Raw genomic sequence first — 144,179 nt, 5'->3', positions numbered from 1 at the left:
TTTGCTTCCTGCCAGATTAAGAAACATAAAAATATTTGAAAAATCGAGTCTTTCTCTGTCTCTTGCTTGGTCTTTCTATATCTCTGTCTTTGTTTCTGACTCTCTCTGTCTCTCTCTGTCCTCTCCTCTCCTCCAAGCATACGCTTGCATACCAGAGAGCTTCTGAAAGGAAGCCCTACATTTAGAGTACTCGTGCTTGCTGCACACGACGGTAAGGTATGACTCTTGCTAAAATGCAAGCCACATTTGCCGAAGAGAGTTGCAGGCCATTCTACGCAGTCACTCTGGCTGCACTGCAAGCCCGGGCTCGAGAACAAAAAATCTATCTCAGATAATTGACATTTATTTGATTGAAACAGCAGGGTGCCCTCCATCACCATGGGAAGGGACCATATGGAAGAACAGTGCGAGCAGAGATAATGTTTGTCTACTGCGTTGCCAATGTGTTTAGAGATTATTCACAGGGCTCTGGGGACTCTGGTAGGATAATGTTTCAGCCAAATTAGAATCAGATTAATTGCTCTAATCTAATGGAAAGACAATGTTTATCAAATTATTGCTCTTTTCACAACATGATATTGCAGTGCCATTATTCTTTGGGTTGAAGAAAGGAAATGAAAAGACTCTTGTAGCACATCTGCTTGAGAGTTGGACGATAGTGCTTCTCCACTACACACAGGACCATAATGTGCTTGGCAATTCTATGAAGTAACCAATAAATTAAAGTAAAAGATCTGTAGTGGATAAAGCCGCTGGAGTCCTATGATACTAGCTCATATTCTGATAAGACAATCGAAAGTCAATTAACTGTTTCCAGATTTGAGAGATTTTCTTCTTCTTATGATGTTCAGAGTGTTTTCCTCTATAAACAGGAAAGTGCTTCTTAAAAAAGCCCTAAGTGGCACTTACGACAAAATTCTAAAACTCCTTTTCAAAATATCAAAATCAGCCCAGTTTTTCAACACTCAAAAAGGAAATGAAACTCTCAGAAGCTTATCGCTTGCAACTCTCTATGGATTTTTCCAAGAGAGTAAAATCAGCTCTGCCTTCCTAAAGGCAAAGAGGACTCGGCTTCCCCCTTGTGCTGAAGGAGCTGCCCATTTTCCTGCCATTCTCAGCCCACTGGTTCATCATTTGCATCCCTGGGAATTCTCAGAGGCATAAAGCACCACCCAGGCAGCACTTCTAAACTACAGTTACCTCAGCTTATTTTCTAATGAAAAAGATGCTGGCTACTCCTCAGTAATTCCAACACCCACTAGGCTGGATGCCAGTTCCAACAGGAAATTTGGAAGGGAAAAATGGAAGTTTTCTCCTTTCCGTATCTCCACAGGATACCCTGTCGGTCCCTGAAGAAAGGAAAGATCACACAGCACAATTTGTATGTTTAATCTTGTGTGCACACTGAGTATTTAAAAATAACAGCTGTACAAAGCCCCTGATGTCCGTAAATGCCATGAGGAGAGAGATAACTGTTAGGTTTCCACTGGGCCACATGACAAGTTCAGTCATTGCCTCTGCTCTTAGAACTAGAGCCCTTTGGAGAAAGTATTTTAGCAAACAGAATCAGACACAGGGGAAAAAAATAAGCATGGTCTTCCTTGTGATATTTTACATCTCCATAATGCTTCCAACAGGAAGTAGCTATCTAACCCTAGCCTATCTTTTATAGTTGGTGTCTCCACTTCACTGCACACAAAAGACATTGATGTGTCTAAGGTCGGGGGTCCTTTTTGTTACCCACATTCCCCTATCTTTCCCCCAATGTTTGCTATATTCTTCAACTCAAACTGACAAGCCTATATAATCTTAGCAGCCACACCAAGATTTAGGTCTGGGACATACATTTATGCCCATTGTTATATGTTTTCTTCACTTGTACCCTGAAGTCATTCTGGAACTCAAAACTGTTTTTCCAAGGCTATGATTATGCTCTCATTACTGGGCCAGTCTAAACAATGTCCTATGTGTCATTATAGCCTACATTGATGGGGTGTCAAGACAAGGTTAGGATGCATGGATAGAGCCGATTGCTCTCTGATCCACCAAAGCTCAGATCTCGCACTGATTTTCATGTTGCTGCCTCAACAATAGGCTCCCCTGTGTTACAAAGAGTCACTCGTGAGAAATAAGTGAAGAATTGCTTAGTTATCTTGATGCCTATGAAAACAGTGTGTGTTTCCCAAGACAAAGCATAGAGCTGTAGATCTTCATTAATTACAATGCACTGGAACAAAAGCAAATGCAGCCACTGTAATTAACGATGCGATGCCCATAACCTCCCCCCATCTAAATGCTTTCACTTCACTATAATTTACCAGTAAGAGCCTGAAAAATTATTTTAATCCTTATTTTTGCCATTCATCTTGGAAAGTTTACACGGCTCGGTCTGAGACATATTCATACATTCATTTACATTTTTATTTTAAATGCTTTCATTGTGAAGCTTCTTTAAGCCTTACCCTATCATTTAGAACTGATTTCCAAAACTTTCATTGCAAGCCAAGTATTTGTAGAAACATCGGTAGAATACATGGAAATATTTTTTTTGGTGTTTTTTTTATTAGATATTTTATTTACACTTCAGATGCCATCCCCTTTCCCCATTCCCCCCCCCTTAGAAAACCCCTATCCTATGCCCCCTTTTCCTTTTTGCATTTATACATTTTTTTAAATAATGTTAATCATAAGCGTTATAAGTTTGGAATTGTTCAATCAGAGGTGTAACCCACTGACCGACCTAGATATATCAACTATCTTTGACTGGTGGAGATACATGAATATCTGCCTCCCTGTCTCCCCCCTCTTTCTCTCTTTCATCACCTAGCTTCTCCTATCCTTCTTCTCCTCCTCTTCTTACTCCTTTTCTTCCTCTCAGTACTCCTCCTACCTTAGCTCCTCCTGCACATCACCCTTCCTGTTAAAATGAAACTTTTCTCTCAAAATACAATTAGAGCATAATTATGCCAATTTGTACCAGTGAGGTACAAGATAGTCCTAATACCCAGTCCATCATTTTGTTGACTAACCAGCACCTCTGTCATCTATCCTAACTAAAACATTTAGTTCTGAACCTGGCTTTAGGATGAATGTCAGCTGACGACCATCCACTCAAATCTTTTCTCTTATGGTAAATAGCTATAAGTTTTCAACCCCGTCAGAAATCCAGAATGACTGAGTTAACTATAATTGTGGGAAGCACAAAGCATAGCTTCTAAAACTTAGCCAATTTATGGAGACCTCTGAACACCTGAAAAGCCCCTATACTACCGAATATTGGAGCATCAAATCTTCAGCCTTCTGGCCCAGAATCATCTGACAGGCCTTGGTGATGCAGGATTATTAAGGACTGATTACTCTGTCTAGGCAGATATAATCAGTCGACTATTCTGCATGTGTGTCCTTTTCTGGACAGTAATTTGTCTGTAGATGGAGAGAGGCAATTCTTGCCTAGTGGCTGTTACCACACAACTGGAGTAACTCCAAGGATGCTCAATTTCTTCTTAGAATCCACGACAGGAAGCTGTCAGGAGCAGACAGGTCTCTAATCAATATGAACATTAATATATAAATATTTGTAGCATCAGTTCTATGGACTTCTGATGTTTTGAAAACCAACTATCCATGTAAGGTAACCTGGACTGTTTTCTGTTAACTCCTCTCAGCTATTTCTAAGTAAAATATGGAAAGCACCCTAACAATAAACTCAAAAATATGAATTTGCTATAGTCCCTTAACTCATAGGTTAACCATCCCAAATAAGTTAAAAAAGTTAAAAAAGGGCTGGGTCTAGGCCCTGTATTCCTAAATGTGTTATACAGGCACAATGCCCATGAGTGTATCGATATTCATCTCATTTTTATATTAATAAGAGGCTCGTACCAATGAAAACCTTAAATTTGAGATCAAAGTAAATTTTGTACCATTTAAGAATTTATAACTTCATCTTGATAATAATTATACAGATTTCTACCAGTAGGTTATGGCTATGCAGTAAGTCCTAGCTAATCCCCCCTGTTCCAACAAAACCACTACTTGTCCCTAGAAAGACAGACCATTATTAACCACATTAGTCCCCAAGCTCAGGGAATAGGGGCACTGACTCTTCTTTAACTTCTTCAAGCTGATTAAGGGCGTTGAGATTTTAGAAGAGGGGTGGGGGGGAGAGTAAGTTGATAAGCCTCTGATGCTGTGTCTTCACTGAATCCAGATGGAATTCCAGGACATCAGAGGTTTGGGCAGGTCTGCTCAGTATGCTTGATGAGTAGATACACCAAGGCTGTGTATTCTGCAATATACAATTCTCAGAACAAGTTTTAGTATCAAGAAAAAAAAATTCCCCCCCCAGGGGGCTGACATTTTTTTTTAAACATGTTGGTTCTGAAGACTTTTTTTTTCCCCGCTTCTTAAAATTGGTTGTAGTATTTACATTTCAGATTTTATCCCCTTAGCCTACTTCCTCCCACCACCCAGAAACCTATCCCATCCCCCTCCTCATGCTTCTATGAGGCAGTGACCACACCTACCCCCTCACTATCCCCTCCCCGCCCTCACATCCCCCCCCCACTGTGTGTTTATTCATTCATTTTTCATTCATTTTTTTTATGGGACCAAGAAACTCCTCTCCCACCTATGTCTGACAGGGCCATCCTCCCCTACATATACCTCTGGAGTCTTGGGTCCCTCCCTATGTGTTCCCAGGCTGGTGGTTTAGACCCTGGGGGGCTCTGGTTGTTTGGTATTGTTGCTTACCACCTGGGGTCAATAACCCTTTCTGCTCCTTCAGTCCTCTCACTAAGTTCTCCATTGGGAAACCTCTGATCATATCAGTGGTTAATTGTGAACATTGTCCTCTGAGTGTGTTAGTCTTTGGCTGACCTCTAAGGAGACAGCTATATCATGTTCCTCACATTATGCACTTCCAGTCATCCACAACAGTGTTTAGATTAGGTGGCTGTACATGGGGTGAATACCCAGGTGGAAAGGTCTCCTGATGGCCCCTCCTTCAGTTTCTGTTCCATGTTTTGTTTCCCTATTTGCTCCCTTGAGCATTTTTATTTCTCGTTCTAAGTAGAACTGAGGCATCCCCTCTTGGTCTTCCTTCTTCATGAGCTTCATGTGGTCTGTGGGTTGAGTCTTCACTAATCCAAGCTTTTGGGCTAACATCCGTGGAGATATGTTTGTGTAACTATCTTCTTTTGGGGTTTTTGGAAGATTACTTTCTTGCTTTTTCTAGGTTGTAGTTTCCCTCCTTGTGTTGGAGTTTTCCACCGATTATTCTTTGAAGTGCTGGATTTGTGTTGAGATACTGTGCAAATTTGGATTTGTCATGGAATATTTTGGTTTCTCCATCAATAATGATTGACAGTTTTGCTGGGTATAGTAGTCTGGGCTGGCATTTGTGTTCTCTTAGCGTCTGTATGATATCGGTCCAGGATCTTCTGGCTTTTATGGTCTCTGGTGAGAAGTCTGGTGTAATTCTTATAGGTCTGCCTTTATATGTTACTTTGCCTTTTTCCCTTACTGCTTTTAGTATTTTTTCTTTGTTTTGTACATTTGCTGTTTTGACTATTATGTGGCGGGAAGTATTTCTTTTCTGGTCTAAACTATTTGGAGTTCTGTAGGCTTCTTCTATATTTATGGACATCTCTTTCTTTAGGTTAGGGAAGTTTTCCTCTATAATTTTGTTGAGGATATTTACTGGTCCTTTTAGTTGGGAGTCTTCCCCCTCATCTATACCTATTATCCTTAGGTTTGGCCTTCTCATTGTGTCTTGGATTTCTTGTATATTTTGGGTTAGTAGCTTTTTGTATTTTGCATTTTCTTTGACAGTTGTGTCAATGTTTTCCATGGTATCTTCTGCACATGAGATTCTCTCTTCCATCTCTTGTATTCTGTTGGTGATACTTGTGTCTATGACTCCTGATCTTTTTTTTAGGTTTTCTATCTCCAGGGTATTGTCCCTTTGTGATTTCTTTATTGTTTCTACTTCCATTTTTAGATCCTGCATGGTTCTGTTTAATTACTTTTCCCGTTTGGTTGCATTTTCTTGAAATTCCTTAAGGGATTTTTGTGTTTCCTCTTTAAGGGTTTCTATCTGTCTACCAGTGCTCTCCTTAAGTTCTTTGAGAGTGTTATTTATGTCTTTCTTAAAGCCCTCTATCATCATCATGAGAAGTGATTTTAATTCTGATTCCTGCTTTTCTGGTGTGATGGGGTGTTCAGGGCTTGCTCTGATGGGGGAGATGGGTTCTGATGATGCCATGTAACTTTGGTTTCTGTTGCTTACATTCTTGCTCTTGCCTTTTGCCATCTGGTTAACTCTAGTGCTGCCTGTACTTGCTGTCTCTGACTGAAGCCTGTCTTTCTAGTTATCTAGCTTGTGTCTGATCTCCTAGGGGTCCAGATGTCTCTGTGATCTTTTCCAGCTGCACTGATTACAGTGGTACCTCTAGGATGCCTCAGGATATGGTGCCTCCAAGGTAGTAGTCCAGCTAGGTGTCTGCTGTTCTGGGTGCAGTGTCTCCTCTAGAATATCTCAGGATATGTTGTCTGAAGCTCTGAGTTCATTTGTTCCTCTGTGGATCTGGATTGAGTGAACCTTCCAGTATGTCTCAGGTGGAATCCGGGGTCCACACAACAGCAGACCTGGCAGAGGTCTGGTCTAGGCCTCAGATCTGAGAACTAGTTTCTAAGACACTGTCCAAGTTAGAGCGCTTGGGATCCCTGCTTCCTCTGGGTTCTTGGAGGTTGGGGACAGAGCTGCCACCCAAGATCTGCTCAGTGCTCTGGCCCAGACCGGAAGGAACCAGTGTTCCAGGCCAGGAGTGACTTCCTGGGTCCTTTTGGTTCCCAGTTACTCCCTGTTTAGGGCAGGCCCTGCTGTCTGCTTACCTAGGATACTGCCTGAGTTCGAGCACCTGGGATCCCTGCTTCCTCTGGGTTCTTGGATGTTGGGGAAAGAGCTGCCACCCAAGATCTGCTCAGTGCTCTGGCCCAGACAGGAAGGAACCAGTGTTCCAGGCTGGGAGTGACTTCCTGGGTCCTTTTGGTTCCCAGTTACTCCCTGTTTAGGGCGGGCCCTGCTGTCTGCTTACCTAGGATACTGCCTGAGTTCGAGTGCCTGGGATCCCTGCTTCCTCTGGATTCTTGGATGTTGGGGGCAGAGCTGCCACCTAAGATCTGCTCAGTGCTCTGGCCCAGACAGGAAGCCATGCAAATATTATGGATGTGATGGGCATACATTTTCTGCTTCTTTGGTGGAAACAAATCCATTCTTCACTGAATGAAAGAAATAACCAGCAATATATTCAAATGGTTATCAACTTTGGAAATTGATAATAAGCACCAAAGACCCACTGGCCAATTCACTGTCATTTACCTAATGCTTATAATGTGTAAATGGTAAAGGACATAAAACACAAGTGGCACATAAGAGGGGCAAAGGGAAGAGCAATTGTTCGGGAACGATTTCAGACTGACGTAGGTGTTTCTGATCATGATTACATCAGAAGTGCCAAACGGGAGGAATGAGTGTTAGATAAAGGTGGGTTGTTTTGGGTTTTTTTTTTTTTTAATGTGTTTATGTGTTTAATGTGTTAAACAGGGTGGATGTTTATCCTTGAGAGCAAAATAAAATATCAGCAACCTGAAAAGAAACATAAATGAAATAGTAGAGTCAGAGCACAAAAAAAGGAGATGTGGAAGGCCTAAGAAAGGAGGCAGGCAAAAGGATGCACCACCTGCTACTGAGGGAATTCTCAGAGATGGAGATTAAGGTTGGAAAGGCAGTGGAAATGATTGGCACACAAAAGCACTCGGCTTACCTTGGTGCACTGGCAGCACCAGAAGCACTGTGGAAGAGTGAGGACGGTAGGACCAGCTAATCTAAGGCGGAGACAGCTGGTGGATGAGGAAGGCCATGCCGTCAGGGAAAGTGAGCCAGGTCTTTCCAAACCAAACTCAGGACCCATCCAGTGGCTGCTTCCACAGGCTTACAGTGGGTTGTATCCAAGATTTAGAGCCTTTGTTGTTTCAGTTCAAAGCTGGTAGAAGATTAGACTATGATATAAATTGTCATTACATAATACTACCTCGGGTATTGAGAGTTCAAAGGTCTCTTCATAGTTTTGAGAATTAGAGTTTTGACTAGATGAGGGGGAAGACAGACCTCACTGAGGGCACTCGGGGCCCGGAACTGGTTAAACTAGAGTCTTAAAAAACAACTTTTGCATGCTTCAATTTAAACTTCATGCTTCAAGGGTGCACAGGGGCAGACATGGAAAATGAAAAAATTGAAAAAAGCATTTTGAAGGAAAAGTACAAAGCTAATACAGATTGGATGAAGGGTGGGGCTACATGAAATATAACTTACAATGCTGCAATTGTGATCATAAAGTACAACTGAAACGGAGCTCTCGTTAAAGGAAGGTGACACACTTACTTCCTCTTCCATTCAAGCAGTCCTGCTGCAGACCGGTGGAAATGTACAGTCAGAGCAAAGGTGGGATTGTGGGCACAGCTTGAATGCAGAAGTGATGGCTGACGTCAAGAGAGGCCCACGAGGCATTAGAGAGCAGAAATTATGGCACTGGCTCTGGAAACAAGGAAGAAAAATGTAGTATTCAGTGTCTCAAGCAGAAGCAGCGGAGGGAAAATAAGGTAGCACTTTGCAATGGAAAACGGGAACATTCAAGCAGAGCAGCAACATTCCCATGTGCAGAAGGAGCTAACGTGAATGAAACACAGGTGTGTCGGATCTGCAAAGAGAACTCTTTGGTACTTGCAGGAAAACATTATGTCCTGTGTCCCACAAACAAAATACAGACTTCAAGTGACAAAGCATTAAAATGCCAGGGAAGAGAGCGGTGTTTGGTCAGGAAGCACAGAAATATGTGCTATGAAATGGCATCCCTGAGTCCGGTGAGGCTTCAGGAAGAGCTTAGAATCAGCTGCCTTGAATCTCAGAGGCGGAATGAGATTCAAAGAAGAGTGAGTGAGCGGTCTGCTAAACTTAAGCAGAGATTTACAAACCTGGCTGGTGTCAGTGTTCAGCACTTGCCTTTCTACCTTGCTTTCCTCCTTGTAACCCTCTCTCTACACCTCTACTTCCTGTGTAAAAAAAAAAAATTATAATGGGAATGAAAAATTTTAGAAGCAACTTACTCTGATGAAGTGACTCTCTGACCATGAGAAAGGGGGCTAACGAGCATAGCAGGACCAGGGTACGCCAGAATACAGCCGCTGCAGAGCCAGTGTCACATTCCTTAAAACTCAGACACTGACATTCAATATCAAGTCGGGTTTTGGAAAGAAACTGGGACACGACTGTGGTGACAGCTTCTATAGAGGTAGCACCCACATTCCCGCAAGAAGAGGCATGAGATACTCTCCCTTCTCCACCTACCCCTGCTCTACATTCTTTCTCCATCCCTCCCCCTGCAATGATGTTAGAGAAATAAGAAACTATTGCCATTTGCCAACCATGAGTCACCAAGTCTCCCCCCACCTTGACCTTGGACATCTGGACTCCAGATGTGTGCCTGCTCTTAACCACCTTGGGGTTGGTGTTTTCTTGTAAGAGCCTGAGCCAACTGGATCAGCCTATTCTGTCATTATCTGATCTGCATAATTCTGTCTCCTTCTGCAGTGCCTACAGACTAACTACAATGTCCTACAGGGAATAATCAAGACAGACTAAGCTCAGCTCAGCATTATTATGTGGGAATCCAAGATGCTGAAAGGTACCAGTCTGCTGTCTAGAGAGGGCGTGTCTAGTGTTTCTGTTTAGCCGAGAGTAGTGACATAATCCCAGCACCAGGTAGGCAGAGAGTGGCAGATATCTGTGATTTCAAGGCCAGCCTGATCTATATAATGAATTCCAGAGCAATCAGAGCTACATAATGAGACCCTGTCTCGAAAAACATACACATATATTTTAATACATTTTATTTTTCAGATTATAATATGATTACATCATTTCTCCCTTTCACCTTCCAAACCCTCCCATGTATCTCTTTTTGTTGTCTTTCAAATTCATGACCTCTTTTTCCTTGTGGTTTCATACATATTTGTATCTGCATATACATATATATTCTTAAATCCATAAATACAACCTGTGTATTTACTTATTTACTTTTGTTTTGCTTCTGAGACAGGGGTCTCATTATATATCCCTGGCTATCCTGAAATTAACTATATAACCCAGGCTGGTCTAGAATTTACTAGGTAACCCAGGCTAGCCTCAGACTTACAGTGACCCTCCTGTTTCTGCCTCCAAGGCACTGGGATTACAGGTCTGTGCCACCACACTAGGTATCTAATGTATCCTAAAAGCCAGTACAATGGCGCACACTTGCTGCCACAGTACTCAGCAGGCTTAGATGGGAGAATAGTAAATTTGGAGCAGTCTGACCTACATAATGGAAATTTGCCTTAAAACCAAAATCATCATCATCATCATCATCATCATCATCTATTATAAAGAATCATTAATAACTGCCTGGGTTGGGGAATGGCGAGACTGAGTTCTAGAGCTTAGCTTGACCATGAACTAGCTATATGTCTTCGCAGAAACTTATTTCTCTTACATGTTCGTAGACCACATTGACGCTGGAAGAACTGGATTCACTGATATAAGTGAAGGGCTGTAAACAACACCTAATAGAAGCTCTTATGATGCCAAATTCACATTGAGCGTAGCAAGGGACAGAACTACCTAGGCAATGAAGTGGCTGCTTGTCAGAAAATGAGAACTTGGTATACAAGACTTCAGTGCTCTCATTTTTGCAAAGTTGATCGAGGATTATACTAGAGTCCTGAAACAGGAGTGGGTTGGAAACGTGAAGACTTCAAACAAATAGGTCATATCTTTTATCAACATCTCATTTCCCTGAGCTTGCTGGTGTGCTAATTCACCTGCTGTGTCTGTGCTGTGTACTGGGATTGTCAGTGTCCTCCATGTTCCTATCGTCAGCCTTTAGAGCCTGCTCACAGAGGCACAAACAAAATCCACACGGTTCCCAATAACTGTTTGATGTCACACAACCTAAACGATGACTTCACATTAGAAACACAGACGCCTGCATCCCTGGAAGGCTAGCCAACCATGAAGAAATCTCACCGTCTGAGAGGTTAGCAAACAAACTGATACACATACTATTGCTTTGCGGCTTCTCCACAAAGCCCTTCTGGAACAGATCTAAGCTGTAAAAAGATAATAAAAATGATATGTATTATTACTCATTGAAGGGTTTCTGGCCATTGATGCCCTAAAGACATCCTGAAGAGATTTCCCTGTGATCCGAAAGCACTTATTTCAAGGAGGAGCTAGGAGAGACAGTAGAAAAGTCCATTGCCAGGATTACTGAGTACCAATGGTGCCACCTCGGAGCCCCAGCTCTCTCTTGCCCTTAAGGAATGAGACTTTAGTGAGCATAGACCCAAAACAGTGTACAGGAGGCATCCATCTCTTCTTGAAACAGATACAGGAGGATAACAGCTGAGATGCTAACAAACTACTTCAAATCTACTGACCACCACACATTCCTGATCTGTGAGGGGACACAAGCTCCTGTGGGAAGACACAGTATCTATCTTTGGGACAGAGAGTTAAAGTGGAAATTTCTGGTTTCTTTGGAGACTCAGGTTACAATGATGTTTCGCTGGGGCAGACATGTGAAACTATGTTTTGCTAAAGCGGACACAGGTAAAATGATGCTTTGCTATAGCAAACACGTAAAAAGAACGCATGATGTTTAAAAGGAATATAAACAGGACCTACAAACGGTGGGGGCTCCAGCATGGGTTCACTTTGCTCTGTCTCGCTCGCTAGTCCTCACCGACTACATCCATGCATTGGTTCACCTTACATTGCATTGATGAGCTTTGCTTGTGGGGACTTCACAGAGAGAAACTCACCAAAACCCTTCTCATAAGGTTCCTCCAGCTTCAAGCTGCTTCCACTGACTTGGGCCAATTGGTGAGCCTTGCAGTTTCTTCTGGATTGGACTGCGCTTGCTAATTCATGTGCGGTGTTTGCTTAGCGGACTGGTCTGCAGCTGCTGATTCGTGTTTGGTGTTTGCTAGTGGACTGGACTGAGAACAACAAAGATTGGAATTGCCCCCCAGAGAACTATTTCTAAACAGGTCCACTTGTATCCTAACAACTTTTCTTTTCCACTACCTCTGGTGGGTGGTGGGTTAGAGGGGAGGTTGAACCCTTATCAAAGTAGGTTGTGAAAAATATATGCCTACAGAAAGTACCTATAGCAGTATTCATGCAAGCCTTAGCTCTGGGGAAGAATTTATGCAACAATCGTCACACAACCCTGGAGATATCTAGGATAGAAATGATCATCACTATTTATGTATTTGAAACAGAATTGAAGTACAGTATCCCTGAAGGTTTTAGAAGTTGAGACATTTTACCAAGACCATTAAACTTACCCCTGGAAAGACCAGGGTCTTCCAATTATGAAGCCAGATTTATTTTTACGGATCCCAGTATACCAAAGTCCTTTTAACCTTTAAAAAAAAAAATGACAGTGAAGATTTTAGAAAGCCTAGTGGAGGATTTTCTTTTTTTTAGATGGTGTCAGGTTTTTAATCCCTGAGTCCCAGCATCAGAATCCAGAATGTATATTCCAGTTCAACTGACAAGAATTTTCTTGAGAAAAAAAATTTTTCGAGGGGATTAAAATGAATGGTAAATGAAAAAAGAAACAGATTGTGGTCATACAATATTATAAAAATATCTCTTACATACACAGAGCCTGGAACTTTTGCTGGACTTCACAGCCAGAGTTAATAATATACTTGGCAAAGTCTCTTAAGACTTAAGACTGCTATCCTACTGTGTGCTCAGCCTGCTTGATTAACTTGTCTTTCAGAGAACAATGTAACAACCAACCTTATTTGCCTTGAATTTCTATGGAGTGAAATTTTATAGTCTAAGCTAAAGCACGGATTCTATCTTAACTTGTATACTCTCCCATGCCCTGGACCCAAAATAATATATGTGTACTCTAATAATCATTTGCTGAAAACGGGAACAATGGATTTGGAACCAATCTTGTATAACTAAATCTAGGGCATTGAATAATAAAGTATTTACCAATGAATTTAAAGAAGTGTTCATTTGCAGAAGATTGGAAAGAAGCTGGAAATGAATTTTCTGTAGTTAAAACAATAAAATCTAATAAAGATAAATGTTGAATGCGACATTCAGATATTGGTTGGTAAACAATGATACTTGTAGCACTGTTTGTGGTATGGGTCCATTGGGGTCAGATACAGTCAGTGATTTAATCCCTTGTAAAACTCAGTTAACATTTTCTGTAAAGCTTCCTTCATTCCTTCTCTTGTGATCCTTTCTTTGTGGCTCAATAAATATAGGATTAAGTCCTTTATTAGGGACAGAAAACACACTCATACATTCGTGTACGCAATGAATAATTCACATAGAAAAATAATCTGTTTTGGTCAAGATATATAATTTGCATCTTGTTTGTCCAAATGCCAAGTCCAGGCATTGGATAATAATGTGTTAACTTGTGAATTTGAAGAAGTATTCATTTGCAGAAGATACAAGACTGGAAAAATAGAAGTTTTTGAAGAGCTGGAAACGGATTTGCTATAGCTTACAAATGTAAATAAAATCTAATGAAAATAAATAAAATATTTAAACTTGTGCCTCCCAAAAAATCATTGAGTTCTTGTAAGCAGACAGCGGATATGTTGAGAGGGTATTATGACTATCAAAGGCTTTATGAGTTTTGTATGATACAAGTTAAGACTACATGCTGGTTTGGGGGTTATTTTTTGGTTTTGGTTTTGGTTTTTTGTTGTTGTTGTTGTTTTTTTTTTTTTTTAAACTGGAGGTTTTTCTTTTTAAAGAAAAAGAAAAAGTGCAGGCTTCATCTTGGGACAGGTGAGACGGCTTTTCTACTCAGCTCTCCACATATACTCCCTTAGAACTCAGAGCTGCTTTTATGTTGTCATTCCCAACGTAGCTATTGGGAATTTTTTGAAACTGTTTAGATGAGGCTTATATCACTGCCACTTGTGACCCACAGGCAAATGCTTCTGCCTAGATGCATGAGGCACAAGGATGCTAAGAAGCACGTATACTTACTGTCTGGCCACCAACAATCTCTTCCATGCAAACTCTGAAAAAAATTTAACAAAAGAGCATTTAGAAAATGAGAGTTAATTATTTTTTCTGTGGAGCTCTGGTCAAACCTCACCTAGCATTCATATGTTTCACCTTAGTCTAAAGTGCCGCACTTAAAAAGAAAGACATAAAAAATATTAGAATAGCCAGAGGATCAGAGTTTGCTGTGAGACTACATCCTAGTAATGTCAGAAAGCTACCCTTATAACGTCTCACCAACATGACTGCCTAAACATACGATGAATAAAGATAACACAAATACACAGGCCAAAGTGGATGGGGAAAACCCACAGGACCAAAACTTTACACAAAGAGCTACAAGCACCTAAGGAATCACAGATCAAGAGGAGTCTCCCCCTAAGAGCACCCCAATTTGTTATCCAATATCAAATGGTCACCCCTGAAAGCATGCATCCAGGCACCATTGTACAATGCTACCTGGATGCATGCTGTGTGTGTGTGTGTGTGTGTGTGTGTGTGTGTGTAACAAGAATCAATGAAAAAAAAGGCCATGGATTTGAAAGAGAGCCATGGAGTATATGAGAAGGGTTGGAAGGAAGAAAAGAAATGGAACAATGATGTAATTATATTATAGTCTCAAAAATAAAAGGAAAAAAAGGATGTTGAAATAGTGAAGGTCCTCTGGAAGGGCAACAGGGACAAGGAGGGTAATCATAGCATTATCATATGGAGAATGGCAACAGGAAATGGATCTGTTTAACCTTCTGTTGAGTCCAGAGAGAAACAATAGTGTCTTCCAGGATATGAATAGCTGTCATTTTAAAAGAATATTGAAGTGCTTCTGCAAGGTCCCATGGGGCAGAATTTGGCAAGCTCTGTAAAAGCTCTGAACAGGGATGGACTAAGCTGCCTTTCCTGCCACTCTCCTTCTTCACAGCATAGATAAATAGTGCTTTGATCACAAGGTGCCGCTCATCCAATACAGGCAGCTATCACTAGTCATGGATTTTATAGCAGGAAATTTGAGTAAAGTTGATTTCTATTCAAACAAATACTATACAGGTCTTCTAATTGTTTGTATACATCTTCAATATCCTGAAATTTTTAACTCACCTAGCAAACAACTTCCCAGCTAAGGTCAAAGCTCATACTCTACCTTCTTCATGATATCAAAATTGTCAGTTGGGGTTTTGGTGATTTTCTGTTTTAATTGGCCCCAATTGTCATGCTGAAACCTAAGCATATGCTACATAATATTCTATCTGTATGGATTCCAGGGTGAGTATAAAATCAGTAAGCTAATACGTAGCATCTATATATGTATACACAATAAGATATCCTTAAACAGAAATACATAAAACAGGAATATGCATTCATTTACAAAGATGTGACCAAAGGCTCAAAAAACCCTTAAGTCTATATTATCTTCAGAAACAATGATTCAGAAGCTGCTAACTGGTGGTTCAAGTGATGTAAGAGAACATGAATACTCTGAATAACGAGAACTGGTGCACATGTTAGCAAAACAGCAACAGTCTTGGCAGACAACCAGTCTGTCAGTACCGAGAACTACAGTGGAAATGCTGCAGGGATTCTCTTCAGTGTGATGCAGTGAGTTAAGTGTCCTACCTCTTCTAGACGAGGACACCAAGGTTTAGATTAACCAAAGGTCCCAGGATTCAAACTTGTGCTTAGAACCTGTTTCCTTACTTGCTTATACAAGGATGGTAACAACAACACATACGACAATATGGTAAGAAATTATCTGCACTAACTTGACACAAGCTAGAATTATCTGGGAAAAGAGAACCTCAACTGAGAAAACTCTATCGCTGCATTGGCCTGTGGGCAAGGCTGTAGTTCATTTTCTTTATTGAGGATTGATGGTGTAAGGGCCACCATCTCTGGACTTGGGGTCTTTGATGTTATAAGAAAGCAAGGTGAGCAAGCCATGGGGAAACAAGCCAGTGAGAAGCACTCCTTCACGCCTCTGCTACAGTTCCTGCCTTCAGGGTTCTGCACTGAGTTCCTGGCCAGAATTACCTGAATCATGGACTTCAAGCTGTTAGATGATATAAACCCTTTGCTTCCCAAATTGTTTTTGGTCATGGTGCTTTATCACATCAATGGAAACCCTAACTAAGAAACTATCTTCACACTGAACATAAATAAAGGCTGAGGGGATACATCTTGCTTTCATTGAAGTCCAAGCTTTGTCCAGGTTCAGAGCACCCACCAGTGCAATTCATTGATGAGGCAGGTGATGTAACTAAACACCCCTCATCTTATAACAGTTCATGTAGGAAGCTGTAGCTAAACATTGTAAACTGGGGAACTACACATAAACCAGGAGCAGCAGAGAATTGAGTTTCAAAATTGTAGAGGTTGCGATCAAGGCAATAGTGGTATAGCATGAAACTGGTAACGACCCACACCTCACAGATGATACCCTTTGGTTATGTCCTCACATGGTAAAAGGAGCAGGGTAGCTCTCTTGGGTCTTAATTCGAAGTTCTATCATCTTCAAACTACCTCCACAACCTATTCACTCCCCAAGAAACTTGCTTCTCCTAATATCATCCCCTTGGTTATAGGATTTCATATGAATTGCAGAGGTTAAAAGGAGCACAGACATTTAGACCACAGCAAACCCCCTTCCGTATCCAAAGAATTAGCACCCTTGCCTCATTCCCTCTGCACCCCAGTCTGATCATCTAGACAGGGAGGCAGGGATGAAAATTGCAAGACATCCTCCCCCTCTCCAGCCTTGGTCCCAGGACCAGTAGAGCAGTGCAATCTCTGTGGTCTCTTGTGTCTATTCTGGAAATCCTGACCTAAGCAGTGGCTTGGAGACCAGGGCATTGAATAAACAGAACTTCTGAGATACTACAATCACATGTTGTTGTTGTTGTTATCATTATTTCTGCCTCATACTATACTTGAAAATAGGTCCCATAATGCAAAGTACACTCCCTGAGTACAACCCTGGGCAGTCCCATGACATCTCAGTTCACTGTCAAACCACAGAATGTCCTAGACACTTTAGGTCACAAGAACAGGCTTAAATTATCTTGCCCCATCTTCTTACCCATCCATCCTACATTTCTAAAGCTTCATTCAGCCTTCTCATTTTTCTATGATGAAACTGGCAAAGCAGGAAAGAGCAGAAAGGGGACAGAGTTTATTAATCAGTAGCAATGCAGAGCTTTCCTGAGGTCGGTTGGGTGTTTAAAGTCTTATTTTTGAGGCACATTTGGGAGCTTCTCTTGGAAATTGTTAAGCACTATAATTCTCTTCTTGAATCTGTACACTGGGCTGGCCAGCTGGATTCTTTTTTTATTAGATATTTTATTTATTTACATTTCAGATGTAATTTTCCCCATCCCCCCACAAGCTCCCTATCCCATCCTTCCTTCTCCTTTTTGCTTTTATAACATTCCAGTTTGCTGTCTGCTCAGGAGTCTGTGTCTTGATGATCAATGCTTGTGAGGAAAGTCTCGGATGGCCACATCAGCTTTTACCCATCCCTCATGTCTATTATTGGAAATACCCATAAACTGTTTATCTAAATAGATTCAAGAGATATAGACTAAGCCTAATGATTCTGAAACATTGATCCTCCAGAGCTCATTCTCCTCATTCAAACTCCCCAGGTGGAAGGCAGGCATGTGTCACTGGTGACTAGCTAGCTAACTGCAAAAAAACACATTCCAAGATCCCCACGGGAGCTTATTAAAGGCCAGTACCAAAGGCAGTTACCCTCTCCTTTCTCTCTTCATAGTCTAAAGAGGTAAAACTCACAACCTACCCAGAGACTTTCTCCAAAGGAACGCATGCACATACATCTATCTACAGATACCCACTCTTTCAACTCTGTCTTCAAAGTGAGTAGAGTATTCTAGTATTGAAGAGTAATGGGTCTGTTTTGGAACAACCTGTTTTGAAATTCCAAACAGATGCTCCATCTCACTACTCATTCCAGGGTCAGAGATCAATCATATTTTGAAAGCTTGGTTAAGATTCCAATCTACCATTCTGAGTGGCTGTAACAGCCATACATTCCTTTTCCTGAGATATAAAATGCATTTTACAACCACTCAGGAACTTAGAAGGTCTGGTTTTAAATGGGGATGCCATTTTATAAGCCATTTGCAGACACAGAATAGTCTTTAAATTTTCTAAATGTTTGTCTTCTAAACTCACACAAACCCCAAAATTGGTTTAAAAATCATAAAATTAAATAATAAATTGTATCTAATTATTTTCTAAAGATATAAGGAAGGTTCATTCAAGAGCAATTCTGCAAGCTTAAAAAGGGATGAAGTCCCTCATGCACAGGGCACACAGTCTGCAGACTAAGCTAACACAGCACTTTTATCCAAAATGGCCATTAAATTTCACCCAGGTAGGTTAGTTTGACAGCTCTATTTCTCAGTGACCAGCTCCATTTTTTTTTGTCTCCTTGTTTCAAGGTCAGTGGTTAGTTCTTTATCTTTATATGCTTATATTCAAAACAAAACAGCAATTGCTCATTAAGACTTACAAAGGGCACAGCTCCTCAAGTAACTCTGAACCTGAGGTTATTTCTCATTTTCTTTACTCCTTTTCCTCCTTTTAAAATATGGAGTCAGAGCTAATAATTCTTCCCCTTAAGTCTTCACTTTTAATAGGGTCACAAAAGCATTTGCCCTGCCTCTCTCGCAGAACACAACTGCTCTTCTTTGCACTCTGAGGTACTTAAATTACCCAATGCTTTCCTCGTATGGAAGAACCTTATCTCTCCAACCCAAAGGACAAAGGCCCTGAGATTCCAGAGAACTCCAAAGAGCGTGGATAGCAACAAGGGCAGGGCTTCCTGAAGTTCAGAGTGGTTGCTACATAGAGGATGTTTGGATATTATGCAAAACCAGCGATTTGTTTACTTGAATATGCACACAGTAAAAACCTTAGGGAATGCTTAAAGTGTCTAGATTCAAAGCACAAAATATAATCCCCAAAGCCAACTGAACCTGAACCTGATCATATCACTTGTACCCTATGGTGAGTTTGTTGCTCTGAGAACAGTGGTCTCTTAAATAATAAGAGCTTGCCCGAGGGGAAAGTGATAAACTACTTGGGTCTGAGAAGAACATTTAACGGTTTCCATTTATATTTACATAAAAAAATAAGAGAACATTTCTATTATTTAATATACACGCTAACTTGGGGGACTTAATAGTGGGGCCCAAAAATCATTCATTTGTTTACATGCTTTATGACTGTTTGCATGCTTTTGTGGGTTTTCAGGTTATGTGTAATACTTTTAACTAGTCACCACCATCTTAAAAGCCACAAGCATCTTAAAGTGGCCTTTCAGAGAAGCAGTGGACTAAAGAACACACTGTACTACCAATGAATACCAAGGCAGATTGTTCTCATACCCAAAAAGAGGAGGCAAAGTCAACAGTGATACAATCTGACTGTAACCTGGATGTATTTATCTTCAAAAACTAAGCATAAAATCTATCTCTTCCAGGGAAGGTAAGTATCTCTTTGCAGGTAAAATTTCAGAAGCAAACATTGCAATGGCTATGGAAAATTTATCGATGAAAAAGGTATAAATTTTTGACACAACTAACAGAGTAAACTCACAATTTCCTGCTCTTTCTTTCATTTTTCCAGGGCAAAAGTTTTAGGTGGTTTATGAACGAGTTGTGTAAACATGTAAGAATAGACCACCTTCAAACTTATTTGCATAGTGGCAAGCAATTAACAGCAGGAAAAGCATAGGCATGCTGGGCAAATTGAGATAAAAACCTTTGCATGACTGGTGGGTTGGTAGATGTAAAGTAAGTAACTTCAGTGATGAACTCCTCGTACATGAATCAGGAACCCTTATGCTACATTTTGGGCATCCTTCTACACCATACTTGGGCATTTTTCTATACTATTTCTGTGAATCTTTCTGCACCATCCTTGGGCATCCTAATGCATTCTTCTGTACCATCCTTGTTCATCCTTCTGCTCCATGCTTGTGCATCCTTCTGCACCATCCTTGTGCCTCCTTCTACACCATCCTTGTGTATCCTTCTACACCATCCTTGGGCATCCTTCTACACCATCCTTGGGCATCCTTCTACACTATCCTTGGGCATCCTTCTGCACCATCCTTGTGCATCCTTCTACACCATCCTTGGGCATCCTTCTGCACCATCATTGGGCATCCTTCTACACCATCCTTGGGCATCCTTCTACACCATCCTTGGGCATTCTTCTACACTATCCTTGGGCATCCTTCTGCACCATCCTTGGGCATCCTTCTGCACCATCCTTGTGCATCCTTCTACACCATCCTTGTCCATCCTTCTGCACCATCTTTGGGCATCCTTCTGCTCCATCCTTGGGCATCCTTCTGCACCATCCTTGTGTATCCTTCTACACTATCCTTGGGCATCCTTCTGCACCATCCTTGGGCATCCTTCTACACTATCCTTGGGCATCCTTCTACACCATCCTTGGGCATCCTTCTGCACCATCATTGGGCATCCTTCTACACCATCCTTGGGCATCCTTCTACACTATCCTTGGGCATCCTTCTACACTATCCTTGGGCATCCTTCTGCACCATCCTTGGGCATCCTTCTGCACCATCCTTGGGCATCCTTCTACATCATTCTTGTGCATTTTTCTATACTATTTCTGTGCATCTTTCTGCACCATCCTTGGGCATCCTAATGCATTCTTCTGTACCATCCTTGTTCATCCTTCTGCTCCATCCTTGTGCATCCTTCTGCACCATCCTTGGGCATCCTTCTGCACCATCCTTGGGCATCCTTCTACACCATCCTTGGGCATCCTTCTGCACCATCATTTTCAGCTATGACACCACTGGAGTCATCATTTTGCAGAAAATCAATCTCAAAATGACATTTTCAAGAGGCTGAAGAGATGGCTCAATGGTTAACAGTACTGACTATTCTTTCAAAGGTCCTAAGTTCAATTCCCAGCAACAATATGGTAGCTCACAACCATCTGTAATAAGTCCAGATGTCCTCTTCTGGTATGTCTGAAAACAGTATATATATATATATATATATATATATATATATATATATATATATATAAAATAAAAATAAATCTTTTTTGAAAATGACACCTTCAAACAATTGCATCACTAAGTGAACTCCAAGATTTTCAAATATACTTAAGCACATTCATTAACACAACTCCTATTAAACATCACTATCCAAAAGCCAAAAGATATTTTGAACCATTAACTACATATAAATACTTTTAAAGTCACCTTCCCTTCAGCTTAACTTTACACATTGTCAATATTTATATGTTTTGTGATATACACAATATAATATATATACCATGACACCCATGGATGATTTATTGAGCATATATTTGTAACAAAAGTTCAAACAAATTAACTTAAATATAAAATGTGCAGGCAAAGCATGGGTCAAAGGCTTCGGAGCTCAGGTTCGAGGTTCTGGCAGGTTCCCTTCACTCTTGCTGCCTCTTTTTAAATCAGTTTTTTCTCACAGCTAGCACTACCACAGTTTGGTCACCCTGACTAGCTTCCTCTTATGCCTCTGTGTCTCTGCCCGTACTATGCCATCTTCTCTTGCTCAACACAGAATTCTCACTCCTTCTGTGGGAATTTACTCTACCTTCTTAAGTATCATCTTATATCAACTAGGAGATTCAACTTGTAGGGGGAATGAAAAATGGGTGTGACAGTTTTAAATCTCAGTTCTGTATGTGTGTGTGTGAATGTGTAAGATGTGTGTGTGTGTGTGTTTATGTGTGTGTGAAATGGCACTTGTATACCACAGTACACACATGTGATATCAGAGGACATCTTCATGATACCCCTTACTTTCTTCCTGGCTTGTGACAAAGTTTCTTCTTGTTTCCCACTGCATGCTCTAAGCAAATTGCCCTGTGAACTTCCAGGGCTCCTACTATGTCTGCCCCTGCCTGCACATAGAATCACTGGTTCACAAACACTGCGCTATGTGTCCAGCTTCTATATGGGTATAGGGATTTGAACTCAGGTCCTCACATTCAGCCAGCAAGCATTTCTACCCACTCTTGTTGTTGGCTTTAAAGTCAACTTGTCACAAATTAGAAACATCAGAACAGAACCCCTTAACTGAAGAACTGTCTTATTTCTGTCTTATTTGCTTAATTGATGTGGGAAGTCCCATCGCCAAGCATGGACAGCAACTTTCATAGCAGCCAAGGTAAAAAGGGCCTTTTGCTCTTTGGCATTTCTTCCCCCTTGTTGATTTACGCTGTTGTTGCCATGATGCTGATTCCTTTGTTGATAGCAGAACTGTTTCCAGGCTTCCATCCTGGTTGTAGGACCAGCAGTTTTCCAGGAACCTTCTAGGTTTGGGGGCCTACATTGTGACCCAGCCTCGAAGACAAAGCAGTTCCAAGTTCTCAGCTCCCAGGTACTATTGAGCAGTTCTTGCTATTTTAACGTGAGCTGGTTTCCTAAAATTTTCAATATATATTCATCTATTGATTCTGTTCCTCTAGAGAATCCTGATTAATACATCAGTAATCCATCTCCTCAGCCAATTCTCCCTTCTGAACTCCAGTGCTGTGTAACTTTCCTGTGAGGCCTGAACAAGCAGGGGTTGACCCTACCCACATAAGGCACTGAGAACAGACCAAAGAAATAATCCCACCAAAGCTATCTTAGAAAACCAGGGAGTTTGAGATTGCTTCCAAGCGTCTGACGGGTGAATGGATGACTCAAAGGCATCACCTAAAAGGCAGCCCTGCTTGAAAAGCTGATCCCTGGGCTCCCTGAGCAACTTGCAGGCATCTCAGGCAGTTGATGAGTCTCTTCTCCACAACTGCTACAATTGCTCAGGACTAAGTATCTAAGCCTCCTTAGCCTTATGGTCTCTCCTCCTCCCTCAGGGAGAGCATATTGCAACTCAGAGCAAATAGCTGCAAAACATCAAGCAAGAGGAAGTTATTAAAATCTTAGACCTTCTGTGTCTTCATCCCTGCCAATGGAGATCCTACATTACCTTGACCATTTAGAGACTTTAACAGGAGAACCCAACTGCATACTTTTGACTGAAGACCAGTCCTACTTTTAAAGGTAAGATTGTCCTCTTTAACCTAGTTCACAACTTCAAGAAACATGGAGTCACCAGTAAGGGAGAAAAGGGAAACCCACCGAATCAATGAGATTGTCTTAGTAATTATTCTACAGATGTGAAGAGACACCATGGACCAAGGCAATTTTATTTTTAAAAGGCATTTAAATGGGGGCTTGCTTACAGTTTCAGAGGAAAGTCCATGTTCATGGCAGGAAGCAGATAGGCAATGGTGTTGAAACATTTGCTGAGAGCTTACATCCTTATCCACAAGTAGGAGAGAGAGAGAGAGAGAGAGAGAGAGAGAGAGAGAGAGAGAGAGAGAGAGAGAGAGAGAGAGACTGAGACTGGATGGGCCTGGTCTGAGCTTTTGAAACCCCAAAGCCCTACCCCACTGACATACCTTCTCCAACAAGACTACACTTCCCAATCCTTTACAAACAGTTTCACTAACTGGGAACCAACCATTCAAACACATGAGCCTATGTGGCCATTCCAGTTCAAACCACCACTGTAGACTTTGATTTTTTTTAAACCTACTTTAATAAGGGTTCTCAAACAATTTGACCCCCTTCTAGCCCACTGTCCAAAGGTAGGGGAGAAAAGATAGTGAATAGGACAAGGGGATGTGGACCTGTTTAGAAATAGTTCAATGGGGCGATTCCAATCCTGTTGTCAGGATACCAACAGCGCTGTTTCAGTAATGTTAAGATACCAAGCATGAATCAGCAGTGGTAGCAGGATCCAGTAGAAGCAGCCAGGCCTCCACTGAATTGGCAACAGGAACATCCAGAACCAGGAGAAGTTCTCTGCCATGCCTCTCTCAATGAAGGAAAGTTCAGCAAAGACTCAAGACCAACAAAGCATTGCACAGCTAGCTATGCAAGTGACCAGCACTGTCCATTGAGTCCTATCTAAACTCTCTCCAAACATCACATGTCCTCCCATAGGTCTTGCCTCAGCAAAACACCACAATGAGTCTGCATCACATGATACATCCAGAAACTTCCACTTCACACGTTAGCCAAATCAGTCCCAGTAATCAGCCTGGTGACAGATGCCATGGCTAGACCACCCTCACACGTCTGCATCACTCTATTATGGTAGGTGGCAGCTTTTTTATATAAAGGGCCCCATATCAGTGCCTTGGTATTTTCAAGAAAAATAGCCTTTTATAGCTACTTATTTCTGTCACTGTGGCAGGAGTTACAATAAACAATACATAAATCAATCCTTGTAGCTTAGTTGTAAAAAAAAAAAAAAAAAAAAAAAAAAAAAAAAAAAAAAAAAAAAAAAAAAAAAACACCATTGAGAGCAAGCAATGGAAAGGATCTGGTCTCTGAACGGTGCTTCTCCAACCCCTGCCTTATAGCATCATAGCAAAAACTGAAATGGTTCATATAACGTAAGTATCCAGTCAACAATGGATACTTACTTTATTATATGCTAGGCCTGGGAAGCATCAGAATATTAAAAAAACAAACATGATCCCTGAGTCATGTAGACTGGGAACCAGGAGAAGAAACTCTGAGTGCCCTGAGGTAAATTAATCACTTTGATCATGGTCCATGTCTGCTCCTCTGTTATCTTCTTTTATCCTCAGTTCTATGAAGAAGATGTTGATGATGCTGTAAGACTGTGTGTGCTAAGGAAATGATGCTGCACCGTGAGAAATGGGTCAACAATGGGAAGAGAAGCAGAGGCAGTGGGGTGGGAGTGGGGCTTGTTCCAGGAGGGTAGATCATCATAAGCAAAGACCCCACCTAGAAGAACAGTCCAACTGGCATGCAAAACCAAGGAAGGTAGAATATAGAAAATGGCTGTCTGAAGGGAGGGAGGGATGGGCCCTATAAACATGTAAAAGGCTTGGAATTTGACTCTGCATTAAAAGAAAATCAATTTTCTTCAGTGATCTGTACATACAACATTTAAAGGTGTACATAAAATATTTGCATATACAACATTTAAAAAGTGTATGTTATTGGTATGTAATTATTACACATAAGCCAGAAAACAGCACTGGGAGGCTCTGGACATTGTGTGGCTACAACCATTCTGTGAACCAGAACTACCACCTCTGAAAACCCCATCACCACCTCATCCCTCTAAAAGCCTGTCTCATGCCAGTACTCAGTATCCTTCTGGTCTTGGTATGAGATTCAAGGTGAGGCACAAGGCAATATCCCTGACTCTGAGGGGAACAGGGCATGGCAGGAGCCATGGGAATCATACACCACTCAAGCACTGTGGGCACTCAGAGCCTCCAAAGGTGACACTGGAAAACGTGGCACAAGGACCAGAGGTGCTGCTTGTGAGCTCACATGAGATATCACAGGTGCACTCTCTGATTTATGTTTTTACAGAAATAATTGGCTAGGTCCTTGAAGAAGAGCTAGAGGTCATATAGAAGCGGGTGAAATGCAATCTCTGAAACCATGGTAACAATACCAAGAATACTTTAGTTTTATTAATGGAAAAAGACATTTAAATGTTTGAGATAAGGGATTAAAAAAAACGATAAAGAATGAAATCAGATAAGATGACGGGGTTGGGGGGGGGCATAACAGAGAACCCAAAAGACATTGTTCCAATGTGAGGGAGAAACACAAGAGAGCAGACAGTACAAAATGAAGAGCATATAAGCAAAGGGAGCCAAGAGAGAAGGAGAGGAATGGATGAAGATGGACAGAGAGCCCGAGGGAGACAAAACAACTCAACAGATTTCTAAAGCACATTTATCAGGCTAAATTGCTTTTGTCACATCCTGCTGTTTTTAAACATGAGTATGTTGTTGCCTATTAACGCTGACCTTTACAATTCTGATGAGCTGTTCACCAATTAACCAGTATTCCCTCTACAAACTGAAGTCTTCAGGAGAGGAGATAGACTCCACAGGTCTCCAGGATGGAGATGGCAGGAAAGAACCCACAGAGAAGGAAACGACTACACTGGGCTGCAGAGCAACAGGTACCTCACAGGGTCTCGCCTTGGATCCAAAAAAAAAAAAAACAATAACTGCACCATATGCTTCTTAAATTTAAGAGTAGGCTGTTGTTGGTGTTTGTTTGTTTGTTTGTTTGTTTGTTTTTGTCTTTTAGTATTTGCCACCTGGTAGTTCTCTCCATTACTGTACTGCAGACCTAAGGCAGAACAGAGCAGGGTACAGACCAAACATTACCCAAACTAAGACAGAGCAGGAGACGAGTGTCAGAAGCTCCCCACAACCCTAGCCTCCTTCTTCTTTGGAAACCCTGTCTTCTTTCTTTGGAAAGAGAGAAGCCCAGGTTCTACCCAGATACTAGCCAGAATATGCTTGTTCTTTGGGGGGATAACATTCTCTGATTCTGGTTACAGGCACAGATCGGCAGGTGATTGCTCTCCCACAAAGCTAAGACCTTGGCAATCCCTTAAAGGACTACTTTTAACATTATCACCTTCGGAGAACAAAGGGGACTTGAGGGAGAGAGCATAGACTTACACAAAGAACATCAGTGCAAGGGCAAACTCCGGAGTTTAAGTCACTCAGCGCTCTTCCCCTGCCCTGGCATACTTGAATCATCTGGCATGGATCCAGTAGACCATGCTGCTCCTCTCATCTCAAAATGAGGTTTGACACTCCACTGTGATATTGAAGACAGGTTCCCAGGGTAACAGTGCAAAAGCATCCAAGCATGGAGTCATTACATAACATCTATACAGACATCTATACATAGCATCTATACAGTTCTTTGCAGGGAGGTAGTAAATAGAATAAAAATTAAGTCTACTGTCAATACTTACTTGTGCCAAGCAACCATGGTGATGGCTCTGATGTTGGAACCACACAAGGGTGACAATTAATGAAAATGCTACCCCATCAGGAATGAGGTTTGGGCCCAACAAGAGACACATACATGGATATAAGTTGATAATGGTGCCACCTACAGAGCTCCTGGTCCTTTTTACAACCAAGTACAGCTTTAAATTTGTCTCTGATTGAGGTTCAGTCTACAAGCTCCTTTTGACTTTCAGAAAGTTACTACTTTTTAACGTATCCCCGACAAGCAACATTCTGAAACATAGCAACCCTCATGTCTGTGTCTTCCCCTCCCTTCCCGATCACTGTCGGGGAGGAGGTGAAAGCAAGCCAGTGCAAGAGCTCAAGAGCAGCTCAGGCAAACACTACTTTACCTACTCCAGGCAGTAAGAGGCTCTGGATACATACTAAAAGAGAGAGGAGGACATAGAGATGGACTCACTCAGACACAGGAAAATATTCACCCGGATTCCCGAGAGTTAAGTAGGTCTCCCTTCTGCATCAGGAAGCAATGGGTTTAGCATGCCAGCTCTTTCCCTCCCTCATTGTTATTAATAGGTGAGGTCAGCAGTATTAATATCCCCATAGTAGAGAAAGGAAGAGTTAGGTTAGGAGGACTTAATTAAGCAGCTTAGCTGAGTCAAGTGGCTCGTGACAGAGTAGAATTGCAGATGTACCTGCTTCCAAAGCCGTGTGTCTTCATGCTTGTCAGCACTGCCACACAGACGTATCTTTGGATTATTGAACTTTGGCAACCTCCCACTTGTTGTAGTTGCTGATTGTGGTTAAAGGGCAAAGTCTCTATAACAGGGACCAATAGCCTAAAAGTACATTTAGCTCTGTTAACCTAAATGAGCTGGTCTTGTCCGCTACGGAAATTACAGTCCCACAAACGTTTCATTTCTGGGTTATTGCTGTTGTATAACAGATGGTTGCTTCTGTCTGTGTCTGTTTTTCTGAAGAATTCTTGGTGCTGCTCTAAATTAATGCATTTTAATTAATTGTTAAAGAGATTTTTCTTTTTTAGAAAAAAAAAAGGGGAGAGAGGATAGGAGGAGTGAAGGGTGGAAGGAGGAAAGGAAGATTCATGAGGGATCCAGACTGCGAGTTTCACTCTTCCTTAAATTCTTTGCAGGAGCCTGAGCCTGAGCACAGAAGTGGCTCCTAGAAAAAGTAACATTGTCAACTGCCTATAGAGCCTCTGAAAATGACCAAGTTGACTTACAAGACAAAGATTTTCCAGATAGATGTCCTTGGCTATGTACACGCTTGTCTGAAGAAAGTAGAAATGCTAATTTATTACTTATTAAGTGGGAATGTAATGTATTTAATAGACAAGACCAACTTATTTAGGTAACAGAGTTAATAACGTATGGGTTTCAGGCAATTGTTCTGTGTTATAATCTATTAGAAAGCAAATTGTTACAGTTACCAGACAAACTCGATTAAGAAAAAGAGAGAATCAAGTGTGTTCTTCCAGAACCATTGATGTAACCTTAGCTTGAGCCTTCTAGGTAGATGGTTTCTACTCACAGTTACAGACTTACAGAGTCATCCATGGACTCCACATCCTCACTTCCAGAAGTAAAAAGCCTCTTTTCAAATTGATCTGCCCTTTGTCACTGTCACAGATATATTTTCCCTGTTTTGACAGGTAGTTGTAATTCTATTAGCGGCCCATCGACCTCCCTGTGAAATCGATCTGTGTTGGACTGGCTGGGTCTTCTTTAACTGGCTGATTTATTGCTTCTGCGTGTTTTTAGAAAGAGAGCATGTAATGTTCCAAAGTGAGCTAAAGATTCAGGAGAGGGAAGGGGTAGGGGGAGAAGAAATGCGACGCTCACCTGTTGCCATAGAGTAGAAGGTATCTAGGCAATGTTTGAAAATGAATTGTTCTTAGCTCCACTCATTTCTGGCCATCGCTGTGGCGGAGAGCTGTGACCTTCCATCAACAGCCTAGCAGAGATGACTTCTAATGTCCACAGGTGCAAACGAATGCCAGTTTCCCTTATTCATTCACCTTGTTGTCTCATGTATAAACTAAGAGAACTTGGCCCCCCTCCCCTCCCCGCCAGATGTCAGTCTCTCGTGTGTACCTTATTTGCTCTGGTCTGTCTCAACTGAGAGCAGTATGAGTCTGAGTGACAGTCCATTGTCTAGAACAACAGGTGCCTGTGTCTGTCAGTACCTGTCTTAGTTATGGATTTATTGCTGTGAAGAGATACCATGGCCACAGCAATTCTTATGAAGGAAAACATTTCACTGGGCCTGGCTTACAGTTCAGAGGTTTAGTCCATTATCATCATGGACGGGGAGATATGGCCATGTGCAGGCAGACATGGCACTGGAGAGGGAACTAAGAGTTTTGATCCAGGCAGCAGCAGGAGACTGTGTGCCATACTAGGCCTAGCTTGAGCATGTATGAGACTTCAAAGCCTGCCCTGACTTGACACACTTCCTCCCTCAAGGCCACATCTTCTAATAGCGCCATTCTCTATGGGCCAAGCATGAAACACATGAGTCTGTGGGGGCCACTTTTGTTCAATCCACCACAGTAGTCCTATACCTTGAGAGGAGACAGAAATAACCACTATATTTTGTTTAAAGAAAAGTCTCTGAAAAGAAGGAATAAAAGGAAAGGCCAAAGAAGAAACACACTAAACACCCAGGTCTTAAAGCGCCATCCCAAGTGTTATTGTTGAGGCAAGCAACGCTGGATTAAATAGGTGTGAAATGTGAGGGATGTGAATGCACTTTGGCTTTTCTGGCACTAAAGAGCAAATGATTGCACACACCTGTTCAAAATGGAAATGATCCCACTGCTTCCTTCATAAAAGTAAATATGGATACTACCATCTCATATAGACTGAAACTTCATCACTGTTTCAAATAAAATTCTCAGTTTTGTTAGCTTACAAATAATTGAGTTTCACTACGCTTTTTTTTTAAACTAAACTTTAGTTTTGTTTCTCTATCCCCCACTTATTCCCCATCCCTCCTCCTTCCTGCCTTTCACGTTGTGTGACCTTTATTTACATCTGTCTCTTGTCTCTGTGCCTCTAACTTCTGCATACTTCCTCTTGTTTATATACCCTTCATATGTGTAAGGGCTTCCGTAAGACAGTCAACTCAACCTCATCCTCTGAAGCAACACTTGAACTGTCGTTATCTTCCACAGCCCACCTACGGCAGATGCTGGGCCATTAAGGAAATGATATGGTAAAAAAAAAAAAAAAAAAAAAAAAAAAAAAAAAAAAAAACAAGTAAATTGGATTGAATATATTGACTCGGTAAAATTTTCCATACCAACTGGAAATTTTTATAGATAGAATATCTTAATTCGAAATAGACACTCACTGTGTGAGCCCTGGGCATGAGCAAGGACTAGTTGGCAAATAGAGGGGGTATTTGTTAGAGGGTGAACTCTTAACACCCCTCATGTGACATTCCTAAAGTGTTACTTCTAACCAGAGGAATGAGTGCCTCTGACTCTAGAGTCCCACAGGGTCTCCTAACCCCATCTTGCTCTATACTCTATGACTTTACTTGAGAACTTTGAAGGTCTGGAGTTAAGCTGACCAAAAGAGAAACTGGCACATGATTTAGAAGGCAGAATTAAAGCAGCAACCCTGGCTCCTATTCGGTGGTCACAACCAGACAAGTCACAGTCAGACTGGGAGGTTTCAGGTAGAGCCCCAGTGGCCCTTCATCTCCCTCTACCCTGCATCCAGCTTGTTTGGGCAGCTACTGCCTCTGCTGACCAACAGTAACCCAGATAGACTGCTGTTTAGCTGGCCACAGAATGGAATCAGCTTCACAGAGATCTTTCTGCAGCTCCATCTACTGTGTCACCTGGAGCACCCAGCTTCTTGGATGGGGTAGTGCAGGGATGCTACACACTCTGATTTGTGCAGTATGGCAATTACTTCAGCAACACTGACTGGTGGCTTTTTCCCTGGTCCTCCCACTCCTGTTTCAGCCCTCGCTTCCTAGTTGCTACCACAGCCACGGCAGATATAATCCCTGTAGGAAATCTTCTGTCCCATGATGTTAGTGCTTCCTGCTTCCTGCCTGATTCCAGTGGCTACAGAGTACCTTTCTAGGGGCCATATCTGTGCATATAAAGTGTGTACATGCATGCATGACTCACAGGCACAAGCTCTTGCCTTTTAACAATGACTACAGTAACAGTTTAAACCTACTCTGTCTGTCTGAACCTCTGATCAGTGTAGTATACAAAAGATGAAACTTATAATTCATTTTAAAATTAAACCTTAAAAAAAAACTAAACCTTTTCAATATGTGTTCTGTACCTCCCATGTAAACTATTACAGTTACAGATTCAAATAAAATAATAATAATAATAACAACAATAGAAGAAGAAGAGGAAGAGGAAGAGGAAGAGGAAGAGGAAGAGGAAGAGGAAGAGGAAGAAGAAGAAGAAGAAGAAGAAGAAGAAGAAGAAGAAGAAGAAGAAGAAGAAGAAGAAGAAGAAGAAGGAGAAGAAGAAGAAGAAGAAGTAGTTGTTGTTGTTGACAGTGGTGAGGCATAACTTCAAGTTATCACTTACAGTCTTTAGAAGTTCCCTTAATTTTCTGGGCACTTTAACTCAGGGAAAAACCAGGTCCTGGACTCACTCTTGAAAAGTTTTAGGGCTCTACAGTATAAAGCAATTTGGCTTTATTAAAAAATATTTTAACATAAATTTTACATATTTAGATTAATAGAGAGTCACTTGGCAGAAAGTAAGACAAAGCAGAGAGCATAGGTGTGGACTTCCCCAAGCAGAGTTATGTTTAACTATCTTAGTACCCACATGTACTATTTTAATGAGACCCATTATGTCTCAAAAGGTTGCATCAAACTTTTTCCGCCATTTACTTATTTTTACTTTTTTTAATTTTATAAGCTTTATTATTTTTTAAAAATATGCAAATAAATAAAATATTGCCTAAATTAACCAGACCCAAATATAGTATAAGTCGATGAACTTCTAAACGGTTAGAAGTGGCATTCAGAATGGCACTGAATTCACATTGAATTTTACATTTCCCCTCCTTTTTGATAAATGCTACCATGGAGTGCTGCAGAGGTGCCTTGGGATGACAATCAGATGACATAAGGAGAGCCAGGGTTGCACAGGGGGCTAGGGCACAGCCTTTTTTCCATAAAGGGGATGTCTTGGTTTATTTCCCTGTTGTTGTGATAAAATACCCTGACAAAAGAACCTTAAACAATAAAGAAGGGTTTGCTTGGTTCACAGTTCCAGGTTTGAATGAGAAATATCCCCCAGAGGCGTGTGTACTTGAATACTTGGGACTCCAGACAGTTGGTAGTACTGTCTTGACAGTTCATGTAACCTTGCTGAAGGAAGTACATGACTGGAAACAGGCCTTCAAGTTTTATAGCTTGGCCCCAGTTCCTAACTCTCTCTCTCTCTCTCTCTCTCTCTCTCTCTCTCTCTCTCTCTCTCTCTCTGTCTCTCCTCTTTCCTCTCCCTCTCTTTCTCTCTCCCTCTATTCTCTCTCTCCCTCTCCCTCTATTCGATCTCTCTCCCCCTCCCTCTTCCTCTCCCTCCCTTCACCTCCCTCCCTTCCTCCCTCTCTCCCTCCCTCTTTCCCTCTCTCTGTCTCCTCTCTCCCTCTCTATCTCCCCCTCCCTCTCTGTCTCCCTCCTTTCCTCTCTCTATCTCCCTCCTTCTCACTCTGTCTACCCCCTCCCTCTGTGTCTCCCTCTCTTCTTTGTTTCCTTTGTACAGATGAAATGTGATCTCTCTACTTCCTGCTTGCCAGGCCAGCCCCCTGTTTCTGCTTCCATATCTTCAAGGATAAACTGTAGCCCTCTGAAACTGTAAGCCAAAATAAGTCTTTTCTCCTGTAAGTTTCTTTCTGTCAGACAAGCCTATCACAGCAATAGAACAGTGACTAGTACAGAGTTTCAGTCTATTACAGCAGGGAGTGACAGTAGCTGAGTCACTTCTATCAGAGTCAGGATCAGAGAACAGAGTGCTGTGTGCCAGTGACCATCTCTCCCTCTCCACCTCATACTGTTCCACCCCAGTCACTGTAGTTTGAGATGGGAAATCCCAGGAGAAGGCCAGCAGCACGCCACAGAGAACTTTAGTTTCTTTTTTTTGTTGGTAATCTGTTTATATGTATACAGTTTACTAATGATTAAAGTCCTGTTTTTAAAGTCTATGAAGCTAGAAAAATAGTGACAATGTGCAGAACTTCCCTCCTTTGCTGTTAATGTGAAATGCTGACAAAGACAGGCCTTTGAGAGAGACATCGGTGCTGCTGAGACCTGAATAGCAAATCAAGGCAGAGTTTGTAGGCAGCAGCACAGGAGTCAGATACAACTGCAAAATCTACATTAAATCGAATATGTTGGTGTGATTTTTATTTACTTTGAGCCAAATAAACATAAATAATGAGAAGGAACCCTCAGCCATGGAGCTGGCGACATTGCAGACAATATAAAGGATGTTTGGTTCACTTCTGTAGTAACACTCCTTCATGGAATCACACCTGCAGAGATACAGTTCTTTTTGTCAATTTCTGTTTTTTTTCTCCCCAAACAGCCAACCTGAAAACTGACTGTTTTGGCTATCAGTGATTACGGCTAGCCAGCAGTCAGAAATTGTTCAAAAATATTCCCTTTCCTCTTCCAAAGCTATCAATAAAAATCATACACTAGCATCTACTGAACAAATGGATCAGGCAAACATCAACACTGAGCAATGAAAGACTGAAAAAAAGTTAGAGGACTGGAAAAGATTGTGTTCAGAGAAACTAAGATGAATACACAGACTCATACACGCAGAAACTACACACGGAGAGAGAATCACATGCATACATGCAGGCACACACACACACACACATGTGCATATACGTGCACAAAAACAAATACTCACAAACAAAAACAGATACACACACACACACACTACTTGAAAATAAAAACAAGATGTATTTTTTTTCCAGGATCTCAAAAATAAAAACCTCAGATTACAGCACTCACGAGGTCTACACTTGATCCTCATCTAGAGGAAGAGGAGAGAGGTCAAGGGTTAGGGAGGAAGACAGGGAGTAGAGAAAGACAGAGAGACAGAGAGGGGAGGTGATTCTCTGGTTATGTATATAATAAATAGCTTCGCTTATCAAATCCTACCACACTATAATTAAATCAGAACAGCAACAGAAGGAGATACTCAGGCCTCATTTTCATCTTCCATGAAATGCAGTCTGTCTACATCTTTAGTGGCACTATGTTTTCTCTCACCAGAGTCACATATTAAAGTCATCGTTAACAAGTGGTAATACAAGTTAAAGACCAATAGAAATATCTCTGGACTATAGGTGAGAAGAACAGGTTTCATTTCTCACATACAAGCTGCGTGATCTCAGCGGGAAAAATTTCCTAGTCACCTGCTGGGAAATTCAAATCTTCTTAGCTATACTGCAGGCTTTCTCGCAAGGATCAGATATAATGCTGTGTATAAAATACCTTGTAAACTGGAACACATTAGCCACACGACGACATTATTAACACCATATGTGAGCTGTACGACTGTACCCAGAACTTAGAGAAGCAGTATGCTCTCAGCTATACAACACATGCAGCAGATACCGCAAAGAGTAAGCACATATCACGAGACGGAACAGAGACTGAAAAACCAACAAAAAAACGTTCACCCAAGGTTTTTGTGAACAGATGGAGCCACAAGGTTTCTGCCACACTTCACATTCTCTGGGTCTCCTGTGTCTTAGGGGACAGCTTTCCCACCTCTTTTTCAGTCCTTGATGTGGCTTTTCACCACGCTTGCTACCCTGAGAATAGCTGTGCTAAAACCTGCTGACATCCAGCTCTCGGGAGTCTAGACATTCCTGCAACCTTACAGAACACAGCATCTGAATCATGATTCTCCTTAGAGTCCTGTCTTACACCCATGAGAGTGTAAATTTAAATTCTGAGTGTAGGCTGGACTGTCTGAGACTAAGCTTTTTGAAGGCAGCAAGATAAACGTTCTCATATAAGATAGCCAAAAGAAAAAAAAAAAAAAGAAGAAGAAGAAGAAAGTTCAACAAAAATTTTAATGGAATCATAGAGTATTTCTACAAGATGCTTGTTGTAATAATTAAAATGCTTCAAGATGCTTCATAAAATATGAAAATTATGAAGAATAATTGCAAAAACAGGTAAGTGTTTGTTGACAGGTATTGAGAGAGATGGTGTGTGGCAGGTAAGTTTCCGTTCTTGTGAAACCTAATAGAAATAAATTGTGGAGTCCAAAGAGGCATTCAAATTTCAAAACTCAACTAACTACTACCCAGGGACTTAGCCAAGTACATTATGGCATCTTTGTGGCTGCTTTCTTCATAGATTCATGGCATCTGTTTTCAAACTCAGACCTGATTTGAAGTTACAATGACTATCCCCTTCAGCTAAAAACCAAAATACATCTGTGGTAGCACAGACAATTCAGTTCCTACATGCACTTTCTAATTAATGCATGTGAACCCACAACGGCCAGATTGTGAACTGCGTATAAATTTTCCAGACAAAGCTCAGGAGACTTCTGTATTTAGAAATCTATGCTCTTCAGTTCCCCATGTCCAATGTGGTGTGTGAACTATGACATAATCCTTCCAACACAGCACAGCCTCTATTTTTCCTTCTGGAAACTGCCATTCAATAGGAACTTATAGAATTGTCCAATCAGCCTATCTGGTTTTCTGTCAGTCCTTTTAACTGGTGACTCTAAATGGAATACTCTTTTCCCCATATCTTTCCAACTCATAATGTCCACTGCTAGACAGTGAACTTACATTTCAATTCTGAGCCTAAACATAGTCTCTGTATAACCCTGCTGATATGCACTTACCCAGAACACTTGATGAACTTCTTGTTTGTATGCAACCTAAGTATACTTGAATGACTATAACCACTTCTAGACCACATGGTCATTGAGACGATACCTTAACTGACCACCATGTCTTCCAATAGGTAAAAGATTTTAAACAGAAGTTGTGTTATTTTTGGTAAAAGTCTATTAATAATGAGATATCTTCAGGTCAGGACTCTATGATGGTTAGAATTCATTATAAACTTGACACAATCTAGAATCACCTAATGAAGAAAGTCTCAATCAGTAAGTGATTCTCTACATTGAGTTGAACTATGAGGAATTTTCTTAATTAAATTAATGGATGTGGGAAGAGTGAGCCCACTGTGGGCAGCACCATTCCCAAGGCCCGGGTCTTGAGCCATGTACATGGAGACACTGAGGTGAGCACAAGCAAGTGAGCACTCATGCTCTCTGCTCTTCACTGTGGATGTTACTGCTTCAAGTACCTGAAACCATGATTTCCCTGCCATGGTAGACTACAACCTGCAACTGTAGGCCAAATAATCCCCTTTCTTCCATAAGTTGCTTTTTGAAGAATATTTTATCACAGCAACAGAAATGAAGCTAGGACAGACCCTGAATACAAAATCCATCTGTGTTTCATATATGTACAATAATGCATCCTGAATGTAACTTTATTCAGTACTTCATGTTTACAGCTGTGATTCTTGTGAATGGTTAGGTATGATACCTGTGGTATCATACTGATCAAGATGTTTCAAATGCTTCAGAGCTCACATTTTCAGATTATAGATGCTTGACCTGTATTTCAACGTGAAAAATTGATTTCTTCATAGCATATACACCACAAGCAAAATCAAAGGACAAATGACAAATTGGGATGGAAATCTGTACCATATATTACAAATAGTATCTGATATAAAAATAAAACTTTTAAGCAAATATATATCTTGTAGAAAAGTTAGCAGTAGTCATGAACAGTCAATGCAACAAGAAAAAGACTTGACATTTTTGTAACCATATGAAAAACTTTAATTTCACTCCAAGTAGAGAAAAAAGATGAGCAGAAGTAAATTTTGTATGGAAATGCCAACAATGGACCTGTGACTTTGCTAATTAAAAAAAAAATAGGTCTTTTAAAAATAAAAAAGGAAAGCTCAGCCTACAAAGTAGAGGCAGCAGGAATGGCAAGAAATGAACACAGCAAAAGGCAAAGCCATACATATACATACATACATACATACATATACATATGTGTATATATATGTACATGTATACATGTGTGTGTGATGTATATGTGTGTGTATGTGTGTATGTGTGTACATGTGTGTGGGTGTATATATATGTGTATGTATATGTGTGTAGGTGTATATATATGTGTATGTATATATGTGTTATATATATGTGTGTGTATGTATGTGTATATATGTGTGTATATGTCTGAATGTCTGTGTGTGTCTGTGTATATATACATTTGTGCATGTGTATATATGTATGCATATATACATATATATGGATATATATGTGTATATACACATTTTTAGTGATATTCTAATTTTAAAAGTTCAAAGTCAACAAATTTGAAGAAAACACAAGATCCATGAGTAAGAACAAACAGAAACAAATAAGCCAAACTATATTTTAAGTTAACTGTACATGTACTCTGTGGAAGAAATAAAGAACCAACAAAAGCTACTTTTAAGTACTAGCTAAGGAATTCCAGAATTGCAAATAAATCTTGGACTTGTCATAGTGGGTTTGCTTTTATAGTGATAAAGGCATGTGAAACTGTTTTATGCACTCTGAAGGGATGAGCAAATTGGACGAATGTGTTGGCATTGCCAGCAACCAGAGGGCTCACTGCAGAAAAGAAACCTGCAGATCAGTAATGGAGGGGGGAATTGTACAGAGCTTTGTAAATGTGGATTAAAACTTAAGGTATCACTATGAGCTCGTGATTTTATATACATATACATATATATATATGTGTGTGTGTGTGTTATATACATGTGTGTATATATATGCATGTGTATGTATGTATATATATGTATGTATGTATATATATATATATATATATATATATATATATATATATATATACAGGTTTTCCCAAAGGACCTTTATCACAGTACACACATTAGAAAGAGATGTCCCACACATGCATGTGTCTGAACACTTGGTCCCAGGTGCTACTGCTATTAGAGGCAGATAGGGAGGTGCTTCCCCTTTGGAGGCTGTATGTCACTGAAGTTGGGCTTTGAGAGTTTAATTCACATTTGTTTTACGCTTGGGTTTGAAGATGTGAGCTCTCAGCATTCTTCTCCAGCAGCCATGCCTGCTGCTTGCGGCCCTGAATGCAGCCTGCTATGATGTGCATAGCCCTCTGGGACTGTAAGCACGAGCATTTTCTTCTGAAAGTGATTTTGGTCATAGTGCTTAATCACAGCAAAGGAAACTGCCTAATACAATACCTGTTTTCATTTCCAAATTTCATTCTTAACTAAGTGAGACAGGGGTTGTCTTAGTTAGGGTTTTACTGCTGTGAAGAGACACCATGACCAAGGCAAGTCTTATAAAGGCAACATTTAATTGGAGCTGGCTTACAGGTTCAGAGGTTCAGTCCATTATCATCAAGGCAGGAAAATGGTAGCATCCAGGCAGGCATGGTGCAGGAGGAGCTGAGAGTTCTACATCTTCATCTGAAGGGCACTAGCAGAATCCAGGCAGCTAGAATGGGAAACTTTTAACACACACCCACAGTAACACACATACTCCCTGAGCAGAGCATATTCAAACCATCACAGACCGTGGGTTTTGTAGCAGTACTGATTCCAAGTGTAAGACAGACTCAATGATGCCTGCACACTTCTGGGAGAGAAGATCCACCAATAGTGTTACCCACCCTGTGATCTGTACAGTGTCAACCTTCCCGGCAAGATACACTCACTTGTGTGATAGTAGCAAGAGTGCTATGTGCATAGCCAACGGCGGCGTTCTGATTGGATTTGAAGCCCACATCGGAAGGAATACATGCCAGGTCGTGTAAACGTGCTCAGAAGCCCACGGCTATGGAAATCACAGCCACAAGGGGTGCTAGCTACCACTGTTCTGCGAAATAGATGTGTGCGCAGACTCCTGCCTACGTATTCATGCTCAGCCCCAGAGACGACTGCTGCTCTCAGTCCTGGGCCAAGAAGCTTCTTTTCCAGTAGGAGATAGATGCTTTATGAAGAGGCTCACAGTTAGTCAAAATGCTGTGAATATGTGACTTTTGTGAACTCAACCCTAAGTATGACATCACCTCCACCAAGGCCAGAGAAACAGCACGGAAGTAGCGGCAGAGAGTGTTAGAGCCGGGGGATGGAGAAGAGAACTACGCCATGATAGTTTCTGAGTATGGCCCGGCTGTGAAAGTTATGAGCACAGCACTCATGGCTACATGAACAAGAGAAAAGATAAAAGAGGGTAGTAGTGATGTGGGTGTGGTCACAGGAGACTGTATGCACATATAAAAGTGACAAGAATAAAAAAAGGTTAAAAAAAAAACCCACATGTGTGAAGAGACAAATTAAGAGCAATCTGAACCTTAACCCGCTGACAGGAAATATGAAAGTATGGACAGAAGTCCATAGTCATAGTAAGTGAAAACAAGAGAAGATTGATAGGAAGATACATGGATGGCAGACGCAGCCTCTGAACACCTTATCAAGTACTGATCTATCTTATTATTAATATCCATCTTGAATTTCTTCCTAAAATGTATAATTGCATTCTTTCTCATCTTAAGTAATTTTTAGATTTAGTTTATTTTATATGTATGGATGCTTTGCCTGTATGTATGTATGTATGTATGTATGTATGTATGCTTGTATGTGCACCTCTCTGTGCCTGGTGCTGCAGAGGCCAGAAGAGAGCATTAAATTCCCTGGAATTGGAATTATGGATAATTGTGAGCCACCATGTGGGTGCTGAGAATGTTTTTAACTGCTGGCTGTCCATTTCTCCAGCCCCTTTCTCTTACTTTGATTGGAATTTAACTATTTTCTAAGAGTGTAGTCTCTCTTTCATTCATATCAGTGTTGATACACAGACATATAGACGTAGGTATATTTGCCACATGCATTGTGTTCTAATTCTCTTAATGTGTCCTTTTAACAAATCGGGATTTTTGTTTGTTGTTTGTTTCTTTTGTTTTGTTTTGTTTTGTTTGTTTGTTAAGACTTCTGGATAGTACATGCACATTATGAAAACAGCATTACTTACTTCAGGAATGGATGCTCACACCTGTAATTCCAGCACTTGGGAGGTTACGGTAATTAATTAAGGTTAAGTGGATTGCCTTAACTGCTCTCAAAAAAAGAGGGGGCAAGATTAAAAAGGGGGAAAGATGGGTAAGAGTTGAGAGAAAAATACAGACCGAGAAAGGAAGGACGTTTTAAAAAACATTCCTTAACTTCTTCTCACAAAAATACAATAAAACGTCCCTCCGCAGAATCCCTAGAAGCCACCACTCGAGCCAAAATGAGATATGGAAAAAAAAAGAAGAACAGAAAAGAGGGAGACATTAGGAGAGCTAATGAGAGAGGAGTTGAATTCCCTCCGCGGTGCCTGGAACCATTCAATTGCAGTTGTGAAGGGCACCAGAAGAGAGAACGTGATCACCTTCCAAAGAGAAATTAATTACTTTCTTAGATTTGAAACCTTTCTAATGAAACATTTCCTGTTGCCCAGCAGCACCTTCCTAATTAATGATCTTTAGTTTCTCAGGTAAGCGCATGCTGCATAATTCCCTTCTCAGCTCTTTCCGAGGGAAGAGGCATTTATGATGTGAGCTACAGGCTCCAGAACAGAAGAGCTTTGGGGGGCGGAATTGAAGGAGCTGCCAGTTAGAGTGGGAGCACGCCACTCCTCTGCATGCTGCGTGCAGAGACCGGGGCTGCAAGGATCTCTGCCCACTGGCTGCACAGAGGACTTGAAGCTCCAGCACACTCTCAAAAGATCACTGCACAGTTAACTTCTAAATTACTGAGAACAATGCTAGAAGATCAATAGAAAACACCAAACTCTACAGCATCATTTGAAGAAGTGGAATACATACAGTGTGAGCCACAAGAAATCGGGTCTCACTGTTGATCAGAAATCGTTCTGATCTCAAGAAGCTCCGCTTGTCAGGTGGAGGGATAATTTGAAATAGGGTTCGTTTACAAATCTTCATTTCGATTTGGAAAAACTAAAATAAAATCAGAGCCAGAGATGGGAACCAACCCGCTAAGTAAAATAGAAAGACTGATTAATTACTTACCGTTACTAAAATTGTAATGGGAAATTAATCATTCACAAGTAATTAAAGCTGTTTTCCACGTGTCAGAATGAAGAACATCTCTAAAACGGCAAATAAATAAAAAAATAAAGCCCCTAATAACGTATTTTGTTTAATCAGAAAATGGAGACAGAAACTCACTGCCTTAGCAGGAGCACAACTTCCTCCATTAACTTTGATTTCATGGCATGTCTTCCTGACACCTACTGAATGCTTGCCTTTGTTTAACTGCTAATCCTGACCAAGAAAGCAATCTTTTTCTTTTACAGCTTGACCCTCTTTGACCCAGAATAGAGATGCCACAGAGAGCTTATGATACACATATCTATATGTGAGTGTGGGGTTTTATGGGTTTTTGGCCAAGTGAACAGTTTAGAGGTTTTGCCCTTCCTGGCAATGGGAAAACCATGCTTAATCACCACCGAAATCCACCCACCTCATTCAAGTTTTGTAAGTGTGGTTGAGCTGCTGTCGCTGATGTGATGTCTGAGACTTAAGCTCCCCCAGAATGCCTCTGCCAAGGACTAGTCTCTTAAATGAAAATAAGGAACTGAACCCCCCTTAAGCAGAGCAACGAGCCAAGCTTTCTTCTCGCTGGAAGGAACACAGCCTTCTAAGAAGACAGAGCCAGGATACCCTGTGACTTACTATCTTTCTTCTAATGAATGCCACACCTTCTGTTCTGCCAGGTTGACCAGGCAGTACCAAGAGTCCCTCACTCTCCACGCCTGCTGCACACTCCAAATGAACTCTAATCTGCATTCCTTTCCTTCTTTTTATATGTCCAGGTCACATCCTGTACATAATCCCTTCACGTTAAGACTCACTTCTGTAAGTGCAAAGCTAAGTTCTGTTCCATTGTTCAATAGATCTTGGCTTTCTGTGTCTAACCCCACCAGTTCCTCTCATTTTGGTGAGTTAAACTGAGTACTTACTGTGTTACATCTTGCTAAACATCAATGCATTCAGGGAACCTGTAAATATAACAGCAGAAAACACGAATAAATGGGAATAAATATATATTGGAGACAAGTATCAGCAAGAACGTGTTGTATATTCTAAGGTCATATGAAAGGGTTTCTGATAAATATCATGTCGATTAGATACTAATATATCCTTTGTTACACAATGAAATATAGTCGCTGTAAGGAGATACAGTTAAGATTGAAGAAAATGAAAATCTCCCTACTCCTGGTTCCTAAACTAACACTGATAACCTGTCGTGGACAACCTTTCTGATACTTGCCATCCTTATACACTTATTTTTCTTACAATCCTGGGCTTGCACTGTGTGACCTCTATCTTGTAATATGCCCTGGCTACATTTTTTTTTTTTAGTTTTATACATATCTTAAACTATTTTAGTACTACACATATATACATTGACTTCATGACTGATTTGTGACAGTGCATTCTGACCAGGCTCCCCTAAAACCTAATAGCATCTCCCTTGGAGGAACACACACCTTACCGCGACATCTGGCCCCATACATCTCTTTATTCTAACAGGCTTTCGTTGTTCGTGTTCATCGGCTATCAATTAGGATGATAAGCAAACACTTCAAAAGCCGGCTTTTCAATTATGTTTTCCACCTTCTGAAACGTTGCTGCTGTTGTGTATTGTGTAGTAATTTTGAAAAGGCTTCATCTCTCCAACCAGGTGATAACTCTAAAATCAAGAATCTGAACCAATTAATTCCTACCGTTACTGATTACTCCTTAAACAAAAGATACTTAAAGTAAGTGACGCAGACACATTTTTTTTAATTCCACCACAGCCCTTATCTCTTCCCCTCAGCTCACATTCTGTTGACAACTCATGCTCAGACTCAAATCATCATTCCAATCATAATTGAAGCATAATTCTGAGCTCTCTTTGCACACACTAATTCACTACCTCCAGATGTAAAAGCCACACGGAAATTCCTATAGAGTATTATTAGCCTGGAAGGAGCAGAATTAAGATGCAGAAAAGTATCTGCTATAGCAAGTAAATATTTTGGTTTTAATTACATTATTACCTTGTTTTATGCTACTAATTACCACAATTTATTATATAATTGACTCCCAAAGAAAAAGAAGAGTGCAGTTTTGCAGTTGCAAGCTGAAGATTGTATGTAATAATCCTTTTCCTACCCCCTCAGTTCCCTTAAATATGTGAGATATTTTTCTAATAGGTTTGATAAATCTCTTTCCTGTTGTCCACTAATATATAAAGTTACTGTATACTACTGTTATTTGCTGATTTATCCCTCTATAAATCACGCAGCAATAAAAAGTGCATTCTCAAGCCAAGAATAATATATTTGTCTTCATTCCCTAGCACCCAGTTCAGAATGTGAAGCTTAGTGGGTGCTCAATAAATTTTATTAAATAAATTAATGAATTAATCATTGGAAGGTTTCCTTTAACTTGACATAGTGAAAGTATTACTGTTGAAAATACTAGCTAGTATCCATTTCAGCTTTTACAGATTAACAACCTTCAGCCTTTAGTGCAAAGGATTGAACATTAGAAATAATAATAGTTTGCTGTAGATTGAAAACAAATGAACTCATTCTAAGACGGGGCAGCCATTCATAAGCCACTTGAGCTGCCTGCCCTCTCACAGTTTATAACCTCAGTCAAGGCTTTCTAGTGAAATAAAGGCTGTGCTCACTCTGGGGCCATCTATTGTTCTCCCTGTAATTTGTACCAAATTTTAAAGGTTATAAATACTTGCAGCAGCAGCCTGGTTGCTGAGCTCGTCCATTCACTCGGAGATGCTGGCTTTTTACTGACTCTAAGCCTGAGGACCCGCATTCCCTTGCTTCATGGTAACCTAATCATGTGCACCTTTGAGCTCTGGATGTTCTTCAAATGCTGCGATTTATTGTGTCCTCCTTTGTCACATCACAGTCAACCTCTGGTCAAATTCATTCAGGCCAGCTTGGCCCTTCACCTAGGAGCAGCAGCTGCCACTAAAGCTGGTTTTTTTTTTTTTTTTACATGAGACTATATACACTTCGGATTCATTTTCGGATTACAGAAATTCTGATAACTTATAATACAAATGACAATGAAATGAGTGAAAATAAGCTCCACTAAATAATAAGAAACGTCTACCTCTTCTGAGCTTATTCCTGTCTTATTGCTCTGCTTTGTGAGTAATTTCTCTTGAACCAATGTGCCCTCTAATGGTTAAAGGGAAAATGTAGTGAGAGCCACAAAACAAGTGTCAATGTTAAATTCAAGGAATATTTCCATTTAAAAGTAACTTCTTTGGCTTGACCCCTTACCTGTGAGATTAAAACAGATGTCTCGTAATAACTAACAAAAGACAGACATTGGGTTTGTTTTGTAGGACAGAAAATGCAAATGGAGTACAGTAGACAGACTTTTGCCAAACACATTCAAGTGCAACTTGACAATTTTAAAAAGCATTGACTATTTGTATTGATAGCTATATCTTGCAGATGCTGATGGAGAAATGTACCTATTCTAGAAGTATACATTAAACTTTTAATCTAGGGAGAATGTTATTCCAAAAATAGACAATTCTGGTATTTCCTTCACATTTGTCTCTCTAACCTGAAATGAATATCTGTCTTCATCGTATCTAAAAAATATAAATACACAATATTGTAACTAGTTGTGCAGTTACATGCACAATTAACCTTCTGTGTTCATGCTCTTTATTTTGGCTTCACTGTAATGCCAGCAAATAAAAGATGTTTAAAAATAAACAGAAACTGACTACTAAGATGAGGCAAGAATTTGAGGTAAATGTTTAAGTGGTTTTAAGAATGGTTGTATTTTTATAATGTAATTTATTTTCAACAGGAATTTTTTCATGACTGGAAAACACAGAAAATGACATCACTGTGTGTCTAGAAGAGTAGAATGAAAACCAGAACTATAAAGAGAAGATCTCATACTTAAACATGTTCTGCTTCGTGCCCCCACCATGAGGACGGAAGTAATTTGCTTCTCACCAATATGAGACAGTATGCCAGTCAAGAGGGACCTTCAAGCCCTAATTGTTGACAAAAAACAAACAATCAAAAATGCCCAACCTTATCCTTGCTTCAGAAGACAATATTTTCCCTGTTATGTATTTGGAGGAACTGTCATTGAAGTGAAATGACCTACCGAAAGTTCCATAAATGTGAAACAAGGTAAGGATTTAGAATTATTTTTACAACTTGCTGCTTTTTATATGTATCATGCAAATATGCATTTTATTAAAGAAAAAAAATCTTTTTAAATTAAATCTGTGCCTTTGTCATTAAGCATTGGTTTTACTGTTATACGAACTATACTTGTTATAGTAAAAGTACCTATGCAATCTTAATATTTTAAGAAAATACAAACATATTAAGAGAAATTCAGGCTGAAGGATAAGGAAGCTGAATTCCAGTTCTATTAATGAAACCAAGTGACCTTGAGCAAAGGCATGGAGGATCAGTCAGGTAAAGAGGCAATGAAATTAGGTAACTTCAAATTTAAAATAAAATTAATACTTGTGGAATAAATATATATTTTGCACTTAAGCTAAAATTATATGATATTATTTTCTTAATTCATTATATTTTTCTTTTTGATTCTATTATTTTAACCTAAACTACATAATAGTAAAAAAAATGATAAGATAAAATATATCCTGAAAAGTATTTTTTAGTTACAACTTTGAATTAAGATAAGAAATCTCTCCTGCTACTGACCAGGATTTGAGCTGTCTTAATTTACTTATCATGTCTCTGGTTTGCTGTATGTTCCTACCTTCATACTTTGAAGACCGGAGTTATTCCTTTCATGTCAGCTCCTCATAGTACCATTCATTATTCAGTTACAGGGGTCTTAGATAAAGTTTACCAACATTGTCAGGATGGACAGGTTTATTGAATAGAATAAAGCTGAGATTCAATAAGTAAATTATCAGTAAAGAGTGTCCTATTCTATTCTTAAAGAAAAACTTAGGTGTAATGTTTGAAAGGATTTTTAAGTTTATGCAGGATTCACCAACATCTGCGTGGGTAGAGGCACTGACTGCCAATCCTGACAACCTTCCCAGACCCACATTGTGAAAGAAGATAACCAGTTCCAGCCAGTTGCCCTGTGACTTCCACACATAGACATACACACACACACACACACACACACACACACACACACACACATGAACACGTGCACAGATACACGAACACACATACACACAAACACACACAGAGAGACACAGGAACACACATACAAACACACACACATGCACTAAGTTAAGGATGAAAAACTATCTAAAATATCAACACAATTCACATTAGACAGGATTTGAAAATGTCATTCCCCAAACAGCAGACAGCTGAACATCAAGGGGCTTTCTGGGATTTCTCAGCATAGCACTAGCCTAGTGGACTTCTGCTGAGAGCTCCAGCAGTTCAGCAGTAGCCAGGATTAAAAAACTATGCCCAGCCTCGGGGCATTAATCACAAACTCTCCCTCCTTCCCTGAGAGTCCTAGCTCCTTCTAGCCTTTCATTTTATGTGCGTATGATGAATTATTTTACTTTTTAAAAACTGGAACCATGATTCTATATAGATCATACATAGGTTGGAACTGTGTTCAGCAAACAGTGACCCCTTCCCTGCTCCTCACCTCAGGTAGAGGTTACTGCTACACCATGTGTTCACCTCCACTAAGCACTTGATCATTATCCCTACTCTTAGCTCCATATATAAGACACACAAATGGAAAGAACACTGGGGGTTGTCCATAACTGTAGTGTCTTTAGCTTCTGATCTCTGATACCAAATGATTTGTCATTTACTTCACAACCTCAATGCAAACCTTTGAGATTTGCACAGTCCTTCAGATATCACTACCATTTGAGAACTAACTCAAGAAATTCTGTCTTAGCCAGGGTTTCTAGGGCTGTGATAAAGCATCATAACCAAGAAAAACTTAAGAAGGAAAGGGTTTGATTTTAGGTAACAGTTCATCACTGAGGGAAGTCCAGGCAGGAACTCAAACAGGGCAGGAACCACTGGAGACAGGAACTGAAGCAGAAGCCACGGAGAAACTCTGCTTACTGGCTTGTTCCCCATGTCCTGCTCAGCCTGCTTTCCTACTGGACCTGTGATCACCATCCGATGGGTGGCACCATTCACAGTGAGTCAGATCCTCTGACATGAATAACCATCAGTGGAAATGCACTACAACCTTTCCAACAGGTCAAGCTTATGGGGGTGTTATCTTAGTTAGGTTCTTGCTTCCCAAATGACTCTAGCTGGTATCATGTGGACATAAACCTAGCAGGACATCATCAATGCTAGAGACATAAAAAGGCAGGCTAAGGTAGCTGGTATGTCTTGGACACTAAAGTGAAAGTACTGAGGTTTAAATCTCTGCTCTTTTATTTACTAATTCTGTGACCACAGACAAATAAGAGTACCTCTTCGGTTCCCATTTCCTTATCTTTAAAAATAGTAAGTCTGCAATCACAAAGGGGCAGCCTGAGGGTTAATCATGTTCCAAAAAATACAGTGCTCTAAATATATGACACATAATCATTTTTAAATTGTAGTTCATTTTAAAATGAGCTGGAGAGGTAGCTCAGTGGTTAAGATCACTTGCTAGTCTTTTAGAGTACCTATGTTCAATTCCCAACACCCATATGATAGGTTACAACCTCCTGTAACTCCAGTTCCAGAGCATCTGACTCTATCTTCTGACTTCTTCGGGCAAACAGGCACACCCGTGGTTTATGAATATACATATGTAAATTCAGGCAAACACTTATACTCATAAAATTAAATCTCTCTCAATCTCTCTCTCTCTCTCTCTCTCTCTCTCTCTCTCTCTCTCTCTCTCTGAATTTAGCTAGTAGGGCTGGAGAGATGGTTCAACAGTTAGGACACTTACTGATCTTCCAGAGGACCCAAGTTCAGATCCCAGTACTACTGTCAGGCAGCTCACAACTGTTTAACTACAGTGCCAGGGGATCTGACATCCTCTTCTGGCCTCCATGAGTACTCACAAGCACATGCCCCATGAAGGCATACTCACATGGATAACTAAAAATAAAATATATCTTGTAAAAAGGGAGCTATTAATAGGATAGCCAATTTAATATTTTCCTGAGTGAAAATGGTAGAAGTCTAACAAAGCAAGCAAATTACTGTTAATGCCTCGACCATCTGGTAATCTTAATTTCTACTTTTTATAGTCACGGTGGTCATAACTTCAAGTTTCTCATTTTACATCTCATGGTGTGGGTGATTGTAAATATTCTCAGATATATCTAGCTTTAAACAACAAAGCATCCAGACATTCTAACTCTGATATAAATCACTTAGTTGTTCTCTTCTGTAAAATTGGGAGAATGAATTTGGCCTCTGGGATCATAGGAAACTTGTGAAGGTCCATGGAAAATATATGGGAACAAATATTTGGGTGCTTTATAAGTAAAGCTTAAAGTCTTACAAACTGCCATCAGCTTAGGATAAAATAACACAATCTGATCTATTTTCAGCATACGCACAGCACGTGGCGCACTGCTAATGCTGTCTGTCCTTCCTGGGGGTGAGTGAGAAGCTCGCTCAGGGCTCACCATCTCTTCTTGTTACTTGCTTCTAGTCTCCTGCCTTCAGGTCTAAGGGTCAGGAAAGGAAGGGGCAAAAGTAGAGCGAGAAGAAGCTTCTTAAATCTTCCTAAGGCCCCCTGCTCTATTAAGTCAAGATTCCCAAAGAAGCTAGGCATGTTCTCACCCAAGCCTAGCGAACAGTCACTTCTCAACAAATATTAACTCTTCGGGTTGTAGGAGAAGAAACAGAGCTGCAGGAGTTCTCTGTCACAACGTGGTGCTACAGAGTGACAATATTGAATCTGAGAAGTAATAACACCTTCACTGAGTTCACTGCTAAATATTTTATAGTATGTAAAGCCAGAAATAGCTTCTGGAAGGTGACAGAAATGTTTAAAGATTAAATACATCAAAGGAGAACCACTTTAATTTCCCATCTCTTTCTCACCACACAAAAGTTTTTCTAATTTGATTGCCATGCTACTATATGTATGACCATCTTTAAAGTAATCTCCATGCTTTTTATAAACAATGGTAGACACCAAGCCCAAGGTCTTGGGCATACTGGACAAGTGCTGTACCACTGAGCTATACTCCAATCTCCACGTGGTTAAGTCATCAATTGACAAAACTTACAAAATTGAGTCAAGCACATATCATTTATGAAGCACATGTTGCAAGCAATACTATCACGTTAAAAGTAGATTGGTTACATAAACATCATTCCCAATTTTGAAAAATGGAGATTTTTGTGTATCTCAGTAGCCATACAAATTTTCAACTTAAAAATTAATCATATTGCAGTTGCCTGATTTTTACAAATCAGTCAAAAGAAACAAAATAAAACAAAGCAAAAAAAAAAAAAAAAAAAAAAAATACTGCAGAGAACAAGAAACTGTGAAGCAATCACAGAGGAAAATAATTGCTTTGTTTCTGATTCTTTCAATTATGTATTATGGGGACAGTTGTATGAAAGCCTTTCTGTTTTAAGACAGTGTGGTGTTTCCTATAATACACCTCTGAATAAAGGAACTACTATCATCGTGTTTGCCACACAACTGGCTGCCGTTGAGACTAGGAAGATCTTTTTGTTTCCAAGCCTTGATACCCACTTATGTTTTAAAGCACCAACACTCTGACTATTTAACCTGTATTTATGCTCGTAAAGTCTCCAGAGGGTCATATGGGTTCGTTTTACTAGAACTGACAACATTTTCACAAGGGAGAAATAAACTTTACGATAAGCCTGAAATCGGTTAAGTACCCCACGTTTGTCTCTCCAGCAACACGCATAGCCTGTTCCTCTACCATGTTATAATTACATTTAACGATAAAAGAGCATCACCTCAAACCACAGTTGAATATATTAAGGTCTTAAGCAAAGATAGCCTCTAACTCTGATCCATTTACCAGAGATAGTAGGGAAGTTGTAGTCCCTATCTAATGATTCTTCTAGAAGCTTTGCCTAAAACAGGCTTCAGTTGGGGGAAAACTAATGTTCTCTAAGGTAACTGTCCACACAGATGCTAGGCGGTGAGGATGGCAATTTCAAAATAATAGTCTCTCTGCCCTGGTTTGTCGTCGTAGCTAGATATGAGGAGGTTCAGTAATGTTCAGTAACAGAGGAAGGAGGAAGAATGAGAGTGTGCAGCTCAAAATTCAAAGAGACCAAGAATCTAATGACCTAAGTATTTTAGAAGGTAGAATTAATTGGAGGAGAGATAATAGCAGTGATCTGTCCCTTCGATTTTCCTATAGTGCGGTCTCAGCTATGATATGACAGCATCCTCTCTAATACCCACGGCAGAAAAGAAGTCTTTATTGAATGTTTGTTAAGTGTCATTCGATCAGAAATGCCAACACAGAAAGTATCCAAGGCAGTGGATTATTAGAGACAATATTTAAAGAATAACACAATTATTCACAGAGCAAAGTGCCCCACTGTGGATACGACCACAGGAGAGCAGATGCTTCACCAGTTCGCTAAGATAGTCTGTTGTTCCTGGGCTATCAGCACCTACGTAGATGTGTGCGAGGAAGCAATGCTTTCCAAGCAGCAATTTCCCAGCCATGCCGCCTGGGCTCTAAACAAAAGCATGTTATAAATTTCAGAGATGTTAGAGGACTCTGAAAATACCACCCCATGAGATCCAGGACTGGCAAACTCTTTCAAAATAGCTTTTCCTGTACCTCAAAGGATTGGTTCTTGAAACATCTTAAATAAAAAACAAGAATTACAGGGAGAAAAAAAAAAAAAAAGCCTCATCCTTTGCCATCTGCTATTAAAGCAATCTAGTCCAGGACTTGAATCCTTTGTTTAAAGCAGGTCACTGAAAATGGGGTTTGTTTTCACATATCTATGTCTATCGACCATAGCTGACACAATAGTACAAAAGCTTGACGTAAAGTTTTTAAATGTCCCTACTCTCAAGGAGTTTACTGTCTAAGTGGGAAAAATAGTCATAAATACCTATATAATTTGGAGCCTGGAAAGATGAATCAGCTCTGTTAAACCTGATGTTCCTGAGTCTAATCTCTAGGACCCATGTGGTAGACCCATGTGCCCTAATTCCCACAAGTTGTTCTCTGATGTCCACATGCATTCAGTGACACACAAAAAACAGACCACACACCACATACCACACAAACAAAACACACACAAAACAAAACACACACCACATACAAATAATTACATCGCAGCCAATAAATGACTTTTTTTTGTTTGTTTGTTTTTAGAGACAGGATTTCTCTGTGTAGCCCTGGCTGTCCTGGAACTCACTCTGTAGACCAGGCTGGCCTCGAACTCAGAAATCCGCCTGCCTCTGCCTCCCAAGTGCTGGGATTAAAGGCGTGCGCTACCACTGCCCGGTTTCAATAAGTGACTCTTAATAAGAAAGAATTTGAAAACAAAGAACAAAAATTCACTCGGGGGAGTGAGATTTAAAAACATTAGCATAAAGAACTAACAATCTCTAACAAGCAACTGCAGTCTTATGAAAAACTCAAACGGGCACTGGTAAAGTCGCAGAAACCAGAGAGAAGGCCACTCACTTCCTGTGCCGGCCACCAGGATCTTTCACATTTGTGGTCTCCTGAAGTCTGCTCCATTTCCCCACCCCTTCCTACAGATCAGAGCTGGAAACCTTAAGTCCTTGACAACCACAGCCAGTTAGCTCATCCTGTCCGTCTCTCTATCAATCCCTTGGAAAGAGAATCTGACTGAATTTGTCCCTAGTCCAAAGACAAGATAATTTTGAAAGATGATATATGGAGGTAAGGAGGAAGGCATTTCCCATCCAGTACAGTAATTTCTTAGTAACAAAATGAAAACAGAAGAGGCTCTCCAAGCACCCAGATTGTCACATTCATGGATATGTTTGGAGCAAAACACCCCATATACATACATACATACATACATACATACATACATACATACATTAGTACAGACATATGTACACACATAATTTTAAAAAAGGAATCTCACATAAAGATCTATGACCAGAAAGCAGCTGCTTAAGCTAGAGAGTAGCCAGGGACAAAGGACAACACAAATTTTACTATCTGCTCAGAGGTACGCTTTTTCTTTTGAGCTGATAGAGAAGTTTAGGCAGAGGAAAGCAGACCTGAGTTTTAGAAACGAAGTTCCTAACAGCAGAATCAAGGGTAAGAAGCCAGGCTGAATTCACCACTGAAAAAGCACCACAGCAAGTCAGGAGAAAGATACTGAAGCTTCTAAATGAGACTGCAAGGCAGAGGCTGTCTCTTTGGAGGAGAGGAAGGATGGCTGAATGGTCTAAGTACCTGCATTCGGTAGCATTAGCAAACTCTAAAATGAAATGGGTGTTCAGAAATGCAAAGGTCCCGAGCTTTGGACTGGAGAAAAGGAAACAAAGCCAGTGCAGGCTCAAGGGGTAGGGGTGGGGGAGGAGGATTCCAGACATGGGAAGAATGCCCCAGAAGGAATGACTGTGCTCAATATAGTATGACTTCTCCCCAGTTTCTCTATGGTCTCTGAATATTCTAACCCAAGCAGTTAACGGTAGATGGGGCATAAGCACAAGAGGCAACCCAATAATTAGCAATTAAGCCTTAATCAAAGGCATACTCCACTTATGCTGTCACTGTATAAAAATGTCTGTCAGCTTAGCCCATTCCATTAAAAAAAATCAGAACTCTTTCCTCCTGATCCTTTACCTTGTGGATGCTGGGCTTAATTTTATTATGTATTTAATTAAAAATGTTCGCAGCGTTGTTTTCCTTTCAATCCTAAGAATAAAGAGTAGAAATGAAGAATGGAAACTTCTCAGATGATGCTGTGACTTTGAAGCCACATATCTGAATATATGATCTCTTGCTTTCCCCACTCAGGAACCCCAGAGAGCATCGTTATCTGACTGATTATGAATGCATGTGTTTTCACAAGAATATGCAATCTTAACTGGCTCAGCGCAGGACACTGAAGTGACTAAGTATCAAATTAACGATTGTTCTCTTTTGTCTGGAATTCACTCCGGCAAGAAATTGAACAAGGCGATTTGAAATCCAAAAACAGTAGACCACCTCATGAGACACTATTAATTATTGGTGGAGCCCAAGCTTCTGATTTCTTATCTCCCCATACACCCAGTGCTCCCATCCCCTGAAAGGATTTTACCATTTGTTAATGCCTTCAGCAACTATGGCATCCAGGCGAGTGCAGGAAGCACACCGGCCCTGGGGCTTCCTACCAAAGTTACACAGATAGAATTTGAGTGTGAAATGAGCCACAATTGTCAGTTATGGTCTTTCCAATGGTCTTGAAATCAGTAGGGAAAAAAGTATAGGGGTGGGAAGATGGCTCAGATAGTAAAGTAGAGGGTTATACGTGAGGATTTGAGCCTGGATTCTCAATACCCATGTATGGTGCCAGCACTATAGGATGTGCCAGGGAGACAGACATGGGATACCTGGGGCTTGCCAGGAGGCCAAGACTAGATAAATCTGGTTAGGTTCAGTCAAAAGCCCAAAATAGGAAGTAATCCAGGTAGATAACAAACACTAACCTCTTGCCTCTATATACGGGTACACACATGTGCATGTAAACCAATGCACACACACATGTATATACGTATGTACATACATACATACATACATACATACATACATACATACATACTCTGCTGTATGGAGTCCCTGGTGCTTTAACTTTCCATTCATGTCTGCACTAACTCACTAAGTTCTAAATGTCAGCTGGGTCTTATTTCACTGACACCATACAACCTAAATTCTTATTGTTATAGACCCCTGACATTCGTCAGAGTATGGGGACACGCACAGTTTTTTTTTTTTTTTTTAAACTGATCCTACTAAGCCTTTTTGTTAGGACTACAAAACACTTAGCGAATTTTCTGAATAAAACTCATCTGTTCGATCATTAAAATAAATGGAATAATCTTCAACAGACAGCAGTAAAAGTGTGTTTTGTGGAGATGGTAAAAGCTTGACTTTAAGCTGGGCATGGCGGTTGACGCCTGTCGTACTGGAACTCTGACCTCTGAGACTGGAAGATTGTGAGTTTGAGGCCAACCTGCGCTACATAGTCAAACTGTGTCTTTTAAGGTCACAAATGTTACTTTAAATGTGAAAATTTCTAGATAGGCTTCAGGACTTGCTATCACAAAATACAGAGCCTGGGTATATTTTAAAATGACAGTGTACTTTTGATTTTGGTTTTGATTTTCCCAAGCTTTCCTACAGACAGAAAACTTTTTTTAACCCTCCCCTACCTTCCTTTTCCAGAACAGGTGCTAAAGCCTAGGAAGGACTTCCCAGCATTCCTTGACACAGGTCATAAGACTTACACATGGTGTGCCCTTCCTGTACTCAGAGGGAAGACTCTACACCTCCAAAGACAGAGAGATGCAAACAGACCTTGGTCTCCTCTCCAGTTCCTTGCCTCTACCTCACATTCCTTTTGTCCTATCATATTTCCCCACAAATGAACATTCTCCCTCAAGGTTCCTATCTTAAAAAAAAAAAAAATCAAATTAAACCGGGCATAGTAGAAGCACACAGGGAACTGAAGCAGAAAGATCAAAAGCTGGAAGTCAGTCTGGGCTGTGAAGTGAGACCCATCCGCAAAAATAAGACAGTAACGAAACAAAACAAACAAAAAGCCTATCAAACTAGGCTCTTTTCTTCAGCTCTCCATTTCCTATGTCACATATAATTATATCAGATAAATACACATGCTTTTCTCTTGTCAATCTGTCTTGTCTTCAAGTTTGAACTTAATATGTATAAAATGAAAGATATTGTCCCCCAAACCCCAAAAAGGAACAGATGGAAACTGAAACTATAATAATATAAAATAAGACAATAATATACAATAATATAATAAAACTAAAATGCCTAAGACCATAAAAGGAGGCACAACTGTACTAAGTTTACTTGAAAATAAAGATCCCCCCCCCAGGGGATGGGGGAATTAGGCAAAGGTGAGTTTGTATCTGATAAAAAGATTTAAAATGTAATTTTACCTTGCAATACGAAAGAGCATGGTCCGACTAGAGTAAAGATACGCACACAACCACTTTTGCTAGCACCTGTGCACTAATTATTGACTATGAGCCTGCTAAATAATGGATGGTCATTTCTCAGTTGTTAGCTCCCATTCTGTTCTCGAAAATCTTTCCAGATATCTATGAAAATAAAAATGGGAAGCCTATTTAAAAAAAAAAAAAAAAAAAAAACAGGTTAAATGATTTAAGGTTGAATCGGCCCTCTGCTTTTTCTTAGTTGCCCAAACAAAGGCTAATATATAACCCTGAGATCTGGAATCCATAAATGTCAGAAGCACAAAGCGGGGGTAATCCACATCAGTGTGCGGGGGTGGGGAAAAGAGGAGAGAGAACATGGACATTTTATAGTCATAGTTTATGCATGTCGTCTAAAGGGGTGTTTTCATATTGGCGTAATGTATTTCTTCTAATGTCTGTGCTGCCTGTAGTCTCACTACCTGAATTCCTGCCAAGACTGGCCACGATGTTTCCCTTTCTCGGCATCTCCGCAGAGCCTTAACTGATACTTTTTTTTTTTTTTCAAGTTTTCTCAGCCTTGCTTCTAGTCCTTTGTCTTTCCCTGGTTCTGTAATCAGTTCTCTCTCAACCACTGTTTTTTTTTTGTTTGTTTGTTTTTTGTTTGTTTTTTTGTTTTTTTTTCTAATTTATCTTAGCTCTAGTTCATGCACAATCAGATTTATTTCTAGAGAACGGTGGTAGCTAAGATCAGAAGTACACAAATAATAACAGCATCCTAGCTTTAATTTTTCAGTGGGCTGCTGTTTTGTTTTCCTCATGGAAGATTCTATACTCCTTTTCATTGTTAAAAGCATCTTCACTCAAAGAGCTAAGCGAGAATCAACAACAGCTGGAGCCCTAAAGCTAGAAGCCTAAAGAACCCTCGGTCTGCAAAACTTGAGCTGCCTCAACTTTCTGAAGGGAACGTTCTCGGGTCTGGATGAAGTCACCGACATGTCTCTTGTCTTTTGGAAGAAACAAAATGTCAGCGCGACCTATTAAAGTCAACCCCGAGCTAGGTAGCAACAAAGAGCAGGGGATTAGCATTGACAGCTCCCTTAATGTGATTCTTTTGGACAGGGATTAATTTAATGTGTTGCTGTCAAATGAAACAAAAAACGAGATGGATTTACTAATGACTCTATTCCATAGCACACACTCTTCCACTCCTGATCTATGTCAGAATGAAGCTGACAGCAAGAGAAAATCATTTTTTTTTTCCTAATGAAAACGAGGAAGCTGATCCCTTCTTGACAAACTTTGAAGAAGGGAAGTTGTCCTGGGCTCCCAAGAGTAGATGAGCTTAAATTTAGGGCACTGAGGAACAGCCAATCGTCCCTTCTCCAAGGAGCCCAGACCTGGTGACCCTTCCTAGCCTGGACACAAATTTGCAAGATGGCCTTAATTTCTCCAGATCTCAAATACCTCCCACGTCAAAGTACAAGGCTGAATTAAAGGGTTTCTAAACTTCTTAACTCTAAATTGCTAATCTGTAGAAGAAGGGATCCAGCCCACGAACACCAGCCTAGTCCCACAGACGACTCTGTCTAGGCTGTGACAGAGAGGGGGCGAGTCAAAGAGCTTGATCTCTAGTGGGGGGAAAAACTCCGGTTTGCCAAGTCGAACGCTAAAGCCTCCTTAAAATAGTTGGGATTTCTCTTTGTTCTCCCTAACAAAGAAACTTTAATTCGCACTTCTCTGCGAAGAAAGACAATTCAGACAGGCCGTTTTCGGGTGAAAGGTGTCTCGACAATTAATAATCATTAAATACTCACTGAGGATTGGCAGGAGCTATTCACTGAACCGAGGTGCTTATCACTAAGAAAAGCATCGATTTACAGTATAGGCTGGGCACTGTGTTTCCTTGAGATTGCTTTGCATTTACCTCCTGAGAGGGACACACTCTTCTGATGCACTTGTGCATATTCATAGAAATTAGTGTGAGGTTTGTAAATCCCTCTGGGCTCCGGTCTTAGCTAGTACCCTGGAGAATTTGTTGCAGGACGTCTGCTCCCCGGGATCCGGGGCTAGCTGGACACCAGCCAGCCGGCAGTCCCCAGCCTCAGCCCGCTGAGCTGGGGGTACGCTCCCGGACTCTGGCTCGGCCCACTGGCACCATTCTTAGGGCCGCCTCTGCCTGTGTCAGCCAGCGAATGCTCCTGTCCCAGCAGCCCCTCCAAAGCTGGGCCGAGCGGCAGAGTTCTGCATGCTGCGGGCGGCCAGTTGACCCAGCGGCTTCTAGAGCCTGGTTTCCCCTCCACATCCTCCGCTCTTCCCCTGCTAGCCGCTGCCCAGTCTAATACCTGGTTTTTACTATTGATAACTGTCTCCACAGCCTCTCCCATTCTTACTTCGTTTCCTCCCCCTGATGGTTATAATGCCCAATAGACTCGTTAGGCTAGTCTTTCTACCCCAAGACCCTGCCCTCCTCATCCTCCCCTCCCCCTACGGCTTCGATCCGCAGGCCACCCAGCTAGCAGCAGCCAGAATGGACTGCTACAGTGCCAAACTGGCTAAAGGCTCCGGGCCCGATCTGGAGACCATCTCTGCACCAGAGCAGGAGCCACCCGGCTGGCCTTGTCGCTTTGTCCCAAGCACCTGCTGTCCCCATTAAAAGTTCCAGTAGGCCAGTGGTCTGCCGATGGACTGGAACTCAGCTTGTTCTGGACCTTGATACAGAAAACAGCAAATTTATACAGACATTTACTTTCGAATACGAGCATTAAAAAAAAAAAAAAAAACTACAGTAAGCCAATGAATATATATATATATATATGCATACACACATATACATATATATATATGCACACACATGTATATGTCATAAATACTATTCAAAAATAAATGAAGGTATGCTCTTTAATTTTTACCCATAGAAAGGTAAAAAGGAAACACGGACAACTTAAATATAAAAGTTGGCTTAGAAAAGAGAAAACTCAAACACCACAAAACAGGATTATCTAAAGACGATTAGCTGGGATTCATGTTGATTTCCTGAAACATTTCAAGGATTCCTTATATATGTTACTTCTTCATAAGAGACTGCTAGGTACATCATCATATTATATAGAGCACAAAGAGTATACATAAAATGCCATAAACCATAACCAAAGTTGGTATAAAAAGTTTATTGGAAAAGCAAAGCAGGAATGGGGGTTCTTGTAGAGAAGGCTACACAGAGAAACTGAAGTTGCTTGCAGGTTACCTCAAACTTGTAAGTATCAAATTTCATTTGAAATTATTTCTCATTTTTATAAGAATCTAATTGAGGATCACCTGGAAACGGTGGGGGAAGGAAGACAAGGAGAGAAATACCAGTGGGGGTCCACGGATTGTTTGAAATACTAAAAGAGCCACAGTGCCACCTTGTGGGGAAAAGAGATTTCTTTTTTTTCCTCAACATTATGGTTTGCCTCACCCCCACCCCCAAGAAGAGAGGAGAGAGAGAGAAAGGAGAGAAAGAAGATGGAGGAGAGAGCAATTAAGCCAAGTAAAGAACAGGCAGAAAATTTATTTATGTGGAGAGTGGTATTTTTCTGTTATTTTAAACATACTAGTATGTTTATATCAAAACTTTAAAAATTATAACAAGCCAAACCTAACAATATGTAGCACTGAGAAATGTTCTAATGGAGTAGATAATCTGAAAATTCTAATGTTTGCCTAAAACGGTGAATATAAGATTGTGTCCATGTCCTAAAAGAATGATTCTTGACAGGTTCCACTACTAAATATTTAAGTCTTTTTTTAAAAAATGCAGTTTCTTTGTTCAGTTGATTGCATCTGGAAAAGGCATAGTCTTAGATAAATACAAAACAACTTTACTCTTAAAAGCTGCTTGTCTAGTTATAACTAAGAGGTGGAGCAACGATTGATAGTACTTACAGGTGTTGCCTTAACAAGAGTTCTAGTTGCCTACCTATACAGAGGGTGCAGACGGAACGCCTGAACTTTCAGAGTGAAAGGCTAGGATGCCAAAGCTAAAAAATGCAAACCAAAGCCACCCTTCCTCTCCTGTGCAGCTGGAAACAGCTAGCATGGTCTGAGTGATTCCTATCCAGTGTCTTCTGCAAGACAAGATGGGATTCCAGGGTTACCTCTAGGCATTCTTTATTCTCTGTATTTTAAAATCACAGAACTGGTATATTCCTTTGACCTTCAGGAAGGACTAAATCAAAGGCATCCCAGGAAGAGACTGTGTATTTCAAACTGTGTAGCTCAGAGCCCTAGGAGCTGTGAAAAGATTACCAGGGAAAAGGGAAGGCAGAGAAAACCCCCACACTCCCCTCTCTGCAAGTGCTCTACTTTCATCATCTCCACATACAGGAATTCTACTTACGCCTGTATGCAAACCACAGACTCCATGGATACTGCAAGATCAGAAATCACCAACTTGGCCTAACCTAGTTTATAAGTCTAACAAAGGATTAATCAAAAAATAATTCTGGAAGCTTCCTGCAAGTTTATTAACTATGCTTGCCAAGAGGCCCACCATGCTTCCATATAACATGTCTTTTTTTTTTTCCTTTAAAAAAAACTGTATTAAATAAAGAGTCCCTGTCCAAGAACCCCAGTCCATTCACTTCTGGAGGGAGCACGGTTGCATTTAGATTTGTATCTCTCATGTTTTCTTTGTGTTTTTCTTGTTCAAAAACACACGTGCATATACAATCACCAAGACTTCAGGAAAACAGGATTATGTGTTTTCCTTAATTACACAAGAACATCTTTCTAATGCTTCATTCCTTGTAAGACTCCATAGTACTCCTAGCACAGGTGTACAGTATTCATTTAATTTCATTTATATTACTCAGTATTTGTATTTTTTCTATTATCTATATATTTGTTCTTTCCTTTGTCTAAAACATGTTCCCTAAATTTTTTTGTCTAGTCAATGTTTAAACAGATGTTTTAATTTTTATGTTACTTCCCAAGAGAAAACAAAGCAATAATTTCAAAACCTTAATGCAACATTTCTCAACACAACACATTTTCCTCTCAACTGTTTAAAATATAAATAATCAGATGCCTTTACAATAATAGCCCTAAATTAACTTTTTCACAAGAAATAAAGTAAACCTACATACAGTTTTAGAAATTCTAATTCAAGAAGAAAAAATGTGTTGCTATTGTTTTGAAGAACTGTTTGGCTACATCCACAATACCTCACCTCACATGCTCCTGGACATCAACTTTATGGGTTTTTGTCTGGTTGCTTGTTTGTTTTATTTTGTTTGGAGATCTCACTGTATACCCCAGGCTAGCCTCAAATCTATAGCAATCTTCCTTGCTCAGCCTCCCAAGTACTGCGATTATATGTGTTGGCCACCTTGGTTAATGCCACCAACTTAAGAAGCAATAATTTCAAAACCTTAATGCAACATTTCTCAACACAACACATTTTCCTCTCAACTGTTTAAAATATAAATAATCAGATGCCTTTACAATAATAGCCCTAAATTAACTTTTTCACAAGAAATAAAGTAAACCTACATACAGTTTTAGAAATTCTAATTCAAGAAGAAAAAATGTGTTGCTATTGTTTTGAAGAACTGTTTAGCTACATCCACAATACCTCACCTCACATGCTCCTGGACAGCTTTTCTTTAGAAACACTCACCCGAGCTCATTGCTTTGTTTCATTTAATACGTTTACTGGTGACTCTTACAATCCAGTCATTTTTGAAGCTTCTTATAGAAGAGGGGTTAGAAGAAACCTAGAGGAGCCTCCAAGGGTAGGATAAACCTACACAGGGTTAATATTCACATGGCATTTCAAATTATGATAAATAGAAATAAGAAAATTATAAGTCATTTAAACATTGGGGTTTCTCTTCAAAGAGCTAAAAAAAAAAGTCATTATATCTTTCATCATACTTCAGAGTCTTGAGTGGAATATTTCTAAAACATCTTACATACAAGCATGTACTTTTTTCTTCCTTTTTCTTTCTTTCAGTATACCTCAACAGACAAGCTGCCTAAGTCAGAAGAACCTTTGAAAGTGACAATATTCTCAGCTTATTTTAGTCTTGCCCAAATTCTATTGTTAGGATATTATTAAGTCATTTAAGTATTTTTATCTTATTGGTTCTTTTTACTTTTCTATTATGAGTTTTTTTTCAAATAAGAATAAAATATATTCAGTTATGCAAATATATAAATAAACACTACTTCTCAGATAAAACCACAAACATAAGTGAAGCTAAACTTTTGATTGGCCATGAATTCCAAGTCAGCATTATTCTAAAAATTGTACCTAAGAACCTGGTTTAGAAGACTTCAAATTCAGTATACGAAGGCATTTTTTATGTCTATGTTTAATACATTGAAGTCCATACTGAAAATGCATACATGACATTCACCAGTTAAAATTTCTTCCAATTAAATAACTTATAACTTTCTTATTGAAGGAGTCAGGACTAGATAAAACATGACTCATATCAATGGGTTGGTAGTGGAGAGTAAGTTCTAGTAAGAATTAGAACAAGACAAGCTGTGGACACAGAAGACCCAGACATGTCTGAGCATGTCTAGAACACAAGTGAAACCCAACCACCAAAGTTCTATTTATAAAAGAGACCAAAGACACTCCAGGAAAATTACTCATCTTCAGACAGAGACTTTGAAAGCAACAGTTAAACCCAGTGAGCCAGTGCCAGTGCAGAGGGGTGATTTGGGGCTGTGTTAATAAGGTCAGTTAATGAGATCAGTGCCTTGTTCACCCATCATCAGAGAAGCTTCCTCCTGCAGCAGATGGGAACAAACACAGAGACCTCTCAGCCAGATACTATGCAGAGAGTGAGAGAGCTTGGAACACTGGGCCCTGATGGGATGTCTCCATCAAATCCCTCCCCTCAGGGATCAGGGAGCCCTACAGAAAAGAAGGCAGAAAGGATATAAGAGCCAGAAGGAATGAGGGACACCAAGAAGGCGAAGCTTTCTAAATCAACTGTACTGGTACACATATGAACTCACAGAGACTGTGGCAGCAGGCACAGGGTATGCACTGCTCTGTATCAGATGGGGTCCTAGAGCTGAAAAGAGAAGTGGACATATTTCTCTATTCCTAACCCCAAATCAATCTCCAGTTGATAACCACTTGCAAGTGAGGATGTAGTTTTCTTCAAGGAGTCTCCTTGGAGAAACAGACTACTCTTAAAGGGTAGGCTACATGCCCAGCAACAGATGGCCAATAGAAAATGAACTCTGGCAATAGCATCTTTGGAGGTCCCTTGTATCATAACTGTCTTCTCCTAGTTCTTTTTAAATTCTATTTAGTTTTTCACTTATATATATTTTTTATTTATTACATACACACACACTCTTTTACCCTCTGCATATATTACAGCTTTCAGTTTAGCATCCTTATAGGACCCCTAAGCATGCGGATGTGTGACCCCTGCATCTATAACCTTTTCTTCTGCCTTCTCTTGGGCTCTTTTCTGTTTGTTTTGTCCTGTTCTGATGTGGTAGGTTTTTTATTATTGTTTTATTATTATCCCTTAGGATCCTGTTCTCTTTCTAAGGAGAGAAAGAAAGTGGAGAGTAGATCTGGATGTGGGAGGGAGCTAGGGAGGAACTGGAAGGAGTAGAGGAGAGGAGACTATAGCCACAGTATATTATGTGAGAGAGCAAAACATGTTTACAATAAAAAGAAAAACAGAAAGAGGACTGAAAGACTCATAAATAAATAAGGCCATGTAAGAATACAGCGAGGTTCTCAAAGCTCTAGTAAGAATTTCTTAGAATGATCTTGAAGGAGTCAGAAGAGGTAATAACCAGAGAAATCCTGCCTTGTTTCTATTAGCAGCTCCTAGGTACCGTCCTATTCTCATTCTGTACCTGGTGTAACCAGAGAAACTGAGTTAGATAACATAACATTTTAACTGAAAATGACTGGCTGAGACTGGTTTTCTCATGCCAAATTAAGTTTTGAGTTTCAATTTCTGAAGCGGATGTTTTGTTGTTGTTGTTTCTGTGTGAATAGTGAGAAGAACAGATAGCTGCTGGAGGAGAATCATCTCGAAGTTCATCAACTAGAATAAATCAGCAGCTCAACACGAGTTGGAAGAAACACACAGAATGAAAAGCAGGACCACCCTGGGCTCCAGAGACTACGAAACAGGACCACCCTGGGCTCCAGAGACTACGCCAAGGAGTAATTAAGAAAAAGCATGGCAGCTGGGTGGTGGTGGCGCACGCCTTTAATCCCAGCACTTGAGAGGCAGGGGCAGAGTTCTGAGTTCGAGGCCAGCCTGGTCTACAGAGTGAGTTCCAGGACAGCCAGGGCTATATAGAGAAACCCTGTCTTAAAAAAAAAAAAGAAAGAAAGAAAGAAAGAAAAAGCATGGCAGATCCACTGGGATTGGGACCATTTATACTTGAAAGCATTTATATGGGAAAGCATTTGGTACATATATTAAATATTTGAACATTTATTACATGTAATATGTAAAACATTGAAATTTTGATAATGATACAAATTCTGAAGAATTAATGAAAAGGTACTAATTTAGGAAATTGGACAATAATTGCACAATAATTACATGAACACCTACATATAAGGGGAGGTACCAACCAGAAGGCTGGTACAGGAAGGCTGAGGAGCCAAGGAACTTGGAGCTATGTCTGAGGAACATCTTTAAATTTTTAAATTGAATTATAAGTCATGGGTAGGTAAAGGCTATAAAAAACAGGTAGAGATAAGACAGGCTCAATGAAATGTTGATGAGAAGAACTTGGGGAAAGAAATCTAGGTGGACAAGGTAAAATAAAAGTTGAGTTATGTTTAAAAATAAGATATTGGGAAGAAAAATTAATTTATTAATTCTAACATTTGAGATCTAAAAGGACCAGATTATGCTGTATCTAGAGAATGATTTATACTCTGCTCAAAACTGAACTGAGAACCAGAATTAGGGGTCAGAATGTCAGCAAATCTCCCAACAGCTGACTCTCTCACACTATACAGTTCATGATAATGATTCTTTCACCTCCAGGTCAATCTTACCAAAGGTTTCCAGCCATTCTGTTACACAGTCAGCATGTAAGCAGGTAGAGCTAGTCTCTATAAAACTGCCACCAACCCACACACGTCCCATTTCAAACAGAAATGTGTTCTTAGTCTCACCACTCATTCTTACATTGCTGGCTGGAGCCTCTTCTGTCCACATTCAGGTTTGATATTCAGTATACCAGTGAGGACCAATGGGGATGAATGGCTCTTTTCCATTCTCGCTCTAGGAAGCTCTAGTTTTAAGGGCAGTGTTTCTGTTTTGGTTCCTGTTATCTCATCAGGTCCCTGCAGTCACTTTCCAACTTTGGTGCTTGAAGCACAACCTACTACAGAAATAGATGATGACTGATGTATCAGCACAACCCTAGGATAGGCATCCCAAGAAGAAGGCTAGAAAGGGTCTTAGAAAGCCTGAGACTAATGAAAGGAATTGAGAGGATTGACATGGCTTCTAAAGACTCTGAGGTCAAGCCAAATATTCATTCAAAACATATATCTGTCCCCACAACGTCCTAGGCATTATGTCAGACACTGATAAATTGGTGGTGAAAAGAACAAATCGTCTCTGAGCTCATAAACTGACGATGATAATGATGATGATGAAGAAAAAGGTGGTAAATGCACACTAAAGAGCCAGCACAGGCACAGATAGCAATTTATTATTAACACAATGGAAAGCAAGGTTCCTGAAGGCAATATTAAGGAGCCCCACTTTGGATGAGATGCATAGGTAACATCACTTTGAAGAAGCACCATTTGAGCTGTGACCATGCTCAGAGATGCACTATTAGCTAAGAGGTCTGGATGTACAAAGTAAGACTTCTTTGCTAAGAGATGCTAAGTGGCTAGTATAAACCAGGGACACAAATCCCAAAATAAGACTTTAGACAAACGGGCATGAATCATATCTGCTGCAGTCCTGGTTAGGTGCTATGGATTTTAGATTTTAAGTATTCTGAGTGCCGCCTGGCCCAGAATTTGGGTATCAAGCCTTCTATAGAATACATTTACATTTACAAGGATATTAGTCCTCAGTTCTGGTGTGTGTGTGTGTGTGTGTGTGTGTGTGTGTGTGTGTGTTGCTCACACTGTTCCACATTTGCAGGAGCTCAGTATATATGCAGTGAATGAATAGTCTGTCTCCCGATAGTTGTCCCCATGACTGTAGACTTAGCTGATGTTCACACGTTCCTAGCTGTGCTTTCATGTGAGGATCTAAATGGGGAATCAACAGCATAGGGCACTCCACAGCAAGAGTCTGAAGGTTCTTAAATAGAAGTCCACTTCTATAAGAGTCTTCAGGAGGGAGAGAAAACAACAGGAAGTTCAGTCTCTATAAGACCTTGATTAGGAGACCTTGATTTCACGTGAAAGAAAGCAAACTATTATGTGGGTATATTGCTAATTTTATACCATACTGACAGAACACAGGCAACTCTGGAGGTGGGAAGAGAAGTGATGCTGGTTCATGGTTTCAGATGGTCTCAGTTCATCATAGTGTGCGAGCGAGGCAAAGCAGAGTTCATGACAAGAGTGTGTTGGGGATGGTTATCATATAATGGAAGTCCAAAGGAGAGGAGAGGAGAACCAGTGGCCAAGCTAAAACCTTTAAGGGCTTTCCGTAGCTAGGCCCCATCTTCTAAAGGTTCCATAGTCCCCCCACAACAGTGCCACCAACTGAAAGGAACAAGTTTTCAAAGCATGAGTTTGGGGGTGGTAAAGATTTTAGAGTCACAACACAACAAGAAGAGTATTGGTAGAGCAGCTAGAACTTAAAAGGCTCAAATGAAAGCAGGAAGCTCATTAGTTAAGATCAGTTGCCACTTTTGCAGAGAGTTAGGGTCAAGTTCCCAACACCCACATAGGGGGTCACAACCATCTGTAACACCATCTAGGAGGTTTGATCCCCTCCTATAAAGTCAATGGGCATCAGGCCCGAACAATGTGCACATATATAGAGACTGTCAAAACACTCAGCCACATTAAATTAAATTACATTATCTCAAACAATTGAAAGCTCATAGAAAGGTGTAGAGTGGCTGCCCAGCAGCGCTGGACCCACGTGCTCAGGCTTTGGTGCTAGGACTCTGTCTCTATCCGTGCACAAACTCCCTTTGTGTGCTTTGTTCTCCAGCAAGCTCTTCCCAAGTAGTCACAGAGATAATTATTATTAGCCCTGATAACAGATTTCCTAGTGGTCCTAGCAGGACTAAAATGCCTTTCCCCATAGTTCTAGCCAAAGCCTACTGGCTCTGACGGACTTGCCTTGGTTTACTCCAGGGCTTCCTAAACTTTTTCTTCTCACAACCTCTTTTTACCCAAGAAATTGTTATGTGACCCCATTTACACAGGTATATAAAAATAGGGATCTAGATTTAAAATTTTGCTGATAGTTTATCCAAAGACAACTCTTTGATATACACAGAATTTTACTCTTTATCATAAATAAAAGCAGTTGCTTATTTTCACAATGAAGAATTAAATCTTGTCTGAATATTTGATATCATTGAGCCATCTCTCCAACTCCCAAAGACATTTTTTCAAAGGATACACTATATGAATCCAACATTTCAACACTTACCACAATTGCTTGCTCAATGCTAAGAACACTGCTTTGCATCAATACACTGTGCAAGTAGCAGAAGTATGTTTGGGCCATTTCAATAGTTGTTAGAAATTTTGTTCTAACCTCAAGCCAAAATTCATTTAGTGACTGTTTATGAAGGTCAAGCCAACAACAAATATACCAATTTTTAAAATCAAACATTCTAATACAATCCAAAGGTACACCAATTTGGTACCTACATCAATAAGAAGAGTAGTAGGAAAACATTAAAGGTGTTTGTTTCCTAAAATTATGTCAAAACACAAAATGTACAGTCTAAACACTGCAATTCTTTCAGGTCATCTTTCTGTTTCCTGACATGACGGCATGTGCAGTGAAACATGCATGTTATATGTACAGTGAAACATGCATATTGTATGTTCAGAACACAGCTGAAGTGATTGTACATGCAACATGGGGAGAGTGCTGCCACTATTATTTTAGATTGATTTATTCTTCTGAATTTCAACTAAATCATGATTACTGTGCATTGAGAGAATGTTCACTCTTTCTAAATGCTTTACTGCCCCCACATTCAACTATGAAATGCTGGGGTCACGCCACACAGTTTAAGAACATGTAAACACACTGGTTCTGAAAACCCAGCAAAGAAATGCTGGCAGACATAGGCTACTCCCTGCCTTGATCACTGTCAGAAGACACTGCTACAGAAAAGCAGCAAGCCTCTCCTGACACCTAATCACTAAAGTAGCTTAATGAAAATGGTAATAATGTAATATTTAATATTATTACTATTTATTTAGTAAAAATAGTAATAACTGGGCTGGAGGGATGGCTCAGTGGTTAGAGCACTGACTGCTCTTCCAGAGGTTCTGAGTTCAATTCCCAGCAACCACATGGTGGCTCACAACCATCTGTAATGGGATCCGATGCCCTCTTCTGGTGTGTCTGAAGACAGCTATAGTATACTCATGTATATAAATTAAATAAATAATGTTTTAAAAAATAGTAATAACTTACCTTAAAAAATAATTAGTTGTGTTCCAGACTGGTTATTTTCTTTTTACTTAATAAAAATTTACATTGTTACTCATTCTGTGTGTGTGTGTGTGTGTGTGTGTGTGTGTGTGTGTATACGTGCATGTGCACATGTGTGTGCCTGCCTGCACAGGCATGTGTCATGGTGCAGAGGTGGAGATCATAGTAAAACTTATAGAGGCCAGTCTTTTCACCATTTGGGTTGGAAGATCAAGCTCAGCTCAGGCTAGGTGGCAAGGCCATCTCACCTGCTCCCACTTATTTTTTTTTTAATAAAAAAGTATTCAGTTTTGGACACATTTTGTACTTAATCAAAACATTTTGTACTTAATGAAACTCTCCTAACTCAAATATGAAACGTTAAGAAATGCTACTCTTAGTGAGACATTAGCAAAGTAATAAGATGGAACTTGTAACACAATTCTACAATGCAAAGTCCTTCTTGAACAAGGGGAAAAGCCATCTAAGGTGACATAGCAGACATGCCATCAGGCTACAATCGTTACAGAGAAGCGTAACAGAGAAAGTGCCTTACCACTCTGAGCTTACAGTGCAAAACCTAGGGAAGCAAACCCAGTAGCAGACCCTGTCACAGCCTCTTCCTAACAACTGGGCCACTTAGTGATTGTTTGTTTGTTTTTAATCAGGAAGAGCTGATTTAATTTTCTTTTTAAATCTTTCAGAAACATATTTTTATCCCAAACCTAAAACCTAAAAGATAACAAACAGCATTAGAATTAGAAAAACTAGGAAGATAAATGCAGACAATCAAATATATGAAAAAGGAAATTTGTGAGACTCAGTTTATAAACTTATTAATATGAAACTATAATTTGAAGCCTGTATCTCTAGAAGAAACTTTATTCAATTATTTTTAGTAATCGCATCTAATAGCTTCGATACTCTGATTTTAAAAGAGATGCCCACTTAAAAATTATTTTAAAACCAGCTCTATTCAGCTGTAAATTCTGTCTTAAGCTCTGACCAATTCTTGTATTTTATTTGGGAAGAAAAGAACTGCCCTGATGGCATGAAATGGACATTTTAAAGGTTTTTTTTTTTTTTTTTTTTTTTTTTTTAACACTTAGTACAGAATTTTAAGAATTATTAGTGAGAAACTGATGTAGGTAATTGTGAGACACTAATTCCGGGTCAACTATGGAAATCTGTTTCTTCTCCAGTCCTCCTAAGATGAAATGTTGCACCAAGTGTCCAACACAATGATCCTTAAATATACTTCTAAGCAGAACAAGGGCTTTGTTTACAGTCTTTAGATTTTAGTAGTCTGAATTTTATTCTAAAACTTAAGTTTACCCCAAACCATCATTGACATAGCAGCTTCATCAAGCACAGTAGTATCCAAGTCCCCAAAGCAGCAGCACAGGCTGGGAGGCCCTGTGGACCCCCAGCTTGGGGGAAATACAATTGGCTATACCCACCTAGCAACAAATCTATCTCATCATGCTATTCGAGAAGTGTCAGTCTAAGTCCTGACAAGGAGACGTGGATTTCTACACACCTTATCCTGGCGTCCTGAGGTTGCCAAAGGACTCCTCAGAGCTTAGCTTTGCCCGGCTGAAGCTGAAGGCTCGGCATTTTTATGGCCAGGCCCATGTTACCAGCAATTTTCAGTTTACCTTGAAAGAAGGCCGACTGAGGGTTCATTTTACCAGTCATCAAAGCCAGCAAGTCTGAGTCGACCATGGTGATTGTGAAGCCTTCTTATCTAAATTGGGAAGCGTTCTTCACATCCACCACCCAGGTAGCTTCTTTGCCCCCGGGGCCATCTTTCACTTTGAAGGCAAAAATGCCACTGATTTTCTTCATGAACTGTTCCCCTTCCTCTTCAAGCTTCTTCTAGATCTCCTTAAAGACGAGAGATTTGCCGCGAATCTATCCCCTGCCGAGCTGGTGGGAGCAGCTGAAATCTGGTGCGCTCTGAAGGAGCTTTCCGCTTCCGGGAAAACACATCCTGTAGAAAATGACAACCACAGCTCCTCCAAGACCTAAATTGTGCTGCAGAGCCACCTTTGCCTTGGGAACCTGCCACACTTAGTGTTTTATAGCTTGACTCAAGCTTGGGTCATCTGGGAAAAGGTCACTACAAAATGCTTCCTCAGATTGGCTTGTAGACAAGACTGCTGGCTATTTTATTGGTTAATGATTAATGTGGGAGGGTCCGGGTCATGGTGGGTAGTATCATCCCAGGTAGGTGATACTGGGATTGTAAAAAAGCAGGCTAAACAAGCCACGAGCAGAGAGCCAATGAACACAACTCCTCCATGGGCTCTGCTTCAGTTCCTGCCTTTAGGTTCCTGTCTTGACTTGTCGGCATGATAGACGGACTTATAAGCTGTAAGTGGAAAGGTTTCTTCCTCAAGCTGCTTTTCTGGTTATGGTGTTTTATCAAAGCAATAGAATCCTAACCAAGGCAACTAGTAAGATTTGTAAGATATGTTGCAAAAACAACATATTTTTGCAAGAATATTATATAAATATATCTGAGCACAGCAAAATTAGCTCAAATTTAAACTTCTGCAAAGGTGAAGACTTTAAGCAATCATTAATTACTCTTTGTCACTGTTGTCTATCTAAAGGCTATCTATCACAGTACCTGGGACATTACAGTCATTCAGCAAGGTTTGTTCAGACCACACACATAAATCAGTACATTCAGTTTTGCTCTGTGTCCCAGACTGGGCTGCAGGTTGTTCTGCAGTTCTGCTTGGCCTTCAGCTCTCAGCCTTTCAGCTTCAGTCTCCTGACTGCCAGGAACAGAGCAGTGTTCCACCACATCCCATGTTTTAGCAATCTAGAACTGATAGTTTAAGGCATGTTTAGTGGTTTCAAAGTAAAATAACCGATCAAACACAATATTCACATGAATGTGAACTGTGTGCATATGACTTTAATATACCAATATTTACTTACCAACAATCGGAAATCTAATATTTCAGTCATGGAGTAAGGCATGTACATCTCTGGACCCAAAAGAGAAACAGCATTCCTATCCACTGTCTAGATTTGGTAGAGCTGTGCAGATACAACAAAACTACTTGGATTATCTGTGCAACACAAAATGCCTAGGTGTTTTTCCTAGAAACGATCCCTGAGGCACAGACTGCAGAAAAATATAGACAGATAGTACAGGAGTAATTGTTAAGCCAACTACTCCCAGGAAATGTAACAAATCTGTAAAATTATTCTGGAAAAAGAAGCGAGATTTGGGGATTCTTTAAGCTTTTATACCACAGGCCACTGGCTTAAGGCCCATCATCTGGGGAACATACATTTCCAAGGCCTGCCTATGTTATGTGGAGAAAGTGGATTTTGGTAACACAAAGGTAGCACCCCAAAAAATATATAGTTGATGTCTGTCTTAGTTAGGGCTTCCAATGCTGTGATGAAAAAACATGACCAAGACAACTTGTGAGGAAAGAGCTTATTTCAGCTTACACTTCTAGATGACAGTCCATCACTGAGGGAAGTCAAAGCAGGAATTCAAACAGAACAGGAACCTAGAGACAGGAGCTGATACAGACAGAGGCCATGGAGGAGTGCTGCTTACTGGCTTGCTCCCTATGGCTTGCTCAGCCTGCTTTCTTAAAGAACCCAGAACCACCAGCCCAGGATGAGCCACCACAAGAGGCTGGAGTCTCCCCCATCAATCACCAAGAAAATGCTCTGGCACATAGCCCAATTTTATGGAGGCATTTTCTCAATGGAGGTTTCCTCCTCTCAGATGACTATAGTTTGTATCAAGTTGATATAAATATGGCCAGCATACTGGCCTAAAAAGTCAAACCGACATGTAAAAACAAAAACAGAACCTGCAAACATAAATGGTGAACACTTGGTTGTCTCCTAGAGCAGACAAGTAATGACAATTATCATTTCATTATATTATGGAAAGATGTCTTAGAGTAAAACAAGAAAACCTGAGAAAATATAACTATTAACTTCTTTTTAGCCCCAGGCTAAACAACTCATACTTAAGAAGACTACTATATGCTATCTATTACTGTGTATATACAGCAATGATGCTTGCTGAAAGAATAAATAAATGACTTAGGACAGAGCTGTCCAGAAACAGACGCATCAGAACAACCCCCTTGAGCTCTGCATAAGAATTGTATTTCTTAAAGTTCATCTTGATGAAGTAGCTTTGATGCAGGACTTTTCTCTGTAAGAAAAAGCCAATCACAAACTTCGTTTTTTAGCTATAAAGGACCAGAATAAAAATAATTCTTAACCATAACAGATTCATTTAATACCAAGTTATACAGTCAATTAAAATGTAAAGCAGGAAAACATCTTAAAGTTACAGAGCAGAGGCATCTTTCTATTTTTGCCTGCCGAATCCGTCACATTCTTAGACTGAGCAGCATCTCAGGGCTGCGGTGCCTGTGCCGATTCCACAGCCTATTATGGTCCATCGGCTAAATTGTGCTGATTTCAGAAATATTTCTTGGGCTAGTTCAATATGTTTCAGTGGAGGAGAATTCTGAGTTCTGATAGTATCTATTTCTCTACAAATTAAGTTGGAGACCTAGGATATAGTATATTCTTCGTTTTCCAAAATGGATCAATTCCTGGCTTATTAAAGTTGATAATGAGTTCTTTAGAAAAAGGCAGAGATCAATTCTATGCAGCAGATTTAGCTAAGCAGCCTCATTAAGACGAAAGGCAACTCTATTTCTGTTAGTTTAATAAAGATCATATGTCAATTAAATATGCTATTGTTTTTCTTTAATAGAGATGGCTTATATTGACTAATAAACTTTTGGATTCTGAATGTACTCGTAGAACTTACTGCAATTGATTAAGAATTGCTTAACTTAATCTAAAATTTCTGTAAATATCATCCAACTTTGATTAAGATAATAACTTACCTTAAGCAGCTGTCACTTATCAAGAAGCCAGAAAGGTGTATTTATTAGAATAGTCAAGAAACGGAAAGATTCAAAACTAGAAGGTAAAATGAGTGACAGCATTTGTAGACTCCTCTCCCTAGGTTCCCCATGGCTGCTGTTAGCAATGCATTTGATCTGATCATCGCAGCAAGTATCCCCTTCCTGAGTCATCACCAGATATTAGTGAGATTGCACTCTCTAACATATTTCACTTTGCTTCAGTTTCAACTTTGATCCCTTCTCACCAAACCAAAGTTTCTTTCCACTTTATTCTATAAGATTCAAGTACTCTTGGTTTATGAATTAGTGAATAATCATATAAGAAGAAATACTATAAGTAATTCAAAGTATATTACCCCCTAAAATAAGTCAATGCTTTTTCCTAGGGAAGAATCATACTCAAAATAACATTCTTCAAACAACAACAAAAAGTTTACAATCAATCATTTACCTTAAAAGAACTCAATAGACCCCCAAAGAGATACCACTGATAGCTCAGCTGACATCTAAAACTGTCAGTCTAACACTCTGACACTTTAGAAAGTGAGTTTGGAGACTTAGAAAAACCTAAGAGAGGATTAAAATGAAATATCTTCCTATGCATATCAAGGTAGTTGATGTCTTTCAGCAATCCGATCAACCTGATTCAATGCTTTTCTAGGTCAGTGAGTTCACCCATACCTTTATCAGGGTCATGATATGCACATCTTACCTCAAGCCTTCTTTTCTTCAACAGCCTAGCTATTTATAACTCTCTCAATTACCTGAATTCCTTTCTCAAGCTTCTCTTTCAAGACCAGTAAATGACAGGGTCTAGAAAGATGGCTCACTGAGTAGAGGAGCTTGCCACCAAGCTCAATGACTTGGGTTTGATGCTCAGCCCCACACAGTGGATGGAAGGAATCAACTTCAGGTTGTTCTATAACCACAATTGATGTAACTTGTGTATACACAAAGCGACAGACAGATGTAATTTATATTTTTCAAGAACATACTGGTACTGAGTCTTTACTTCAAATGGTCAATAGTTGTCTGGGCAAGAAGGAATTAAAAGCCAAATCATTCTTTAAACAAATCAATAGAACTAAGTTAATAAAATTACAAAACAGAAGACTGCAGCCAAAAGAGTGTGTCCATATCAAAGTCCTATGGAGCCAACTGGAAATAAGTCTTAAACCTTATTACAAAGAAACATATTACAAATCAAAACAAAGTTGCTAATGCCAGATTAAAATGTAATAGCAATTTTTTGTTCTTCAGAATGATAGCCAAATTACTTAATAAAATAAATGCTATATGGCTATCCTTGCTGTTATGTGACCTCAAGAGTTATTAGCATTGACTGGACTATAACATCTAAACTAAAAGCTGCCTGAGACTTAGTGAGAATCTGTAAGAATACTAACTCAAGATGTGGCCAGCTTTTCTGTTGAATTCTGTCACCTGCTTTTCTTTAAAGAACAGCATAAGATTTTCAAATGTCACATAAATGTTTTGAAGCAATGTACTAATTTCACATACCACTTCTTATACATTAAAAGATTTGAGAGACAGACATTTAATACTTAGCATAATTACTATAGCACTGCCTACTAATTCCTGTAAGTCCCACTAAGAAAACATTTTAATACTGATAGGAATAAGCAGAGGTCATGCAGTGCTGATACAGTTAGCACAGCTACTCTGGCTTTGTAGAACAAGAGTTTACCTGATTTTCTTTTTCAACTATAGGTACAAGCTAAAGCTGCTGTGTGGCTTTAATAATCCACACTGAGATTGTCTTCTGCACTGTCTTTAGGTTAGTAATCCCATTAAGGAATGCGTGCCATAATTCCACTTCCTGAATTTCTTCTTCCACTTCTAATTCTTCCGCAAGCATCTGGATACTAGTATTTCTTCTCCAAACTCATCAAGTGTGAAAGAAGGAGTGAATACTGAAGATGGAAATAAGACACTGTTTAGGGCTGATTCTCCCATTAGAGTATTTCCTTTAACTACTTGAATGCCTCTGGGCATAATTAAAAGACTCTGTTACTTTGCCTATATTGTGTGTGAAGTGTGTTACATAATTGAATTGATTAACAGTTGGTAGTTCCCTTCCCACTTAGAGCACTTTGGGCTCCCAGAGATGACTTTCAAATGGGAATGTCTCATTAGGTGGAGCTTAGAGTGAGAGCAGCTCTGTGGGGTGCTGGGGGAGCAGAGGTGGGAAATGGGCTGCTTAAGAACAAGAACGCAAAGTGGGTCTCTCCTCTCCGCCTTGCAGGTCTCAAGCACTCCAATCCCCTACCTGACTGTGACTTTGGCTGGGTTGGGGGAGGTGTTGTTTGTTGAAATAATGAATAGTGGATGGCTTGGTTAAAATGGAGAGTTTTAATTTGTGATTCCCTGAGGCTGTGGGCGATGAAACACCCTTATTTATCCCTGAAAACAGTCAACTTGCTTCTGGAATTTCTTTCGAGAAATTAGCCTGTGAAATAAGACATTTAAGGAATGTGTTTTTAGCAAAGAATACGATTTCCATGGAGATTATTTTCCTTTTTAAACCAAGTTCTTATCTGTGTAGCTTTCTACCTAAAGGGGGAAAAAGAAGATGTTCAGCTACAGGATGATGCTTCAGCTTGCCTGGGAAGCTCAGAAACTTAAAGTGTTAGTTAAAACACCAGTTACTTCTGAAAACAATCATGAATGTCACAATAATAGTAAATTTTAGCAAGCAATCTATCAAACCAGGCTAAATAGTATTAGTATTTGGAAAGAAGATCCAGTTTAACTTTGGAAACCCTAGGAAGAGAGTCCCCTAAACTGGCTACTGGATGCTAGGAAAGAGAGCATTTTTAAAACTCTCAAATAGATTAAAAGCAAACCTTCATTATCAACTACTGGTATGCTAACTGCACATCAATGTTATCTACTTATTAAGTCTTCATCCAACGATTTTTTAGGAAATGATCTGTCAACTTTTATATGTGAAATAAATTTAACACAGTATTTATTAGGAATTATACTCGTTTACTTTCTATAATGTTCACTGCAGTCAGGCACTGCTCTAAATCCTGGTCAGCAGGTGTTCTAGTCTTTCCCTTTGTTGCTGTGATAAGACACTTGGATCAAAAGCAATTCAGGGGAGGAAAAAGCTTTTATTTAGCCTATGCTTCCAGGTCACAATGCATCATTGAGGGAAGTCAAGATAGAATCCAGATAAGAAACAGAGAAAAACTGCTTCTGGTTAGCTTTAGTATCTGGCTAGCGTTCTTATGCAGCTCAGGACCTCCTGCCTAGGCAGTGACACTACCCATAGCGGGCTGGGCTCTCCTACTTCAATCAAGACAATCTGAAGAAGGCAGTTACTCAATGGACACATTTTTCCAGGTGATTATAAACTGTCCAGTTGACAGTTAATGCTAACTAGGGCAGTGAAGTTGATAAGACTGGGACAGAAAATAAACCAGGAACAAAATAATTGAAGATGGCAGCTAGCTCAATATGTAGAAATAAACAGTAATGGACAGAAAGGTAGGGAAGTAAGGAAATACTGCATCATTATCTCTGAAGTAGCGGGTGGGCTGAGCTCCAAGACAGACATTCCTGGGGAATTCACAAAACATGAAATCCAAGTTACGAATACCTGACCGATAACCTGCCAGCACATAGGAACAGAAATCCCCCCCCCCACACACACACACACTAAACAAAAACCAGACCTAACATTTGAGGGACCCAGAGCAAGAATATAAGCAGAGGCCAACATACTAAATGTCTAAACATACATTTCAAATCAAGATAACAACGTGTTTAAAAATATATATTACATGTATTCCATCCTACCTTAATAACACTGTCTTCACCAGAATATGGTGGTCTGAGCAAAGCTAGCCTCTAACCCTTGTCCTCTTCTTCTGGGTACCACAAGGGACTTTACAGAGCCCCATATGTGGGCACCCCAAACTGTTCATTCAAGTATATTCGTACAAATTCTTCAACCACTTATCAACCTAAGCCAACTTTCGAGTGTAAGCCAGCCATCGGGTAAGCTATTCTGCGACAACAGATTCTCCTAGTCACTAGGACCTCCTGTCTGTGGTGTGCTATTGTTCTCGATTCAATATCCACTGTTGCTGCCCTATTTATAAGGACCTGGCCCCTGTGGTCACAACCAGTGTGAAGAGAACAGACTCTCTGAGGACTGACTTCTGGGAGAAAGGTCTTTAAATGGGAGGAACAAAAGCTATTTAAACCTTTGGGGTGAGTGGACATCCTTGACCAGGGCCAGGGTGCAGGAGATGCCTCATCTGCATAAGGAGGAATTCCAGGTGCTGCTGGACATAACCTTATAAGGGAAGAGGAAATTTAGCCTGGCTACTGGGTTCCATGATCTTCTCTGGTGGGGTAAAGGTGGGGGCACAGGGCTATGTGCACAGATGTATGGAGGCCTGGGGCCAATCTCAGGTCCAGATTTCTGGAGTCTGGGACACACCTTGACTCCACTCTTGTTCCAGACTGCTACCTACAGCTTCTCCCCACCCCCGCCCCACAGTGAATAACTATTTCGTCTATTATTACACCCCAAGGAAGAAAAACAGTAAACTAATAATTATTTCAGGGTTATTAATTGTATGTATAAGTCACTCATCTAAATTTTTCTCATAATCCATTGAGGTTAGTATTCTGGAGTTGAGAGTTTAATTTATTCCAGAGATTGTGGCAGAATTGGAATAAATGATTATAACAGAATTCTAAAACCTGTGCTTTTAAGAGAAAAGACATACATCCTAACAGCAATTAGCACATTTTTTTCAAAACATAAGCAAACTAAAAGTGTCCCAGAGAAAGTAAAGTTACTAGAAAACCAGAATAGCTTTGCCTAACAATATCCTAACTTTAGATTTAAGTAAATGGTGTTCATCTCAATAATATTTATAACTAGATAAAAAGAAACAGCAGATAAATGAATAACAAGCAATATGCCTTGTCAATTCTCAGATTCTCAGTTCCAAAGTCCTAAGTCATAAACAAGATGAGAGTCTCACCAGAAACTTCATCACCTGTGAAATGGCAGATTCAAATATCTTAATCCCAAATCCCAACCCATATCCACCCAGCCAACCTCGACAGTTTCAGCCCAGGTCATCAACCTGCTCATCAACCTCACTGTGAATTATCACTCTGATATTCAAGCTTAGGCATTTATATTACATCCTTTGGTAGATACAGATGCCCAACAGGTCCAAAAACTCGGTAAAATCTAGTATGCAGAATACATCAGAAATCGTTGTTGTAACAGTGATACTGAAGGCCAGGACCCTGGGTAAAATTGCTTAGAAAATGTGTGCAGCAGGTAGAAACTATTCTTTGTCATCCATTTAACAAATTGTCATTGTTACTATGACTTACAAAATAAGAATGGTAGTTCACAATAGATTCCTGTCAAATACAACGATCTACCTGCAACCCCAAGTATGTCTAATTTACTTTTCCTTGCATTATCTTGGGTTGTTCTTCTATTAGAAAGCTCCCGTGTAGTAAAATTGGGATCGCTTACTCTCTCCCTTATTTTCAGTCTCCGTTAGTCAGCTTAGGACTTGACATTCTCAAGAGCTCATCCTTGGTCACTAAATGTAACTCCAATGGTTCCATTGGTTTAGAGTCAAATCAACTAAAACTCAATACCTTGCTTAAATTAAAATTTCTGTTGGTCATACAATATGGATAATACTCTCCATCTTGGGGTTCTCTGACCTAACTTGTGATACTCAAACTTGAATCGCCAAGCTATTGGTGAGTCCTTTATAAACATATAGCACTAGCATTAAAGGCAGGAAAGGTTATGGAAACATAAAAAGGGAAAGGGACCCTTATTCAGAACTCCTCACTAGGTTAAAACAAATAAATGAATAAATAAATAATCCCAGTACAACTTACATTTGCTATGAAGAGTTAAAACAAATAAATGAATAAATAAATAATCCCAGTACAACTTACATTTGCTATGAAGATTGCCAACACAAAGGCAACATTTTTTCATATCTTAGGTTTAAACTAGCAGTGAGTCTTTGCTTAAAGTTCAAGCTTCTATGCCCTTCGACCTTTCCTAGATATTAGACTATTAACTTTGTTTCCAAGTATCTTAACAGAATTAACCCTGGAATGTGGGGTTTTAGCGTATCAACTGTAATCTTGTTGGTTAGTCTTCGGGAACCACTAACGATCTCTGAAACTCCTCAGCAACCCTTCAAAGACATATCTGTCCTTCACAGACAATGCCTTCAAAGGTCACCAAAATCCTGTACCTAAACATTGTAAGGACAATGAAGTGCGACACCTCTCCCAGCTTTGCTCCATGCTGGCTACCCTTATAATTCCTTGGTGTGTCCTAGGATCCATCCAGTTTTGCCTGAGGGTAAGTCTCTCAAAACAAACTCTTCCGGCTGTTGTGGACGACGGCCTCGGGAACCCGACAAGGCGGGGCAATTCGAATTGCCTTCCGAACTGTGTAAGACGCAATCGGAGTTTCACCACGATGCTAACGTCTATCAGCGAGCACGCACGCTTTACGGTGTTACTCCGGTGGCGCGCACTAACTACTGCTTCCGAATCCCTCACAAGCTGAGGAAATCGCTTAAAAGTTAACAGACACAACGCGCGCAAACGTTTTTTGCAAAGCTTAAAACCTCAACAGCTCACGGGTGAAACTGAACGTGAAGATGCGCCCCGAGAGCACAACCCAAACTCTACCCTGCCTGTGCGCAGACCGCCTAGAACAGGGGAGGGGAGCCGTGACACAGCTCGAAAGAAACAGGCAGAAAGCTGCAGGTTTTATCTTTCCCGCTGGATCTTGCGGGACCAACCGAACCGCCCTCGCTCTCGTTCCGCGCCAGTTCCGATCGCGCATTTTCATTACGTCACGGCGCCAGGTATCGCGGTATCATCCTGCAGCTGAGGCCCCCTTCACAAAAGTCTCGCGAAGCCTGTCCCTCGGGCCCGCGGCTCCGCTCTCACCCTCTTCCACTCCACCCCTACCCGGCCTTCTCGCTCCCTTTCCAGGTCACAAAACTCCCCACTCCGGTTCCTCAAGAGCGCCTCCTCCCTCCCAGTTCCAAGTTCAAACCGGAACTGGAAGTTAGGTGGGCGGGGCCCGGCGACGGAAAGCGCTGAGGAGCCGAAGCCGGGACTCGGCGGTGGCCCGGGTCGGTCCCGCGCCACGGAGCGCCGGGCGGCGGGGCTGCGGGGCTCCGGGCTGAAGGGCGGTGCGCGGGCCGGAGGGCGTGCGCGGCCCCCCGGGCGCCGCGGGGGATCATGTCGACAGCATCCGCCGCCTCGTCGTCCTCCTCGTCTTCTGCCAGTGAGATGATCGAAGCGCCATCGCAGGTCCTTAACTTCGAAGAGATCGACTACAAGGAGATCGAGGTGGAAGAGGTGAGCGAGGCCGAGCCCTGCTGCCCCGCGCTGCCTCGGATCCCGAGCGGGAGGCGGCTTGCCGATGGGCTTCATGGTTGAGTTTGAATCTGTGATTCTCTACCTGATTCGTATGTGGTCAGCAGCAGTTCGATTATCCGTAAATAGACTGAGCAAAGTTTAGTGGCTGCGGGATTTCAGCTTGCTGGTAATGGTGTTAGAGCCAAGATTTCTATTTCTATTTCTATTTCTCTGTCTGTCTGTCTGTCTGTCTGTCTGTCTGGTGGGGGGAGACAGACAGACATACTGACTGACTGACTTCTAGCGCGGTATGTGACACGAAAGGATGCTCGGGACAGGCTGGTAAAGAGAACGTCAAATGTCTCACACTGCTTTCCCTGGTCCCGGATTCTTCTTTCTCTGATACCTTAGATCTGCCTTGTATTGAGCTAATGTAGATGAATTTCACTCTTAGTAACATAAGTCTTAGGAAAACATGTTTCAAGCAGCATATTCTGAAGAGGCGAGTAGTGATGATGGTGACAGTCAGAATATAACACTACACCAGAAATCGCTATTAGAAAAACTGAATAAATTAAATCTTCAGTTGGAAAAGTGTCTTTTCGGATTCGCAGTGGGGTCAGTGACTTCTAAGAGTTTTAATATTTACAAAAGAAAAAAACTATAACATAACAGTATAAATACTTGGATAGTATACTTAAATAGTATAACAGTAGCAAAAGCTTTGGTTAGAAATGCTTTCATGCAGTTACTATTAATTTAATCTTTTTTAAAAAGAACTTTGCATTTTCTGTACCATAATGTGGGTTTTTTTTTTTTTAAATCTAGACTGAGTTGTCTTTTTTTCTTCATTTTTAAAGTATTATAGTAAGGTGTTAAAAGTTGCAAGCTAATTAACATTCAATAAATACATCTTTACCTTAGAGGACTACTAAGTCATATCTTTTTATCACAAAAACTAACCAGAGATCAGTGTGTTCATTGAGAAGTGTGTGAGAACAGTAAGGTTTGAGACAGAGAAAGGTTCAGAGTGAGACAGACAGGGCGCTGTGTGACTTGGTTTCCTACTACTTTCTGTGTGTTCATTTCCTTAACTGTAAGGTGGGAGTCATTGCTACTTCATCAGTGTGACAAATCCAGTTAAGCAGTATGTGCAGAAAACCCAACCTCGTGCCTGACATGTTGTTAGGTAGCAAAGTTCCAGACAGGAAGAGTGACCTGCTTTAAGGTCATAGGCTAAAAGAAGGAAAACATTTTATATGCCCTCCCACCCCCGTTGAAGCTAAGATAAATTCCTTTTTTCAGAATCCGGTAGTTGATCCAGCTTTCACGGATAACATTCTTTTTTAAGACTAAAACTTCAGTGAGTCAGTATACAAGAATCACAGTTTTTAAATAAGCATTTACGTGTACTCTTGTGAATTGCTGTCCTTGTGGACTACAAATTGTTATATAATAATAACTTGTACTTCGTGGTCTACCACATGTTTCCACAAACTTACTTTGTTTGATTTTTGCAACCTTAGTTTTTTGCACACTACTTTTTAAAACTTTCACATTCTCGCCTCATTGGGGCCTGCAAGTTGCTAAGGGAGACAGTAATCAATTTGATGCTCTCAGTGCAAAGCTGGTGCATTTTTGAAATTTGTTTTGTCTTAGAACCTAGTTTATTTTTATAGTCTCAATTTAATTCAGGCCTTTCTGATGTCAAAACCATTACATAATTTCCATTATAGTCTTCATGTGATCGTATTAAACAGATTGTACAATCAGCGGTGCATCATGGGCATTCAAGAGCTATTTCAACTTACATTCCATCTCTAGTTTAAATCATAAATAGGAAAACAGAAAGATGACCCAACATGAAAACTATCTTTCATGCCTTCAGTGTTTTATATGGACAAGTATATCACCTTTTAAATTAAGAAAATAATGCCTTGGTGTGCAACTAAGTATTGGAGTTCTTGACCTCCGTGCTTGAGGCTCTGGCTTCAGTCCTCAAACCACAAAAAGCAAAACAGTAAGTTAAGAGAACCACATGATTTATTTCTCAAACAGTAATACAGTGGAGTCAGCATTACACAAAGATAATTAGAAGCTGTGGGGGGAAACATCCAGCTTCAGACAGATGTAGGATCATTTAGTAGACACATTTCTAAGGCAGCAGAAGCTCCTCATTGCAGTATTAGTACTGTGGCTCATCACTTTCCTGTCAGATTATATCAGTTCCTACCTAAGAAATCTACGTGGGTACTTAATTTTTTTTAAGTCATTCAGTTTTTAACCTTCTTGTATTTGAGTGAAAAGAGTCAGAATGTAGACTAGCTGCCTTGAGGATGGGATGCTTGGTGGAAAATTTACTCATATTTAGAAAACTAGACACTGTATTGGTTATGTCAGAATATATTTAGGAAGGTCATTCATTTTGAAGATCTGTGATTCCTCTCTTAAATTGATAGATTAGACAAAATCATTAGAAATCTATTCCAGTTATAAAAATAAAATATCTTGTTTCCAACATGTACTCTCTTGTCCTCCACAATAAGTTTAGATATTCTTAGACAGTAGTCATAATCTCCCAGGAAATGTAGTTGGGTAGACAGACAAATGATATCCCCATTTTACAGATACTGACATCTGGTCATGGAGTTTAGCTTGCTAAAAGCCTCGTCTTAGTCAGTGGTGGAGCTGGGACTCTGAACTTTCTCACTCATGAGTCCTTGTTCTTTTTAGTAGATATGCAGTGTCACTGTAATAGTCCATAGTGGAACTTAATTCTAGGAATGAAGACTCAGAAGTTGGTTCTGCACATTTAACATTTTCTTCTCTGTACAGTACAGCTGAGACTCAATGGAAGAATCCTAAGATTAGTTACTTTCTCAGAATCACAGTGTTAAACTTGTAGATCTGGAATAGATCAAGCACATAAGCCATAATGGCCACATCAGCCCGAATAAGTGGAGACAGGATTGAAGCTACATGCTGAATAAATTCATTCTCACTGGGTCAAAGTATCACTAGTGAATAATTGTCTTTGCACTTGTTCTTCTGCCTTTGTGTTCTTCCTCCAAAATGTCACATGATTGGTTCCTTCTCACCATTCAAGTTCCACCACAAATGTCCCTTCCTAAGAGAAGCTATCCCCAAGGAACTTGGGACATTGTATTTCTATTGTCCTTCGTGGCACCTAACTCTGATTGAATTGTGTACCCATTTCAGAAGATGTAAAGTATCTCACCTTAAAGTTCTCTAAGTATTTGTTGAACCAGTAAATAAAATTATCACAGCAAAACTGAGAACTAGATGCATGTCTGATTTTTCTAATATGTGATAAGTCAAGGGTTATTTTACATAATTTGGCTAAGCCAGAATTTATACTAGAAATTAGATCTGACTCTTCCCAGTCTTGATTCCTTCTATTCCATTATATTTAACAAATATTTATGCTTAGCAGGAGTAAAAGATACTATAAAGAGCCAGGTGCTATGAGTAAGTCAGTCATTGGTGGACTGTCACCTAAGTACACGGACTGTGCTTATAGGGAGACTGTCACCTAAGTACACGGACTGTACTTCTAGGGAGACTGTCGTCACCTAAGTACACAGACTGTACTTATAGGGAGACTGTCGTCACCTAAGTACACAGACTGTACTTCTAGGGAGACTGTCACCTAAGTACACGGACTGTACTTCTAGGGAGACTGTCGTCACCTAAGTACACGGACTGTACTTCTAGGGAGACTGTCACCTAAGTACACGGGCTGTACTTATAGGGATTACTTTGTAAAACAGTCGTAGAATGTTGACCACAACTAAGCATTTGGCCCGTACAACTACTCTTTTACATGTTTGCTTATGTTTTATTGAAAATGTGACTATAAACTATTAGGTAGCTGATACTAGAAGAGGGCCTGAATAAACTAGTTTATGGATTTGTTAGTTGTGGATATCCAAAAATAATCATAAGTTCTTCTATGTGAAATTGGTGGCCACTGACTTCAATAGATGTTTGGAATGATTACTGTAAAGAGATGGCTACAGGGATTACTTGTGTGTCGTGTACATGTATGTTAACACATAATCTGACATATCATTTAAAGGAAAAGGCTAGTTAAGTGGGTCAGGTGTTGTATTAGTTGTTTTTACAAATGACAAAATATGACCAAAAATAACTGAAGGAAGAATTTATTGTGCCTTACAGTTGTAGAGAATTAGATGTCGGTGAAGAAGACATTTTATGGAAGGCTTTAGAAGACTGTAGTAAAGCAAAAACCCAGAGCTTCACTTGTGTGTTATCAAGTCTGTCTTGTCAGCAGTTCTACTCTGACAGTTTATTAATAGATATTGAAGCCCTGAATAGTTGGGGACACCACATCCTAAGTAATGACTTTAGGGTCTATGCTTTTCTGTCCTGTTCCAGATTTCAGAGCTGGGGACCATTCACACAGTGCATAGAACAGAGCTACGCTAAGTCAACAGCCATAGTCACTGAACTAAATAAAATGAACTGGAGACGATTAACATGAATCATTTAATAGTAAATTAAGAGCACTCTCAGTACAGCTGTTTCCATATGTGTAGTTGCTGCTGAGTTTTTTTAAAATCTTACTTGCATGAAGGAAAAGAGTAATATTTAATACCTAAGGAATTAGGCTGCCTGTGTGCATGTTAACATGTGTGTAAGTACACCAGTTCACACGTGTCTGCCTGTGTGCATGTTAACATGTGTGTAAGTACACCAGTTCACACGTGTCTGCCTGTGTGCATGTTAACATGTGTGTAAGTACACCAGTTCACACGTGTCTGCCTGTGTGCATGTTAACATCTGTGTAAGTACACCAGTTCACACGTGTCTGCCTGTGTGCATGTTAACATGTGTGTAAGTACACCAGTTCACACGTGTCTGCCTGTGTGCATGTTAACATCTGTGTAAGTACACCAGTTCACACGTGTTTGGGGAATCAGAAGTCAGATAACCTCCTGTGTTCTTCCTCAAGTGCCAACAAACCACTTGCTGGCTTGAAAAACACCAAGTGGGCTAGCCTAGCTGACCAGTGAAGAACACCAAGTGGGCTAGCCTAGCTGACCAGTGAAGAACACCAAGTGGGCTAGCCTAGCTGACCAGTGAAGAACACCAAGTGGGCTAGCCTAGCTGACCAGTGAAAAACACCAAGTGGGCTAGCCTAGCTGACCAGTGAACTCCAAGGATCTGCCCATCTCCGCCTCCCCAGTGCTGGAATTATGAATGTGTTTACACCAAATGTTTTATATTTAGCTTCTGGGTTTGAACTTGAGTCCTCATGCTTGTGGAGCAAACACATTACCAACTTGAACTAGAAATGAGGTAGCAAATAAAGTGACTTTATTATTTTCTGATTGTCTCTGCCAGTTCATAAATTCTTACAGTTGTGAAAATTACCTCCATCAGGAAAGTATTGTTTTACAATTATGAGCCTGAGAGATGGAGACAAGGTAGACTTTCTGTAATTACTTTTATACTATTTTATGAGTATGGGTGTTTTGCCTGCATATATGTCTGAGCACCGTCTGTTGTCCACAGAGGTGAGATGAGGGCATTAGTTCCTGAGACTGGAGTTATTAGATGGTTGTGAGCCTCTGTGGAGGTGCAGGGAACAAGCCTAAGTGCTTTGAAAAAGCAGCCGGTACTATTAACTGCTGAGCCACCTCTCCTTCCCCAGAATAGACTTTCTTAACCAATGAGTCCTATAATGGCAAGAGTCCACAGGTTTGGTCATTTCATAGGAATGAAATAAAACTCATTCTGTTGTGTAGGTATTGTAGGATGTATGGCCCATTAGAGACCATGTGAAGATATAGTGTGGTAACACAATGAAAGATACAGTAACACCTGAAGTTAATTAACAGTTCTTGACTAAAACTGGCTGTAATAAACTCTCTCCAAATAAAGTTTCTCCAGAATGTGGGGGTTGGATTAATTAGAAAAATAAAACAATTTGCAAATCTTAATAAGATCAAGGGAAATGTGATCTGCTGAAAAGGGGAACATGAATTTATGAACTGGCAGAGACAATTACCAAATGGAGTCAGTGTTTAAATATTTATTTATTTGCCCGTAAGTGCACTCATTCTCACCACAAACACACATAGAGATTAGGAAGCAACTTTCAGGACTGAGTTCTTGCCTTTCATTTTACTTGAGACTGTCTCTCTCTTTCTATTGCTATGTTGCACACGTCTAGGCACTTATCTTCTTTCTGCTCCCATCTCTCTGTAGGAGTGCTGGGTTACAGTGTATGCATGCCACTGCATCTTGCTTTTTTGTGTGGGTTCCAGGATTGAACTTGGGCTGCCCAGAGAGATGGCTCACTGGATAAAAGCACTAGCCATGCAAGCTGCGAGTTGGTATTTAACATTTATTAGTTAATAACTTTATTACAGCCTTAGTTACTTTTCTATTGCTATGAAGACACACTCTGATCAAGGAACATCTAAGAATGTACTGGGAGACTGCTTATAGTTTCAGAGGGTGAGTCCATGACCATTGTGGTAGGGAACCACGGCAGCAGGCAGGCAAAGCATGGTAGCTGAGAGATTACAATCACAAATTGGAGGCAGAGAGAGAGAGAGAGAGACAGGCAGACAGGCAGACAGACAGACAGACAGACAGACAGACCTTTAAAACCTCATCCCAACCCCACTCCCAGTGACACTCCTCCAACAAGGCCACAACTTCTAATCCTTCTCTAAACAGTTCCACCAGCTAGGGACCAAGCATTCAAATATATGAGCCTATGGGGACCCAAACACTGGTCCCATCATATCATAACGCAAAACACACTTAAAATCAATTTCAAAAGTCCTCAAAGTCTTTCACAGTCTCAACACTGTTTAAAAGTCCAATGTGTGTTCTGATACTCAAGGCATTCTCTTATCTATAACCCCCTGTTCAAAAAGCAAATTACATATACAGATTACAAATTCCAACATACCAGGCACAGAATATATATTACCATCTCAAAGGGGAGGGAAGGACATAATGAGGAAGTTTGTAACAAAACAATACTGAAACCCAGCTGGGTAAACTCTAAATCCTGTAGCTCATGTTCCTTGTCAAAGGGCTCTTGATCTCCACAACACACTTCTCTCTCTTGGGCTGTCTCCACTCTCTGTTGGCAATATCTCTCCTCAGGAGTCAGTCATTCCACAGCTCCAGCATCTTGGCATCTCCATCACAGTATATGTTTCACACTGGCCTTTCTGAGCCCCCGTTGCAGGGACTCCTGCCACACACCTGATGTTCTGGCTTTCCTTAACTCAGAGGATAATTCCACAATCCCTTGACACCTGTATTGTTCCTGACTGAATCCTGGCTGAAGCTGTCAGGTTCTGCTCCGTGTTTGGGATGGAACCTGTCCCCCTGCAGGAATTACATTGGCATAAGCTTTGATTTGTTGATATTTTGCTTTGTTGAACATGCTTTTCTTAGCATTAGGATATTTCTTAGGCATTTCCTTTTTACTTAGTTGCCCTGAGGGCACCACTCTCTTAATTCCATTTCTAAGCAGGCCACCACTCCTTATCTCTTCTGCACAAGCCTAACCTTCTATTTCCTAGTGCTCTCTTTTCCCCTCAAACTGCATTTTGTATTTCTTTTTGCCCTGCTTGCTCTTTTTCATTGTAGACCTGCATAAGAGTGGTCTAGTAACCACACAACTGAGTCAACACTTGCAGTCTCCTCCTTCAATGACATTAGTCCAAACTCTTCAATTTAACGTCAGGTAGATTCTTGGCACAAGGCAAACCAGCCACAGGCTTTGCCAGAATATCACAGCTATTGTAATTTATACAAAAATGAGTTTATTGGGTGATTGCTTACAGTTTCAGAGGGTGAGTCCATCATGGCAGGAAGCTTGGCAGCAAGCTAGCAGCTAGCATAGCTTGGGAGCAGTAGCCGAGAACTTACATCTTATCCACAAGTTGGAGAGAAGGAGAGATGGAGAGGGAGACTTGGGGGGTGGGGGGAGGCACAGAGAGAAGGGGGGCTGGGCTTGGCTTTCGAAACCTCAAACCCAACAACTTCACCCCTACCCACTCCTGGTGACATATCTCTAGTCCTCCTTAGCCCAAACATTTCCACTGACTAGGGACCAGCCATTCAAATACTTGAGCCTGTGGAGCTAGGCTATTGTCATTCAAACCACCGCAAGTACCTACAACTTGTGAAGTCAGTTTTCAGTATATCCTGAGCTTAGGCTGGATAGACTGAAATTCCCACCTGGATGGGAAGGTGACTTGGGAGTATGAAGTTATGAGATTAGAGTACGAGCTGAGGAGGAGGGCTCAGACATAACCTAAAAGTAGCAGAATCTAAGAACTGAACAGAGGATAAAGAGGTGGTGAAAAAGACCAAGATGAAATTATTCTTAATTGGTCTTCTAATAATTAACACTGGCTTCAATTCTTGGTTACTGTAGACAAACATTTCTTTTCATCCCTGTCTGATTGTTTCTTTGAATTCATTCCAGAGGTTCAGTTGCTGTGTCAGAATGTCAGTCTTGTTTTCATGTAGTGATAGGATATTTCTCCACTGGTGAAGTGAGACAACTCAAGCCACATTAGATTATATACAGGCAGGTTTGTTCACTGGCCCCAAGGACCAAGGCCAAGGAAATCACTATGGGAAGAGAGAAAGGGTAGAGGGGAAGAGAATGAGAGGAGAAAGAGCCTCAAGGAGGAGAGCAGAGTATGCCTGGTTGGGACTGAGGGATGCTGGGAGAACCTGAAGGCCAGGTCTGCTTTGCTATGTAAAATATGTACCTCTGTCCCTTGCCCCCAGGTGGAAACCAAACAAGTGCCTTGATACATATTACTGTCACATGGAACAGAGGCATCCAAGGTTGCTTCTTCATGACTGGCAGAGTAGTGTTGCTGTCTGCTTGGTCATCAGTTATACTCTCAGCAAATGTCCAGTCATCCTCCATGTGGCCTTACAGTATCAAGTGGGTCTTTGTCTCATGACGCTGGGTTCTAAGAAGAAGGAAATGGAAATTGCTAAAGCTTCTTGAGCCCTGGTTTTGAAGTTCCAGAAAGTTCACTATACTATTAATAAAAGCAATTCTCGACCGACTTGACTCAAGGGAAGAAGCTATGAACTCCTCAGTAGAGCAGTGGTAGAAGATTGAGGGCAGCTGTCTTTGGAGACTTCTCCAAAGTGCAAGCTTCTATCATCCCAGTCACTCCTGTTTCTGAAAGGGTGGAAACCTTTTGTAAATCCCTTCTCCAGCAGGTAACCTGTTGGATGTGATGCTTTGAAAAATAGATGGTTGTGAGTCACAGCTTATTTTCTATTCCAACAGGCTTCCTCTGGTCTGATACTGTCAATTTAGCTAAAGAACATTCAGTGCCTCAAAAACAGCAGCTGGATATACTAGGTGCTCAAATGTTTCAGGATTAAAGAAATGCGGTTTGCAATTCAGTTTTAACACTAAAGAAAGACCTTGCTTCATGCTTCCTGACTTGGTTTTCCCCTTGGCTATCATTGATCCTCAGAAAGTCAGCTGCACTTTGTATTAAGGTCTGTGTTTGAGCAGACCTTAATCCATTTCAGGTCTCAGCCCTCCCCGCAGTAGCCTCCTCCCTATGGTCAGACTTTAATTTCACTTATCTTGCTCCTTTTGCAAGACTTTTTCGGAGTCATTGTCATGTTCAACTGGGTCCAAAGTAGCCTGGGGTAAAGCCTCCGATATGTGTTCTTTATCAGTGTTCTTCTGCCTCTGTAGCTGCCTGTGTTTATAGAGCACATTCTGTGAGGCTGTCTGCCTCTGCTAATCTAAGGGAAGAGTCGGGGGAGGGGAGGCTTGAACTGCTTTCTACCTTTGAATCTCAGAGCCTGTTAGGGAAAGAGAGGCTACCGAGATCCTTAATGTATTGTAACTCCTTGCCTTTGGCATTCATAAGTGTTGAAAAAAATGTTAGAAAAAAGAAATCTGAGTAATCTTGTTGTATAGCCTTGGGTTTCTTCCCTGCCTCTTTTTTATCTCACAAAAAGTCAGTTCTTACATATTTTTTTGTTTTTTCTTCTTTTTTTTTAAAAAAATTGGGTATTATATTTACATTTCAGATTTTATCCCCTTACCCCACTTCCCCCAACCACCCAGAAACCTCCTATCCCATCCCCCCTCCTCATGCTTCTATGAGGCTGTGCCCCCACCTACCCTACGCCCCCACTCCCCACCCTCACATTCCCCCCCACTCTGTGTTTGTCCTTCAAGGGACCAAGAATCTCCTCTCCCACCTATGCCCGACAAGGCCATCCTCCACTAATATTTTACTCCTAATAATGCCATATTAAAAAAAAAGAAGTCTTTATGATCTAAAGAAATATAATTCTTTAAGCACTGGCTCCATGCTTTTAAACTGATTCCTGTAAAACTATGACAATTATTTCTATCTGACATTTCAGCAATTTTGACAACTTGCCTTCCTGTGTTATCATTTAGTACCTGTTAACTTCACTGTGTATATGAAGTAATTTATGGCTCAAATGAGAATGGAGAGTCCTTGAGACCATGGCTTCTCAGATGGGAATGTGTCCATTTTTATTTCAAATTATTTTGAAATAAAATTGATTTCTCACAGCCAAAGAGTTTATCATGTATTTATTTGCTCATATTTAGTTACCCTGGTTTTAAGTTGAAAGCTCAGAGTGAGTCGTCATTTCATCACTAGGTGGCACCTGTGGATCACAGATGGCCATGCATACTGGACACAGTTATGACAAGTACAGAATCCATAAACACAAATAACACTGGGATCAGACATTCTTTAGAATGCTAAGTACTAGTTACCCAGATTAATCTGTGGGCACATGATTGAAATGTATTCAACTGCTTTATAATCATTGATTCATAGTTAATAATAATATCAGTAGGTAGACTGACCTGTGTGTATCATCCAGGTTGATTATGACCATGGAGGTGAAACCTTGTAGGACCTTTGCTGCTAATTTCCTGTGAGAAAAATGGGTGCTTTGGCTCCTTAGATTAATTTCAGAGCCAAGTCTGAGCACATGATGTTTTATAAGGTTTAAGGAAGTGCCTGAGTCTATAATCCCCTATAGATAACCTATCTCCATAGATAAGAAGGGAAGTGACTTAGGGACTTAGGTGAGGAGTAGACACTCACTAAGTGAGGAGTAGACACTCACTAAGGAAAATAGAAGCATCTCTGCTTTACTGCCATGAAAAAGCTCAGATGTTAACTTACCTAACAGCAGGGCATCTAGCAGTATAAAGACAGACACATTCAAACTCAGGCCAATTCCCCAGTCTTCTTAAAGTAACTGGATGCTGAGTATAAATCACCAGTGTTAGTTTCTGGTCCAGGCTTGGAGAACAAGATGGTCTCTGAGTGGCCAAGACCAGGAAATGGAAAGAGTCTCCAAAAGAGCCAGGCTTACTTGTGACGTTTCATGTAAGCAGCCTTGTTACCTTTAACTGAGTATCGACCATAGCATGTGTTGACAATTCTAAGCTGTAGGTTTCAGATCCTGCCTTCAAATACTTTCTTACTGTGTAGTGTGAGTAAGTTGCAACCCTATGTCTGCTTTCCTTTAAAATGGAAAAATATTACTTGGCTAATCTGTGAAAAACACACCAAACTGTGTCCATCTTATGGTAAGCATTGAATATGAAAAGCATCCTTATTGTTTTATACAATCTACGAAATAGAATTGGAGCCATGGCTAGCTAGTTCTCATACCCCGGGTTACAGCTCTTGCCCTAGTGCATTCCCCATTCCCTTTGTGAAGTGATCCAGTGTAGATCCAGTGAAGAACAACTGTTTGATCACTCTAGCTACGCCCAGCTTTGTTATTGAGTTTTATATAAGTTTGTCTTAAGTGGAGTCACACCAAGGGAACACATAACTGATCCCTGGTGTATGAAGTGTGTCATACATGTTAGAACCACTGGCATTCTAGCGTTGAGCTGCCAACCATTAACTGTTTGTTCCCTGTGTAGAGCTGAGAGAGTGAGTTTGCTTGGTTAAAACCATGTGTTTTATGTGTAACATGCGGAGAACATTAGCACCTCCTCTTTACGCTCTGTAAAGAGGGATGTGGGCGAAGCCCTCTCTCGATGCCCACTAGTAAAAAGACTATAAAACTGTAGTGAGTGGGGTGGACTTTTGCTTAAGGAAAGGGCCTTGCCACAGCACTTAGACACATAGAGGGTGGGGCACGGGAGACGGGGATGCTCAACTCACGCCTGTCACAGTACAGTGCTTTTCATCTGACGGGTATCAAGCTAATTTTCATTTGTGTTTTTTACTGCTTTTAGAAATATTTGGATTTTTCCAAGTATTTTTAAAAATAGAGGAGCTTGATGACAGAACAGTGTGCCCATGTGAGAGCCATTGGTTTTAGCAATAATGTGGCATATGGTTGATCTGTATTTTTATAATGTTTTAAAAGTAATAAGCTACTGATCTATCATAAAACTGACCCATGTGAATTGTGATGTATTGATTTTTATGAATTTACCCAGTTGCCAGCCATCACAGTCAACTTTCAAGCACATCATCACCTTGGCAAGATGCCATCCCCATTAATTCCATTTTTATCCTTATCCCAAAGGCAGCCACTGATCTGTTTGCTGTCCCTAGATTTTCTCCTAGGCATTTTATAAATGGACATTGTAATATGAGGTATTGGGAGTCATTGTACAGACAGTAGCAAATCTTCTGTGTCCTTCAGAGTGGGCCTTTTATCATATATGCCTTTAACCTTTCTCCCTCTATTCCCCACCCCAATTGGTTATTTGAAAGCTGATTTTAATTTCTTAAAATATTATATGTTCTTTTTTATTTTTCTGAACCACTTCTCAGTCATCTTGTCTTTAATTTTCTACTGTGATTAAAAATTGCCTTGTGTCTTCTATCTTTTTTGTTTTTGCTTTAGAACAAAGAGGTTGATTTCAGAGATTAAAACTGCATTTTATCCTCAGTTTAATGAAAAACTCATTCTTAGCAAATTCAGATAATGGTGGTTTCTAAACCTTTGATGAGAATTAAAAACTGCCTCTGTCATTGAACTTGGTCTCCTTCTGATTTTTTGGGTTTTCTGTTTGTATGTTAACTCAGGTTGTCGGAAGAGGAGCTTTTGGAGTAGTTTGCAAAGCTAAATGGAGAGCAAAAGATGTTGCTATTAAACAGATAGAAAGTGAATCTGAGAGGAAGGCTTTCATTGTGGAGGTAAGCTGAGATGTCATTTCTGTCCAGTAATTCCTCACCAGAGGTACTCTGATTTAAGATTATAAAATACAGCGTTTCTCAATTTTCATTTTTCCGTGTACATAAACATTAGCAGTTTGATTGAACTGAAAGTAGTGCCTTTGTAGGAATGTTTTTCATTTTTTTGCTTCAAGTTCTGGTTAAAAGTTATTAGGGGAAAGTGTTTACATGAATCACTCCATGAATTCAAGTGCACTCACCCATGGACTCCAAATCTATTTCAAGGTATCATATCTTAATCTTAAAGTGGCATTCTCTCCCGTTACCTAAAGTTAAGAATCTCTGAGAATGTTGTAGAAATAATACACCTTTCTAGTGAGAAACTACTCCACACACTTAGATTAATAAGGTAACGCTCTTTACTGAAAAAGTGTGGCCAGCTGTGGCTAACACCCAAAGAGGGGCAAACTGAAATCAAAGATTTTATTAACTTAAATACACTTTAGGCTTATGCATTTCACATATTCTGTCACCCTTAAATCTCTTTTAGGTCTTGGCCCCAGCTTACACTTTGAAAAATATAACTGAGACAGGAGACTGCAAGTCTGGCTACTCACGCAGATGGGTGATTTGTGTAGCACCAGAATTATTTTAACAATTAGTGTTTTATTTTCAAATGGTTGTTATTTAGGGTTTTCTTGCCCGTCTGGTAGAATTATGTTTTTCTCAAGAAAGAACTGGGGACTTTGTGACAACCTAGGACTTAACATTAGTTGTGATCTTGTGCTGCCCCCTGAGTGGCCAGTTAGAGGCTTGTTCTTTGGGGATGAGCGATGGCACAATGGCAGGTGAATCCTGGTGAGCAATATTTACATGATAGCAAAGTAGTTTCACTCATCACTCACAGGTCTGGTTAGCATACTACTTAGCTTGGGGTATTTTGGAAGCAGCAATGCCTTAGTTAAATTTTACTGTCTCCTAGGAATTAAACCCTTTATAACATCAGCTTTATTACTTTTGAGTTTCTTCTATGGAATAATAGGTTTTGTGAAGTTAATCTTGTTGCTTCTCTTGTTTCGTTGCCTGTTTAAGATTTGGCTCCTGGTCTGCTGGGTCAGTTCTTACTAATCACTAGTTTGTCAACTTCCAAATGGTCTACTGTTATCTCATTGCAGAGTCTCTTCATCCTTCTGCGTTTATGCCTTACAAACAACAACAAAAACCTCACCTATTTATGAGACTCAGAAAAACAGAAATAAATGCTTGAATAATATGCTATGTAAAGTTAATTTTGAGTTTTACCAAGGTAGAATATGTTTGTATACAATAAGTACAAAATAGTAAAAAGTTACATGAAATAACATTTTAAAAAAGAGTCAGCTATTTTTCTATTAAGGATGAAAAATCCATGAATATCAACTGAAAAGAAACTGTCAAGTGGCATATGATAAAAAAGCTTGAGAGACCTCACTGCCTTACTTAGCTTTACATGAGCCAGTAGCATGTGACTGTGAAGTGAAGAAGGAGAAAGCAGGGCAAAGACAGAGGACAAGAGATAGAGGGAGTGAGGGTTGGGGGAGAGGGAGAGGAAGAGAGGGAACTGGGTCAAGCCTCAGTGTAATTACTGGCTCAGGGAAGGTTAAACCAGAGGTTGTACTGGGGATTGACTTGGGATATACGGTGGACTGAAGCTAGAACCCAAGGCATACTAGTCAAATGCTCTACAACTGAATGACTCCCACACACATACACCCAAGCTCTCTGTAGTAACTACAGGACAGAAAATAGAATTAGAGGCAACTATTCAGAAAGAGTATGTATTTCATGTCAGATAAGCAGAAGTTCAAATCTGACTATAGAGTCTTCAACAGCTGCTTTATCCTCTCTGGAACTTAACTTCAAGGTCTCATATTTAAAATGGAAGTTATAGTATCTATCTTTCAGAGCTTGAACACATCAGGAATACGTGCAGAATAGGTAAATTGATACCTGTAGGAAAGTACCACAGCTTCTGGTGTGAGTGACTCAGTCAGTACCGTAACTGAAATGGTACCTTGAGCTATTTTCCTCTGTTTATCCTGGCTTGTTCTTAACTCCTGTTACAGTACTTTGTGCATGGTTTAATGATCTCTCTGTCTTCATATATTTGATTATGTCTGTGTTCCCATTTGAACTGTAGGATAGGGATTCACAACAGGAACTGGGGATTGCCAGTGCCTGTGGCCATAGCACTTGTTACCTGGTAACAGAAGTTACTGAATGATGTAAACAAATGTTCTATGTGACAGTAAGATTTGAACAGCATGGTAACATAAGCACCTCAAAAACTAGCACTTTTTAAGGATCCATAATTTGTTCCAGCTCCGGCAGTTGTCACGTGTGAACCATCCTAATATTGTAAAGTTGTATGGAGCCTGCTTGAATCCAGTAAGTGTCCCTCTTCATCTCCCTATAGGAAACAGTGGCAAGTATATCAGTTTATATAATTTATGAAGCTATTTTGATCTGTTCAGCTGTAGTTTTATTTCTGAAAATAATTCCTGCATTTTGTTTGCTTCTAGCCCTAACAAAGCAGTGTGTTGGTGTTGTTGTCTCAGGTACCTTTTAGCCTTGGCCACACCAGTTTATAATGCTCCTTCATCTTGTGTAAACAATTCTCAAAACTAATTTAATTTCCAGAAAAAATGTAATTTGTTCTTCTAAATTTTTACCTTCCCCACTGATGGATCGTGTAATTGCTGGCCAAGACAGATCTCCTGACATTCCTGTGTTATCACTCATCTTACTTCCTTAGCTAACCTGACAGTGGCCAGTGAAGGGCCAACAAGAGAACTTTTCAGTCCTTTCCCTTTCCTCTTCTCTGCCCTACAACTACTTACCTGTAAGCAGTCAGTGGGTTCTGCTTCTTATAGTAGAGCCCAACTGAGTAAAACCTGTGCTGTCATGGAGTAGTGCATACCACTGTCTGTCCTCCTCACTAACCTAGGTAAACCCATAGCTCACCGTGTTATAAGACTTGATGTCCTAGAACATAGCTTTATTAGCACTGGTCCGCAAAAGGTCTTACAATTTTATTTTGTTCCCCAAAAGCTTGTGATCCCCTTTATATATTAATATACATTATAACATACTATATTATATATAATTTGTTAGCATATTATAATATATGACATAAAAATTTTATATAACATACTGTATTTTATTATATATTATGATAGATATTAATATAGTAATATTATATAACATATAGTAATATTCTGCTAATTTTAGCAGGCACCTAGAAGACAAGTTCTTTGATCACAAATACCTGTTCCTTCTGTTAGTGTCATTCACAGAGTAGGAGCCAAAAGAATAATTTTCAGAACAATCAGGCAGTTGAACTAAGTTATCAGCAGGGAGGCCCAACAATGTTGCCCCTCCAGTAAATTCTAGCATCTGTTTTCTTTAGGTATGTCTTGTGATGGAATATGCAGAGGGAGGCTCGTTGTATAATGGTGAGTATCAGCTAAGCCTGCTTTTACCTAGTAGATTGAAGGAATTGGAAAGCTTGTAAGAAGAACTACATTACCTATTGTTAGTTGCAATTTACCTTCAGAGTTCTCAGAGGAAGTCATTTTGGTTTTTGGGTTTGTTTGTTTGTATGTTTTTGTTTTCACTGCTAAGGACTTAGGGCAAGAAAGATGTATGATGTCTACATAAATTTTTGAGTTAATATATTATGTTTAAAGTTTGTGAATTAACAATTTTTTAAATTGATTTTAAAATATGTATATGTAAACTTTCCCTTCTGTCTTTTTAGTTTTGAGCCTTCATTTTAGAACTCTTTGACTATAGACTTCATATCATTGAGCTTTATGGTGCTTCCTTTTCAAAACATAAAACGGTGAAAACAAACTTCACACAACAGTTTAGATTTTTACTGTCTTAGTTACTTTCCTATTGTGACCATGACCAAGGCAACTCAATAAGAAAGAGTTTACTCGGACTTTCAGTTTCAGAGGGTGGGGCACTGTAGCAGCAAGCATGTTAGCTGCAGCAGTTAAGCTTGCATCTCTATCCAAAAACCGGAGGCAGAGAGCACACTGGGCATGGCCGAGTCCTAATCTCAAAGCCCACCTCCACTGACATGCTTTCTCTAGCAGGGCCACACAGCCCAATCCTTCCCAGTTTTTCATCTTATGGAGGCCAAATTTTCACACATGATTCTGTTGGGCCATTCTCATTCAAACTACCAGTGTCAACACACACACACACACACACATGAAAACCTTTTGTACTTGTATTACCCTTGTGGAACAAAGCTCTCACCTTAAAAATACTTAAAAACTTCATGTATGTGTGAATTGTTCTTGTAAAGTTTTATAAAATTGATAGCATTTGCTTTTAAGTTACCATTATTTTACATATACATTTAATTATAGCCACTTCTGTGTATTCTTCGTCGTTGATTTGTCTCTAGTACTCTCATTTTATTTGAGAGAACTACTACTTTCTTAGCTGCAATAGACGGGACAGTTGTAAGCATCTGATATGGCCATCTTGTTTCAATACTGTTTCGCTCTTCCACCCTCATAATGAATAGGATCGCTTATAATTTATGTGCTTGTGTGAAAGATAATATCAATTTTTAAATGTATGATAGTATGTACTAATTTTATTTGAATGACCATATGGAGTTATCTACTAAATTTTCTTTCTTTTTTTTTTTTTTGTTTTGTTTTTTTGTTTTGTTTTTTTGTTTTTGTTTGTTTTTTGATCCTAGAGAAGGTTTAAAAGTGGGACCGGAATATTTGTAAAAGAATACTCATTCGGGTGTTTTGATAGTGCTTGCGTTTGTATTGTTCATATTATAAGCAATAAAGTTCTTTTTAGTTTGTCGTGCCTTTCTCTTGCAGTGCTGCATGGTGCTGAACCATTGCCTTACTACACTGCTGCTCATGCCATGAGTTGGTGTTTACAGTGTTCCCAAGGAGTGGCTTATCTGCACAGCATGCAGCCCAAAGCTCTAATTCACAGGGACCTCAAGCCTCCAAAGTAAGTTCTAGCAGGGTGACACTGGCTTCTCTCCTTCTCTTGCCACCCCTAATTCAAGGTAATTGTTGCTTTTGACTTCCCCTTTTCTCTTCCCTTCTTACTTACAATGTTATTTTTTACTTACTTTTATCATCTCGCTATATATCTAAACTTATATTTTAGAATGTTGTCTATGGGGGATGTTTTTATTAATGCCAACTTTACATTGTAATAATTAGAATCTGTTAGCCTGTAAGTCCCAGTTTGTACCTGCAGTATATAAAATTGTTCCTGCATAGTTTTCTGAGAGCATTGACAAGTCTTGACTACTGTTCCTGCTGCATTGCTAACAGGAGCAGGATCTGCACATGGGAGACACAGTGCAGAACTGTGCTAGTGGCCTTGCTGCATTTCTGACAGGATTAGGGTCTGCAGACAGTAGACACGGTGGAGAACTATGCCAGTGGGGTGCTTGTTCTTGGAGAGGGAATAAAAGCATTTCTGAATCTGAGTGAACGTGTAAACAGTGCAGATTTCTCCATAGCAACTGAGAATCCTGACACTTCAAAAGACCCTTTAGAAAGGTGGAATAACAAGAATCTGAACAGGAACAGTGAGATAATAGGAATTTTGTTGTTTAGTTGCATATATACAAGAGTTGAAATATGACAGGGGTGTTTGGTAGTATAGCATTATGAATAGGGGTGTATCTGCTTATTTTAACTACACTGAATTAAAAGGGAGTTAATTTCCTAGATCTCTAGTTTGAGTTTAAGTAGAACATTACATATAAGAAATTAATAAATGTATAATTACAATGTGTTTTTATTTATTTCTTTTGAAATACAGTGTGATTATGCACATTTTATAACCCATCTTTTTTCTGTTTATTATCAAAAGTAAAATTTTGTAAGCAAAAGAATGATATTTAGTAATTGTATTTGAGTCATAGCACCTAGAAAGCTGAAGTTCTAAAACATTCCTAGCACTTATTAGACTGTCTTAATAAATATGGGAGATTCATACTACCCCCCACCACCACATACACACACATTCTCAATTCAGAAACAATTTTGAGATTAAACATTGAAGAATATCTTCAAAATGAAGACATAAAATAAGAAGCATTAGTCTGCAGCTATAGCTCAGTGGTAGAACATTTGTCTGACACACAAAGATCCATGATTCAATTTCCTATACTGCAAAAACAAACCAGTGCTATTGGTTTCCTTCGTTATTGGTGTATTTTACTTTCTCTTCCGTTAGATTATTTGTCCTATGGAATGGTGCTGTTCTTCTAGTAATAAATGTTTAATAAATACCATAGTGCTACACTGTAGAAACCACAGAGCTCAGTAAAGGGGGTGTTTGGTCAGGCACTGTCACGGAACTAGAGATGGAGACATCAAAATGTGAATATGATCTTCTCCCCAAGTTCTCTAGGTTACGTACGGCCTTTTAATTTTTGCTGACATTCCTCCAGATGTTAGTCTATTACAGTGACCACGTAATGTTTTATAAAAGTTTAATAATAGCACTTGTTTGACTTAGCTTTTTCCAGTTCCATAATTATTTTTTGTGTCTTATAAAATCAAATACTGAATTTGTGAATTTTGAATTTTTTATAATAGCTTGCTGCTGGTTGCAGGAGGGACAGTTCTAAAAATCTGCGATTTTGGTACAGCTTGTGACATCCAGACACACATGACCAATAATAAAGGGAGTGCCGCGTGGATGGCGCCCGAAGTGTTTGAAGGTAAATCACAGAAGCATGGTGTGTTTGTTACTGTGCCTTAGTGCTTGTGAATCCAGGATACGTTTACAACACTGCGTGTAGTGTCACTTCTGAAGGGTCCTGAGTGAGTAGAGCCTAAGATCCCAAATTTTATGGCAGAATTTAAATTGGCATCTGTGCAGATTCACACGTGTGTATAGCCAATCCTCGCTACTCACAGATTGCATAATTGAAAACCTGTCTACTTTAGAACTGTTCGGAAGCAAGGAGCTCATGTACACAGTACACATTTTGAGTCATACACAGCACTCTCCAGCCTTGTTTCCCTGGTAAGGTAAACTACTATTCAGAGCCATGCTTTCCCTTTTTGTGGGTGCTCATGGTGGTTTTGCTGCCTAAGTACAAGAAGGCTTTGAACATGGTGAGAAGCATGAACATACATGTTAAAGGGTATTCTCTCAACATGCTTCAGACTGCCGTGAGTGGGAACTAGTTAACCAGTGAGGTGTTAGGTGAAGAGTCTTTAAACCCACACAGAGAACCAGGTGAAGATACTAGTTAGTTGATAAATGTTCATGAACAAAGGCACACAGGAACCTGGCCCTGCATTTCCCCTAGGAGCAGTGGTTCAGAGATTATGGAGGCTTCTTAGTGGACTGTATACGCCCAAAATAAGTAAAAAGCTGTGCCTCTACTCTGTTTGCTATCAGTTAAAAGAGCACGATGACTTAAATCAGCCTTAAAAACATGACATGTCCCAGATAAGGCCCTAAGGTCTACCAGTAAAAGGAAGCTAATGGTTGCTTTCTTTTACATCTCTTACTAGCTCACTCAGAATTCATAAGATTAGTCTGTATATTTAAGTCTTTATATGAAAATGTCAAATTCTTTTTTAAGTGAGAGACATTGAGCTAAAGAAATGGGCTTTGTGTGAACCTTCATCTGTATGAATGCCATGATACTCAAAATGCATTCAAGAATTGGGCTTTGCTTTTTTACTTTTTCCCTTTTGTTTTGTTTTTAATGTATGTGAGTACACTGCAGCTGTCTTCAGACACACTAGAAGAAGGCATCAGATCCCATGACAGATGGTTGTGAGCCACCATGTGGGTGCTGGGAATTGAATTCAGGACCTCTGGAAGGGCAGTCAGTGCTCTTAACCAGCCTGGTTGTTGGTGAATTTTAAACATTTTTAGTGTTTTATGTTTAGCAATCCCAGAGAAAGAGGGAAATGCCATGAAGCTTGTCACTTGACTTTAAGACTATTGTTTCCTGAAGTCTAATTACAAAGTGTTGGACTAGAGACAGGCAGATTTCTTTGAGTTTGAGGCCAGCCTCATAATAAGTTCTAGGACAGCCAGGGCTATACAGAGAGACTCTGTCTCCAAAAAAAAAAAAAGTTGGACTAAAGCTATTTTACATAAAATTAATTAATCTGGATAATGCAAGTACCTTTTCTAATAATCACTTATTTAATGTCACTTTCTGTGTGTTACAGTGGTGTAATATTGTTATAGTAAATAAATCAAGGGGGGGTTGTTTGTTATAAAGAATAATCAATCATTTCTATTTAGAGGTCAACAAAACCCACACTGTTAGGTGTTGCGAGTAATATTTAGAAAATGCCACCCAGGCCTGCTTGTTCCCAGGCAGCCATCATGTTCCCACTATTCCTTGGCTCTGACCAGGGCTCCGACTAGGTAGATGCACAGGCCCTGGCACCCACGAGACACCAGCATGTGGCTGGCTTTGCCAAGTCACCACACTGTCCACAATGCTCAGCTGAGCCCAGACCATTTCCACTATGCCCACGGTACCTTAGTGCTTAAAGATTATCCAGTAGATTTATATATTTGGGAATTTAACAAGATGCCCTTACAATACCAGTTATCTAACCTAGATATTATAACTACCTTAGACTGCTGGAGACACGTGTACATCCGCAACCATCTTCTCTCCTCCTCCTTTCTCTCCTCCCTTCCTCACTTCACCTCTTTTCATACTGCCCAATGACCGAGCTTTATTGCAAATGTAGTGGGGAAAACATCCCCTACATATCACCCTTGTTAGAAGAAAAAAAAACCTTTCCCTCAAAATTTATAGACATTTCTTTATTAAAGATCATTTGATTAGAGACCTGTCTGCTCCTGACAGCTTCCCTGTCTTAGATTCTAAGAAGTTGAGCATCTTTGGAGTTATTCCTGTAGTGGTGAGACAGCTACTAGGCAAAACTCACCTCTTTTCATACTGCCCAGTGGTAGAGCTTTATTGCAAATGTAGTGGGAAGATATACATATACCACTACAATTAGGTTATGTAAATTTCTAATTTCTGAAAGGTATCACCAAGCAGCAGCTGTAGCCTACATTAGATTGCTGTGTGATGGCAGTTCTGTATTATTGTGTACTATTTTGCATAGGAATCTATCATTATAATAATTAGGGTGCAAATTTTTTATTGGTGGTGGTAGTTTTGTGTATATATTATGTTGGTTGTTCTTTGTCTTACTGGTACAATTTTGTTCATAATCTGCTTAGTTTTCATTTGTTTCTCATAATTTTAATCACTTAAGTTTTCTTTGTAGTTTTTAAATTAAGAATTTTAACTATATATTAAGCCACTAAATTAAAACAATGCTTTACTCTGATAGCAAAGAATACTGTCTGCCACAGAGCAGGAAACCTATTAAAGTAACAAATTACAGGAGTTGAGGAGATAGTTCAGTCATAAAACATATGCTTTGTATGAAAAAGTCCCTGAGTTCCAAACGCAGATGAACACTCTTAAAGAAAGTGAGGGGAAGGAGCAGTGGCTCAGAGGCAAAGAACACTTGCTGCTCTTGCAGAGGATCCAGGTTCAATCCCCAGCACCCCCATGGATCTCACAAAGGTCTGTAACTCCAGATCCCTGGTGTCCAGTGACTTCTTCTGACCTTCATGGGCTTTGCTACACATGGTGTACAACATACATATAGGAAAAAACATCATCCATACACAAAATAAAAATAAAATAAGCCTTCTAAAAAGAAAATTGAAAAATTACAGACAGAAATATATGGGTGTTTCAAACTGTGTCTATGAAAGGGATCAGTCTATACACAGAAGCAGAAGGGCCTGTGCATCTTGTTGAAAAAGTAGACAATAACTGGCTTTCTCATGTAGATTTTGAGTTAATTGTTTATATTTACTTAATTTAGTAATAAATATTTGTTGAAAATATTTAAGAAAGTAATTGCTTAACTCTGTGACTCTCTCTCTCTCTCTCTCTCTCTCTCTCTCTCTCTCTCTCTGTGTGTGTGTGTGTGTGTGTGTGACAGTCTCTTGTCCAAAATACCCATTCTCTTAAAATTTCTGAAACTGGTTGTTCTGGGATTCCTATGGAACAGGTCTCAAGATGACCCTGCCTTTTTTGTAGGTAGCAATTACAGTGAAAAGTGCGATGTCTTCAGCTGGGGTATTATCCTTTGGGAAGTGATAACACGCCGGAAACCCTTTGATGAGATTGGTGGCCCAGCTTTCAGAATCATGTGGGCTGTTCATAATGGTTTGTCAAAGAAATTTTTCTTTAGTATATTTTGTATATTTCACCTTTGGAAAACTATTCCTGTCCTCTTCCTCAAAGACCATGTGTATCTGACATTGAAATATATAGAGTTACTTGTTACCAGACCACCTTCCTTTACCAGACCACATACCTTTGTCTCTGGTTCCTGTGGAGAGAATTTAGACTCCTCCACACAGAGCCAAGACTGCCAGCTTCACTGATTAGGGAAAGACCAGCAGTACTTGGCCAGTGCCTCCGTCTCTCTCCGGGATAGAGAAACACTGGGGGAAAGTACAGAAAGAAAACCACTCATATTGATTCCCAACTGTCTATTAATTGGGAAGCTTTTCTCCTAGAAAACAAGTCTCTCATTAAGGAGAGAAAGCAAAGCTGCTGCTTATGTAAGCTCCAACAGGCACAGCATACAGTGTTTTACATGTGTGGTATTATATGTTCTCAACCATACTTACATATACTAATATCACAAGTAGGCAGTGATGGAGCTGGGACCTAAATCCAGGTCCTTCTGATGCAAGTAAGTGCTCTTACTTTTCATCATAGTGACTTCATGGGCTTAGGTCTTCTAGACTTCTTAGGTCTCTGGTCACATACCTCCAGTGATGCGTCTGTCCATAAATGTGATTTGTTAGGATGTCTTCTTCACTAATATGACTAATATGCAGTCGATCTGAAAAAGTCTCATTGAAGGAACTGCAGCATCACTTACTTCACATGCCTCTAATCACTCCGATGACTACATATTTGTATACTAGTCCTCAGGTGAGCACAGAACAAACACTGTAACTCTTCAGAGCATTTGTAGATTGGCCAAACCAAACTGTCATCAAATTAATCTTAGCTGCTTTGTCAGTTTCCTCTACCAACTTTAATGTTACATCCTATAGTGTTAGTGTAGAAACTATAGGAGCCTTGACCAAGACTGTGTTTCCTCTCAGTTTTCAGTAAAGGATTGTCAGTGAAGCACAGAGTGAAAGAACTAAACTTGTTGATTGAATAAACTACAAAGATTGTAATGTATCTGAAGCCACTCTGGAGTGGGGAGGCTTATTAAGAATACCATCGCAGGCTTTAAATCTATAAAACAGTTGACAGTTTTCAGCCTGTAAAGTGGTAACTACAACTGGTCAGTGCAACACCACAGCAGAGCAAACTCACTGACTTCCCTCAGCTGTGATGTTATGCTCACTGATACCACAGCTGAGGGAAGTCAGTGAGTGTGACACCACAGCTGAGGGAAGTCAGTGAGTGTGACACCACAGCTGAGGGAAGTCAGTGAGTGTGACACCACAGCTGAGGGAAGTCAGTGAGTGTGACACCACAGCTGAAGGGAAGTCAGTGAGTGTGACACCACAGCTGAGGGAAGTCAGTGAGTGTGACACCACAGCTGAAGGGAAGTCATTGAGTGTGACACCACAGCTGAAGGGAAGTCAGTGAGTGTGACACCACAGCTGAGGGAAGTCAGTGAGTGTGAAGTGTGACACCACAGCTGAGGGAAGTCAGTGAGTGTGACACCACAGCTGAGGGAAGTCAGTGAGTGTGACACCACAGCTGAGGGAAGTCATTGAGTGTGACACCACAGCTGAAGGGAAGTCAGTGAGTGTGACACCACAGCTGAAGGGAAGTCAGTGAGTGTGACACCACAGCTGAAGGGAAGTCAGTGAGTGTGACACCACAGCTGAGGGAAGTCATTGAGTGTGACACCACAGCTGAAGGGAAGTCAGTGAGTGTGACACCACAGCTGAGGGAAGTCAGTGAGTGTGAAGTGTGACACCACAGCTGAGGGAAGTCAGTGAGTGTGACACCACAGCTGAGGGAAGTCAGTGAGTGTGACACCACAGCTGAGGGAAGTCATTGAGTGTGACACCACAGCTGAAGGGAAGTCAGTGAGTGTGACACCACAGCTGAAGGGAAGTCAGTGAGTGTGACACCACAGCTGAAGGGAAGTCAGTGAGTGTGACACCACAGCTGAGGGAAGTCATTGAGTGTGACACCACAGCTGAAGGGAAGTCAGTGAGTGTGACACCACAGCTGAGGGAAGTCAGTGAGTGTGACACCACAGCTGAGGGAAGTCAGTGAGTGTGACACCACAGCTGAAGGGAAGTCAGTGAGTGTGACACCACAGCTGAGGGAAGTCAGTGAGTATGACACCACAGCTGAAGGGAAGTCATTGAGTGTGACACTACAGTTGAGGGAAGTCAGTGAGTGTGACACCACAGCTGAAGGGAAGTCAGTGAGTGTGACACCACAGCTGAAGGGAAGTCAGTGAGTGTGACACCACAGCTGAGGGAAGTCAGTGAGTGTGACACCACAGCTCAAGGGAAGTCAGTGAGTGTGACACCACAGCTGAGGGAAGTCAGTGAGTGTGACACCACAGCTGAGGGAAGTCAGTGAGTGTGACACCACAGCTGAGGGAAGTCAGTGAGTGTGACACCACAGCTGAAGGGAAGTCAGTGAGTGTGACACCACAGCTGAAGGGAAGTCAGTGAGTGTGACACCACAGCTGAGGGAAGTCAGTGAGTGTGACACCACAGCTGAAGGGAAGTCAATGAGTGTGACACCACAGCTGAGGGAAGTCAGTGAGTGTGACACCACAGCTGAGGGAAGTCAGTGAGTGTGACACCACAGCTGAAGGGAAGTCAGTGAGTGTGACACCACAGCTGGAGGAAGTCAATGAGTGTGACACCACAGCTGGAGGAAGTCAATGAATGTGACACCACAGCTGGAGGAAGTCAATGAGTGTGACACCAGTTGGCCACTTTCTGTAAATGGAAGATTTTTTTTCCAAGTATATTTGAAGATTCTGTAGTCTAAAAATTCATCTTTCCTCAAGTCACTATTCATTTTTCTTAGTTAATGCATTTAGCCTTTGCTACTTGTTGAAAGAATTTTGAGACAGTTTGGTTTAGCTTTTGAGACAGTCTCAGTCAGTGTTGGCTGAAAGAGACCTATGGGTTCACCAGCCTCTGCCTCACAAGTCCTGAAATTAAAGATGTGCACCTAGCCCAAGTGAAACAGTCTTAGTCCTCACTGTTATTATCACCATGTGCAACAGACTTCAATGCAAGTTTTTCTGTACTTTGCCCTTTGTGAAAAAAAATAATAGATAAAGATAGACCAGGGGGTAGGGTACATGCATGTATACAAACAGCAAATGGTAAACTAAAGATAAAAATGCTAATTCAGATATTGTTAGTAATAAACTTTAAAAATCTTGCACTGCCCTTTGGGTAACTAATTCTTTTCTTTCTCTAATTTTCAATTACAGGCACTCGACCACCGCTGATCAAAAATTTACCTAAGCCCATTGAGAGCTTGATGACCCGCTGTTGGTCCAAGGACCCTTCTCAGCGCCCTTCAATGGAGGAAATTGTGAAAATAATGACTCACTTGATGCGGGTATAATCCTTCTTTTGAGGGGCTTTGGGTTAGGGGACTTTAATATATGCCAGCTTTTAATGGACATTTAAAATGAAAGCATGGTAACTGTTTTCCGCAGTCTACTTTCCTGTGTTATTCAAGTTAGAATAGGCATTTCTTACTCATGTAATTAGAAGAGAAAACATTTTTGTACAGAAATATCTAGCTCTCTGTAATGGCCAGATGGTTAGACCAGGTGTCTGGGCTTGCTGTCCTATACTAAGATTTACAGGTAAATATTTTGTGCTGGGGTCCAGAATCTATGGGAGATGTTGGTAGAGGGTCTTAAAGCTTTGCAGTGCCTACAAATATATGGGATTGATAATATGCTGAACTAAACTCAGTTTGTTAGATTTTCATCAAAATACAGTCATTTCTACATTGTGCTGGGGATGTATCTTAAAAGACATGTATTTGAATAATATTCATTTTTACTATTTGGGCTTTTTGCTGCGTGTTATCAGATTTCAATAAAAACTATACTTTTTTCTAGGCCCTATAGAATCCTAATTTAGGTAAAAAAAAACCTTTTAGAGAGATAATCAAATTCCTTACTGTACACATCTAAACACATTAGAATTATTTCAAATATTTTAGAGTTCTTTTTTTCTTTTATTGAAAATAGATTTTTTTTTTCCAACTAGAGCTATAAGTGGTAGCTTTTACTTAAGTTCATACACCTAAACTTTAGGCTATGTAAGTAAAATTATAATTGTTTGCTCATGTTTCATCTAATTTGAAAAAAAAAATCTTCCCCTAAATTTTACTTTGATTGTTTAGTAAATATTTTAGCATTATGTCCCCAGTTTTTAAGAGAGCTTCCATAAGAGATGTTCTTATTGTTTAAAATCTCAGTTCTAAAGCTGACTCAGATGTGTTCATTCCCAGTTGTCAGACTAACAGTCATCACAACAATTGGACAATCTATGTCACTCTTCCTAGTCCAGTGCAGTATGAACAGTGACCCTGCTATTCCCCTAGAGAGTTTCTCTTTCCTGTCGTCTCAGTGCTTGTGTGGCCATATGGCATTGTCTGCAGCTAAATTTTCCAAAAGGAGCACATATCATCATCTTTGTCTGATCAGAAAACAGAAGTCACTCCACATTCAGTACAATGCCTGAGGGGAAACTCAGGTGGGCCTTAAACTACAGCAGTGGCGCAGACACTCTTGAACTCATGTCATGTAACAGGGTTTACTCTGTACTAAAGGCATTTTAAATTGTGGCTTGCTTTTATACAGTACTTCCCAGGAGCAGATGAGCCGTTACAGTATCCTTGTCAGTACTCTGACGAAGGGCAGAGCAACTCAGCCACCAGCACAGGTAAGCAGGAGTCAGAGCAACCTCGGGATTCCTCTCCATCCCATGAAGTTTGTCATGAAGAAAAGAGCAATGTCCGTGTTTGCATTTTAGTTCCTCATATCTCAGGACTCACTACAGTTTAAGTTTCCAGGTGCCTCACCTTCTGTGAATGTCCTGAGGCTAAGCTTCCATAGCTGGTGTTACTGCTTAGTTAAGTCTAAAGGATTGAATATTATATTGCTGTGAATGCTATTCTTACATTATTTCTTAATTTCATCTTTGTATCTAGGCTAGCCCAAAACTCAATGTATGATTCAGGCTAGCTTCAACTTCATAGTCCTGCCTCAAACCTCATGAGTTCTCATGCCACCACCACACCCGACTGTTTCTCTGTGGATACTGCTGACTCAAACTACTGCAGATGATTGTGAACATTGGATTTCTTTACTACCTCTGTTCTGCTTTTTGATTGTTTGTTTTGTTTTCTAAAGAGACTTATTCAAGAAACCGATGTATCTTGGAGACCATACCTAGCTTGGTTTTGGTTTGTTTTTGTTCTTTTTGCTGGTTATTCCTCAGCTATAAGTGCTGGAATGCCCAGGGTTCAGCTGTTGGCTTCTTTGCATAGCCATTAATCTCCACATCCTTGGTTACCATTTCAAATACCAGGGCTTTGTTTGTTTTCATCTCTCTGTCTTTTTAAACAGATCTGGCCTCAAGTTTACTTGTAAAAACAGCACAGGTCATCTGCAAATAGTGTGTAGTTATGATGTCGAAGCAGTCCATCTATCCACATTGGCAGATAGAAGCCTTTTCTATGGGGCCTTCACAGGGGCCAGGGCACCTTTGGGAGCCTGAGCTGGAGCTGAAGCTGGGCCTTAAGCTGGAGCTGGAGCTTCTGTCTTGGTTTGAACCTTGGGCATTGGTTGGCAGAGCCTATGGTCCTTGGCCATGTAGCTTCGAATCCAGTTCCCAAGCTTGGGGTGAGCATAAAAGCAAGACAGCTAAGGTTGTGGTTCGAGCCCTTTGGCACCCTGGGCTTAACCACTTTAGGCTTCACAAGGCCTTGATGGCCTCTGCTCATGCACTCATTGTGTTGACACTGTGTCTGCATCTTCCTCAGGCCTTGCTGTTGTGCTTCTTGGCAAAGTACATGTTCTTCAGGAACTTGGGGTCAACTCCTTAAGAGATTTGTATCTTTGTAACTGGGTTTCTTGTGTGTGGTATGGTTCTTGGACCTGGCAGTGTCTGCATAGTAACCCATACCTCCTGGGTGCCTGGGACTGGAAGAGACAATACCTGAATTTTCATCTAATACCTGAATTTCATTCTCAGATATCCAGAACCTGATGTCTGATAGGGACTGACACAGTGCTTTCCAAACTGAGTTCCAGGTTCTTCCTTCAAACTCAGTCATCATCCAGTCTTGCCATCTCAGCAAATAACCCTCAATTCTGCTTTGGAGTTAAACCCTTAGGTTATTGTTATTCATGGCCACATAAAAGAGAGGTTGATTCTTTATTGTACTGTCTGCAACGTTGATTTAAAATTGGCTTGTTTGGGGTGTTTTCACTGGTGTGGAAGCCTTATTTTTATTTATGTCTTATCAGGTACTGAATAAAGCATTCATATTATTCTCAACCTATAGTCATAAACATGTGTGCTTTTCTAGGCTCATTCATGGACATTGCTTCTACAAATACCAGTAATAAAAGTGACACAAATATGGAGCAAGTTCCTGCCACAAACGACACTATTAAACGCTTGGAATCAAAACTGTTGAAAAACCAGGCAAAGCAACAGGTTTGTTATAAAAAGTTAAATTGCATGCTTTCTTTACTAGTAATCAGAACATTATACTACTTGTATAGATTACTTGCCATCTTCTGATATACAGTATATATATATATAAAACAATATATAACAATCCTGAGTTTTCTTTCTGTACCAGACAAATAAGCTTGTGGTGAGAGACATGAAATTTTGCTGTCATTTCTTACCAAACAAGTTGTTTTTCTTTCTCCTGGTTGTTGTTGTTGTCAACCCTGCCCTTCCCCCCCACTCCCACCCCATGATCCATCCCCACCCAGCTAAGGGTCCTACAAACAGCATGAAATACATTTTGGTTCAATGGATCAGTTAAGAAGTTCTCACAAGGCTATCATTTCATCCTGTTCAGGTTGGTTGGATTATGGCTGTTATTGGTTAAAATTGATTGCTTCGAACAGCATATATCTGAGCCTATTGTCCTTTGTTAGCTCCCTCCATTATAAGGTTCCCTCTTTCAGAACAGTACCATCGTCATAAAAAGCCACTTGCCATCTTCGTCCTGGGCTGCCCAGGATCTCTACATGAAAAGAACCTCAGTAACTGGGATTGACCTATAATTCTAACAGAGTGACTCTGGACGCCTGAGCTTGGGAGCCTCTCGTGGGAGCAGTGTGGAGAGCTTGCCCCCAACGTCTGAGGGCAAGAGAATGAGTGCTGACATGTCTGAAATAGAAGCGAGGATCGTGGCAACTGCAGGTAAAGGAGCTGCAAGCCCAAAGAGAAAATGCCTATGGTTTACATGGTACTTGGCGATTGTTTTCAGTAGGGCTCTCAGAGGGGCTGTGTCTTTCTTAAATTGACGGTGGGTTTATGGTGTTTTCTAAGCTCCCAGGAGTAAATTTGCTTATTTGGTTCAAATTTTAAATAAGACAACTATGGCTTAAAATTTATTTAAATTGTAAAGTACATCTTCCTAGTTATAGACTTTATCAAATATATTTCTTCTCAAACATAAACTAGCTCTGAGAAATCGAAATTCTACCAATACCAGAATATTTTCAATGACTGAGTAATTCCATTGTTTTTATGCTGAGCCAAAGAAACAAAAAATCATTGGCAGAAAATTATGCTGAAGGAGCTGTGTTGTCTTTGCTCTCTCCTGCCACCAACAAGAATAGCCCAGCTAGGTGTTTACTTGTTTGATGATAAGATAGTAGCAGTTTCATCAGACAGGTTTTGATAGTGTTTAAATTCCATTTTGTCAGCTCTTAAAATGTATAATAGACAAAGTGGCCAGAATGAAAAAGGATGACGTTTTGTCACCTAGTGAACCAGCACCTTTTCTAAACTGGGTTTCATTTTAGTGGTGCCAATTTAATTTGGGTCTTATTTTGTTATTTCTGATCTTCCAAGGTTAGACAAGAGTGGATTGTAAAAATGAGCATTGTATTGGAGCATGTGAAAGTGTAAACAAATAACAAAACCGTATAAATTCTCTTCAGGAGATATTTTTGATCTATCTGCATATCTTTTGATTATATATACAGACTTTTTAAAAAATTTAAACATAGTTGTTTTCTAAGTAAAATATTCTGATTATGTGTGTTCTCTTTGTAGAAAGTGGCATCCAGATGAACTGTACTGTATTTGTCTAAACTAATCACAATCACTGATTTTATCAACCTGCACTAAAAGCCTTTAGATAGGAAGGAATAGCTGAAGATAACAGTGTCTAAACACATATAGACAGGTCTTCATATGCCTCATGGTCTTTAGGCAGCTGGTTTTCTGTGTCTCTGTGTCACAATCTATTATTGTTTAACTTCTGTCCTCAAGGTTACCTTGTGGTCCAAAATGGCTGTGACAGCTCAAACCCTCACTTCTACAGCTCAGGTAGCAGGAATGAAGAGATAGCAGAAGGGTGGAAGCGTTTGAAAACCATTTCTGCAACTTCCTCGTTCATCCATTAGCCACAAGAGGGCCTCAGCTTCTATATAAAGCCATTAGCCACAAGGGGTCTGAGCCATAGACATAGCCACAAGGGGTCTGAGCCCGAGCTGACATTGCTGCATTAGTAAAGTCAGAGTCCATACTAAGGAAAAGACAAGACTAGAAATTAGTAGGGAAATAGCTGTTCCTACTTCAGGTAAATCCTCAGAAAATGTCAGGTTTAGTAGAGGTCAGTGGCCATCCAATGGCCTTTTGGTCTCCATGAAGCACAAATGTCTTTGTAGACAGAGACATACCCCCAACATTATTGGGAATTCATTTCAGTTTACAGGCATCGTTCAGAATAGACACATGATATTGAGTCTGCCCCAAAAGGGAAAGTAATGTTATGATAATAGTTTATGATTTTGCTGGGCAACGGTTGTGCACGCCTTTAATCTCAGCACTTGGGAGGCAGAGGCAGGTGGATTTCTAAGTTCGAGGCCAGCCTGGTCTACAGAGTGAGTTCCAGGACAGCCAGGACTACACAGAGAAACCCTGTCTCGAAAAACAAAAACAGCAACAACAACAACAAAAAATAGTCTATGATTTTGCTAACCCTGTTTTTCTAATCAGATACAGATGTGTAATAACATATTATAAGAATGACATTTTTTTCAGTTCAAAGATACTCATACATAAATAAATTACTTTGTCCTCTCTACCTAAATGTAGGACAATACATTCTTTGAATTTTAAATAATTTGAATTTTTTAATGAATTGTCTTACTTTGAAAGGTTCATACTCCAGCTTTTGACAGCCTTCATGTTTAACAGTTATATACTTTAAACTTTTAAAACTACAATAAATATTCAGCTTATTAGAAAGACTGTAGATGTACTTAGGAAAATATGTTTTATGCTTTGATTGAAAACTGTTGATAATCACAGAATTTGATTTATAGCACACTCCAAGAAGCACCTAATGTAGAATCTCCCTGCTTCTATTGTGTCATGAGCACAAACACGGCAGCTTGTCTCACTAACTCCTGCACCTCCCGCCCGCCCTCCCCACCTTCTCCTCACACCATTGACTCCACTTAGGTAGACTATTTCTAAGAACACATTGGAAATTGAGCTTCTTCATTGTCCTGCAGCTTTGTCTATCTTTATTTGTTGTTGTTTTTTTCCTGCTAATTAAAACCAGTATGTAAAACTTCTGAAACTGTTTTTCTCATTAACGTCACCTCCCTAAGCATGGATTAAAGAGTTAGATAGTTCTGCATGCCATTCTGCATGAGATGTAATTCACACAACTATTTCAGAACTGTTCTGTTGTGAGTCATTTCCTGTGTTACTGTGTGTGGTTGTTTGCATGTATACTGTACATGTGTGTTTTTTCAGCCTATTCCAAGCCTAAACGGGGCCACCGTAAAACCGCTTCATTTGGCAACATTCTGGATGTCCCTGAGATCGTCATATCAGGTATCATAGACCACCTGTGTTGGTGTAACAGCTGTGGAACTGGATTAATGATCCTGGTACTTTTAAATGCTTCTTGCTCCAATTTTCATAGGATGTGAACATAGCTACCTCTCATGCAGTACCCAGGGAGATGGGTAGAAAACTGTATATTGCCACACTGAAACCAATTTTCAAACATAACTCACATCTCCAGCAGTCAGGTGAAAGGAAAGTAACAGGCAGGAGAACCTTTGCCTATTCTTCTGTTGGATGTGAGAGAAAAGCAACACCTAAGTCTGTTTTAGTGGAGGATACAACTATTTGAAACTTCTGTTGTCCCTGGCCTCTTCCTCCCTGTCCAGCCTGTCTCTTTGGGGAGCCTATGGGTGAGCTGCTGCAGAGTGTTGTCCTAACTGGAAAGCAGAAAGTTGAAGCCAGGCAAGGCTTGCCGGTTTAGTGCACCTTGCCAGAGCCCACACAACTCAGACAGCTAGTTAGCTCTGCTGCTAGTTCATTAACAGGAAGGTCTACAAGCTATGTTTTATACCAGATTCACACATGACCCTTCAGTGTATCAGTTGATAAATGCTTTTATAATTTATGAAGGTAATTTCATAGATGAATAAAAATCATCATTTTTGATAAAAACGTAAATGGCATTAAGAACCCTATATATATTTAAATGATCATTTGCTCAGCAGGTAAAGACATTTCCCCTTCATTGCCATTTCCATACCTGTAGATAGTGAATTGTGTTCATTTTTACCCCCATTCCGTCATCTCCCTCTTGCCGAATGCCTCTTTCCAAACGAATCCCCTTCCTACCTTGGTTTGACATGCATGACTTTATCGTGATGAAGTAGTAGAATGCCTGGCACATGTTCAGACAAACCGAGAAACCCCAGTCTTCCCCTACTTTTCAAAAACATACATTATTTGCATCATCCAAAACTCAGAGATTCACCTGCCTTTACATCCTGAGTGCTGGGATTAAGGGCGTGTGCCACCACTGTTGGCTGCCAATAACTTGCAGTAGATTCTTTTGAAAAATAGAAATGAGTGAGATATTATTAGATTGCTTTAAGTAAAACCTTGGGGGCTGTCTTTATTAAAGTAGTGGAAGGAATATTTGTTTTAATTATAATGCTTGATTCCATGTTAAGCCACTTGAATACCCTCAGATCCACAGTACTTTAAAATACTGCCATCTGAGGGCAGGAACAGTGCAGCTTTACTGTACCTTTGTGGTTTCTACGTTTGTGATAACATGGCCTGGGATGCAGAAAGATGGAACACCTTCACCAAAAATGATATTCCATCTTTTTTCTTTATGTATTTTTCTTTATGTAATAATATTTTAAGCCATTCTTAACTAGCATAAAATATTTTACCCAATTCCCTAGATACCCTGAGTGTATCTGATGTTACTGTTTATAGTGTCATTTTTGAAGTTGGAAACCAACCTTAAATCTATTAGATTTAATTTAGGTCTAATTAGCTGTATTTAAGGACTATTAGATGCCAAAAAAAATACTCACAGTTTTATAGGATATTGGCTATGTTGTATATTTACATTTATAGCAAAAGTGTGATGAAGAGAAAGGTGGAAAGGGCACACATGCAACAGCATAGGGTTCCTTGCCGTCCTCCCCCGTGTGTGGGCATGGACAAACTTAGTAACAGGTAGGAGGGAGGGCTTTGTAGAGCATCACACCCTGAAGGTGGGGACTGTCTTGAAAGACCAAGACATTGTTTTGCTTTCTTCATTAGCATGAGAATAAAACTTTTCTCATGGTGTATTGGATTCAAGAATTAGTAGATACTAATGTTTTTAGTTATTTCTTCAAGTGGAATTATATAAATTATTAAACATTCCCCATGTGAAAAAACAGTATAATAAGAGGATTTGAGGTTTTCTACAGTTAAAAGGCCCCTACCTGGCACAGTTAATCTTACTAACAATCGTAAGCCTTTGATGAGTAATGGGGAAGAGGGCTCCTGTTCCCTTCCAAAAGAATTTTGTATTTGTGACTAATTAAAAAGAGGTAATCTGACTGTATAATAAATGCTCAGGTTCTCTCCATCATATTTTAAGTTTTCAGGTAGCAATAATCGTGTCTTGGATAAACCTCACTGGCTACGATACTGCCACTGTGCAAAGCTTCCATCACACTTTCAATGACCAGGGTTACATTTTACAATGTAGAAACTGAACTAATATTGAGGTATTGTTGCATCTGCCCTTAGTCCCAGCGCTCAGGCGACGGAAGCTTGTGGATCTCTCTGAGTTCAAAGCCAGACATGGGGGTTGCAAAGTGAAACCATGTCTAAAAGAAGTAAGGTTTAATTTTTCTTCTTTTTAAGAAAAAAGAAAACGGGTTGAGCTTCAAATTCTAATCTAATAAAGCTTATAATTCCAGAGTAAAACATCATCAGTCTCTAGTAATTACTTTGAAAACCTATCTGGTGTCCTTCTAAGGAAACAGACATAATTTATAGAAATTAGACAGATTCGTGGCAACCTAATGAACACACATTTTTAAATTATGCCATCAGTTTACCACTAAGCAGTAATTGAATACTTACACATATACTATTATACAATGTTTTCAATCCTATTTTATGTGTGAGTAGTTTTTATTATTTAGAACTTAAAAATCCCCCATTTTCCAATAAGTTGGGCAAGAGGGGACTCCGAGATAATAGTTAGCATTGAAGAGTCTACAAGAGTCCGCATGAGCTTTGAAGTTGTAGTGTTTTAGTAGTGAAAGCTGTGGACTGGTGTAGACCATAAGAAAGCGAAGACTGTGAGACCTCAGGCAGTAATCTCTGAACGTGTTCCAAAGTGACTGGAACACTTTCGTAGGAACTCACCTGTAGTTTAAAAGAGCAGCTTTCAAGGAGAACTGAGCCGTGACAGCAGCTTTCCAGTGTTATTGCCTTCCTTTTTACCTTGATGCCCCGGAGGGGGGTGCAAGCATGAGTTGCCAATGAGATCTTTAAAAAATATTCTTAAAATTTTTGGTTTTCAGGCTGGAGAGATGGCTCAGTGGTTAAGAGCACTGACTGCTCTTCCAGAGGACCACATGGTGGCTCACAACCATCTGCAGTGGGATCTGATGCCTTCTTCTGGGGTGTCTGAAGACAGCTACAGTGTACTTATATATATAAAGTAAATAAATAAATTTTAAACCAAAAGCCTTTTTTAAAAAAAAAAAAAAAATGTTTTTCTCTTACAAATCATAGACATTTAGCACTTAAAAAAAAAAAATCTCTCTCTACAAAGCTCTGGCTGTCTTGAAATTCTCTATATAGACCAGGCTGGACATGAACTCACGGACCTGCCTCTGCCTCCCAAGTGCTAGGATTAAAGGCATGAGCCCCCAAACCCAGCAGAAGCTCATATTTTTTACAGTGGCAATGTTCAGGGCATCATTTGTAGACTGCTGGTTACTGCCTATATGCTGCCTTAGGGTTTTCTGCCTTTTTGTTTACTAGAGCACATGTGATACAGGTGTGCACATATCAAATAACTTTAAAAATGAGGGCCTCTGAGATGGCCCAACAGGTACAGACAGATGCCTGACAGTGTGAGTTTGATCTCCCAGACCGACAGGGTGGAGGAAGAGGACTGCCTCTCACTAGTTGTCCTCTGACCTCCACACCCATGCTATAGCAGGAGTACACACACACAAATACACACATACAAATACACACACGAATAAGACATCTGAAGTGTAAAATGAGTACATTTCTAAATTAGTATTCAGTGAAAAATATTGAGAATTCAAATTTTCTAAGGACACACTCAGTAATTTTTATCTGCAACACTAGGAGCTTGAGTTGTTTCATATTCACATTTCTAAATTACGGCTTTTAAACTTAATATTGGAGCAACAAGTATTTGTTGATTGCAGTCCTCTTTTGCTTTTGTCTGAGCTGTTTGCCAGGTGGTTTCTGACATGGTCATGCTCATTAAAATGTATTGCCTAATGCTGCTTGCTCCCACTCATGCTCGCGCATGAAAACCCTCAATTTATGGCATTTGTCAGCTGTCAGCTCTTCTCCATCCTGTTTCCTTACAGTTTCCTTCCCCTTTCCCTCTGTCCCCCAGCTAGACTTGAACTCATATTTGGGGAAACTTTGATGGCGATGTCATGGCGTATAGCCACATGCATGGTTGTTCCTCAGATTCACAGATGTTGCTGATCTGAAAAGAGTTCCAGACACTTTTATAGTCTGTCTCGTCTGTGCTAATTTTAGAATGAGGGTGTTGAGTGAAATGTGCCTGAAGTTGCTCATTAGTCATAGTGGTGTCCTTTTTGTTTGGGGAAACAGAAGTAGTTAAAGTACTCATGAACCTGTCTGATTCAGTAAATACAGTTTGTTGTTTTACTTTGTAATGAGAATTTGGGACATTACAAAATATATTGAAATTTGAAGTAAATTGAATTCAGAGTATGCAAAGAATTTTAAAACAGTCTAAAATGGAAAAAGTTATCAGCTATACTTTCAAGAGTGACTATAAATTTGAGTTTATTCACTACATGAGTTTATTTTATAAAACATTCTTAATTCTGTTTAAAGTTCATTTAGTTTATATGTAAAATAACAACAAGGTCACATGAATTAATATATTAAATGAGACTAATTGGTTTAAGATACAATTTTTTATATCCAAAATCATGAAATGTGAAAAAATATAAATGATTTATTGCTCACCAGAATCCAACTGCTAGGGTGTGGGTTCTGAGTGCTGCCTGCTAGAGGCAGAATTACATGGTACCACTTTCAGGGTCAAGGGGTTGTGAATATTGTACCAGCTGTTTCTCATAGTATTTCCTTTTTAACAGCTGAACTCTCATGTTAAAGGATACTGCATAAACAAACCTGCTCCCAAGGAAAGGTGCTGCATGAAGCTGTTGTTTAGGTCATTCTGATCTGCTGAAAACTTGCTTATAGAATTTTTTTTTTATTGAGTTAAAAACTGTTGCTAATATAGTTGTTCATAATAGCCCATCTCAACAAGCTATACATATTTGAGCATAGAATGAACATTGTTTGTCTCCAAGGGGAAACTGAGCTGTTACTAATGATGAATTACTGCATCCTGACAGACACTAATGGGATTAAATGTGGCTTGGTGCAATAATTTAAACCTAAGCATCCTCTCAGGCACTGCTGCCTGCCAAAGTCAGATGTGTTCTACAACCTGCTAGCTGTCTTGCTGTGAAACTGTAACGTAAGGCCCTTGAAATAGATGCCGTCATCAGCTCCAGCCCCGAGCAGTCATCTATTTAAACACATGACAGAAGATGGTGGAAGACAGTTGAGCTGCTGTTCAGGCGGTAGGAGTGTCATTGTATTAGGAGATACTCTGTTGTGGGCCAGCAGCTTTTGAGATGCACTAGAGTTCTCTCTCTTTCTCACTCTTTCTCAGTTTTTGGGTTGGTAGGTTTTCACATTAAATTTACTCATTCTTTTTCCTGCAGTGAGTTCCATAGATCCCAGGAGCAGCAGATTGCACTTCCTCTGCAGAAGTTACACCTTCTCACCTAGATTGTTTGGCTAGATTGAAGTTTTACTTTTTGTTGTTGTTGTTTTGTTTTAAGGCAACGGGCAACCAAGGCGTAGATCCATCCAAGATTTGACTGTTACTGGAACAGAACCTGGTCAGGTAAGACTTAACTTTCAAATTATCTGTCTGTGGAGAGCTAGGATAGGCAGAGATGAAGAATGAACTGGGTTGTCCTCTGCAAAAGTAGTTAGCCTGAAAATATGGTGGAGAAGTTTATTGCTACTGAAACATCCGTCCATAGGAAAATGGAAAACCACTAACGTTCCTAATTCAGTTTGATCTGCGTGAGAAAGCATGCTGTTCAGCAGTGCATCGTGTGTGTCTCATGCTTTAAGAAAATACTCTGTTCTGTAACTTAATAAAGCATCATTATCATTGTCCTCTAAAGTGAATAATTAGTATTAATACCTTTTACTAATGAGAGAATACCTCCATTGCTCTCCTGGGGCCACCTGGAGAATGTTAACTTCTTTTATATGATATATCCAATCAGCATTATATTTTTCTTAAATATCCTTTGAAAATATGTACTAAGTTGATAGCTAAACTCCGAATGCTCTTCTAAATTCTTTTTATTATAGCTTCTTTGTAAATAGTCCAGATAATGCTACACTATAGGCCATAGAACTCTACTGTAGAGTTCTCATCAATCAGGTGTGGCAAGTAGCTGAGTCAGTAAGGGTTTTCTTTCTGTTAAGTAATCCAAATTCATGCACATGACATACATTTTTATCATGTTTTCTAAAATGAATGAGGACTAAGTATGAGGTATTCTTTTGTTTTCATGTGAGTACAGTATTCATATGTAATAAAGTTATTGCATAATTGTTCATATATACAGTGTGATTTACTTTGAGAGAATACACATTTTCATCATAGAAAGTTTTATTATTTCATTTTTATATGAATTTATGAAATTATAGTTTCTAATAAAAGAATGTTTTATAGTTCTCTATAATATATAAACATAAAAATATCTTGATAGACTGGGCATGATGTTGCACACCTTTAATCTCAGCACCTGATTGGCAGATAGATGTCAGAGTTTGAGGCCAGCCTGATCTACATAGCAAGTTCCAGGACAGTTAGTATTACATAGAGACAACCTGTCTGAAGGAAAAAAAGAATTTAAAAATACCTTGATTTTATTTAAATCTGGTAATATTTTATGACAGTTCATACTGTATATATCCATACTGTATATACATATAACCCTAAAATATAGAAATGTAGATACATACGTTACTATATATTTTAGAGTCATTAATAAATTTAAACTTTTTCAGCCTTATTCAGTAATTTTTTTTCCAGTGTATTGGGATACCCCAGAACTTTTGATTTGACTTAAATTTCCCCTTTTTCCCTCACTGGTCTTTAAAGGCTTTTAGTCAGCCTGTTTAATTAACATCTGGTATTTGCTTTGAGACTGTAGTCTTGATGATCGCAAGCTTTTAAGCTCTGTTTACTATTGCCATCAATCTTTCCAGTTATTTGAGCTCTAACCCAGTGTTTATGGCAGTGAGCCTTTCCTCTAAGACACAGAGTAGAAGCTAGTCTAAGAGCTTTGTCTGAATACTCACATACCAAGCCTTGTGTATTTCCTCACTGAACACACTCAGCTTACACATGTGGCTCTTCACCCTTTACTTTCCTTCAAAGTAGGAAAACCTTGGGATTGAGGCAGACTGTGGCTCTGGGACAGTCATTGGCATGAACTGTCTGCCATGCAGCGTTCCAGAAGATAAGGGGGAGGAAGAGAAGGTTTGATTTGGCAGTAACACTGCTCTAAAATAGTTGACATAACCAGTGTTTAAATTGCATCCTCTTTCAAGATTATTGAAGTATTATAACCTCAAAGTGCCATATGTCCACTTTAGGATAGTATAGTATGAAAGCGTTTCACCAGGCACATGCCTGGGGGACCATTGGGTTGAATCCATGTGATTACTTATGAAGCTAGCTCTCACTGTACGGGAGGGAACGTGCCCACAGCATGCGCTTCCATGCTTTACAGTGCGCTTCTTTCCAAACTTGCTGGACTGATTGGCAGATGCTCAGGGGAAGTGGCTTCTGGTTTTCATTTTATTTTGAGTCTACCTCCCAATTACCCCCCCGTCCCCCCCTTTCCCCCCCCCACATTGAGATTGGGAGCCTGACCAAAAAGTCAAGCCCAGGTAGTACAGTTGTCATGAAAAGAACGAGTTTAATAATAAAGCTTCGCATTACATCTCAAACACACAAAAAAAATGAACCGACCATTTGTGTGTACTCAGGCTTGTGACTTGAAAAATAATCTCGATAAAATTACCTATAAATTAAAATATAGGGCTTTTAAAAATTTCCCTTTCTTTCCCTTTCTATTTAAGCAAAACAAACTTAATTACATATAACAGTGTAAATATGTAAAAGACCTTCACCATTCACAGTTTACCTGGTTTACAGTTAATTTGGGACACTTAGGAAGCACTCAAAATGTATCGGGCCTTTTAGTGTCTTTGGGGGTGAAAAGCAACCCTATTTACTAGCTATATCGAAAATCATTGTGCTCAGACCCTGGGAAAATAAGACAAAGCAAGTCCACTTTAATGTATGAGGTCACTGCCACCCCAAACATAAAAAACATTGTCCTGTGCGCAGTCGGGCGTGAGGCGGTTGGTGGTCTCCGTCGTCGATTTCTAGTTACCTGAAGCGGCCGTTTAACCCCAACCCTGGACCCTTCAGAGTTTAAGACCACCCCGCTCCGGGTGCCCCGGACCTTAGGGTTCAGGAGGGGTGAGTCAGAATTCAGCCGAATTTACCATGGCGGCTACCGATCACCGTAACGGCCGTTCCCCATGATTGATGAGGGTGATGATGTCACTGAGGAGACCTTGAGCTCTGACATTCAGAAACTGAAGGAGAAGCAGGACATGCTGGACAAGGAGATCTCCCAATTAACAGCAGAGGGCTACGGTGTGATCGAACTGGAGCAGCACATCTCCCTCCTCCACGAGTACAATGACATCAAGGATGTGTCCCAGATGCTGCTGGGCAAGCTGGCTGTGATGTGACTCGAGGCGTTAGATCTAAACCTCAATGACTGAGCAGCTTCTTGGAGATTTTTATCTACAGCCCACAGGGACTGAAAGATGGAGGCATAAAAGGCAGAGAGCCCAGACAGTATATTCATGTGGTTTCTAGATTTAAAAAAAATGCTAGAAACCCCCCAAAGTTTGGGGTGGGTCCTAAAGAAGACAGGTATTGGGAGGGGTGGGTATTGTCGGTGCTAAGGTTCCTAAACATACTCGTGATTAGGTGTGTGTGGTTGTCCCTTTTGTTAATAAACATATACACAGTTTAAAAAAAAACATTGTCCTTTCCTACAGTTGAGAAAGGCAGCAGATGCCTTACCAAAGGCAGCTCTCCTGTCTGTCTGCCTCTCAGTAGAATGACTCCTGTTGTTGGCAGCAGGCAAAGGAGAGTGAACCGCTGTCCTCCCCCAAATCAATCATCCAAAGTCTTATGAATTTCCTTGTAAAGCACTCTTACAGATGTTCTGTGGTGCCTGTAGGTAACCTTCAGCTCCACAACAATAGGAAACCCAACTTTCCTCTACCAGTGTGCTGCTGGCAGCCATTGGCTGGAGACCGACAGCACCAAAAATGCCCAGTCTTGGTACCTAGACTTCAGGCAAGGCTAATATATCTGGCTGGCCTCAAACCATGTAGCAGAAGAAGACCTTAACCTCCTGATTCTCCTGCCCCTACCTCCAAGGGCTTCTAGGTGTCTGCCACCACATCTTGTCTATGCATGCTGTTGGGAACCAGACCCAGGACTTTCTTTGTGCTAGGCAAACATCACCCCCACCCTGGTACCAAGTCTTTTTTTAATCAGACCATACTTACCTGAGAACCACTACTGATAACACTTGTTTGTTATGCACTGACTTTGGTACCAGCTAGACCCTTAATAGACACTACCTGTATCTTAACCCTAGACACTGAATACTTCTTTTTGTAGATGGGTCAACTGAGAATTAGAGAACCTGAACCTAAGTCTGTATCTTCCATCATGCTTTCATTCTTTTGCTGCTCCAAGTTGCCATGTGGCATTTCTGTCAGTTGTTGCTCTACATCTATGAACTGTAGTTTATGTGAGAAGAGGGTAAACTGGGAATGTCTTCAGGGAGAAGCAGCTTGGAAAGCTGTAATAGTTGGAGAACATTTAGGACCAGCAGAATTTGAAGAACAGATCCTATGAAGCAGTGTTTTCCATGATTGTTTGGGAGCTGTAATGTAAGTAAGCACAAACTAGTTATTTTAATGTCAACTATTACTTCGTTTTCTTATGTATGCCATATATTTTCTCAGATGCTTTTAAAAAGAACAGTTAATGTTGTTTTTGAGAACTTTAGATTTTCATACTAGTTTTTTTCTGTCCTCGAGAAGTTAGTTTGTGGAGGAGTCTTTGATAATAATACAAAGCATATCAGGCCCAAGTTTATGTGGGAACTGAGTATAAATATAACCAAAATTCCAAGGAATTTCCCTTGGGAACCATCTTTGTGATACCTTAGACCTGGTTTTGAACTAGGGAGGGACTGGTTAGTGCCATGCACCACTGCATGATCTCAGCTTGTGTTTACTAGTCATTTAGCTTCTAGCCACAACTTAAAGAACACGGTTCTTTCTGTCAAGGCCTTTAATGTGCCCTTGTTTGACTGGTGTGTCTTGGAATTTACCTAAAGCTGTTGTAGTAATAAACGGTGGAGCAGAAGCTGAGACTCTGAGTGGGCAGAGACACATTGCTACCCTACCGTCTGCAGCCTGAAGAATTAGTTCCTCTAGGCTTTAGGGACATCAGCATGGGCCAAACCAGGAATTGTAGTTTGGATGCTGGAAAAATTGTAGGGCTAGCTCTTGGGGTTGGGGTGTGTGTGCTCAGATGCTTCTCAGAATGCTGCAGAGTAGGAAATCCTCAAGTGTGGGTGGGGCTCCTCCAGGGACAGTTACAGTTGTCTTAGCACTAGACCTATAGACCATTTGGTTACTCTCAAGTTACAGCTCAGGGTTGGTAAGAATCCTTTCTGTTTCTTTGTTTCTCTTTGGGTAAGCAAGATTATAGGGTATAATCAGAGATGTGTTAGATGAACCCCAAGCTCCCAGTGTGTAGAAGGAGTACACATCTTTTTCTGTAAGTGAAGTTTCAGTCAAAGTGCTTAGGAAACTTACGGCAGGGAAGGGAGAAGGCCTACATTCCTGTGATCCAATGCTTGCTTCTCTGCTGTTGACAGGCTCCTGCTGGACTTCGGGGTTAAGGCTCCTCTCCCTTCTTACATCCTCAAGATTTTCCCTGCCATAGAACACTTCACATCTGTGCTTCTTAGTTTGGCTTTAATATAGTCTCTAATATTAATATCCTACTAATATAACTTAGAGTGATTTTTTTGCATGGTTTATCATTTCTATTTAACTTGAGCTATTTTTTAAATTTTTCACATTTTTGTTGTTGATTTTAATGGGAGGTGTGGATGTGCCGGACCGTGCAGGTGCCTGAGGAGGCAGGGTGAGCTAGATCTCCTGGAGCTGGAGTGGAGGCACATGTGAATCATCTGATGTAGGTACTGAGAACCTGACCTGAGTACTGTCGAGGAGCAGTGAGGGCTCTTAACAACTGAGTCATCTTTCTAGCCTTTATTTTTCACTTCTGTAAATTAGATTTATCTCATATGATCACATTTAATCCATCCTGACTATTTGATTGGGGCTTTATTTTTTTCTTTCACTTATGTGTGTGTTTGTCTCTGTGTACGTGCACATATGCATGCTACATGTGTGTGGGTCCCCAAAAAGGCCAGAATAGGACATCAGATCCCCTGCCTGGGGCTGGAGTTGTGAACCTCTTCAGCCCTCTGGAAAGTAAGTCCTTTGGAGACAGGAAGCGCTTTTAACCACCGAGCCATCTCCACCCCTCGGTTGGGGATTTTGCTTTGTGTCATTCTGTGCTTTAATGCTGTAGTTTGCATTTGCTCCTTTTCCTGGTAAAACTGTTCCCTCTTATTTTAGGCTCTTCTTTACCTTCTTACCATCTTTGAAGTGGGATAGGTATAGTTCACATTTCTTACCACCTTTGTCTTTCTGGGTTAAGAATTAGATTGTGCTACTTTTCGTGAATACCTTTGAGATTTTAACATTTGTACCCAGCTTGCTTAATACCTCTGCTCTTCCTTAATAGCACAAGCATTTTAAAAACAATGTCCTTGCTTATTCTGGTTTTATTATACTGTAGATTATATTTCTGTGTTGTTTGGTAGTTTTGTAAGTTCATTACTGTTTTCTTACCTATGATTTTCAGTATGGGTGTAACTTGGGTTTATCACTGCAGATGCTGTTCTGAGCACCTCTTCAGTTTCCTGCCAGCATTCTCTAGCTAGTACCCCACGTCTCTGGCTTCCATGGTAGCCATAACTCATGATTTGTGAGTGTGTGTGTGTGTGTGTGTGTGTGTGTGTGTGTGTGGAGTATTTTTTCTGAAAAGCATGAAATAGGTTGTGTTTCTAATTTTGAGAGTGTTTTTCTTCCAGAGTTTGAAATATACACATGTATCTGATGGGACACCTGGGACATGAGGTCCAGGCCTGAACTTGACATGCATTTGTTTTCCCTGTACCATATGCATCACGTGCAGGTCATTTAAATGATGGCTTCAGTGTGCTTGTGTTTTGACTGTGGCCTGTCACATGAGGTATTTGTTAAGTACACAGTTTCTACTTGTGGCATCTTGTGAGCACTTGAAGTTTCAGGTTTCAAAGCATTTCTAATTTCAGATCTGTTGTTCTTAGGGACGCCTTCACCTGTAGCTGCCATTTCCCTCTGGAGGCCACTTCTATTTTTTGCTTGTCTATTTTCTGGAATTTGACCGTATCTGACCATGTAGAACATGGGGCATGGGTTTGTCTCATTTCTCATATTTTTCATATACATATGCTTGGTTCTGTCTTCCCTTCATTTCAAAAGGGATTTTCATGATCTTCCTGCTTCTGCCTCCAAGTACTGACAGAAGCTGTCTGCCACCATCCTGGGCTTGCCAACTGCTTTTGTTGGAAGGTTTTTCACTTTTTGCTAGTTTCTCTTTCCCAGAGAACAAAGGATTCCCGAACCTTGGCTTTAAGCAGGGATTAAGCAGGCCTTCTCATCCTACAAAGAATTGGAGGCTCGATTACTAGTTCCTCTCAACATAAGAGACACTCCAAGGCTCTGGGTTGTGAAGTCTTAGCACTGGCAGTTTAAGGGCTCCCTCTCGACTTTTGTGTTGTGGGCTTTATTTCTCTACTGACTCTCATCCAAGCTTATAAGTTTTGAAGAGATGTTATGTATGAATGCATAGTGAATTGGATATACATTAATTATATACTTAGAATGCCGTTTTCAAGAGTTGTAGGCATCTACTAGTAAACGGAAATCTTTTGCCTCTTATTGGACATGAAGATTTGTCTTGTCGTTCTTTACTAAAAGAACAAAGTGACACTTTTCCTCCTGCCGTTTCTTCACAGGTGAGCAGTAGGTCATCCAGCCCCAGTGTCAGAATGATCGCTACCTCAGGACCAACCTCAGAGAAGCCAGCTCGAAGTCATCCTTGGACCCCTGATGATTCCACAGGTGACCAGTCTAATTCCTTATAATATAAAACTGAGTGACTTGAGAGGCATTAATTTTTACAAAGACAGGCATGATATTATTATTTAGATTTTCATGTTTATAAAATGAACTATTAAAAGCAACTTTCAAAATGCCCTTGGAGTATTATGGCAGAGACTGACTGCCATAACCCTGTGTATGTTTTTCCCGCCCACATACTAAACACGTATATTAAAATTAGATTTTTCCAGTTCAGAAACATGTGATCTTGTACTTCTCTCTGTGAGTTCTGTATCATGATCGTTCCTGTTGGAACTTTTCAGTAACTGCAGTTCCTACATCGGTAACAATAACCACCATCATCTTTATTTCACTTTCTACTTTTTATTATGTATTATTTAATATTTTATACATGAGTACAGTATATTTAGACCATATCTACCCCTACTCCAACTCCTCAGTGACTGTGTTGTGTAAGGACATTTTCACAAAAGTATCCCATGCATAATGGACATACCTTGTAGCTCTCTTTTCACCCATCCTCCTTCCTTTAGCCCTCGTTGTTCCTCTTAGACAATTTCACATCTACTTTGATGTCTTTTATACAGACATGATTCTATGTATCTGTAAAGTTAAGGAACCACAAAGGAGAGAAAACAAATGCTTTTCTAAGACTAGTTCATCTTGTTTCCAGTTGTGTCCATTTTCCTACAAGGGACATACTGAAAACCCTGTTTTACTTGCCACATGTCCTTTATCCTGTGTTGTTGGATATCCCAGTGAGTTCTAGAACTCAGCTGTGTGAACAGTGCTGCAGTGCACACGGATTGTAAGTACTGCTGTGATGCGATGAGCTTAAGTCCTCTGGGTAAATACCCAGGAGTGTATAACTGGGTTTGAGGAACTTCTGTATTGATTTCGTAATGGCTCGACAAGTTTACGTAAGGGTGATCTTGTGGCAGCTGAAATGAGATTGCAGTAAAGTTCCAATTTGCATTTTCCCCAGTGGCTAGTGAAGTTGAACATTGTCTGTTTTCTCCCATAAGAGTATCTTTTCTTCTTTGACAGTTTCATGCAAGTATACAGTGTAGCTTGGACATAGCCAACACCATCATCCTACTCCTTCTGGATCCACTCCCCATCCTTCCTCCTTTGTGTCTTCTTTTTTATGACCCACTGAATCCAATTACTGTTCCCCGAATACCCATGGGTTTAGATCAGCCACCAAGCATGAGCGACCTAGCCACAGCCGCACCCCTCCAAGAAGAATGCTTCCAACTCCCTTTCCTCGAACAGCTATCAATTGCTCAGCTAAGGGTGGAACCTCATGGGCCTCGTCCTCATCTATGCTGGTTTGTTGACTGGCTTAATATTGCATGGGTAGCCACAGCTTCATTGGATTCATGAGTGTGATGTCTAGAGCCTGTCTGTCCGACGGCTTTTCACAGCCTCCTGGAGATCCTCTGGTTCTTAGATTCTTTCCTCTTCCGTGACACTCCCTGAGCCTTGGGTTGTTGATACAGCTGTCCCACTTAGGACTGAGCACTCACAATTATTGATTCTTAACACTTTAACCAGTTCCCCCAACCCCCTCTGCATTAACTACTGCCACTTCAAAAAGACGTTTCTCTGGCCAAGGTTGAAAGCAACTCTTTCAGGAATAAATGTCACTGTTTGGAAGGCAGATTTACAACATGTCAGTTTAGCATGATTGTTAGTAAGGTAGCTTTAGGTTCCCCTCTGGGACCGATGACCTAATCAACTCTGGTTTTGGCGACATTTCTCATGAGTTTATTAGCCATTTGCATTACAGTTTTTGAGAAGTGTCTAATCACTAGTCTGTGTACTGATTTGATTAGCTGCTTGGTTTCTTCGGGGTTTTTTTTATTTTTTGTTTTTTTTTGTTTTTATTCTAAATATACAGATATGTAGCCAGGAAAGATTTTTTTTTCCCACTCTATAGACTGTATTTATCTTGTTAGTGGTTGTTTGGTTCGTTGGTCAGTCAGTTAGTTTGTAGGAGGAGCAGTATTTTACAGTGTGTTTGTTACTGGCTGACCTCAAAACTTACTATGCTAGACCCTTTCGGTCTTTGAACTCACAGATTTGCCTGTCTGTGCCACACAAGTGCTGGGATTAAAAGCTACCACACCCAGCTTAACTGTTTTCTTTGCTGTAAAAAAGCTTTGGAATTTCATGAGATCCCTTTTGTTAATTGTTGGTGTTATTTCCTGAGTATCAGCCTCTGGTTTTTAAGAACACAGAATATGCGCCTAAGTGAGAAAAAACCCTATTTGGAAACCTTTCGTAGCTTGTGAGAGACTTCATTTCAAATGCATAGACATTTAAAAGCCTTTAATTTATTAAACTCCGGTGTGAATGGCTCAGTTTGTCATGATGATGGATTAAACATTCCTGTCCAAAGGGAAGGATAGAGTTTCATCACGAGTGCGCAGAAGTAAAGCAATGCCTTAACACACACTTAGCACTGTATCTAAGGAGGATCTCGATCTGTGTGGAGTACATCTGAAGAGAAGGTGGTCTCTTAAACCTCGGAAGATGAAGTCATTTGAAATTAAGCAGGTTGTGGTGGCACTCACCTTTAATCTCAACACTCGGGAGGCAGAGGCAGGGGATCTCTGTGAGATCAAGGCCAGATTGGTCTACAAAGAGAGTTCCAGGATAGCCAAGGCTACACAGAAACCCCCGTCTCAAAAACCAAAAGAAAAAAAAAATGTACCAATTAAACTGAAATTTTGAAGTTAATTTTCTGTCTTCACAAAGTAAAATAAGATTTTAATATTTATAGATACCTGGTGTGGCTTAGTCAAGTTTATAGTTTCATTTTAAAAATTAGGTGAGCAGCTTTTCCCTGTGTCATATTATTTAGAACTGTTTAGCAAGGCATGTATAATCTCTCCTTTGGGTAAGTTAAATATTAGTAGTAGCAAAATCTCCCCAAGATTCCTCTACAGTGGTACATAATGACGTGCCTCTATGTACCATTGGGGTGACACCAGCTGCTGTTATTATTGTTGGACGGTTGTTCCTAAGTTGCTGCTGTTGTTGTTGTTGATGATAATCGATGTTGTCGTCGTCATCATCCTCATCCCAATCCCCCTAAACTAAGGGACTATTCTCCCTATCAGTGCCTTGGCGGGGTTTCCTAATTCCAGCCTAGACGTGTAGATGTAAATCAACAATGTGGTACATCATCTGTTCACAGGAGGAATCAGATTTCTTTAAATGTCTGCTATCCACTGTTTTCTACACATGTAAACACAGGTATCCTTCTCAACCCCTGTGGTACAAGCTATACTGCAGCCTACCAATCACTAGATATTTACCTGAGCTCAGGCTGCAGTGCCCACTGAAGTTTGTCTTTGCATTGAAATAATTACAGCTATGTCACTATGTAGGATAGGTTATAAAGAACAGGTGAGTAAAGCCTTGTCCTCTTCCCAGACCCAGGAAGTAACCATAAGTGTAAGCACAAGATAAAATAGCATAAATATGAAGACTTTTAAATTGTTCTGAGCAAACGAGCAGTAGCAAAGGCGGCCACCTGCAGAGGGTGAGCCAACGCCCTCTGCTCGCTCTCTCTCTCTCTCTCTCTCTCTCTCTCTCTCTCTCTCTCTCTCTCTCTCTCTCTCTGTTTGAATCCCGCTTGTCCCATGAGGCTCTGCCTCATGGGGAGGAAAAAGTTTAAATTGTTCTGTATGCTTCCAGAGAAAAACTAAAGAACATAACAATTTAAAATCTTAGCAGATTAGTACTCCCCTGTTTCAGTTTACACTGTTGGGTGTAAAGTGAGACAACATTCCCCTAAGACCTAGAAACAGCAATATCTAGATACAACTTAGGAGAATTACAGAGGCAGAGATTCACTTTCTTCTGTGCTTAGAACCTTGGAAAGATAATAAATATAAGATCTAGTGCATTCATAGTGACCATGTTTAGAGGTGTGATACACAGCAACAGTGAACTCACCATCTGGCATGGTAATGCCAACTCTATAGTATAAGCCAAATGCTTTAGTAGTTACAACACAGATAAGTTAAATAAGACCGGATGACCTCCATGGCTTTTCATGACACATGTCAGAGAGAAAAGAAAACATCCACAAGAAGTATGCCATAGTTACTTTCCTATTGCTGTGATAAAGACTAGGAAATCCTTACATAATCAAGGCTTCTTATTGGGGGTTTACAGTTTCAGAGTATTAGAGTCCATCACCATCATGGCAGAGAACATGGCGGCAGGCAGGCAGCCAGCATGTGCTAAAGCAGCAGTTGACAGCTCACATTCTGATCCACAAATAGGAGCCAGAGAGACAGACCCTGGAAATGGCACAAGTCTTTTGAAACCTCAGACAGAGTCCACCCCCAGTGACATACCTCCTCCAACAAGGCCATATCTCCTAATTCTTCCCAAACCCTTCAGTGTACCAAATACTCAAGTATATGAACCAATGAGGGCCATTCTCATTCAAACCACCACTAAGGGAATGTAAAGAAACATAACATCTGTTGTGTTTGAAAAAACAGAAATTTTGCCTTACTTGAGTTAACCAAAACAAGTGTGAATTTTAGTATTTCATGAAAAGAGGTCATGTTTAATTAGTAAGTATAAAAATAAATTTCCATGCAGTAACTAAGCTATCTTGTGACCAGTTGTTTATATTAGAAACTAGAAGCTGTATTCCAACTTAGGCAGAAAAGAGAAAGTGAAATGTCACTTGTTGATTTTAGAGAACAAAGATGAAATCCAATAAAGGACCTTAGTTGTCCCTTCATGAACCAGCACAGTGGTTCTATCAACAACTTGCTTCTGAAGTATCTGTGAGAGACTCCCTGCTGGTACAGTATGGGGCAGAGTATCCACGGTTGAGGGGAAGAACGTGGAAGGGAAGTGTTTAAGTGAGGAAACTTTCCAAGACAGCTCATTCTCCTCTTCATTGGGGTCTATCATTTTGTCTGTGGAAAGCAGGTTTGAGTGGGTCATCGCCCTCCTTAGCTTTTCTTATTGGACTTCGTACAGCATCCCCACTGTCATGCATCACATGGGACCTTGCTGTCATCTGTCCCAGTCCATCAGTGGGAGGGCAGTTGTCCTTCCTCTGAATGCTTTGGTAAGATTGGCTGGTGGCTTGAATTCACTAGTGTAACTGTTTGGAACATGGTGCTAAGCCAGAGTTCTGATTGCCCTTTACCTTCTGTATTTGTGTCCTGTATTCTCCCCAATAGTGTCTGATGACGGATGGGCTGGGGTGCTCACATCACATCTGCATCAACTAAAAAGAACCTCTGAAGAGTCTAGAACACTTGCTTTTCCCTCTCTTGTGCACACTAGTGCTGACAGTTGACCCAGTCTCCTGGTAAACACAACACAAGGAAAGGAATGTGGGCCTGAGTGGCATAGGGTCAGCTAGGACTGAGTTTAAAATAGAAAGGCTGTGTGTCATGTCTTTTTGTTTTCAATTAAACGAGGGCCTATGATCTTTAATATGAGTGTCTGTTTAGTTTATAGCCAGCTTAGATTGTAGACCATGCTTGTGTGTTAATATACATGATCACATGTTCCCTTTTCTTCCTTCAGAATTCAGAACCAGACCCTATCCATCACCAATAACAGTAACTTTATGGAGAGGGATGACAGCTCATACTTTTTTTTTACTTGTTATCATTCAGCAAGTGAATAATTACACTCATGGATTAATAAATGAAGTACTTGCTTTCCTTCCAGATACCAATGGCTCAGATAACTCCATCCCGATGGCGTATCTTACACTGGATCACCAACTACAGGTAAAGAAGCACTCTCTCTCTGTTTGCTTTTCTTCCTGAAGGAGTTGATGGCATTCACAGTGTGGTCCTGTCTACTTAGATATGCTTTTAGTTGCCGTTCTTCAGCTTTAAAATCAAAGTCACATAAATGTCTTTGCCAGACATGGTGCTCACATCTCTAATTCTAGTACTTGGGATCAGAAGCAAGAGGGTCAGGGGTTCAAGGTCAACTCCAGCTACAAGACAAGTTTGAGGTAATCCTGAACCACAGAGAGCCTATCTGAAAATCTATCTTTCTTTCTTTTTCCTTCTTTAAAAGTTAACTAGGTTTAGGAGTGACATAATTCTGTGTTCTTATCCTAACAGTCTCTTAAAACAGCTTCCTCTCTATTGTAGGACTGCCACATACAGCATTTGCATTCCTTGATTTTTTTTAATGTATTAAGATAGAAAAATCGTGAGCTCTTTTCCATTTAAGACATTTCGTAATGCATCCATAGGTTCATAATGACTGAAAGTATGAGTAATGCTTTTTAATGCTTTTTTATGAGTAGAGAATTATAAGCATTTTGGGAGCCAGGCCAGATGGGAGGCAAACATAGGACAGAAAACTGCAGATCTGCGTGGACGACACAGCCCAGCCCCTTAGAGGAATGGTCTTTAGTATGTTCTAGCTCTGCAGCAGCAAGCGCCATGCCAGAGCTTTGCCTGCTCTCTTCAGCCATTCTGAGCTGGCTGACAAGGGAGCCCCGGGGTCACCAGGACACAGCATAACATTTAAAAATCAACTTTCAGTGAATTTGTTCTTGGGAGTTTGTGAATAGATGAAGTGCATTCTGATTACCCTACCCTGCTCACCTCTGGTCACACTCCTACCTCTTCACCCTGCTACCCATCCCTCTTTTGATTCCTTTCTGACATCCATGTGTTTTGTTTAATTTTGTTCACAAGGTCTAAGCTGGCTCACTGTGTGGCTGAGGGTTTGGCACTGTTGACCTGGTGGACTCCTCAGCTCACTTACCTTCACTTACATTGCTTTAGAGCTCTAAGAATGTCAGTACCAGTGTCTGCCTGGCCAGCATCTAGGTAAGACACTGAGGTTTAACCTTAACCGTTCTGCTTCCTTTCCAGCCTCTAGCACCGTGCCCAAACTCCAAGGAATCCATGGCAGTGTTCGAACAGCATTGTAAAATGGCCCAGGAGTATATGAAAGTTCAAACTGAAATCGCATTGTTACTACAGAGAAAGTAAGTCCCCCCCCTTTTTTTTTTAACAAATAAAAGCTAAAAATACTTTTTTAAAAAAAAGTTAAAATACTGCTATTTGGATTTAAAATGTATTGATGTAGGAACATTATTTTAAAAGATTTAAAGAAATTTTTATCTTAAAAGTTCTAACATTAGTCATTAAACATAATTCTAGGGGCTAGAGGATGGCTCAGCAAATTAACTGCACATGTTGCTCTTACAGAGGACCACACCTACCCTGGCCAGCTCAGTCATCTGACTACTGCTTCAGGTTATCCATCCAGTGCCTTCTTGCAGCCTCTGAGGGCACTAAATTCATTGTGCACAGACCCACACACACATACATATACATACATACACATAATTCAAAATCAATCTTTAGGCTGTGGTGGTGACACATGCCTTTAGTTTCAACACTTGGGAGGTGGAGGCTGCAGAGCTTTGTAAGTTCAAGGCCATCCTGAGCTACACAGTGAGACCCTTCTCAAAAAGAATTAAATTAATGAATAAACGCAAACCTTTAAAAAGGTATTTCCATGTAGGTTTAGCTGGTTTCATCTGGAACTCAGCCTTTTGATCACAACATCACATAGTGCTGAGGAAAATAAACTGGTTGCACACCCACATGTGCGTTGTCAGAGGCTACTTAGACCTTCCACTACAAAGGTTTATTGGTTCTCCACCAAAGGTGAGGTAATGTGTTTTCCTATCACTCAATTGAGTTTGCTCTTTGAGGCGTTTTGTCTGCACAGTGCTGTGTGTTGAATAGAGCTGGGTTACTTGTGACAGGGCTCTTGTTTTGTATCTGTGACTGTTTTGGAGGTAATGTTATATATAGTCACCTGTGTCTCTGTTTCTCAGAGAGCTATAGAAATTGTATGCCATCTGTTTTTTTAAAACTCCTATCTTAGTTTTAAATAGGTGGTTTGTTTTGTTTTGTATAAGAGGTTGGTATTCACTTTTCTTAAGCATGACCCTTGTAAAATTTTAGACTTGTGAAGAATGACAACTAAAATGTTGGGGAAAATGTGATAAGTAAATGTATATTCGTAAGTAGAGTTCTTGCATTGAAGTAAAAGTTCTTGTGTTCCAGAATAACTTGTGCATAAGAAAGGGAGACTAGGACAGTAAGGTGGCTCAGTGGGTAGGGCACTTACAACCAAGCTGACATCTCCAGAAGCCACTGATGGGAGAAGAGACCATCTCCCCCAGTTTGTCCTCTCACCTTCACACAGACCATGACATGCATGAGCATGCACACACAATAAATAAATAATATGAATATATAATAAATGAATATGTTTGAAAAAGAGGAAAGTAGTATAATAATTTAAATGATTGTATCCTAAAGATACCATGAATCGGGAGTTGAATATTATGGTCTTAAAGCTGGAAAAGTAGCTGTGGACCTTCTGGCACTTTGTATTTGGAGAGGAGGCCTGCCATAAATATTTCCATGTTTAACCTGCCCTGCCATACTTTGTGTGAGAGAAGAGTTCTCTGCTAACCAAATAGAAATGTTGGATATAGGTGGATGTAAAACTTTAACAGTTGATGTAAAACAGTTTAACAGTTTTAGCAAAGTACTTGCTTTAAATTTTTTAAGTAGTTATTTATTATGTGGGCAGTGGATGTGTATGTGGTATGGCATGCCTGTGTGTACCTGTCACAAGACAGCTGCTAGTGGGAGTCTGTTCTCTTCTTTCACTATGTGAGTTCAAAGACTGAGCTTGTCATCAGACATGGTGACAAGGGCCTTGTACCCACTAATCATTCACCAGCCTGAATACTTACTTTAAATGTACTTTCTGAATACCTTCTTTTACTATTAAGAAGTTACTTTTGATAATAAGAATATGTTATTATTCATTTACCCCCAGTACTCTCCCTTTAGGGGCTAATATTTAATATTCTTAGAGTAAAGGGACTTTACTCTGTAAGAATGAGGATCTCCCAAAAAATGTTTGCAGATACTGTTCTTGCTGTTGCAAAATAGAAAAGAACTTTAAGTGGGATGGTGTCTCTTTTACTTAGCTTGCAGATATTCTGTCGCTGCCACTAGAGCTATAGTTAAGTAGGACTGTGACTTCAGAATATGGATTGGAGGATATTGACATATAGAAGTGAAGTATGAACTGTGACACAGTGCTATCTTCTAGAGCTGAGCCCTTTTTTCTTCCTTCCTACCAAGAAAAAGAGGGAACCAAATGAAATTTTCTGAAACTTAGTACAGTATTTCTCCAATTCACTGATTGCTTAGGTACTTATTGAAAGAGCTATGGTTCTTGTGTGTCTCTAACAGATGAGTGGGTGGTAGTTCCTATTCTGTCCTAGGATCATATTGAAGTAATATACTTAAGCTGCAGAATGATAGGGGGAAAGGTTCTAATTAGCTAAGTTTCCTTCATCAGCTAACAGTATGGATCTTCCCATTGTGTATAATGTTATATTGTATAATTTGTTTATAGGCAAGAACTAGTTGCAGAATTGGACCAGGATGAAAAGGACCAGCAAAATACATCTCGTCTGGTACAAGAACATAAAAAGCTTTTAGATGAAAACAAAAGCCTTTCTACTTATTACCAGCAATGCAAAAAACAACTAGAGGTCATCAGAAGCCAGCAGCAGAAACGGCAAGGCACTTCATGATTCTCTGGGACCTTTCAATTTTAAAATATGCAAAGACCTTTTTTTAAAGAAAAGACAAACCATTATAACAGTTCATGAGTGTTAGCTTTTCGGCGTGTTCTGAATGCCAAATGCCTCTATTTGCTGCATTTGTTATGTCAGTTCTTTTTCTTCTTATGGTGGATATAAAATCCACTGTCTTGTTGCATCAGACGATAGCACCTGTGGCTTGGGGAGGCAAGAGTTCTCAGCTCAGAGCACATGAAGTGAACTTGGCTGTATATGCATGCTTCTAGTGTGAGCTACCTGACAGGTGGGGTATCACACTGGCTACTGTGTGCAAGCTTCGTCCTTTCTCTGTAGTAAAAGGTGGGACCTCAAAAATTTTCTTCATAGTGCTCATCTCAAAAATATGGTATTTCCCCTATAGATGGTATGCACCAATGTAAAGACAGGGTATTAAAATAACTGGTGGTACACTACAGAGGGACAGAACGTTAAGGCTGAGTTCAAGACAGGGTTTGTGCCCACACATCCTGGTCAATACTAACTGTAGTCCCACCAGTTAATGTTAAAGGTAAGTGTGGCAGCTGTGTTAATGGAAGACAGTTTACTGGTTGTCATGAGGCCGAGCGTCGCCTGTGAGACACTGAATGACATGCTCTTTTCTACACCCTTCTCGGTTTCAATTCTGTGTGAAAACAGAAGCTTTTCTGACTTTTAATATTAGTAGCAGATGAAATTGAAAGATCATGATGAAACTTCAATGATCCTTCTTGTAACAGTTACTGAATTGTTTTATGATATATTTGAAGAAAATTGAAAAATAATGGAAACACAAATAATTGGCCTAGCTAAAAAAGGCTTGAGCTTAGATATTTTATGTGTCTGTTATACCAAATAAGGAACAAAGCAGGCAAATCAGAAGACCCAAAAAAGGAAGATAAAAGAGTCAAATTAAACCTACTTTTTGTAGCTATTTGGAGGATTTGTTTCCTCTGAAGTCATTTCTGGAATGCCTGCTGCCTTCCCATGCTTTTAAGAGAATTTGAACACTTACAAAGAGAATATTTATATTGTTAACAATAAGTTTACTACCAGCCTTCAAAATAACTTAAATGTAATAATAAAATGCCATTAAAAAGATAAATTCCCTAAGATCTATTTTTTCACTCCATGTTAACACATTTTGATACCACTCCATGAATGTCTTTTAAATCGGATGCTGTCAGCTTCACTTTTATAGTGTTCATGTTTGTAAAGAGAACATCTGGAACTGAAAGATGATCACTATGGTCCTTAGACTACATCTAGCATGTATCTGCTGTGTGCCAGATGAGCACAAGAAGCTATCAAAGGTGTTCTTTAAGGCTGACACAGATAACCATTTTTCCTCTCAGATTTTATAACGAATCCCTTCTGTATAGAGTGAAGGAAAGGGGCAGTTTATAGCAACATGTGCCTTTCTCAGAACCTGTCGTTAGAAAGCTCCTGGGAGCTAAGTGTCTTCTTTCACTTACATAAAAAAGAAGATTATATTCCCAAATTCTATTAGGCAAAGTGAATGTTGAACTCAGTGTTAGTAGTGAAATAAAACTGACACAGAAGATAGCTGTAGACTGAGACAAAAGACCAGCACCGCCCTGTCACTGCTACCTGTGTGTACATCTGGCACTCCAGAAGGGTCTTTGTGATGCAGCATGTTGAAAGTATCTTGACTTTGCAGTAGATTTTATGTTACATGGATGCAAACTCATTTCTAGCCAGTTGTTTTGCAAGCTCATCCTACAACTAAAAGGAAATTTTGTTATCATCATCATATGTAGTTATTTGATGAAAGTATTCAAACAGGCAAATGAAAGAAAATACTACATTTACTCATGGTACCCATGTCAAAAGATTGTTAGCAGTTAGTTGCTTATTTACACTCAGTTCCTTGGGGGTTTTGATACTGTAGTCCTAGACAGCCTTAAGTAAGTGCATCACCATACTCACATGTATTTTTAAAGCTCCAGCTACCCTGAAGGTGAGCACACCATCCGTACTTGAAATCCATACCAGTTTCCTCAGTGTTTCTACCTATAAAACCTTCAAATAACCAACATACCAAGGAGCCAGATGGTCACTAGTTGTTCTACAATTTATTCAAGCCTCACTTCTTGAATGGAAGTAGAAAACAGGCAGACCAGGTTTGTAAATTGATGACCAAGAACCAGACAGTCCCTGCACAGACACTAGTGGCATTTTGTTTCGCTTCCAGGAAAGGAAGCAAGGTTGTGTGATGTGCAGGGAAGCCCTCCTCAACAATAAAACCATGTTCTGGGTTGAATCAAAGTCAGTTAAGAATGTTACATTACAGTCACCTGTCGTACTGAAAACATCTGCTTAAAGTTATTTACAAGCGGTAGGCTATTTTTTGCTGAAGTATTTTTAAGTAGTGAATGTCTTTTTCCTTCAGATTTTCTGTCATGCTCCCAAGTCCACCTCCTACTGCACCCAGAGGTAGTTTTGTTTCCCCCTCCTCCCTCTCTGTGTGTGTGTGTGTGTGTGTGTGTGTGTCTGTGTGTCTGTGTGTCTGTGTGTCTGTGTGTCTGTGTGGGGGGGAGGGGGGGTCTTTAACACCCAACTCCTCTCTTCACAAGCTAGAAGTTCTACTTTTACTCCTGTTCAAGTATTTCTTGTAAGATGATGTGATGCAGAAATTCTTGTGCATACTATGTAACTGAAGGAGGCTTTTTTGTTTTATTTTTGTTTTTAATAAAATTCAGATTGTTATTTCAGGCTGGTATGTAGAAATGGTAGCTGGCTTCTCTGCGCGACTGAACTGTGGTTTTATCCAGTGGTGTTTATACCTCATGCAGACAAATAGCTGAATCACCAGTCTCCTAGGATACTCAGCATGCTGTACCATAATCATGATGCCAGAGGCTGAGTCATTGGGCTGGAGAGAAGGCTCAGCAGTTAAGGCCACTCACTACTGCAGAGAACTTAGGTTCTGTGGCCAACACCTACATGGAGACTCACAACTCTGCAACTCCAGTTCCAGGGGATCTGACTCCTTATGTTCTTAAGGGTTCTTGCACACATAGAGACACACATTACTTAAGTGAGAAAAAAAATCCTCTTTAGTTTTTCATGGGCCTTCCTTCATTTTTATGGAGTACAGCATAAAAGTGACTGATTTCTCATTGCCAACTTCTTAATGTTTTTTCTAAACTACAGTAAGCATTTTGCTTTTATATCAAGTAACCCTCCAGCTTATTAGATAAGCACATATATTTTATTTCTATCCTTTAGTTTCCTTGCTCCTTCAGTATTTATTGATAAGCTAAGGTACTGTTACTAATGCCAAGCTCCGTGTTCATGTTGGCCTCACCATAGAAGCATCCCCTGTAAGATGCTGAGAGTTAAGTAGGGTTCATAAGGTGAGCCTTTGTCCCTGGATCTGCTCTTCTGCAGTCTCCATCTGTGTGGGTGGAGTCACTTGTGTGGGAACTGCCCATTAATCAGCAGAGTAAACATTTCTACACCTCCTCAGCCCAAATATCTGTTCTGGATGACTGCGGCGTTCTGAATTTCCCCATGAATTGGAGGGTGCTTTGATGTTGGCACTTACCCAGTTGGAATTCCCTCTTCCATCTGAGAGACAAATGCCCAAAATGGAAGTACAAGTAAAGTGTACTGGGCCAACTGAGAGAAGATCCGCCAGCACACAGGAACTGAGCTGTGGTCTGAACTCTGTCATCTTTACCGTGGTGGTATTTTTGTTTCTGTCTATTAGGAAGGCATAATTTATGTACAATAAACTGCATCCATTTTAAAGTGTACAGTTTACTGAGTTTTGACAGATACATACACTTATGAAACCACTCCAGCGGTTGGCCTCCTGAATATGTCTGCCACATAATCTCCCCCATGTGCTTTCGAGGTCATTTGCCCCCTTCAAGACCCCATCTGTAGACAAGCCCTGGTCTCTACTAGCTGTAGAGAGAATGTGCAGTGTCTGCAGTCTTAAGTGAAGTCCTGCCCTGTGGATTTCCGCTTTTAAACTTTCACCTTTGACCTAAATGGCTTCTTTTTAATACCTTTGAGAGGATTTTCTAATTAATTTTTGGTAATACTTGGAACTCAGTGTTAGATTTTGAAAGAAACTTTAATTTTAGGGAATGTGAATGTGGTGTGTCCTGTTTCACTATACAAGATCATAGTCTGGAGACACTTTAGATCATTTTATTTTATTTACAGAATCTCAACCCTTTACTTGAGGAATTCCCCTACATTAGTATGAAGTATTTGTACTGTATACAGTCATAGGAAATAGCATGTTGGAAGGTTTATGTTACATTTTTAGTATATACTATTGGTTGGTATAATTTGTAAGAATGTTTTGTTGAATTATAGATTCCTCCTGCTCACTAAAAGTGAAAAAGAAAAAGGGCTAGAGAGATACCTTAGCAGTTAAAACCACTTGATGCTTTTATAGAGGATCCAGGTTCAATTCCAAGCACCCACACAGTGGCTCACAACTCCATAATTCTAGTTCAAGGGGACTCCTGACTTCCATGGGCACCAAGCATGCACCTGGTGCACATATATGCATGCAGGCAAAAATTATTCATACAAAGAAAATATAGTAAAAAAAAAAAAAAAACCAATCTTTACCTAGGAAAGACTTACTACATCACAGAACAATGTTTAGAACTGTTCAATGGCTATGCAGAGCCTTAGGGTATCTGATTTATATCTCACACATGTCATCTGTGATTCATGACATAGTGGTACACAAGTACAGATGAATAGCCCATGTAGGGCTGGCCCCAGCCTGCCTTCATGCCTAGCCTTTGCTGTTTCTGCCAGAATCCAGCCATGCAGCCCTGCCAGCATCAAGTTTCTGTTTAAGGGACCTGACCTTCATATCATTTATTTTTGGCAGCCTTTGGAATCAGTAGCTTTCATGTTATAATCTGAGTCTTCCAAAATACCGAAGGCTGCTTTCCAGGAAGCTTTTCTGAGACATGAGTAGTTAGATGTTTCTTGGTGATTTTAAATTTCCACGTGAGGCTTCATTCTTTGCCCTAATTCAGTGACTAGTGATGACCTCCATATGCCAGAAAGCAGCCACACTGTTGTTGCTTTAAAGGCATCATAAATTACTGAGTAAATGCTAAGGATTTATCTTCTGGAAAGCAAAGGAATTGATAGAATGTGTTAATTTTTAAAGTTGTATGTGTGTGCCTTCAGTTCAAACATGATTCTTCATAGGAACTGAAAAAGAATCTACTTCATATGGAAACAAAAAACTCAGCATAGCTAAAACAATCTTGAATAAGTGAACTGATTTCAAGTTGTAGTGCAAAGCTGTATATTGGGGGAAAATGCTGTAGAACTGACAGCAACTTTAATGTTTCTGGTCAGACTAGATGGCATGGCTGCATGTAGAAGATTGCAAATCGATCCATATCTACATCCTGCACAAAACTCAACTCCAGATGGATTAAGGACCTTAAGACCATATACCCTGAATATGGTAGAAAATAGGGAATGGGCTTGAACTTAGTGGCACCAGAAAGGAGTTTCTGAAGAGTCTCATAGCCCAGGGACTAAGACCAACAATAAATGGGACCTGAAAGTTTCTGTACATCAAAAGAACATTTTTCGTGATTGGGATCTGGGCATCTGGCATTTGAAATGTTCCTCGGTATGGTTATCTGATCGTGTCCTTCTTGGGTAAGTGTTCCTTCTTTGGTTGCTACTGCCTATTCTAGGTCTTAGCCAAACGGGAGCCTAGTTCTGCACCAAGACACACAATCCTTTGGGGATGGTGGTGTGCTGAGAAGAGGTTCCTGTGGGCAGGCTGCAACAGGACTAAAGGTGAATCTGGAGTGACCAGAATGGAGAACTCTGCCTTTTTGTATGGGTCCAGTGTAACCAGTTGCCTCCAACTCCTGCCACTGTGAATTCCCTTCCATGAAGAACTGCCACTTGGAACTGTGAAACCAAAATAAATGCCTCCTCCCTAAGTTGCTTTTGTCAGGACATTTTTTGTCACAGCAACAGAAAGAAACATCGTAATAAGCAGTGCTAAGTGTAGACACATGCGGATAGTCTGAGCACTTGGGAAGCTAAGGCAGGGCAAGTTCGGGGTCATTTTAAGCTATAGTGAGGCCTTGCCTCTAGCCAACCAATCAGTAAAAGATTTGGGAAGTATATACCACTCCTTAGCATATACCTGAATGTAGCCAGCCATTCTTACCATGAATGATGGTAAGAAGACCATCAGAGATGGCTGGCTACATTGCCTCTCTATTCACAAAGCTAGGACATGCAAACAACCTAAATGGTATTCAACTGATGAATGCATAAGGAAAATACACATACACACAATGTGATGCTACTCAGCTGTAACAGTGAAATAATGAGGTTTCCAGGTAAATAAGGCAACCCAGAGAGACAAATGCCACCTCTTCTCTCTTATTTGTGGATCTGAGCTCCAGATCTCAAGAAGTGAGTATATAAGCAAAGTAACCCCAGGAGCCAGGAAAGTTAAAAGGGACCATGTAGAGAAAGGAGCTCAAGACAGGGATAATAGGGCACAGGTGCTATGAAGGAAGAAATTGAAAAACTGGGGAAGAGGTTAGAAGCAGGGGGAGAAAGGGATGATAACACCAAGGATGTTTGAAAAAGCTATAAGGAAGCTTAAGCTTGAAGTACACACACACACACACACATTTAAATGAAATGATTGAAGTAAATTATGCCACATGAGATTGCCGGGCCATGAAAGGATGTCTTGGTTCTTGGGTGGGCATGGGCCTGGAACCCCAAGACTCCAAGGGAGAAACGGCAGGCATATAGCCACACCCCCAGAATCCAGGCTCCCACATGCAGTCCACATCTCCATTTAATCTGCACCCTTCAGTCAAGTAGGACACAAATAGAGGGTGTGGCTACAGGCCTCAGCCTTGGGATTTCCATATTCATGAGTTACCTAAAGGAGGGGCATAGGTAAATTAAGGTATTCCTTCCCAATTATCACGCACATTATCTCCCCCACTGTTGGACAGATCCACAGTGGCAGACCGGTGGCTGAGTCTCCAGGAAGTCCTCCAGCCGGCCACACACCAGCGGGTCCCAATAACACGAGAAAGTCTGGTTCCAAAGCTTTATTGTTCATGGCGAATATAGATGGTGTGTGCACCCCCCATTCAAGGCAGAGTGGAGCTGGCTTAAATAGGGAGGGAGAAAAGAGGAGGGACTGGGAAGGAATAACTTAATTTAGCTAACACCCCCCCCCCCCCGCCTTTAGGTAACTCATGAATATAGAAATCTCAAGGCAGAGGCCTGTTAGTCAATGCCCTCTACCTCTAGCTGTAGATGGTGACATAAAACCTCTCTAGGAGGAGCAACTCTGAGCCAAACATGTCTTCAAGGCCAGGTTAATGGGGACGTAGGCTGCATGGAGGAGTCTGGAATCTGGGGCGTGGGGAGATATGTGCAGTCCCTCACAGGCCATGGTCACCTTTTGGGTCTCCAGCTATCTCAAAACTAGTGCTCTACCAGGGAGACCAAATTATCCCTTCACAGCCCTACAGCACACACCATCTACATTCACCATGAACAATAAAGCTTTGAA

The 144,179-nt window shown here is 40.2% G+C and overlaps 1 protein-coding gene, 1 long non-coding RNA gene and 2 pseudogenes across 5 annotated transcripts; 1 reads left to right on the top strand and 3 right to left on the bottom strand.

The window, feature by feature from the left end:
- Positions 1-2,631: 2,631 nt before the first annotated feature.
- On the bottom strand, positions 2,632-27,791 carry LOC143438462 (uncharacterized). Of its 3 annotated transcripts, XR_013107278.1 has the most exons (7): positions 27,718-27,791; positions 14,135-14,168; positions 12,448-12,525; positions 8,444-8,596; positions 7,827-8,045; positions 7,098-7,281; positions 2,632-4,288 (listed from the first exon to the last, which is right to left on the bottom strand). It is a non-coding gene; the product is annotated as an uncharacterized LOC143438462 (long non-coding RNA). The 3 variants fall into 3 exon arrangements; XR_013107279.1 differs by lacking the exon at positions 2,632-4,288 and having other exon boundaries at positions 6,631-7,281; positions 7,827-8,061; XR_013107277.1 differs by lacking the exon at positions 2,632-4,288 and having other exon boundaries at positions 6,631-7,281.
- A 41,573-nt stretch (positions 27,792-69,364) lies between these two features.
- Positions 69,365-80,169, bottom strand: LOC143438326 (sterol carrier protein 2 pseudogene; annotated as a pseudogene).
- Positions 80,024-137,696, top strand: Map3k7 (mitogen-activated protein kinase kinase kinase 7). Of its 2 annotated transcripts, XM_076924041.1 has the most exons (17): positions 80,024-80,287; positions 93,409-93,519; positions 95,860-95,925; positions 96,947-96,992; positions 98,394-98,532; positions 100,143-100,267; positions 103,661-103,789; positions 107,076-107,206; positions 108,468-108,549; positions 110,201-110,331; positions 110,925-111,054; positions 113,632-113,712; positions 119,304-119,368; positions 126,801-126,906; positions 132,631-132,692; positions 133,803-133,918; positions 136,387-136,610. In XM_076924041.1, exons 1-17 carry the CDS (start codon positions 80,168-80,170, stop codon positions 136,565-136,567), a joined length of 1,821 nt encoding a protein of 606 aa, XP_076780156.1. In that variant the 5' UTR covers positions 80,024-80,167; the 3' UTR covers positions 136,568-136,610. The 2 variants fall into 2 exon arrangements, with proteins under 2 accessions (XP_076780156.1, XP_076780157.1); XM_076924042.1 differs by lacking the exon at positions 113,632-113,712 and having other exon boundaries at positions 136,387-137,696.
- Positions 115,774-115,854, bottom strand: LOC143438690 (U4 spliceosomal RNA; annotated as a pseudogene).
- Positions 137,697-144,179: the final 6,483 nt, after the last annotated feature.

This window comes from Arvicanthis niloticus, chromosome 25 (assembly GCF_011762505.2).
Source record: "Arvicanthis niloticus isolate mArvNil1 chromosome 25, mArvNil1.pat.X, whole genome shotgun sequence".
In the NCBI taxonomy this organism is placed as follows: Eukaryota; Metazoa; Chordata; class Mammalia; order Rodentia; family Muridae; genus Arvicanthis; species Arvicanthis niloticus.
This window is presented reverse-complemented; position numbering and strand designations above follow the sequence as displayed.

Excerpts from the sequence above, each read along its gene's own strand:
- Map3k7 (XM_076924041.1), top strand. The coding sequence starts at position 80,168 with ATGTCGACAGCATCCGCCGCCTCGTCGTCCTCCTCGTCTTCTGCCAGT. Across the intron at positions 100,268-103,660 it reads GGCGCCCGAAGTGTTTGAAG|GTAGCAATTACAGTGAAAAG; the intron begins GTAAATCACAGA and ends CCTTTTTTGTAG. Across the intron at positions 132,693-133,802 it reads CACTGGATCACCAACTACAG|CCTCTAGCACCGTGCCCAAA; the intron begins GTAAAGAAGCAC and ends CTTCCTTTCCAG.